General features: G+C 44.1%; 15 protein-coding genes across 17 annotated transcripts; 9 read left to right on the top strand and 6 right to left on the bottom strand.

The window, feature by feature from the left end:
- Positions 1-372: 372 nt before the first annotated feature.
- Positions 373-6,350, bottom strand: LOC307072575 (RIMS-binding protein 2). The gene is made up of 5 exons (XM_079731920.1): positions 2,325-6,350; positions 1,457-1,613; positions 804-928; positions 623-694; positions 373-535 (listed from the first exon to the last, which is right to left on the bottom strand). The coding sequence occupies exons 1-5, from the start codon at positions 2,544-2,546 to the stop codon at positions 470-472; spliced, it is 642 nt and encodes a 213-aa protein (XP_079588046.1). The 5' UTR covers positions 2,547-6,350; the 3' UTR covers positions 373-469.
- A 4,621-nt stretch (positions 6,351-10,971) lies between these two features.
- Positions 10,972-14,531, top strand: ywhag2 (3-monooxygenase/tryptophan 5-monooxygenase activation protein, gamma polypeptide 2; the record flags this gene model as incomplete). Its single annotated transcript, XM_079733130.1, has 2 exons — positions 10,972-11,058; positions 13,875-14,531. 2 exons carry the CDS (start codon positions 10,972-10,974, stop codon positions 14,529-14,531), a joined length of 744 nt encoding a protein of 247 aa, XP_079589256.1.
- A 10,498-nt stretch (positions 14,532-25,029) lies between these two features.
- On the bottom strand, positions 25,030-32,118 carry camkk1b (calcium/calmodulin-dependent protein kinase kinase 1, alpha b; the record flags this gene model as incomplete). Its single annotated transcript, XM_079731765.1, has 16 exons — positions 25,030-25,096; positions 25,782-25,832; positions 26,768-26,871; positions 27,387-27,515; positions 27,936-28,023; positions 28,764-28,837; positions 28,931-28,984; positions 29,726-29,931; positions 30,513-30,601; positions 30,712-30,733; positions 30,823-30,859; positions 31,140-31,255; positions 31,390-31,441; positions 31,529-31,582; positions 31,700-31,747; positions 31,861-32,118. The coding sequence occupies 16 exons, from the start codon at positions 32,116-32,118 to the stop codon at positions 25,030-25,032; spliced, it is 1,449 nt and encodes a 482-aa protein (XP_079587891.1).
- Positions 32,119-33,297: 1,179 nt separating this feature from the next.
- Positions 33,298-35,031, top strand: LOC307073224 (vacuolar protein sorting-associated protein 37D-like; the record flags this gene model as incomplete). Its single annotated transcript, XM_079732928.1, has 4 exons — positions 33,298-33,393; positions 33,607-33,778; positions 33,904-33,983; positions 34,513-35,031. 4 exons carry the CDS (start codon positions 33,298-33,300, stop codon positions 35,029-35,031), a joined length of 867 nt encoding a protein of 288 aa, XP_079589054.1.
- Positions 35,032-35,845: 814 nt separating this feature from the next.
- On the bottom strand, positions 35,846-44,209 carry LOC307072320 (dicarboxylate carrier UCP2-like). Of its 3 annotated transcripts, none has more exons than XM_079731575.1 (8): positions 44,108-44,209; positions 43,920-44,011; positions 43,568-43,735; positions 43,196-43,394; positions 41,191-41,394; positions 40,671-40,772; positions 40,083-40,263; positions 35,846-39,499 (listed from the first exon to the last, which is right to left on the bottom strand). In XM_079731575.1, the coding sequence occupies exons 3-8, from the start codon at positions 43,694-43,696 to the stop codon at positions 39,385-39,387; spliced, it is 930 nt and encodes a 309-aa protein (XP_079587701.1). In that variant the 5' UTR covers positions 43,697-43,735; positions 43,920-44,011; positions 44,108-44,209; the 3' UTR covers positions 35,846-39,384. The 3 variants fall into 3 exon arrangements, with proteins under 3 accessions (XP_079587701.1, XP_079587699.1, XP_079587700.1); XM_079731573.1 differs by having other exon boundaries at positions 43,568-43,812; XM_079731574.1 differs by having other exon boundaries at positions 43,568-43,812; positions 43,920-44,033; positions 44,108-44,189.
- Positions 44,210-44,783: 574 nt separating this feature from the next.
- c2cd3 (C2 domain containing 3 centriole elongation regulator) lies at positions 44,784-66,618 on the bottom strand. The gene is made up of 33 exons (XM_079733406.1): positions 66,467-66,618; positions 65,087-65,356; positions 64,768-64,925; positions 64,246-64,391; positions 63,999-64,132; positions 63,760-63,892; positions 62,960-63,103; positions 62,566-62,713; positions 62,373-62,464; positions 62,048-62,233; positions 61,843-61,958; positions 61,646-61,764; positions 61,390-61,521; positions 60,716-61,201; positions 60,238-60,389; positions 59,915-60,158; positions 59,256-59,427; positions 58,688-58,862; positions 58,217-58,389; positions 57,736-57,868; positions 57,127-57,395; positions 56,826-56,906; positions 56,105-56,731; positions 55,567-55,896; positions 55,043-55,181; positions 54,716-54,780; positions 51,498-51,703; positions 50,268-50,398; positions 49,221-49,343; positions 48,903-49,108; positions 47,689-48,478; positions 47,388-47,499; positions 44,784-45,220 (listed from the first exon to the last, which is right to left on the bottom strand). The coding sequence occupies exons 1-33, from the start codon at positions 66,519-66,521 to the stop codon at positions 45,077-45,079; spliced, it is 6,591 nt and encodes a 2,196-aa protein (XP_079589532.1). The 5' UTR covers positions 66,522-66,618; the 3' UTR covers positions 44,784-45,076.
- A 2,384-nt stretch (positions 66,619-69,002) lies between these two features.
- Positions 69,003-77,380, bottom strand: p4ha3 (prolyl 4-hydroxylase, alpha polypeptide III; the record flags this gene model as incomplete). The annotated part of the gene is made up of 13 exons (XM_079732362.1): positions 69,003-69,073; positions 69,377-69,473; positions 70,416-70,484; positions 70,757-70,819; positions 71,182-71,341; positions 71,677-71,741; positions 73,294-73,470; positions 74,155-74,321; positions 74,506-74,557; positions 74,705-74,854; positions 75,794-76,017; positions 76,293-76,447; positions 77,193-77,380. The coding sequence occupies 13 exons, from the start codon at positions 77,378-77,380 to the stop codon at positions 69,003-69,005; spliced, it is 1,638 nt and encodes a 545-aa protein (XP_079588488.1).
- Positions 77,381-78,309: 929 nt separating this feature from the next.
- LOC307072270 (odorant receptor 131-2-like) lies at positions 78,310-79,251 on the bottom strand (the record flags this gene model as incomplete). The annotated part of the gene is made up of 1 exon (XM_079731502.1): positions 78,310-79,251. The coding sequence occupies one exon, from the start codon at positions 79,249-79,251 to the stop codon at positions 78,310-78,312; it is 942 nt and encodes a 313-aa protein (XP_079587628.1).
- An 822-nt stretch (positions 79,252-80,073) lies between these two features.
- On the top strand, positions 80,074-85,511 carry LOC307073225 (odorant receptor 131-2-like; the record flags this gene model as incomplete). Its single annotated transcript, XM_079732929.1, has 3 exons — positions 80,074-80,091; positions 84,651-84,840; positions 85,201-85,511. The coding sequence occupies 3 exons, from the start codon at positions 80,074-80,076 to the stop codon at positions 85,509-85,511; spliced, it is 519 nt and encodes a 172-aa protein (XP_079589055.1).
- A 2,558-nt stretch (positions 85,512-88,069) lies between these two features.
- Positions 88,070-88,999, top strand: LOC307073226 (odorant receptor 131-2-like; the record flags this gene model as incomplete). The annotated part of the gene is made up of 1 exon (XM_079732930.1): positions 88,070-88,999. One exon carries the CDS (start codon positions 88,070-88,072, stop codon positions 88,997-88,999), a length of 930 nt encoding a protein of 309 aa, XP_079589056.1.
- Positions 89,000-94,041: 5,042 nt separating this feature from the next.
- Positions 94,042-94,983, top strand: LOC307073943 (odorant receptor 131-2-like; the record flags this gene model as incomplete). Its single annotated transcript, XM_079733904.1, has 1 exon — positions 94,042-94,983. One exon carries the CDS (start codon positions 94,042-94,044, stop codon positions 94,981-94,983), a length of 942 nt encoding a protein of 313 aa, XP_079590030.1.
- Positions 94,984-97,610: 2,627 nt separating this feature from the next.
- On the top strand, positions 97,611-98,321 carry LOC307073227 (odorant receptor 131-2-like; the record flags this gene model as incomplete). Its single annotated transcript, XM_079732931.1, has 1 exon — positions 97,611-98,321. One exon carries the CDS (start codon positions 97,611-97,613, stop codon positions 98,319-98,321), a length of 711 nt encoding a protein of 236 aa, XP_079589057.1.
- Positions 98,322-101,630: 3,309 nt separating this feature from the next.
- LOC307072268 (odorant receptor 131-2-like) lies at positions 101,631-102,584 on the top strand (the record flags this gene model as incomplete). Its single annotated transcript, XM_079731500.1, has 1 exon — positions 101,631-102,584. The coding sequence occupies one exon, from the start codon at positions 101,631-101,633 to the stop codon at positions 102,582-102,584; it is 954 nt and encodes a 317-aa protein (XP_079587626.1).
- Positions 102,585-106,301: 3,717 nt separating this feature from the next.
- Positions 106,302-107,255, top strand: LOC307073321 (odorant receptor 131-2-like; the record flags this gene model as incomplete). Its single annotated transcript, XM_079733064.1, has 1 exon — positions 106,302-107,255. One exon carries the CDS (start codon positions 106,302-106,304, stop codon positions 107,253-107,255), a length of 954 nt encoding a protein of 317 aa, XP_079589190.1.
- A 3,992-nt stretch (positions 107,256-111,247) lies between these two features.
- On the top strand, positions 111,248-112,159 carry LOC307072081 (odorant receptor 131-2-like; the record flags this gene model as incomplete). Its single annotated transcript, XM_079731253.1, has 1 exon — positions 111,248-112,159. The coding sequence occupies exon 1, from the start codon at positions 111,326-111,328 to the stop codon at positions 112,157-112,159; it is 834 nt and encodes a 277-aa protein (XP_079587379.1). The 5' UTR covers positions 111,248-111,325.
- Between the last annotated feature and the right edge of the window lie 3,672 nt (positions 112,160-115,831).

A 115,831-nucleotide genomic window follows, 5' to 3' on the forward strand; every position in this document is an offset into this window, starting at 1 on the left:
GTTATATATATGGAGCTCAGCATACATCTTACAAGTAATTATTTTAGATTAAAATAAAATATAACAACAGCCGTACATAGAACTAGCAACACTTCCTTAGAGATATTGAAAACATTGATATAGCAACATCATAATTATTCATCATTCGGGTAACCATCAATTGCTCAATAAATAGAAGAGATTTTCGGACTCTCATGGAAAATATACTGTTCTCATAAGCAGTTCAATAAAATCGATATACTGTATATATACAATTATTTTTGACACATTACAGATTGAATACCCCATTAGTTATACTAAACATATATATATATATATATATATATATATATATATATATATATATATACATCTCTCTCTCTCTCTCTCTCTCTCTATGTACATAAATATAAACATATACAAATATATATAATTTAAAGACTCGTCTTCTTCGTATGGCCTCAGCGTTCTCGTGTCACCCTGGTGAACTCTAGTTCCAGGGAAGGGGTTGCAGGAAGTTCGATGGAACTAGTCCCCGTTGTCCATGAAGGTCTCCCTAGCATGAAAGCACACACAAAGAACCTCAGCTCAACCCCCGTTCTACCAACACCTTCACCGTGTGTTTGTGATTCACGCCACTCACAAAGTAGAATCCATCTTGATCCATGTCCCCAAACACGTATATGATGTCTCCCGAACGGAAGCCAAGCTCGGCCTGCCAAAGCAAATTAAAGGAGTTGCGGTCATTAGCGGCCCTTTTGTCGCCGCTAGGGTGTGCTAAGGGGTTTGTGTGTGGAAGGATCGCTCTGCGACCAACCGCTTACCTCACTGTCCATGTTAGGGGAGCTTTCCCACGGGTTGTATTCGAAGATGGCGACCATGCGTTGGACAACCACGTCGTCAGGGACACTGGAGGTTTCACTCAGTTCCTCTGGGGTGAAGGACGCACCTGGGGGCGGCGACCACATGATCACTCCACTGGACGTGGGAGTCCCACCTTGTATGGCTTGTTATAAACGTTCTCATCGTACCACGGCCGGGAACGTGTGTGTGTGTGCACAGCATGCTTGTGTGTGTTTGTGTGTGTGTGTGTGTGTGTGTGTGTGTGTGTGTGTGTGTGTGTGTGTGTGATAAACTGGTGTGATATGTGTGTGGTGTACTTGTATGTGTGTCTGTGTGTGTGTCTTTTGTGGTGTACTGTTGTGTGTATTTGTATGTGTATGTGTGTGTGTGTGTGTGTGTGTGTGCGCAGTATACTGGTGTGTGTGTGTACTGGTTTGATGTGTGTGATAAACTGGTGTGATATGTGTGTGGTGTACTTGTATGTGTGTCTGTGTGTGTGTGTCTTTTGTGGTGTACTGTTGTGTGTATGTGTGTGTGTGTGTGTGTGTGTGTGTGTGTGTGTGTGTGTGTGTGTGTGTGTGTGCATGTGTTTGTGTAGAGTGAACTGTTAGCGTGTGTGTGGGCGCAGGCCTACCGGTGTGGTCCACCAGCAGGAAGCCTTGCTGCATCAGCACCGCCTTCATGTCCTCATCCTCCACGGGGACCTCAGCCACCATGTTGCTGGGGACGTCCCCCCGCAGCCCCCCCGACTCTCCGCGGTAGAAGCCGTCCGAGTCCTTATCACCAAACACCTAGCGTGTTCATCGCAGTGTCATCAATACCCTCAATTAATACTGTTAGTACAACATGTTATTTGTTATTTTATTTTCAAGATTTATTTTTTTGCATTTTTATGTTTTATGATAGAGTGAGATAGAGAGGAAGGTATACACACCCCATTAGTACAACATGTTTGCTTGACTTAATCATTCTTTTTTTCTAATTATTCTTTGACTGGTGTATCTATTCGACAGGCCCAGAAAGAGCTCTGTCTCTAAACATCAACCGACAACTGAGGACAGGAAACGAAAGCCGCCACAACGCCTTTACTCCTACTCGTGGCGCAAAATCATATCAAGAAAAAGAAGGCGTTTCTCTTTTTGTTCTTCTGTCTGCAAGGCCTTCACAGCCGACGCACGACCGAAAAAAAAAAACACTATATAAAAAATAGCATTTTTTATATAGTGCTTTTCAATATCGCCCATCATTCACCCATTCATGCACACTTTCACAGACGGCAGTGTCGACCACGCAAGGCGACAGCCAGCTTGTCAGGAGCAGTCAGGGTGAGGTGTCTTGTAATGGGACACCTCAACGCCCAGCTAGGAAGAGCCTGGGATCGAACTCGCAACCTTCAGGTTACCAGACAACCCGCTCTACCTCCTGAGCCACATGCCAGCCCACATGAGTTCAACAACCACGGCGACACCACGTCGAAAAACGTTAGGAACCGGCGGCCTCACCTTGATGATCTGACCCGGCACGAAGGGCAGTTCCTCCGCCGCCGTCTCGCGGTTCGGGGACATGGCGGCCGGGTTGTAGGGGTACAGCGCCACGAACAGCCGGGTGCTGGGCAGGGCCAGCTTGGTGGCCGTCTCCAGCTCCCATTCCCTGATGTCCTCCGGCCGGGCGAGCCGCACCTCGTCTGGGTAGATCAGGACGTCCACTTCCAGAAGGCCGTCCATTCACCTGCTTGTTGCATTCAGCTGTCCCCCGCCTCGGCTGGGTTGTACTGTCGGACTCTCCACACCCAAGCACACCCACACACACACACACAATAGGACTCACCGCACACACACGCACAAACACTAGGACTGCACACACACACACATGCACAGTAGGATTCACCGCGCACACACACAGTAGGGCTCTCCACGCAGGAACACAGTAGACCTCTCTACACACACACAAACACACACACAAGCAGAAGACCTCTCCACACACACAAACAGAAGACCTCTCCACACACAAACACAGTAGACCTCTCTACACACACACACATACACACTGAAGACCTCTCCACACACAAACACAGACCTCTCCACACGCACACACACAAGGACTCTCCACGCGGACCCAGTAGACCTCTCAAGACACACACACACAGTACACCTCTTCGTACACACACACACACACACCTTCTCCCTATTGGAGGGGAACTATAAGCCAGGGCCTGGCTACTTTGGCTAATCCTCTTTGAGGGAAGTGGATCTGTTTTAATTCGCTGCAAGTTTGTGTGCAGCCTGGGACACCAGTCTCAGTCACACAGTGTAATGTACGGGTGCATTAACACGCCGCATGCAGAGTGCAGAGGAAAGAGAGCGGGGGCCCTCTTAAAGCAGGACTGCTGGATCAAGCTCAATCCACACACTTGTGGTTTGTTCTAGAGGTGACTTCAGGAGGAGGGGCGGATCAATGACACTTTATGATACTCAGTCAACACCTTCTAGAGTCCGAAAGGGGTTAGAATCTAGACTAATGTCCTGTAGCTGATGTAGGCCTACTATTGACTAATGTAACCCAAAGCTTTACCTCTGTCCAGGTGAGCCGCACATAATCTCCTTCTAAAGAAGAGGAGATAATGAGTGTTTGTGTGTGTGTTTAGTCTTGTGTTTAGGGTGGTTCACTCAACCGCAACCCCAATGCTCTTGAGCAAGATGCTTAACCTACTCATTAATCACCTGTATCTCAAAGTAACCGTCTGCTAAATGATGAAGAAGCAGGCTATATACTAACTATACTAGTATAGCTTAGCACAGAGCAGTACAGTATAGTATACCGGTAGACGGTTCAGTTGTAGGCCAATTATAGTATCCCACAGTATAGGACCGTATAGGATTTGATTTCTCAGAAGACCATGTAGTGGATGTTGCACGCGACCGCTATGCAAGATAAATATTGGCCCAATCTCATCTGCATCTTGATGAAAGCACCTGCTTTGAGCTAGATGTAAATGTAAATCAAATCACATGTAACAATATTTTTTGCATATTTTTCTACGAGAGGACAACTGTTGTTACCTCGATGTTTCTAGAAACTTTTAACATGACACAATGTAACTGCACCGGTCCAATGGAATAATGGCCACGCTTCATACTGATGTCTTTGTCTTTATTGCTCTCCTCGTACACCGTTTGACAACGTGAAAACTACAAAAGGACGATAAACAATATTTCAATCCCACGATTAACTACACAGAAATTGACTTGATCGTACAACTGTAAATAAACCAATTACCGTGTGTGCCTCTTGGACCATGAACAGAATTGTTGTAGCCGTAACATACTTTTACAACGTTACGTCTGACCCGCGATCTACTTCCTGTGTTAACAGACAGGTCCCGTGACCTACTACGTCACATGCATAATATAACTTTTTTAAACATTTACCTTACAATAATTACATTAATTTCACTAGCATATATTGTATCTATTTACAATAATTGTAATAAGGAACTTAAAGTAGTTATGGATAACCAAACACATAAACACATACAAAATATATATTCCTCCACGAAAAGTCTCTGGGACCATTACACTCCCACCGAATTATTGATTCATGACAACCTTCATACAACATTTGAATAAATCAAGTAATTTCTCAAACCAAACATTTTACTTAACTCTTAGTCAGTGATATTTTTAAACTCTTCGCATAGGTATTTAGAGACTAGTTCTTCTGAACACATCTTCATTGAATTCTACTAGTAAACTAACTTATGAATAGGTCGTTCAAGAATGGATGGACTAGCATGTCGATGCCCTGCCTTCCCTAGCTTTCTATCACCTATTTGTACTGTTGCCTTTCACACCAAGCCATCTTCATCTTTACAAACATCAAGGACTCTTCCGAGTCTCCACTCATTGCGGGGAGTATTTTCCTCTTTGAGAATGACAATGTCTCCGATCTTCACATTTCGTCTTGAAGACCGCCAGCGTTGTCTGCTGGTGATGTTTGCTAGATATTCCTTCCTCCATCTACTCCAGAATTGCTCTGTCAGATATTGAACTCTGCGCCACCTCTTTCTGAGATAGAGATCTTCTGCCACAAATTTTCCTGGCGGAGGCAGTGGGACAGAGGTCTTCAGGGTAAGTAGATGGTTTGGTGTAAGGGGCTCTAGACCTCTGGGATCATTGATGTTGTCTGTGGTGAGTGGGCGGCTATTTACAACTGACATGGCTTCATACAAGAAGGTTCTTAAGGAAGCGTCATCCACTCTTCCAGCACTCTTTGAAAGGACCCAGTTTAGGACTCCTCTTACTGTCCTAATCTGCCGTTCCCAGACCCCTCCCATGTGACTGGCGTCAGGCACGTTCGTAGTGAAGTCACATTGTTTCTCAGCCAGGTAAGAGGCCATTCTGTCTTTGTCCATTTCCTTTAAAGCCTTTGTGAGCTCGTTATTCGCTCCAACAAAGTTTGTCCCTTGATCCGATCTGATTTGCCTAACAGCTCCACGGATCGCTATGAAACACCGCAAGCCATTTATGAAGGAATCAGTCGTTAGATCTTCCAAAAGCTCTAAGTGAACTGCTCTCGATGACAGACAGGTGAATATGAGACCGTATAGCTTATTCTCTTTTCAACCTTGCTTCGTCTAGAATGGTCCAAAACAATTCATCCCACAGTAGGAGAAAGGTGGCGAAGGATCAACCCGGATGGCTGGTAAATCTGCCATCTTTTGTGTCTCAGTTGGCCTGCGAGCTCTCCTGCATGTGACACATTGTTTAATGTGGTTTGCCACAGCTTTACTCCCACCAACAACCCAGTAAATTGAGGGTCTGTCCTCTGCCTTGGTGCTGAGTTTTTTCATGGCAGTAATCCAGGATCAGTCGTGTGATCACACCATCTCTCGGCAGGATTACTGGATGTTTCACGTCATGAGATAAGGAAGTTCTCTTTAAACCTCCTCCCACCCGGAGAACTCCATCTTGCAATACTGGGTCCAGCTGGAGCAATTGGAAGCGTGATCCGCTGGATTTTGATCAGTGTCAATATGGTACCAATTTGCTGTGTTTGTTCTCTTATTCGTCGTACCCTATTTGCCACAAAAACATTAAATCTTCAGGCTTCATTGTTAATGAAGCCCAGGACGACCTTTGAATCTGTCCAGAAGTACTCTTGGTCGAACTGGAGGTCCAACTCTTCCTTCAGCATACTGCTGACTGCTGAGGACACCACTGCGGCTGTCAATTCCCGCCTAGGTATGGTTACAACACTAGTGGGTGCGACTCTTGCTTTCCCTATGACCAAAGAGCAATACACTTTGCCTTCACTGACCACTCTGAGATAAAAGCACTGCCCGTATCCATAGCTGCTCGCATCTGAGAAGTGATGCAGCTCAATTCTCTGTACCTTCCCTAGGTTTTCAGGAACATGCATTGTGGGATTTGGACAGTGGTTTGTCCCATCCGATCCCTTTTTGGCACATTTCCTGTAGCACTTTCTTTCTCAGCAGGAGGAGAGGAGCCAGAAATCCTAGTGGGTCGAAAATAGAGGCTACAGTCGATAGGATGCCACGCCGTGTTGCTGGTTTCTCATCCAGGGTGACTTAAAATGAGAGGGTGTCACTGTTCACCCTCCACTTTACTCCCAATACGGCCTGGACTGGGAGTTCATCACATCTGAGATCCACATACTGAACTTCACTAGCTCGTTCACTGTCTGGAATTGACTCCAAAACACTTCTGGAGTTAGAAATGAATTTGTGGAATTTGTGGATGTAGTTTCTCCTTTGCACACACATCTTGTGCCTCTCTTCCTAATTGAATGGCTGTGTCCACAGATTCTACACTGATCAGACCATCATCCACGTAAAAGTTCCTTTTGATGAAGTTAGTTGCCATGGGGTACTCCAGATTGTTTTGGCTTGCAAGATACTTCATTCCATAGTTTGCACAGCCAGGAGAGGATGCTGCTCCGAACAAATGGACTTTCATCCGATACTCCTTTGATTCTGAATTTGTGTCACCCTCCTCCCACCACAGGAATCGTAAGTAATCTCTGTCTTGTTTTACATGGAACCTGTGGAAAATCTTTTCCACATCATAGCTGATTGCGATTGGGTGTTGACGGAATCTGCAGAGTACTCCTGTCAGCCCATTTGTGAGATCAGGTCCAGATAGTAGGTGATCATTCAGAGCTGTTACATCATACTTGGCAGAGCAGTCAAACACAACCCTGATTTTTTCTGGTTTTCTGGGGTGATAGACCCCTTGGTGAGGAATGAACCACACATTCCCGGCTTTAGATTGGTCCACCACTCTCTCTGCATCTCCATCCTTGAACACACCTTGCATAAACTTAACATAGTCTTCTTTAAACTTGGGATTTTTCTTAAGTTTCCTCTTTAGGTGCCTCATCCGCACCAGAGCCAGCTGCTTATTTTCGGGAAGTTGTGGGCGTGACTTAAATGGGAGGGGCATTTCCAGGTGTCCTTCTGCATTTTGACTTATTCTTTCATTTAGCAATTGCATGAACTGTATATCCTCTTGCGATATGCTCTTTTCCCCTGGCTTTGTATCCTTGAAATCTGATTCAAGGGCTCTGATGACTGCGGCTTCCAATACTGATAGAGCTTCACCACTGATGTACTTCTGCAGAAAGAATAATCTGTCAGATGGATTTGTGCATTGTTTTTCTATTAAGGACTTGAAGCTTGTACTCCACTCCAAGAACTTAAGTGAGTCTCCTGAGAAGACTGATGGCTCAGGTGCAGGGAGTCTGGCGAGAACCATTGTGTCATGTAAAGCCTTTGCTAATGATGCTTCATTGTAATTGTTGATGGCTTGTTCTCTGTTATTGTTCTTACATGTTTGTTGAGTTTTTATTTCTTTGCAGCGTACTGGAGGACAACAGGCCACTTCACTGCATGCTGCTTTGTCTTTGTCCCAGGCCTCACCTCAGTTGGCTTCAGAGTAGGCCTTAAGCTTAGCAGCCATTACTTGAAGATCTCTCTGATCTTCCAGTTTCTTAAGGTCTTGCTTTTGGGCAGCAATTGCCTCTTCCATCTGCATTTAAGCTTTCTTTGCGGCCAACTGTGCAGCACACTCTACTCTTTTGGTTGTAATGCTATGCTGTTGTGATGAACAGTTTGAGAGACGGCTTCTGACAGTAGATTTGGTGATTGTGGTCCCAAATATTGACTGTGCATATTCTTTGTTTAGTAGCGTATGGAGTCTTGCATTTTCTGCCTTAGCATCAAACTCGTCTAGTCCCACTTCACTCATGCACACTTTCAGTAGCCCCATCAAATTTGACGTTACTGCTGTGCAAGAGTCCATCCTTCTCTTAATCTCATTAGAGGGTGCTGACTGAGACCGTATTTCCTCATACACACCTCTCACTTTAGTCTCAAGCTCCTCAACATCATCCATCATGATACTAATAACTCGGTCAGAGCACTCTTCTTTAAGTGTAGTGTGTGCAGCTCTAACTTATTCTTTCCAGTTTTCATACAGTCTACTGAATACATTCTCCTTCTGAGCAGTCTCTTGTTGCTTTATCTCCTGCATCTTTGGGGTTAACTTTCTCTCCCGTGTAGATTTCCTAGGTTCTGCTGTAGCTGAAGTAGCGCCGGTATGCTTCATGTCTGTTATTTTGCATATCTCAATTTGGGCATGAATGTCACCTATGAGTAACTCTAATCTTTCTATTTCAATATTGTCAGTCTGTGACTGTAATCGTTCACGTAGTCTATACAATTCTTCACGAAGATACTGAGTTTTCTCTCTACCTTCATTGTCTAGTGATTCTTCTCCATGAACTGACACTGTACATGTTCTGAGAGAGTCTCTCCCTCTCGTCCAAAGACAACGCTGGAATGACGCAGAAACTAATATCAAGTCCGTATGGGGAATTATTTGCAAAGCTGTACCTTACGCTGTTACACGCTGCCCTCTGGTGGCGTAATCACGCAACTGTCCTCAATGACGCCAGAATCGACGCTGTCGTTTTCTCCGTGAATCGGCCAGCGAGTCTCTTTTCCTCCGTTGTCTCCGGTTACACGCTGGGCCGCGATCGTGCTTCCCTTCTCTCTTCTTTACCTTTACTTCGAACTGTCGGCCATGCTGGCGGTACGTTTTCACTGTAACTGCACCGATCCAATGGAATAATGGCCACGCTTCATACTGATGTCTTTGTCTTTATTGCTCTCTTCGTACACCGTTTGACACCGTGAAAACTACAAAAGGACGATACACAATATATAAATCCCACGATTACCTAAACAGAAATTGACTTGATGGTACAACTGTAAATAAACCAATTACTGTGTGCGCCTCTTGGACCATGAACAGAATTGTTGTAGCCGTAACATACTTATACAACGTTACGTCTGACCCGCGATCTACTTCCTGTGTTAACAGACAGGTCCCGTGACCTACTACGTCACATGCATAATATAACTTTTTTAAACATTTACCTTACAATAATTACATTAATTTCACTAGCATATTGTGGCGACCACGGGTGTGGGCGCCATGTTCCGGGGCCGCGGGGATTCTGGGAATTGGGGTTGTCAGTTGACAAAGGGGGTTTTGTTGATTTGTTCTGTTGTTGGGGCTAATTTCTCGGGATGATGTGTGTTAATTGTGTGTTGTTCCATTGTTGTATGATGTGTAGTGTGATCGGGACCATTAGTGAGAGTGTTGTGTGTGTTGGTCAGGTGTCCCGTGTTTCTGTTACGTTCGGTTGTTAATAAAGGCAGTCCGTAGTCGTGCGGTGTATGGGGCACGGAACTGCATAATTGTTCAACCTGGGCTCCCGTCTCGTCCTTCCCGTGCTGCTCGCCACAATATATTGTATCTATTTACAATAATTGTAATAAGGAACTTAAAGTAGTTATGAATAACCAAACACATAAACACGTGTAAAATATATATTCCTCCACGCAAGGGCGTAGGAACCGGGGGGGACGGAGGACGGAGGACGTGTCCCCTCCAATATTGGAGACAGGCGCATTTGTCCCACCTAAAAATTATACCAGGGGGAGAAAAATATTTTATTTTATTTTGAAAGCGCAACACAGCGTCTTGTCACCGCTTCTTATTCTAAAAAACTGGATGATTGAGCGTGCAATTAAAGAATTGATTTGATATTTATCAGTTCATTACTGCCATTCAAAATGTGTTTTCCTTTACATTTACAAATGTATCTTTTTAGTAGAATAAAATATATTTGTGAATTTTTTCAGCGTAGTTAATTAATGACATATTTCTGTATTTCAAACCATTAACGGATCTGTCAGGTTTCCGATATGTGTACCCCCCAATGTTAAACTCATTCCTACGCCCCTGCCTCCACGACAAGTCTCTGGGCCCGTTACAGACGTAAAACATGATGATTCATCCTCGACCTGTGAATCCTTCTTAATGCACATGCTGAGCCACCAGGGGGCGCCAAAGGGTTGACAAAAGTGTCAACTCATTACCCAGCGCAATTCCTCACTTAGCACTGGAGCAGCCTGAATGATGGACAGTTACTGCCCAACTCATAGAAAGCAATTGCCTCACTGGAGAATAAAGATATGATAATGATACACATGCTTCGGGTTGAGTTGGAGAAGGTCGTAAAGTCACAATGGCTGCACAATGTCGTGTTAATCGCCATCATTAAGTAATCTCCTCGATTACTATGTGCCCTTCTAATATGCCACCTTCAAATCTGCTTAACAGCAATGCTGTAATCAGACGGATGGCAAACAAAAAAAATGAACAAGATTAGACACTTATATCGCAATTGTAACAATGACACGTGCAGAGACGCGCCCAGTTCGTTAGACCTACCGGGGCACATGCCTATCGCGTAAAAGGGACTCCATTTCCCACAAAACCCCATAGTGGCACCGTTATCCCAATGAGCAAGGGGCCCATAGGAGCCCATAGCTTCCATGTATGGGATGTTACATCATTGCCAAGACACCCACCTTTTCTAAACGATGATGCAGCCGAGAGAAAGTGAGGAGGGGGAAAGAGCGCACAGACAGCAGGGAACAGCTGCAGCTCACGGTTCGCGGAGAAGAATCTCACTGCATTGCGATTAACAGAAAAAATAGCCATAGACTTACTTACACTCGATCTAGAATAACGTAAAAACCAATCCAACACATTAAACATGGTTGACCGTGAGCAGTTGGTGCAGAAAGCCAGGCTGGCTGAACAGGCTGAGAGATATGATGATATGGCCGCTGCAATGAAATCGGTGAGTCTATGGGAAACGATGGCAAGGAGAATATTTTTGATTCTGAATGTCACCATCTACTATAGATGGGCTATAGAGAGATGCATGTATAGATCTACGGCCCAGATGTGCAGGTGCATGATTCATTGAGATGTCTCTCGCCGTTAGATGCATGATGATGACAAGCAATGATGATGATCCAAGCAATGCACAAATATCCTACTTTACATATGATACATGTATTTAATGATCCAACGTTAGACAAAAGGCTGTTCGTTTTAAAGCATTTCCTAAAAGTGGTTGGGATGTCTCTTTGGGCGGTGCCTTCCTCTAAACCCCACCGTACAAGGAGAAGATACTAGAATCATATTCATTAGCCATGCATCTTCATTAGAGAAGCATCAGTCTCTCAGCTGTGATCTCAATGTCAGATGGTTGAGTTTATCTAGATTTTCTCCATTCTGTAATCTCCACTTGCCAAATATTAGTCTAATGTATGGGGGTCCCATATCGACAATGACCAATATACCTGCTTTATGAAACCAAATAAAAAAAACTCGAATTCTGGCTATAATGCTATAGTGACATACAATTAGAGATTGGTGCAAATATGTTGAATGAGGAAAAATACAATTTGGAAACTAAATTGATGGATCTTGGAGAGCATAGTAACAGCTCTGTACTCTTAACAAACGTAGGAGGCAGTAGAATCTCTCTAGAATATTCTTTGTCATATTGCAGTGAGTCAATGGGAGCACATTTGGTTGTGGGATTTGTATTTTTCTTCTGTTGTACAGGATCATTGTTTTGGGCTTTTCAAATGATTGTTCACATCACTTCACATTATTCTGTTGCTTCTGAGCAAACGGTAACCCCGTTCACATCCACTTCCTTGTTAATCTTTGGAGGATTTTATAAATAATTTTTGAGATATTTTTTAATATTTGCAACTGACACAACACAATATTTGAGATTGAATATCAGTCATACCGGATCACACAGGACCACTGCCTGACTGGTCTTGGATCAGGCGTTATATCCATTGGTGGCCCCTGTCGTTGACTTGGACACATTTCTTACGGTGGATGTCAGCTGGATTTATCAAATGCAATCGGTCACACTGCAGTTAAAACAGAAACACTTTTTTGTACAACTGCCAACCACAGGCCAACATAAACGACACTAGAGTCAAGAGCAGTTTTAAAAAGGCTGATATCCTTGCTGAATTCAGAATTTTGTGTGACCTACAAAAACCCGACCGCTTCTGATGTTGGAATAGTGTCGTCATGGTGACCTATAGCATGGAGGGCCCTCTCACAATCTGTCTTGTCAGTGCAGTCCAAAGTAGGCCTGTTAGAAATGGGTGCAGACTGTACACCAAGGGGAATCCCTTAGCTCGGCTACTCTGAGGATCACTTGATGACAGCGGAAAACGGGGGGTACGTCGTCCACAACTGTTCTCACTGCACAGAAGAACCCAGGAACGCGTGTCCATACCGAGTGTTAAGGAGACACAGAACAGAACAGTGATGGTTTAGTGATTCTAAAAAGTGTGTCCCATCACCTTTGTTACTTTAATGTGATTGTTATTAACCTACAGTATTTTAATCATAGGAAATAAAAGGCATTTGAGCGGTTACACAATATGGTATCTGCATTTCAGACCATATCTACTCTCATATCATGATATTTATCGGTTGCACCAGTGTTCAGTTAAATGATCTTGATATAGTTTCCAGGGCAACATTGTTGTATCATCCCCTTACCCCCATGTAGGGGGATATTCAGTGAGTTGAAACCATCCATCTTTTTTGGATTTGTATTTATCAAACAAAGCTCTATTCTAATACTACAACATCAGCTTCATTTGATAACGGATCGTGGTTTCCTCTTTGTTCCTTGAAGAGCATGAAAGTCAAACTCATGATAACGTATTGCCATTTTGGATTTGGCTGTACGTATATGTCCCATACCGGCCACAGAGCGTCTCCCTATAGGTCCCGCTCTCTGGTCCATCCACTCCCAGCCTGTGACGTCATGCTTCATGCGCTATTGTGCTATTGGCAAGAGAATGTCAGAGCCGCTTAAAAGGAAGGAGGGATCTGCTGCTAACTCATGGATGAGAGCCGCCTCGTACCAGGGCCAATTACAGTGTGTGTTCAGTGGAGTCTTTCCTCTAAACAGAGGAAGGATTACACAGATGGCCTGCAGAACCTACCCCACTTGTACCCTTACTTGTTCCCTTGCAGTACAAGTTATAATTCATGTTCCAGGGCAAAGAGTATTAAATTGCAATGGGATCATACCACTATTACATCTTTATGGGTTTTTTATTGGTATACAACCTAGTTACACAGGGTAGTCATGGCCTGGCATGATGGACAGGTGAACAGATCAGCTGTAGCTCTGGAGAAGGTTACTGGGACAATGCGATGCAGTGGTTGGTTTTCATTTACAGTGCAGCTGCCGTGGAAAGCTCCCGGGAACAGGCTTCTGTCTTCAGTACTCGTCTCTCCGTTGAATAAAGGCTTCTCGCTAGCTAGCTAGCTCGCGCTTGCTGTACTCATGGCAGCGGATGCTGCTGGTGCAATAAATTAATCTATCTCCATGGAAACTGTGGATTCCACCAATGAAGAGTGGAACCTTGCACATCCCTGATGCTGTGCCTGGTGATTACTAGCTTGGCATTTATTTATTTCATTCTGAAAAAAAAGGTCAATGCCATATTTGGGGCATGATGATCTGACAACGGCCGTCAACAAGGGTGTGTTTGAGCCGTCGCGCTGCAGGGTGATCGTGGAGCTAGTAGCCAATAAGCTCTCTTCTTCCTCCCGCAGGTAACAGAGCTGAACGAGGCCCTGTCCAACGAGGAGAGGAACCTCCTGTCCGTGGCCTACAAGAACGTGGTGGGGGCCCGGAGGTCCTCCTGGAGGGTGATCTCCAGCATCGAGCAGAAGACGTCGGCCGACGGCAACGAGAAGAAAATCGAGATGGTGCGCGCCTACCGGGAGAAGATCGAGAAGGAGCTGGAGGCCGTGTGCCAGGACGTGCTCAACCTCCTCGACAACTTCCTGATCAAGAACTGCAACGAGACGCAGCACGAGAGCAAGGTGTTCTACCTGAAGATGAAGGGCGACTACTACCGCTACCTGGCCGAGGTGGCCACGGGCGAGAAGAGGGCGGCGGTGGTGGAGTCGTCCGAGAAGTCGTACAGCGAGGCGCACGAGATCAGCAAGGAGCACATGCAGCCCACCCACCCCATCCGGCTGGGGCTGGCGCTCAACTACTCGGTGTTCTACTACGAGATCCAGAACGCGCCGGACCAGGCCTGCCACCTGGCCAAGACGGCCTTCGACGACGCCATCGCCGAGCTGGACACCCTGAACGAGGACTCGTACAAAGACTCTACGCTCATCATGCAGCTGCTCCGGGACAACCTGACTCTGTGGACCAGCGACCAGCAGGACGACGAGGCCGGCGAGGGCAACAACTAAAGAGGGAGGTTCGACAACTTTGAGAGAAAAAATTTAAAAACACACACCCAACACGAAGAGCCGGTGGACTGGGGGCAGAGCGCTTTTGCCGATGAAACTACCGCAGCAGTTGTTTATTTTTCCATGTGTTAAATAGAATGGAAAGAGAGAGAGGGGGGGGAGCAGAGGTTAAATCTTAGTTTTAGATATATATTTAAAGAGATATATATACACACGGTTTGAGAGGGGGTCTTGTTGATTTTCTCTTTGACATCTTTGCCAAAACCACTGACATGTCAGTCAATCAGCCTGGAGTGGTCGATGTTGGATTGAAATGGCAGCCTCACACTGGCAAATAGGAACTGGTTCTGGTCCTAAGGAGATAAGCTGCTTAGTTAGGATTTTGCGTGACAGAGATGCATATGAGACATTTGAGAGTTAAACATGAATATAAAAAAAATAGCTTGAATGAAAATGCCTCAAAAAAAATAAGTTTGCGTTGGTTCCAGTGCTGGACTGAAGGACAACAGGACGATGTGAGCCTTCGGTATTGAATTTGATCATCCGACCCAGAGTTTAGGATTTTAATCTGGTCCGAATTGACCCTGTTATTTCTAAATTGGATATAATTATATTGAATACATATTAATAAATATTCCCTCTTGCTATCTTTGGCAATGTTTGGCGTTTCACCTATTAAATGACATCCGTCCTATCTATGACAACTAGGTCACTGGAACCAGAGATTATTTTGGAGGTAAAGATTGCTCAAGGCAGAGACTTAACCATATAGGACAGAAAAAAATACTTAAAGCAGCTTCAGAGTTTGTGGTTTACTTCTGTGTTTGTTTTATTAAATGCACTTGCCTACTATACTGTTTATTCAGTGTAAGATGATAACGACAATAATATCGACTATTCAATATTGTGCATGCTGGTGATGTATTTATATCCAGTAGCTTGACTTTATTAAATTATACTGTGGGTGTTAAGTATTCCTATGATTGAGAAAACAGGCTTTGTCTGATGTTGATTTCTATTTATGTTGGATTCATTTTCTGTTATGGTTTTAATTTGCTATACCAAAATGGTGATCGTAAAAATTGACCTGTAATGGGAGTTGCTATAGTGACATGCAATATGTGTATTTAATTTATTAAAGATAAAAAAAATGAATAGAATAGAGAAAAACACCAGTGATCCCTTAATCGCATCTGCTGGTGTTTGTCAGATTTGAAGTATGGTCTTTTCGTCCATTAAAACCGTATTTAAGTACTTTATTTTATCATGCTTTTCAGTTTCACTAATCGTAACGTTTCCAAATCTATCTTCCACTGATGAATTCAAATCATGGACCATATTTTTGTTTGATTTTATTTAACATTTGTATTGTTTTTATACCTTTCAGCTGTTCTTGAGTGGCAAAATATCTTGAATGTGTCATTATGTAGCAGTTGCACAAGAACCTAAAGTACAGCTATGAAAATAAAAAACAATATGACAAAATTATTAATGCACCATGTTCTGGTGTCTAGTGAGTTGTTGTAATGTCACCCAATGGTAAACATGCTTTCAATGAAAACCTTTTGGGATAAAAAAAAATGCTTTAGCCTTCTGTTTGTTGTGCCTCAAGTACAGTTTGTGCTTTTAATGGTTTGTGCCCATATTATATATTTATATACAATACCCAAATGTGAAAACATATGTTTGAAACCAATCGTTTTACGTTAGGAAACTGCATACCATGGCCAAAAGAAGCTGCTGAAATGGTTTCTCTTGACAATGCTGCTAGTTCAATAGATTATTAGATTTACATGTTATGTGGATGTTGGTTAAAGGTACACTAAATAATTATACTTTGAAATGGCATAACTTAAAAGAGAGACAAAGAAATATTGAAGCGAAAGAAAACCAAGAGCCTTACAGGTTTTAAGTAACAATGTTAATTCACAATTCACTGTTTGCTTATATCGGTCACCATTACCTCACAGCGTAATGCATAGTTACTTTATGTTATATATTTAAAATATAGATGTGATGTTTAGGTGTTGAGGGAATGTAGATGTATAAGTTTAAGTCTTCGCAATAGCATTAGCTTCCATCGAAAGACACTAGTTTAAAATCTTGAATCGAATACTATTCTGGTTTGCTATACGTTCTAGCCAGAATTACTCACATTCTCAAATATATTTTTGAACACTTGGTCGGGAGTATTTCCTTCACTGATAAGAATATATCCTTGTGGAAAAATGTTTTGTTTTTATGTTTCCAGAACATATATTTTTGATTTTAGCTATGCATAGGCCAACCTTAGTAAAACATCAATATTATAGTGACAAATTCCCCCCAATATCATGTTTAAAAAGCGAATTTTAAAGTAACTTCAGTGTGCTCATAGATTGGACAAACTTGTAGCCTAAAAGTGTATGGAACAACAGAAAATGAAATGGATGCGTTCTGTGCACAAAGCAGATTTGGCTGTCTTCTGTTGCCCATTAAAGTTATTTGTTTAACAGTTTTATTCTTTTTTTGGGATTTCTCCTTGTATTAGCATTATCATAGAAAGAAGGATGCCAGAGCTTATTTATTCTCATTTGGCAAATGCAATGGGGAGCAAGTAATTAATTTGGAAGCAAAATTCAAGGAGCACACAACAATTTAATGATAGTAGCCTACTGGAGGCCAATATATCATGAGGGCGCATCTACTGAAATACTGAAGTATGTTTTACCAATTGTTCAAATAGTTCAGCATTAACAATGTCAACCACAGCTTAGGACCACAGCTAATCGCCCGTCTTATGTTAAACAATGGACAACCCAAATCCTTTAACCTCCTCGGGTGCCAGCCTGCCGTGTCTTCTGCCCGGCCTGCAGTCTCCTGCTGCAGCGCTCAACCGTTCATTAGATGAATTTCTCTACTTTGAACGCTGCCGCTTGCCAGCCAATAGCTGGCAGGCTCCCCCCTTCCGAAGCGACCAATCCGAGTGCTGTTGCTAGGGCTATAATAAGTCTCCTGCTATTTGCCAGGCTCCTTGCTGCACTGCTCAGCCTCAGACACCTATCGCATCCTGTAGGAAGACCGCACGTGCTGCACGGGAGCCGTCAGAATGTATAGCGATGATACCGCGACCCCCCCCCCCCCCCCCCCCCCCCATGTGCTGTAATGCACCACAAGGATTTCATTACATTTTTGACCTAATGTTATCAAATTCGTTTTTATCACTATTTTATTACTATAGCTACTAGATTATAGATGTGGACACATATTGGGGTTCTACGTTCATTATAATTTATAACATTTAATTATGAAGTAGTGCAAATTATATAAAATTTGATGATGAATTATGATACACATTACAACCAAAGGTTTTTGATCCTAATGAATAATGAAATAACGTATCCATTATTAGCATGGCCCGCTAGATTAGAGCAACAATCAACCGTTTTGTTGATCAGAACCAGAGGCAATGGGGTCTGAAGGTGACATCACCGTGGTGATGAGAGCATTTGTCTGAACTCTAACCATAGTCAAGAAGCTCCCTGGGGCTCTTTGCCCATGGAGATGCCGCTGCTGTTTTATCTGTGGACCATTGCCTATAGGAATATTCACATCACTGCTGCAACTACACAAATACAGCATCCGTCTAGCAATCATCCTGCAGTTAAGACTCTCCAACCATGAGGGAGTTTCTAAGTGAAGGTATTAACGCTCCAACAGCATACGAATGTAATAATACCGCCATAGTAATTGGCTCACAGCACTGCCACCATGATGATAAAACCCAGTGACAGAGACCGACAGAGAGAAAGAAACAGACAGAGACAGAGAGGAAGAAAGAAAGAATCAGACAGAGTGAGGAGAGAGAGACAGAGAACGGTATAAACAGACAGAGCTTAGGAGATTCAGAGACAGAAAGACAGAAAGATATTAACAGAACGATAAAGACAGAGAGAGGAGAGAGAGACAGAGAAAGTTATAATCTGACAGAGAGATAGAGACAGACAAAGAGAAGAGAGAGAGAGACACAGAAAGATACATAGAGAGATGATGGCGAGACAGAGATAGCAAGAGAGAGAAAGATAGAGACAGGGAGGAAGGAGAGAAACAGAGATAAAACCATTTCTGAATGCTCACCCTGGTTTATAACTGTATACATTACAGTATACATTATCCACTTGATTTACCACATCCAAACAGTGATCCCTGAACAACATGGGATTCCAACGCTTCATCAAAGCCATTCTAGCAAGACCAGAGCTTTGCATTAGTCGATCAATATAAGTTCTTTATTCTTGTTGACAGCAAACGTCTGGCCCACAAGTCCTTTAAACCTGGCAGGCTCCTGGGTTGTATGTGAGCCATGGACACACTGGGGGGGTCCAGGCTGGCCTTGGTGTAAGTGTGGGACATGTATGCAGTGTGTGACTGCACGCAGAATGACAGCAGTCAGCGAGAGATTTACGACTGTGAGAGAGACGCAAAGAGGGGAGACAGAGACAGAGAGAGGGAAAGATAGAGAAGAGAGAATGAGATGAATAAATGGGTGAAACGGAGCAAGACAGAGGCAGACACACAGAAAAAAGACAGGAGAGAGAGGGGGAGAGAGAGAGAGACAGAGAGAGTGCGCGCACAAGAAAGAGAGAGAGACAGAGAGAGAGCGAGAGAGAGAGAGGGAATGAGAAAGAGAGAGAACTGTGAAAGAGGACCCTTGTCACTAGTGAGAACAGAGCTGACTATCCAACAGAGCTATCCTATAAATAGGGCTTCTTGCAGCCTTTGAGTAGACAGTGAGTCAATGACAGACATCAATGTGACAGACGGGCCACTGAAGAGATACGGTTCTGCATAGAGAGCCATCCCCGGACCAGGGCAACTGGCCTGGGGGGTTAACAGTTTAACTCTGCAGGTCATGTGCAGAGGACACATTCAATTCCACAGATAAAAACCCAAGTTTTCTTAATGTTCGTAGGACATACATGATCTGTGAAACCACCAAAACACAGCAATGCAATGAGTTGCCTTCTCATTGTAAAGTATAAATGCTATGGAGGACTGCTGCACACTCAATTATTCATTTCTGCATTTAGACTTTGTATTATTTATCCAAAGCATCACCATGTTCAGCAGAAGGATCTTGAAGGAGCTATTTCAGGAGCAACTTGTCCCAAAGAATTGAGTAGGCATTGCATCTGACTATCAGTACAATTCATATTCTTTGAGCCTATTTAAGGATGAGTTTCGTCCATACATTCAGCCTGTAAACGTATATATATAAATAGAGTTCACATGTTTGTCAAGCCGAGTTTCCATTCCTTCCTGATAGCATCAGATGTGATTATGTGAAGTATCTAAAGAATGGGGATGACAGAAGTAATAATAGGGATTCTATAATTATAACCTCTCAAACACCTTCTTTTACACTAGTTACATCACTCTCAAATGTATTTTTAGCTATTCCAATGCAGAAGCTCCAAAATCATTGACTAACAATATCAGGCTCCATGTCATTTATGACAACTACATACAGCAAATAAAAAACACCACTAACTAAACTATGCATCAGGTTGGTCAATGGTAAATGAAAACCTCTTTAGTGGAATTTGTTTTCCCTTTCCTTTTTCTCTTTGACTCACAAGTAATAACAATAAATATTCATACCCTTCAGTACCCTACTTCCAATATTGTAAAAAATAATAAAACATTACAACCAAATTAAAAAAGCTGAAATTATTGGGAAGTAAAGGCAGGAGACACATACAAATCTTTAGCTCAAATTAGGAAAAGGAGGAGACCCCTGTTATAATGTACAAATGAGACCTGATGACCAGAGCAACGAATATCTGTGACTCAATCTGTGTTCTGCTCCATAATCGACTAGGGTACTAAAATCTGCATGAATGCAGATGAGGTATGAAGAGATGAAGAGTTGACTGCTACAGTCACTTTGACTGCTCAAATAATGCAATACGTTTTAATAATCAAAGCCTGCAGATATCACGATTATAAAGTAAACATTTGGAAGTAACCAGTTAGTAAACACAGAGATATATTACATTGCAAGAAAAACATGCTGACTCATTTGATTAATTTGATTAGAATAGCTTTATTAACATTATTCAGGGTAAGGGTATAGAGCTAATTAAATGCAGTTAGCATCTAACCAGAAGTACAAATGTAGTGTTATTTACATATATGCAGGAAATGTAAGTGCAATAGCGAAGTAATGCTATATTTTACAATATGAACAGTGGTGAACCGTGGAGAGCTCCAATGAACAAAATATAGTGCAAATGTAGGTTGTATTAAAGGCATCTGTACCTTTGGTGCTGCGTATAGCAAGCGCAGATAGTATAGTATATGTAGTATAATAAGTGCAGAGTATAGCAACATAGAGTTGGTTGAAAATTGAAAAAAGGTTATAGACAAATGTAGGGTGGCTCCCGGAGTGCTTCACGGACTGATGCAGAGCTGTTGCCACAAAGGGATGCGGTTCAGGAGTATGCTCTCAAAGTCCAGCGGTAGAAGTCTACCAGTATCCTGTGACGAAGGCAAGGTTTCATAAGTCTCCTTAGGAATTAAAGGCGCGGTTGCACCTTTTTTTTACCAGGATTGATGAGTTTAGGGACCAGGTTAGACCATCAGAGATGTGGACGCCAAGGAGCTTAAAGCTTGACTTAAAGCTTTTATCCAAAGCGACTCACAGCGGTTAATGCACACATTCACACTCCCACGGCGGTGTCAGCCATGCAAGGCTACAGCAAGCTCGTCGGGAGCAGTAAGGGCTGATTTTCTTGCTCATGGGACACCTCGACACTCAGCTAGGAGCCGGGGATCGAACTAGAAACCCTCCGGTTACCAGTCAACCCGCTCTACCTCCTGAGCTAAGCCGTGCCACGCCTGTTGTCCGTGATGATCTCCTGGTCTTCTGGGAGTTAAACACCAGGTTGTGGTCGGCACACCACGCAGCCAGGTGCGAACCCCATCCCGGTAGGCCGTCAGGATACCACCTCTGATAAGCCCTCCCACCGGGGTCTCATTCGGCTTACTTGATTAAGGTGTTGGAGTCATGAACAGGATCGCAGTCATCATGGGTGAACGGGGAGCCCAGAGGAGGGCTCAGCACGCTGCCTGGTGGCACGCCGGTGTTCAGGGTGATCGCGGAGGAGTGGAAGAGTGTCTGACTCAACAACGGGGGTCTGTTGAGTCCTGGGGCAGGGGGAGGTACTGGTACTGTGCTGGCTGAGCTTGGAGATCAGCCTGTAGCGGATCTCAGTGTCAAAAGCTGAACTGAAGACAATGAACAGCATTTTAACGCACAAGTTCTGCCCTGTTCAGGTATGTCCGGGCAGATTCAGGAGCCGGGACCGCTGGTAGGGAAACTGGTACGGGTCTAATGTGGCAGGCAGATCAGGTTTTAGGTGTGAACTGATTTCAGGAAGCCCTTGGCAATGATTGGGGGAGGATGCGACCGGATGGAAGTCGTTAAAGGGCCTAGCAGTGGAGTGGTTTGGCACTGGCGTCATGATGGCGGTTTTAAAACTAATGGGGACCACTGGCCGGGCCAGGGACAGATTGAAAGTGTCCGTAAAGACCCAGGCCAGCTGCTCCGGGCAGGCACTCAACACAAGGCCGTTATTTTGATTGTGTGGACAAGCTCACAATAAGAACAATGCCTTATTTTGTTTCAGAGATAGACTGATTCATCTGTTCATTAAAAGGTCCATGAAAAATGCAAGTCATGCAATAGCGAGAGTGCGAACATTTAATCAATAATTGACACAAATCCCAAACATATTCACAACAGCCTGAATCCAAATCTCTCTATTCCCCGACTAATCAAACTGTCAACCCACATTCACACATTTTCAAAACCCTTATGCTCCATCTCAAATTGACACGCATCAGTCACGCCAAGTGGCCGGCGGCCATATTACACCTCCTAGCGTCGGCGAGTGCAGCTGATTACACACACACCGCTGCTGGGAAAACCCCCGCATCGGCAGTGCGCCTCACCCAGGGGAGAGGGCAGGGAGAGGGCAGGGAGAAGGAAGGGTAGGCGGGCTACCATGGAGGTATCCACCGTGTTACCAGGGGAGGGGGGACTTGTTCATGTGGTTATATTTTTATTAATGGTATTATATTCTGTTGTATATAATAATCCTTGGCACATAAGGGCTACTTGATAAGGATTTTTCATTTTTTTTAATAAGATAATCCTTATAATAAGTGTATAGTTAAACATAGTTAAATATATAAATATACATTTATTACATTCGTTTCCTGTGAATTGCAATATTCGTGAAAAATGGGGTTCGGGAATACACATTTGTTTAATATATATATAAAAGTATTATAAAATATGTGATATTGCAAGAGGTAATATAAGCTCCTATAATTCGTTGTGAATCAGGTTAGAGGGTGGTCATCAACAGTGGTGGGCTCCTATCCTCTATCAGAGCTCAGTTGCCCTGTTGCATGGCAACTGTTTCCACAGAAATCCATACACTATAGCGATAGAAGAATGTGAACAAACACACTTGTAGCTTCGTTTCATGTCATTTCCATGTCTATACAAACAGATTTAAGGTGTCCTTTTTGCATGTTTGTGTTACTAATTAAGTGCAGAATATGTCGCCTGTACAGGATTAAAACAAGTCACAAGACAGTTTCGTATTGCAAGCGTGTATTGACATTTATTGACGTGTGTCGTTTATTAATGGCATCACAACGTAAAAAACGCACACAGTATCAACAAGGTCTAATTCACAGAAACGATATTTTAAGCTGCCAATATCCATTCAAACACGAAATCAACCCTTGTTTCCCTCTGGATATCCCCGGTTCATGTTAGGTATACTTTGCTTCAGTGCTGTACATAACGAATGGTCTTGTCTGATAACACCACCTACTCTGAGAGCAGCCCGACATCACATGGTATCATGACTGTAAGTCATTTTATTAATGCATGGCGATGTCAGCTCACTCCCAAGCTTATAGCTCAACAAGCATGTAGGTTACTATCTGCTGCCTCCAAAAGGCAAGTCTGACGGACCGATAGGTTTGATCAGCTTCAGACTCAAAGACTGTTGCTGCCGTTTCTCCTCCTCCTTACTGTACTCCAGCTTTCTTTTTGCTGCATCATGCCCCCCCCCTTCCCTTCCTCCCTCCCTCCCCTCCCCTCATCCCAATACAATACATCTATGTACGTCTCTACTTATCACCAATATGGAGCCAGAAATATATCAAGTGCATTGAGAGAAAGGTAAGAAATAAAGGGGGCAATTTATTAAGGGATATGGAAATATTCACACAACTGACTTTTTTTTGTTTCATGAAAAGCCTTCCCCTGAAGATCGGAGAGTCAGCATTGAACACTAGTTTGGTTGACGTTATGTATTTATCTCTGACCAAGATCGTTTATGTGGGGGCGGATACGGGCTTTTCAGGAATCAAGTCACTGGATATGGAGAGAGGTATTTGCTGGCTTTGGCTCGGGCTCCCTTCCGCCATCTAGTGGCCACACAAATAACACGCAGTTGCAAAAATGCCAACTTATAGGACTACAGTGGTATGGTATATTCCTAACAGGGCAAATCTTAGGTAGAGTTGAATTGTCTGCGTTTACGATCATTTTTGTGTACTACACATAATACTGGATGGTTAACTTTGAGATTGAATTTCTTCCTCATCATATAATAAATTTGGGCGAATCAGTGACGACAACGAAGACAGCACGAAGATAGAATAATGAATCAGCCTTCTGTGCTGCCCCCTATTGGTACACGCACCTTGCACGTTGACTTCAGTCTAGAAATAAGTAAAGCTTAGTAAACCATCCTCAACTGAGTGAAACATGAAAAATAAAAAATAAAACAGTAATATTTACATTTGACTATTCAGCTATTCAGTATCAATGACTACACATAAAAAAAGGAACAATTCACCAATCATTGTGTATGCAACCAATGATACCAACTGCCACCTCTTAATCCATCCAGAACAATAACTTAAGTACTTAGAATCTCGATGATTGTTTTAAATCGTCCTTCATTTTGTATCGTAATCATATTTTGGTGGTGCATTATGAAAACCAAACAATCAAATCAAGGGCCCAACCGAATGTGGATCTTAGGAAGGGAGAGAGAGGGAGGAAGAGAGAGAGAGGGAGGAGGAAGGGAGAGAGGTGTACTCAGAGGGAAGAGAGAGAGGGAGGTGGAGGAAGGGAGAGAGAGGTGCACTCAGAGGAAAGAGAGAGGGAGGAAGGGAGAGAGAGGGGGAGGAAGGGAGAGAGAGGGAGGAGAAGGGAGAGAGAGAGAGAGAGAGAGAGAGAGAGAGAGAGAGAGAGAGAGAGAGAGAGAGAGAGAGAGAGAGAGAGAGAGAGAGGTGTACTCAGAGGAAAGAGAGGGGGAGAAAGGGAGAGAGAGGGAGGAGGAAGGGAGAGAGAGGTGTGCTCAGAGGGAAGAGAGAGGTAGGGGGAAGGGAGAGAGAGGTGTACTCAGGGAGAAGACGTGGAGGTCTAGCTGGACTCGGGGACGGCGTCGTCCTCATAGAGATCCTCCAGCTCCCCGTCGATGTTGCCCATCCTGTGGACCACACAGCTCTCATTACATCATGTGTGAAGGCCCTTAACCCTACGTCTCAATGAGGCTGTGTTCACCCTCATTGGCTCAGCTACGTCTTAACGAGGCTGTGTTCACCCTCGTTGGTTCAGCTACGTCTCAACGAGGCTGTGCTCACCCTCATTGGTTCATCTACGTCTCAACGAGGCTGTGCTCACCCTCATTGGTTCAGCTACGTCTTAACGAGGCTGTGCTCACCCTCATTGGTTCAGCTACGTCTTAACGAGGCTGTGCTCACCCTCATTGGTTCAGCTACGTCTTAACGAGGCTGTGCTCACCCTCATTGGCTCAGCTACGTCTTAACGAGGCTGTGTTCGCCCTCGTTGGTTCAGCTACGTCTCAACGATGCTATGCACCTCTTTGTTTGAAGTAGTGGGGCCATTAAAAGAGGTTTGGATTTGAACACGGGTTGTGCAACTAGAATCACATTTCAGATTTTCCCTTTCCCACAATGCACTGCTTCAACTGTAAAATAAAAAAAAGAATAAAAAACAACCAAATAATAAGCGTCTTTGGCGTTTGCGCGTGTGCCGCGTTACGATACACAACCTGCGACGACACACAGACACGCACACAGCTCCTCAGACGGGGTGGCCACGTCGGCGCAGAGCTGTGGGATACTGTGGGTGACTCCTACACGTGTACTCACATCAGCGACGGGTGGACGTGCGTCGAGGAGCCCAGCAGACCCCAGGTTCCCCTGCAGTGGAGACACAACCAGGAGGACAAGAGAGGTCGGCCCAGAGTCCACTCCGGTCACTACCCATCGGGGAGCTCAGCGACACGTATCAATCACACATCACACACCAGGGGAGGAGGAAAAGGTGGTCTCCCTCTTAGTTTTATCCATCCGTTATGCGGGGAGTTAATCACTGTACTGGTGTCTCTGTGTGTGCGTGTGTGTGTGTGTGTGTGTGTGTGTGTGTGTGTGTGTGTGTGTGTGTGTGTGTGTGTGTGTGTGTGTGTGTGTGTGGAGGAGGATCAGCACAGCTCTGCAGGGTTTTACGTGGAGGTGTAATTACTTGTGCCAGAGGCCCCACCCCCGCCTCTATGCAGAACTCTCTAATGGATAAGACAGCAGTAGCAGTGCGCGGCGCCGCGGCACAGAGCATTGGCACAGCCTGGGGGGCTAAGTTAACATTTAGCTCGTCGCTAGAGGACGGAGCTAAACGCTCTTATCTGTCGGAGCGCCATGCTCCCTCGTGGACTCATGGTGATCAGGCAGTAAAATAACAGAAGCTATTAGTTAGTTAATGCTAATGTTAACAGATCTACGGCGACAATGATCGGTAAACATAGACAGAAAGAGGCCGAAAGAGATAGACAGAAACAGATGACATATGCTAGTCCGAACAGTAGCCTAAATATGTAAACGGCCTGGATTAATGCAACACACACACTTAATGTGTGTGGGTTACTACGTATACAAAGTGTGGTCGATTGATAATTATTTGTTTTTTTTAATTTATTTAACATTAGACCCTTTTGACGCTGTGGGATATTGTATGCATATTGCAAGTGTGTTCACACTGGTGGTAACTGGTTCCAGTGTCTGAACTGGCAGTGTGCGTTTAAGGTGGTCTTCTACTTTAATTATGTTCCGGTGCAGGGGGGGGGGGTCAGAGGTGCACTTACGTGAGCAGGCCACCAGGGGCCGACATTGAGCGCTCGGCCCGGATTCTGGGGCTGTCGAAGGGGTTCCCGAAGGAGCGCTTCCTCAACATGGACTTCACCAAGATCTGCAGAGGAACCGAGCGGGACAGAGGCCATGAAGCCCCCAGTACCACCACAGGAACCACAGGGGAACCATCTCTACAGACAGTAAGAACTACACTAGGTCCTATTTAAAAGCTGACGCTATACCACCAGGTGTGAGTGTGATTGGCCGTTACAAGACGTTTTGAAAATCGGCCTCTTCTGACACTGCAAGTGGGCGTGTCCACCTAGATGTACCAAGTGGACACGCCCACTTGTGATGTCAGAAGAGGCAGACTATCCTTCATACATCTAGGTGGACACGCCCACTCGTGATGTCAGAAGCGGCAGACTATCCTTCATACATCTAGGTGGACACGCCCACTCGTGATGTCAGAAGCGGCAGACTATCCTGCATACATCTAGGTGGACACGCCCACTCGTGATGTCAGAAGAGGCAGACTTTCAGAACGGCTTGTATCGGCTAACCCCACTCCCACCCGGTGGTGTAACATGGGACCTATGATATTGAGCTAGTGTCGGGGCGCTCGCTGCTCACCACAGCGGAGAGGCTGGGGACGAGGCGGATGCTGTTCTGGACCTCCTCCTCCGTCACCTCCACCGCCGTGCAGTGCTCCTCCTCCAGGGGCAGGGGGTTGGCGCCGTGCTGGGTCATCCACGGGTGGAGCTGCGGACACGCACACACACACACACACACACACGCAGTTATACACACACACAGTTATACACACACACGCAGTTATAAATACACACACACACACACGCACACAAACACAGTTATAAACACACACAAGATTATACACACACACACACAGTTATACACACACACACGCAGTAACACCAACACACACGCAGTTACACACACACACACACACATACACACGTGTCTAGTTAGGGCATTTGACCCAGATTCTGGGTTCAAACCCCATAGTGCTCAATCTACGCATCTTTAAATATGATGCCTAAACCAAACCTCCAATAGTATCTGAAGGTATTAATTATAATAACTCACGGAGGCTGCTGTTGAGAGAAGCATCTGTGGAATATTAAAATTAAATATTAACTCAGGTGTCTCTTTTCCTCTCACCTTGATTTGAGGAATCGTGATTCTGGTTTCAGGGTTTTTGTCCAGCATCAATAGGATGAGCTCCTTTAGGTCCTCACTTATGGTTGGTCTGCAGTAAAAAGCATCAGGTTCAGGTGTCGAAGCTCATTCTCTAATGATAATGTTGATGAGGATAGTGTTCCATCTCTAAAGGCTTCTAATACCATTTTGGTGAACTCTAATCCAAAGTCTTACAAAACCACTAGTGCATACACCTTTCAGTGGGAACCAGACCTTATTCCAGCCATGCCATCCTGCTTCACCAGTGGAGCTTCTGGCTTTAATCCCATGTGCCCTCAGGCCATCTGTAGCCATCACTGAGCGAGAAGCCTAAGCTGACCCCTGCCGGCTCAATCAAGACTTTTATCCGTATTCACCATCGGTTGCTCTGGAGAGAAGTGTCTGCTTACTGACCATAGAGTCACTGAACGTAAAGACTTTGACAGGTTTCTACATGACCTCGCCATTCCAATCACACACACACACACACTGAATGGTGGATCTTCCCATGTTTAGTGGATGGAGGGAGTCTTCGTTGAATTGCGGAGAATCAACCCAGACTTTGGTCAAAATGATGGTCTTAAATGAGCAAGAGGGTTTCAGAACGTCTTTCATCTATGCTTCTTGTTTTGGTCAAATAATATGCATTATTTGGTAGTATTGATGCTATAATGAACTCTCTTTCAATTGGTTTCATAGCAGGGTAGACACAGCCTTAGCTTCCCTCATTGCTACGAGCCTCAGCTGTGCCAAGCCGAACGACACACAAATGCAAAAGACCCCACGATTGGTCAATACAGGTGTACTTACTCTTGTGGAAAACACACAGGTTCATTCTTGATTTTGATGTGCAGCTCAACAATGAATTCATGGTAAAAAGGGCACTGCAACGAGACATCCGAGAGTCAACACATATCTTTGAGCTGTCGTTGTTTGTCAGGTATTGTGTCATTGTGTGTTTTTTATGGCTGCCTTACCTTCCCGTACACAAAACAATATAACGTCACGCCCATCGCCCACACATCTAAGGCCTGTTGAAAACATGCAGAGAACAACATTCACCATTCTGTCAATATTCACTCACTCCCCATACACAGAAACATAGAAGCAGCACTTACTTATGTTGAGCCTCCAGCTGTCTAGAAGATGAATGCGCAACCTTTAAATTACCATTTCTATTTATTTACATTGTACACACTAAAATACTGTACAATGTACTTTTAATGTGTGCTCCGGTTATCTACTGAGCTAAGCTGGACATTTAGCCTTGGTAAGATCTGGCAGGGTGTTCATGACCATTAAGCATTATCAAGAGTATTTACTGCTCGACCCCGGCATGTGGAACAGCTGCACGACCTCACAAAGAAGAGATGGTGGTCCACCATCAGCACCACCACCACCACCTTCTAAATCACCTCCATCACAACCAACCCCTCCACCTCAACCAACAGGCCCTTCTACATCACCACCACATCCAATTCGTCCCGCTCCGCCGCCACCACCTCAGAATCTTCTCCACAACCTCCAACTCCCCCCTCCATCACCTCTACCTTCCTCATCACCTCCATCAGAACCAAGCCCTCCACCTTCACCTTCTACATCACCTCCATCACAGCCTTCTCCACACCCACCCCCTACTCCCCCACCAACCCGTCCAACACCACCCTCTCCCCATCATACCCTCAACCCCCTCCTCCATCAGCGCCACCTCATCGCAAACTTCTCCACCGCCAACCCCACATCCACCCCCGTGGTCATGGGTCAGCCCTGACCTTGCCACTGAAGCCAGCCCCCTGCTCCAGCTCGGCCATCATCTCTGGGGCCATGAAGGCCGGGGTTCCCGCCATGCTGGAGAGGCGCGCGTCGCTGCCCTCAAACACTTTGCTGACGCCGAAGTCCGCTATCTTGACGTGGCCGTCCTCCCCCAGCAACAGGTTGGTCGGCTTGATGTCTCGGTGGATGATCTTCTGGTAGTGCACTTGAGGAGGAAACGTACGCACATGGACTGTTATCCGACTCGATCCCTGAACGTCTCCCTCATGTGGGCAGTCTACCTGCGGCCATCCTAGAGGTGTTCCTGTCATGTGTCTAAACACAGACAAGTCACTGATGATAAAAACCTCTGCTAAATAACCTTATTATAAAATATGATCATTTCAATTTAGGGCATTTAGCAGATGCTTTTATCCAACGCGACTTACAGTAAGTACATTTGTCAGAAAACAATCTATCACTGTCGGTACGGTTGGGATGCTCATAGAACCAAGTGCCAAGCACTTGCAATTGTTAGGTTAACCCATTCCCTGTATACAACAAAGCTAGCTAGGATAAGATGCTACACGATGCTAAGTACTATTTTTAAGTGCCAGGATGTACAACATACAATGAGTGCATAAGAGGGCTGGGAGGGGGTGGGGGGGGGGGGGGGGGTAAGGAAGGAGGCTATGCAGAGTCCAGGTGAACTCTGAACAAGTGAGCCTGATCATGTTTGATTCAAATAATCTTGCCGTCATCAAAACATGAAAAGTACAGACGATTTATTCCAGGGGGAACACTCACAGTACTCAATGCCGAGGAGAACGTCTCTGAAGTAGAAGCGAGCCTGCTCTTCTGTGAAGGGGGATTTAGTGGGAACATCCATCACCGCCCTGCCGGATTAGACAACAACAACCAGAAATTAACACTCCAACGTTCATATCATAGCTCCCAGCTTACATCACAGCCCGTGAACACACGGGACAAACGCAGGAACACGTACCCCTTTGTCATCAATTCGAAAGCTTGAAAAGTAAAACAAGAATTGAATCAAGTTGTTTTGGTTTGAGGACATTTGGAGACGTGTGTGATGAGGGAGTGAGTGGCTTCCTACCCATGTGGAGGTTGTCTTCACTGGGATCATCAAGCACCTGCAACATATGGCATTTAGACTTTTATATAGCGGTTAGACTTATCTATATACTTTTTTATAGCAGTAACACTTATCTAAATAATTTTCTATAGCGGGTGGAATGAAGAACGCATGGTTTAGAACATAGAATGCAGGGTGTAAAGACAAGAATAAGATAAGCCCTTAGGAAGACATTTCTTGTATTTTCTCAATCGAACCGTAACATCATAACCAAGACATTATGTCAACTCTAGTCAAAAGGAGATGCTATCCTGATGATATTGTAAGACGACTTTAACCTCCACTAGCTTCACGATGTTGTGGTGGTCCAGCTTCTTCAGGATAGCGATCTCCTGGTACACCCTCTGCAAAGGCTCCTGGGGTTTGGAGCAAGACCCCTGGGGAGGGGGGCGGCCTGGACACACACACACACAGACACACACACACACACACACACACACACACACGAGGATATGCAACAGAACCAAGGCATGCAGAAATGGGAAAGCAAGAACTTTTTCCGAAGCACAAGAATGTCGAACCACTCACGTAGAAAGCCACACTGCTTCAGCATCTTCTTTTTGGAGACCACCTTCATGGCCTGAAGGAGGAAGATTCACAATCAACGGCCAATCAATACACACCGTCAGCTACTTCTGCGATCACCCATCTGGGAACTGTGACTTACATAGAACTTTTCCGCATCCTCATTGTAGGCTAATTTCACCACCCCGTAGGAACCCTAAAGTTGGGACAAAGCGTATGGTTAGACCGCAACAGACTAGTTTTGGATTAGGTGTTTCAAAACACGTGGTTCAGATTGAGCGCATAACAACACGGATGTAGACTAGAGGTTCACCTTTCCAATCTCCGACTGCAGCTTATACTGGTTGAGATGAACACAATCCTACAAAGAAAAAAAAAAAGGTTAATAATAAACCCAATCAATATTCTGTAATAAGGATTCCAGCACGCACCACAGCAACAAAAAAAACCCTGCGCTCTGATTGGGCGGTTCACCTCGCCGTCGGTGATGGACACGCGCTTGGTCTCGATGGTGGGCTGCCTGGCGCCGCGAGACCCCCGCTCCTGCAGGGACAGCTTCCTGTCGGACATGGTGAGCCGGTGGGGCGTGGTGCGATGGGGTCCGCTCCGGTAGCCGTTGGGCAGGGTCATGTGGCTGGAGGTGGTGCTCATGGCCGCCACCATGTCGGCCAGCTCGCTGTTTTCCGAGTCAGGCTCGGCGCGGCCCGCACTGGGATGATCCGCAGCGCTCATGGTTACCCCGGGGGTCGACGTTCACAGCGGGGGTTCAACTGTGCCCGGTGGCGTCGCAGGAGACAGCTTCCTTGTGGACAGAAAGCGTGTGTTTGGGCTCAGTTGTTTATTTTGTTTTTAGTTTTCTTCTGTTAGGCTCAAAATATAAATGATTGAAATTATAGAAACGGAGATGGTGGTTTTAAAATAGGCATGGAAAACTCTTGATTCTAATGTGTAAAACGAGGAATTAGAGCCTACTCCAGATATCCATGCGTGCCACTTATCGAAAGCTTACACCTGGATGCAATGGGAATAACACATTGCTGACAATTCCTTGAATTGAAGAATAAAAAAACGTCGCTTTAGCTAGTTTCACCATGATGGTCGTTCTGTCGGTCGCCATGAGCTTCGCTCTCGCCCCACTCAGAGCGATCAAAAAAAGGATCAACACAAACACCAAACTAAGGTAGCCTACCTCTTCCTAACTACAACCAAACACATTTTACTCTGCACACATTCTATTTAATATACTCACAACAAGCTGCTGGCTATGACATCGACGGCTGGCACGGTTGACTTGCAGCATGCTGTCCCGGCGGTATTTAGGAGGAAATCTCCTCTTGTGGTGCAGGACTTTCACTGATGAAGTTAGAGGAACCGGATGGTCAGCGCAGAGGATTAGCCGGGGTCGGCCGCATATAGCCGCTGCAGGTTTATTCTCAGTATGTTTACCGCCTCCAGGGCCGCGCTGAGCTCCACCCGAGTCGGGGAAAGTTTATAACAATTACGCCTAATAGGATGTACGGAGTCATGGCCAACAACCATGATCACAGTGTGGCGGGGTGTCGCCGAGGGGATTACAGACTGGTGCATGGAGGGCCAAAGGATGTGCTGCCAAATGCAATTCAAATGTTTTTATTAAATTAAATGAAATCGATTGTGTGGATTTTTCTTTGCACTCACTAAATTATTAATATTAATAACTATCAAATCTTTCTTTGAATTCATTTTCAGATATACATTTGTTGTAGTGCTTTAATATAGAATAATATATATATATATCTTTAAAAAAAAAATAGAAAAAATATATATATAAAACCAACATGTCCGACGCCCCATCCACCAGCAGGGGGCCCCACAGCACGGATCGGGACGGGCTCCGAGGCTGGGCTGCAGCAGAGCCACTCCGCTTTAGTCATGTCAGCACAATTCGGCTTCTTGAGGATCGCTGAACTGCGGCGTCTTCTGCAGGATGAAGAGAAATGCAACGCAATAATTCGATATAGCGAAAAGGTAAAACGGCTTGCCAAGCATTACTTTTCATGTTTATAGTCTAGTCGGACCATTTGTTAATTATAGCTTTCACCGTTACTTTTGAAGAGACCCTGTAAATTTTATATGAAGAAAACGGTACTGAATTTATCTTTTGATTTTATTTTAACGTCAAATCTTCAGGAATATTGTATGCACAACACAGCATCTAATCCTGCATTCAATGATTTAAAGTTTCAGAGTCTGAAGAGCGCCATTGAGAACATTTTGGTTTCCAATCATAGATTGGCAAAAGCCAGTCTTTTTCATAAACCAGCCTTTAGAGATACAAAGATGCTGCTTGCGATGAAATACAAGGAGTTAGATGAGCTAATGGGGAACATCAGAGCAAAACTAAGTTTTCTGGGTATGTTAAAGTCGATTTTTACCATTTCTAATATATTTTCTAATTATGTATTGGCTACATTATTCACCTATATATTCTTCTCAATACCGTTAAAATCTTTTTTTTTTATGTTTTTCATTTCACAGATGAAAAGTACACCGGCCTGCTTCATATGGTTCAACTGCCCCTCGTGAAAAATATATTGAGTGTAGAGCAGGAAAGTGAGGTAAGAATACCTTTACTCTACTACTACTACTACTACTACTACTATAGTAGTATAGTAGTAGTCTCCACTACTTTAAAACAATCTGATGTTAAACATCTGAATCATTATAAATCATCATCCTGGTTTACGTTGTTTAATGGTAACGTTAAATGGTTAATCGTGGTGTTGATGATTCGTCATCTTCTACTTAAATGGTGAACCACTTGATTCAAGATTGACTCACCGCATGCGTTAACCAATCAAAGAGGGCATCACGCCCAAAAATGAATGCCTCACTGTTCCTAGACAGCCATAATGGATGGCCTGTGACTGGCTGAAACCCAGTATCGGACCATGAGAGAATCCTAAAGATATGAGTCGATAGGCTTAGATAAGCAAAACACACCCTGATGGACCAAACATAGGCAGAGGTAAAACAAACAGCGTCACAATGTGTGCCATGTGCGGTTATGTCCCAGTAATAAACCTGTCTTTCGGACTCTGACCCCAACAAGTGATGCTGTTCCTGCGAGTGCTGCTCTCCCAACAGGCTCTCCTCCAGAGGTTTGTGGCCGGGGGAACACCCGTGGGCGACTTCCTGGAAGGGTTCCTACACCTGCGGAAACTCTACCACGTCCGTCTGGCCCTGAGGAACGCAACCCGAGACATGGTCATCGCCCGACGCACCCCTGGGAACCCAGCGGGCGTCGGTACCACCGGAGACCCCCGGCGGTTCGTCCCCTTGCCCGCCGGGCCCCGCTCGCACCCCCGCTGCAATCGCTTCCGCGGCCTGGCGCCGGTCCTGGTCTTACCCGCCATCGGCCGGTCCCTCGCTCCACTTCCCCTCGTCCATCCGCCGTCGGGGGCCCTCGGACGCCGGGAGGCCCCGCCCCGGGGGCAGGGCGGGGCCTACTGGGTCCACCACCACCACCATCACCTCCACCACCACCAGCACCACCTCCTCCACCAGCACCAGCCGCGGCCGCGGTGTTCCAGGAGGGGGAGGAAACCCGCTCGCCTTCAGAAACCCCAGACCCCCCCTGGGAGGCGGGGCCCGGGGCCCAACTGAGGCCAGGGGCCTCGGACCCACCTGGTCTTGGTCTGTGTTGATTCATCCTAATGTATTGAGTGTTTTATTATGTCGCTTGCGGTGTCCTGTTTGTGTACTGTGGAGTTGATATGGTATAGATAGTTTAGTTAACTGCGAGAGGCCTCTTCCTCCTATCGGATGTTGTGATGGTTTTATGGCCCTTCTTACTGTACTTGTTGACAGGGTTAGAAACTCTTTAAACGGGTTGGCTTGTTTTATGCTTTGTGTTTACTGGTGCAAACCTGTACTGTGCCCCGTGAACCTGATATCTGGGCTCATCTGTCTCCAGGGCGTCCTGCCAAGTCTGCTTAATAGCCTAGTGCCACACTTAAACTTAGACCGTACCCAACACCGCCCTAAAACGTAAACATATTGACACACATTGTATCCCTAAAGGCCCGACTCTTTTGAGTGCGGTGAATCATGTCGACGACACGTGAGCAGACATCCGCATATCCTCCTGTAGATGTCGATGTAGATCGTTGTTAGATGAACACATTCATTCATCCATCCGACAAGCAGCGTGGGGGTACAGGAGGTCATTCGGGTTTGTGGGGGTTACCCCGAGTGCATCTGGCCCAGACAGGACCCCCATTCTAATTTACCCCCCGAAGAAAACCAACTACAGTTTCACGTGTGATCATTAGCATGGCGAATGGAGAGAGCTTTGGGTTACCCACCTGACTTCTGTTACATCGATGTCAGCGGCACCTATTATTCTGCAGGGTTTAAATTGACCAATTTTCTCGTCTGTCAGCCAATGAATGAATTCCCCTTCTGCTCAATGGCTCGGCCGTCTAAGATGGGCTAATGTGCTTATTTGTTTTGTTCTGTAAATGCTGGGATTAAATTCTCGCTTCCAAACTGCGAAACACGTTAACTATTTACATGAATTGGTAAGGAAAAAAAATATGCAAACATACACACAGAACGCGGCAACTGAGAAATATATTATAAGTGTTAGTACAAAATGATGACACTATGACAAGCGGTAACACCTATGGAATAAGTATGGTCCCTTTCTAGAAGAAATATCAGTTGTTCTATCATTGATTCTGTGCTTTCAACAGACAGCCCTGGAAATAAATAAAAAGGCCCTGTTGGAATATTTCAGTGTTTAGTTCCCCCCAGTGAGAGTGGGGGGGGTGGATATGATTCAGGATGCTCTGATGTGTCAGGTAACGACTGATATAGGAGATATATGGAGGACTGTGGGACAAAGAGAAGCATGCGAGTGCCCCCTAGAGCTAAACGTCTAACTGTGACCAGGGGGGTATTCCATCAACCAAGCTAAAGGCAAAGCCGGGCTTATTTCGCTTAGCCTCGCTACTTTAAGATAGAGTTGCGTTCCATCAACGTGACTTAAGGGAATCTCCGCAAAGTAACCATGGCAATTTATCCGACCAAATGAACCTGGTCGGTACCAGGCTAACTGTCAGGCTTACTTGAGCGGTGTTTCAGAGAAGTCCCATCTGTCGGAAACAAGTGTACCATCAGAAGATTCCGCCAAGCATAGTCCTCACGATCTTGTCATAAATGTACATATATGAAGTAAAAACAGCCTATATTTTCACTAAGGGTCTAAGATTAAATGATCCACATGATGTATGTGTTCTTACAATATTATGAATCAGCAGTTGGGTGAGTGGTCCAGCATCTACCCTAAAGTGTGGGCGACCCAAGTTCGCGTCCTGGGCGTGCCGTTCGCTTACTTTTGTAATTTCCTTTATATCAGAGAAATTAGGCCTAACAATTGACTTTTTATATAATAAATATGTCTTACAATATCCCTAGAACCCAAATATAACTTGCAAAAACCCATGGTAAAGTTAATGTTAATATTAATGTTACTGATAAGCCTTTGTCACAGTAGCTGCGTTTACATCCCCCTGCTTTTATGCAAATTTTGAAGTACCGAATCAGTAAACGGTGATGGAAACACCAAAATTCGCATAAAGATCCTCTAATTTGCCAAAAGGTTTTCCGCTCGCTTGAGGTGCTTTTTGACTCATGCGAAAGACAGTAAATGCACAAAATGGGAGATGGAAACACACTTTTCGAAACAGCTGTGACGTAGCGGCCGACATCAACTTGTAGTGCAATATAATATTTTTAAGCTTTTGCATACATAGACAACCTATATCATATATATATAAATATATATGATATAGAATGTCTATGTTTGTATGTCCTTTAATTATACCCTGTCCATTAATCCCTGATATATGGACACCAAGTAATTGCAGAGTAACCAATTTGTAATTCCAGTCAAATTGCCTGTTCAGCCTTCAAAACGAGAGCTGGTCAATTGTGGAAAATGCATTAAACTGTAATCAGAAAACACGGTTATATGCTATACACCCTATAGTATCTGGTATAAAGGCTGGGGCGAATTTCAACTTATACATATGTAGCCTACACTTTATGTTGAAAGTATAGGAATGGCGCGGTGAATAGTCTTCAAAACGAGAGCTGGTAAATTGTGAAAAATGAATAAAACTAATCAGACAACGTGGTTATATGCAATAGCCCATTGAGTATCTGTGGTATAAAGGCTGCGAAGAATTTCAAATTATAAATATGTACAATGTATCCTTTAAATACGTCCATGGAACAATGGCCAATGTGAATAATAGGGCTACCGCTGAAGAGGTAAAACTTCCTTGCTCTCAGCGAAGAAAAAGACATTACAGCTATTTTAGATGGAAAACAACAACGCAATTCCACTATATATCAGGATCTAAGAGAGAGCATGTTATCAAAAGGATACGATAGATGGAAACGCACCTATTTCGAATTTCTTTTTTGCGAAATTTCTAAAGATTCGCTTCACCTTTTAGATGGAAATGTGACTAGACAATGCTGCATGGGAAATTGCAGCCACATAAATTCCATTCAGGTGAGTATCACGGCAGGCAGCCAAGACGACTTCTGTTGAGAAAAATACTATGGTCAGTCAATTTAGAATAGGCCTATTCAAAGAAGGAAAATAAATGGCATGAAAAGTTTTTTTATTTCTCCAGTAATCCTTCCTAAATGACTAATTATGTGGGGATTGAACCCAGGACGACCGGGTGCAAGTCTGACACGTTACCTCAAGACTATCTACCTGATTACTAATCTACAGTCAATAATACATTAAAATATGTTACGCTTAATACTACTTAATCATTCAAAAGATCGGTGATTTAATTGCCTGGCGGCCTCCCTGTTTTTATTAATGGTTACGGTGTTCCCTTTTTGAGTTATTATATGCTTGTACTCCTCATAAACAAGCAGCTTCTGTTCGCTGCTGGAAAAGATCCTGCTCGGTCCTTCTCGGACATTTGATCCATGATTCGACATTCACGGTTCTGGGCTGGTTACATCTCGTGAGCGCGCGTGATCCACGATAACGTAAGCCTGGCTTGAACTAACCTAAGCAAGGCGTGGCTGAACTGGGTTGATGGAACGGCTTTAGCCTCAAGTGGAAGTTGGCGTTAGTTCTAACTGGGCTTAATCAACGAAGCGCCGCTTTCGTTAGCGACTTTGATGGAATACCCCCCTGCTAACTACAAACTAAAGATGTGATTCTGGCGTGAGTATTGATCTATTCCTTGATTGACTTTGTATTGTCTAATGACGTAGGTTGATCCCTGATGGTATGAGAGCATCCCTAGTACTGGCACATCGTTTCTACATTCATAAAATCGGTTATTTAAGTTATTGTATAAATATTCATATTCTAATATACATAAAGTAATCTTATTGGCAGATAAAAACATGAGCCTAACAAAATGGCACGAGTCATTCTCAAATCTAAATGTTATTGCGAGAGAGTTGCAATAAGAAGTTTGTCCTGATCTAATAAATGCATTGTATGTGCAATCACAGGGCGGAACTGTATGACACCAATCCGCACACCAAACTGTAACGTACCGGATATGTCCACAAGAACGGTTTACCTACGTTTCTCACTTCGAGTGGTTTCATTCAGTTGTAAACATGGCACTTATTATTGCGATATAAATCAGATAAACACACAAAAAACAAGTCTTTCCTCACCTGCACCCCACACAATCATCTACTTTCCAATTCAAACTGTGTCACATACTGTCACCAAAATCCTTTGTTATCCTGCACTTCGACGTCTCCGTCCGTCCGTCTTTCTGTCTCTCGGAGGAGGAGCAAGGCATCGGAGACCCAGAAACAGCTTTGCAGTCGCACCAGTCTGTACCTGAGGTACGCTTCCTGAAGTGTGCGCTCCTCTTGGGGGGAGTGAGTCGTGTGTTGCAGAGGGTGGGCGGTGGATGCTTCTCACAGTGCGTCAGTAAGGCAGACGGGAGACAGGGACTAGACAGGCGACTGCCATGACTGGTGGACCCTCATCATGCCTCTCTTGATCTGCTCGTAGCTCACAAACATCACGATGTTCCAGGAGCCAAGACGCAGGAAGGAGGGAACAAACCTGCAGAAGGAGGAGCAGTGATACGCAGGTTGAGTTCCTCGTCGTGAGGTGGTCTCCTGACACTCAAAGGTTCTCCGTGCCTACGTTGGGTTTGGTGGTTTTCTCCTCAAACACCAATCGTTTGGATTTTGAAATGTCAGCAAGCACCATGGCAACCGGTGCTAAACATATTGATCCTCATTGATGTGTTGTCAAGGCCGGCAGCTTTATCCAAGAAGCTTGGCCTCATCCCCTGGTTTTGAGCGGTACGTACCCCTTATATAAGGCATGGGGGCCCTCAACAGTGTAGCCTCATCCCCTGGTTGTGAGCGGTACGTACCCCTTATATAAGGCCTGGGGGCCCTCAACAGTGTAGCCTCATCCCCTGGTGGTTATCGGTATGTACCCCTTATAGAAGGCCTGGGGGCCCTCAACAGTGTAGCCTCATCCCCTGGTTGTTATCGGTATGTACCCCTTATAGGAGGCCTGGGGGCCCTCAACAGTGTAGCCTCATCCCCTGGTTCTGAGCGGTACGTACCCCTTATATAAGGTCTGGGGGCCCTCAACAGTGTAGCCTCATCCCCTGGTTGTGAGCGGTACGTACCCCTTATAGAAGGCCAGGGGCCCCTCCTTCATGAGCATGGTGATGGCGCAGTTGGTGGCCCCGCTGTACCGGCCCGGGGCGGAGTTCATGTAGCGCGTCTTGACCACGTCCACGGGGGACGCCACGATGGTGGTGCAGAAACCGGCGGCGAAGGCGGCCGTGAAGTGACAGGGCATGTTGTCTGTTCCACACACACACACGACGAGAGCATCGCCGTTATTTACGTTACCTCAAGGTCGGTTGGTTTTTAAAGGTGACGTACTGTACCACCAGGTGTGAGTCTGATCGCTCACACCGTCACAAGCTGTTTTTGAAAAATCGGCCACGTCCAGGGGGACACGCCCACTTGTGATGTCAGAAGAGGCTGATTTTCAAAAAGTGCTTGTAACGGCTAATCACACTCACACCTGGTGGTGTGATAGGTCACCTTTAAGAGCCAAGCGTGAGAAACAAACATTACAAAATACAACCCATTTTGGACCTGGGAGGAGAGAGACCACACACACACACACACACACACACACAGACACACAGACACACACACACACACACACACACACACACACACACACACACACACACACTCGCCTGTCATGAGTTTGCGCTTGAGGATGAGCTCTTTGATGAGGTCGTAGGTCACTAGCTCCGAGCAGTTCACGATGGCGTTACGGGTGATGTTGGGCAGACACCCTGCAGAGAGGGGGGGGGACGGTTAGTACAGGTCCAGCCTGGTTCACACTACCCTGTTGTTCACTAATGCTTCACTATTATGTGTCTCTACAAAAGGTTAAGATTTAGTCATGGACCAGCATTTGGCACGAAGCACCTTACCAATATAAAAAATGTAAGCTTGTATGATAAACAAAAAGTTAAGTATCGTTTAAGCTCATATAATAATACAAATAAAGTATTTTTTCAGCTTATATGATGATACAAATGATAAAGTATTTATTTAAGCTCATCTTATATAAGTAGAGTACTTTTTAAGCTCATAATAATACAAACAAAGTACTTTTTAAGCTCACAGTAATACAAACAAAGTACTTTCTAAACTCATGATAACACAAACAGTAAAACAGACCCAGCGTCTCAAACAGTGACCACGGACCTTTCCAGAGACCCCTCACCCCTTCCTCCCTTGCGATGGTGCGGTACGCGTCGAAGGTGCCGTTGTAGCGCTGGGCGCCGCCGGCCCCCGGGAGCCGGACCTGGGCCTGGAAGCGGACCTTGACCACGTCGGTGGGCTGGGCCACGGCCACCGCTAGGCCCCCCGTGGTGCAGCCGGCCAGCAGCCGCGCGCCGATGCCCGCATCTGTGGCAGCAGAGGCACAGGGAGGAGACGCACTGTTAACGCCCGACTGGAACGTAGGTAGAGGGTCAGCTTACACACACAGGGCAGGACACACACACACACACACACACACAGATGTACACACACACACACACACATACATACAGATGTAGACGAACACACACACACACACACACACACACACAGATGTACACACACACATACACACACACATACATACAGATGTAGACACACACATACAGATGTAGACGAACACACACACACACACATACATACAGATGTAGACACACACACACACACACACAGATGTAGACGAACACACACACACATATACATACATACAGATGTAGACACACACACACACATACAGATGTAGACGAACACACACACACACACACAGATGTACACACACATACAGATGTAGACGAACACACACACACATAAACATACAGATGTAGACACACACATACACACACACAAACACACAGATATAGACACATACTAACACAAACACACAGATAGACACACACACACAAGCAGATGGACACATACTCACACACGCAGATGTAGACACATACTCACACAAACACACACACACACACACACAAACCTACAAAGATGAAGACATATACACACAGAGATAGACAAACACCACAAAGATATAGCCACACACACACGCAAAGTTATAGACACACACGCACACACACACACACAGAACAAGAAGGGCCGTTGACTCTAGTCCTGCGGGGGAACTCAGAAGGTCAATGTAAACGGATACCCCATAATGTGTTTCTGAAGAACATTGTTTGACAAGGTTTTGCTTGTATTGTGTAGAGGCGTCTTCTGAGACAACAGCACAGTGCACTACAGTGCTAGTGCTGTTTAACCCGAGAACACTAGGCCAACCAATGTGGGTGAAATCCAAGCTTAATAGCAGACAGCCATGCCTCAATAAACACCAGACTTAAAGGCCACTGCCACAGAATATTATGCCCTAGTCCAAAATAACAAGCTGTGATTGGACGGCCAGGATACCAGTCGTAACTGGACACACATATTAACACCCATGAGCTAAAAACTTTTTTTAGTTTTTAGGGCCCCAAGTTGTTTCACTGGTTCAAAGAGGTGAATATATGAACCCATGTATACACACAGTACATCCTAACTCTATATTTTCCTAAGGCTTAAGCCGATAGCAGAGTTCCACTGGGTGGGTCTGCCTAACAGGTCAATATGGAGAGAGGGGTGGTTCGCTTCAGTGCAGACAGATGTCTCCCCTCTGCCCTACATACTGGAGACGGCTCAAACCTGCCTGCCTCGCCTGCTCCTTCCAGGCAGCTATAGACATTTACATTTTAACTGCTGTCTATATGCAACATACCGACATACGATCCCAGAAACACAGGGATCAACAACATACTGCTGCTCTTGCATAACATGTTACAGTCATACACCTGTGATTGACAGGCGAGACCGCCCCCGACCGAACCCTCAGGGTAGAGATGCCCTGATTGGTCGGAACTACACTGGGACGTTCTAAAATCAGAACAACATGTCAGCGTTCCATCCCCCAATTGATGGATCACTATGGTATTTCCGACTACTTACACTCAAATGATAGCGCTTACTTCTACCTACTGAACCTTTAACTGCCACCAATTAAACTTGGGTCAGGTTAACATACTGTGGCTTTAACTTGGCATACTCTTGGAGGCGTAATTTACCACAGACACAAACCCAACAAAAAAAAACCCAGATATGATGTCTCCATGAAGGGCTAGCTTGTGTTTCCTGTGCGTACTCTCTGATCCCCGGGTGTAGACTTGCTTCATGGAGTCGTAGAGTCCGATACGGACGGAGGCGAAGCTCATCTGTCTCTGGAGCCCCGCAACCAGGCCGCTGTACAGGCTGCGGGGCCCCTCCGTCTTCACCATGGTGCTGATGGTCCCAAACACGCCCTTGTAGCGCAGGCTCCCGGAGGACTTCGATTCCCCCTGGATCTAAAGCAAACATAGGCGTGTGTCGTTGTGTGTTATATGCATACAGTACCGCATGTATAGGCAAGGCGTTAGTGAATGATTCACTTCACACTGATTAGGCTACGACATCTTGAGTAAAGAGGAAATTGGTGGGAAAATAAATTGAAAAGAAGTGTGATGTCTTTCTTTCATACCTGGAGCCGGACTTTTGCCGTGTCCAGGGGGAAGGTGACCAAGTCTGCGACACAAGCAGCTGTCCCTGCTCCCAAGACCTTCACAGCGGTGGTAGGGGCCATGCGGTCAGCGCTTCGGACAGCCACCATGATCGCCGTTACCGCTTACGAATTGTTATCAGGAGAGCTCTGTGTGGGAATGCAGACGACGGTGGACTCTCTCAGGATACTCGGAGCATCAGGAGATCGCTTATAGAGCAACCGACCTGTTGTCCAGAATGAGTGAATTACATTAACGCGTTATTGCTTTATGCTAATGAACCACACATGCAGGTTGATCAACACTTACGTATCATGAATGATAAATAGTCACCTTCAGGTTTCAGGTAAAGAATAGTCTCTCCTTTGCACGAAAAATACTTTGGCTTTTCTGCGGTCCATATAGGGCGACGACCCAGCATTCCACTGTGGAGCGCACGTGGAAAAGCTGAAAAAACACATTTGCATGGGGCGAAAAAAAAAGTTCCAAGCATTATAAGGAATAAAACCCAACGAACCTACCTTATTAAAATGTCTTCGAAAAATCAGATTGCAACCTTCAAAAATAAACTCCCAATATGCGAATTCAGTGTGAAGTAGCTCCGTGTGAAGCGCGGACTCGTGGAAGCGGAGTCCCGTCAAAGGTATTTATACCGGGAGGCGGAAGCCGCGTGTCAGAGAGGAGAGGCGATCAGAGGGCGGCTCGAGCCGCACGCTGCGTGTCATCAATTCGACGCGCTGGTCATAACAAGGTTCACTTCAACCACTGCGCTATTAATAGCAGAACCTTCCCAACGAATTACCATAGTTTGTTATTAAGGACGAAAGACACCACAACACCTCCATTTTGCAGTACCTGAAGCCACACCTAGGCCCAAAACAATCAACATGGATGTGTGATATAGGACATTTTTACCCAGTTCCATAGAAGCAGGACCTTACACATCCATGCACAAGAAAGACCTTGTATGTTCTGTTTTGCCCGTTACACACAACAAAATGCACAAAAAGTAGATAACAATGCACTTGAAAACATGACGTTTCACGCGTGGTCTGCTCATTAAGTTAAAGTTTAATCCAAATTCATTATCAACAAATCGAAATCAAGTGCCAAGCAGGAGACAGCCTCCTTTCATCATTGTTTGCTTTGTTATGACTTATTGTGTTGGTCTCTTGCGATGGGTATGGCCTGACTGAAGTTACCACACTTGGTTTGTTCCTGGCCCAAGGGTGTACACTTGATATTGAAAAACTGACGCAAGACCAGTTCATCCAACATTCCCCAAGGTAGTGTAATGTATAGCTTAGACAGAAAACCGTCTGTGAATCCAGGTTAAAGGCACTAAAAAAAAGCTTTCCATTGTTCACATTAACAACCACAGATTTATTTATAAAAATTTCAAATATTACATACAATGTACATGATTTCATATATATATAAATGTATATATATAGATATATCTGTAAACTTCGCCCGAAAGAGCAAACAGGCTACTGGTCTTCACCGAAATGAGCAGCGAATATGCGGGCTATCCTTGCGGTCTCTGGTGCCTTCATGGATCCGGCTGGGAGGGTTGGCCTGGGTCGAGGGGCTCGTCTGGGGGGCCTCAGACCTCGGGCTGCGGAGCCGGGACCCTAGGAACCAAGGGGTTCAATCAAAACAATTAAAGCATTAAATCTCTGGCCATTGACACTTTAAAAAATATACAGTTTAAGCATGTTAAGACTATTTTACTTCTAAAGCCTGCTTGAGAAGCATACTTCTAAGAACCCTGGGGGACCTGCTTAGGAACTTGCTTGATGTTGTGTGGTTTTTTGCTGTGCAAACAAGTGAGATAAGCACCCGTGTCCCCCGGAGGCACTGCAGCACACAGAGTGCAGCCCCACAACAACAAGGGTCCGGCTGAAACCGGCTCAGTCAGCTCTCACCCAGGCCCCGCCCACTCCTTACCAGCCCGCGGCTATATCTTCACACGCCACCTTCTGATATTGGAGCCTTTTGTGGCAGGGTGACGCAAGCGGTGCATTCCCTTAGTTGTCTGCAGCGGGGTTGCCCCGACAACGGGCAGCAGCGGGGCCGCTGCGAAACCAGGACACACGTGTTGGTCGCTCCCACGGCGGGGCCCTTCCTGTTCTGGAGGGCCCTGCTGGCAGGGCTGCCCTTGTGTCACCGTCTCTTTAAACAGAGATCTGCATATGAATGAGGCCTCTGTAGGCGAGGGGACAAGACACTCCGTGGTCCCTGCTGAATCACGTTTGAGAGGGCTTGGGTTGAACCCGGGAAGACAGACCGTGGTGCATTCAGACAATGTCAGCAATGACTGGTGCAAGGGAGCGGAAGTCTTCAGGGGAAGCCCCGGAACATCGGCCCTCAGGCCCCAAAACGTGGGCCCTCCTAACCAAAACATGGGCGCCCCCCCCAGTCAGACAGACGGCTCGGGCCCACATCTCTGTTGGGCCTCCCTTACCCATGGACCCTTCAGCAGGGAGAAGGCCTGAGCTGAAAGGTCTGGTCTGATGATTAGTCACTGCACCACAATAAGACATCTTTCTCCATGCTAGGATGGGCCATCTCAACTGTTCACCAGACTAATCCCAGCTTCCTCTTGTTATGATATCCTGTCCGTTACTCAGCTAACATTACAACACAAACCTTAAGTAAAACACACTGGGCTCAGACATGCAGTGCAAATATCAAACAATGATTGATTTTAAGATAAACCAACTGTTAGTCTGTGTGATTAACTAATCAACACAAACACACAATGTTTATCAAAAGCTTGTTAAAAAAAGAAGCCACAGAAAAACTGCTGAATGTTCAGTTTTCTGTGTTTGACATTCTAATGAGCTTTGTGTTACAACATGACTGATTAAGGAAGAACAAATAACTCATACAATCAGCCGGGGACAGGACCTTCCCTTCTGCTAAAAAACACAATATTCCACAAAGCAATCATCAACTGCTCCACTGAGGATCAGACAATGCTGACAGCTTGTTAAACAGAAAATGACCTGTGATGCTGACCGATGTAAAACATAATGGGACCATAGGTTAGGATACAACGCCACACACTCCCTTTCCTCATTAGTATTCCAGTGTAACAGCATGTCAGAGTGATAGACGGATGAGTGAGTAAAGCATCAGTGAACCTTAACCAAACCCGGAAGCCACGGCGGTTGCGTAATGGCCGTGTAGAATGTTACCACTGCTCAGAATGCGGCTTGAGTTACACTGAGGGGATGAGGCGTCACCATTCCTACGAGGGCACAGACCCACCAGGAAGCCAGGGGGACCAGTAGGTTCAGAGGGCCTCGTGTTGAGCTGACCTCGCTCAGTGGGTTGAGCGTCTGGGTTTCATCATCCCGGAACTCAATTTAGAATCTAACGGTGACCTCCAATAACTGAAACCGATTGACGATTAAAAATCCATTCCTGATTAAGAACATAAGGGTTGCTAGTTTCGGGATCTACTCCAGTGTGCGCCAAGAAAGATGCCGTGGACATTTATACCATGAAAGCAGAGTAAAGTAAGTATTAAAAAAAAAAAGAAGTTTATACCAACTGACTGAAAAAATGTTAACACACAAAGGCAGTGTATTTACACAGAAGATAGGGATCAGGATTCTTAAGTGAACCAGTTCTTCCCCCACCCATAACGCCAACAAACCGACCAACTGCCCTGGTCTGAGACCTCCCCACGTGTTTCTGAAGCCGTTACAGATCCAATAAGATGGGCAATAGTCGCCTGAATGGCGGTCGGCGCTCAGGTAGCGAGCCGGTGAGGTGTGGACGGGTACTCACCGGGTTAGACGGGGGCCTTGAGAAGGCCGGGGCCAGCCGGAGGGCCCTCATGGAGGCCTCCAGGTGATTGGACGAGAGGAAGAAGTTCGGGATCTCACCAAGACCAGCAGAGCTTAAACCGGAGCATTAAGGAAAACATGGAGTTTCAACCTCCCCCCCCCCCCCCCCCCCCCCCCCCGGATCAATCACGAAAACTGAAATCCGAGTTTAGGCCGTCCATATAGACGCTGTTTTCAATGAAAGACAGATAAACACGGCATTGTTAAAACCACACACCTAAGAAAAGACTAAGAAAGGATACGCCGGTGGTGGCTGCTCTTCCGTGTGTGGAGGGGTCAAAGGTTCACCGTCAGGCTCGTCCACCGACCCCTGACCTCCCTGGTTCATCACCGCCGGCTTTACTTCCTCTTCCTCGCCTGACGCCTGCAGCGTCTGCTCCACCTCCTCCCTCTCAGAGTTCGAGGCGTCACTCTGCGGTCCAGTGGAGTGGTCACACTCACAGTGTTCCCCTTCCTCCAGTACGGCCCCACTAGTGTCCTCACAGGTTCCCTGGAGGTCCGGCCCTTCCGCCCCGGGGCCCCACAGTCTCCTGACCACCTCAGCGTGGGCCGGGTCCGGGAAGGCGCGGTCACCGCCCTCCTCTGGATCCCCCAGGCTCTCCGCTGAACTGAGGTCACAGCCGGAGAAGACGCTGGTCCAAGGGCTGGTTCTGTCCGTCAAAGAGGACACCTCGTTCAGAGGTCTGGGCTCCACCACCATCTCGTCGTAGTCCACCTCGCTACCATCCTCATCGTCATTCTCCTCTTCTTCCCCGCCGCCACCTGCTTCTTCCTCCTCTCGGCCCCCTGCTCCATAGTCCTCGCCGTCTTCCCCCTCAGACAGGACTGTGCCGTGCCCGTGAAGCCCCTCCTCCGGGGGAGAGCCATCGTGGTGCCGGGGTGGTTCTGGAGCTCTCTGGAGGGGTGCATGGGAGTCTCTCTCTGGGGAGGTTCCCGAGGGGCCCACCAGGGGGCGGTCCCCTGGGGCCGGAGGTGACGAGGCACGGCCCTGGGGCTCAGAGGTCAACGTTTCCGGCCGCGGCCCCTGCAAACCTGGATAGGACGGAAGCGGTGTGACGTTGAGATACGTTTCTGTTCGTCTAGCGCTTCCTTAACATCAGGTAGTGTAGTGGCTGCCCTCTCCTCTATGGTTCTGATAGTGAAACAACAGGTTTAATACCAAACACCCACAGCCTACCTGTGGATAACTTGAAACAAGACTCAACCCCTGACTTAATGTATTCACTACATGTTACCTGCAAACGAAACTACTCTTCTGTACACTCCATCAACAGAGAGCATGCCATACCTGTCAAGCACTTGCATAACCTCTTGATTTTAAGTACAGACTTCCTTGTCATTATACATCAGAAGCACACACGCACACGCGCACACACACACACACACACACACACACACACACACACACACACACACCACACAACAACATAAACAGACTTCGAAACTCAGAACTCACCAGAGAGGATGTGGTTGACTTCTCCCACTAGCTGGCTGGACTTGAGAAGCAGCTGATGGGTGCTGGTCTCTGGGTGCCCCTCCTCTTGAGGCCGGGAGGGGGGCCGGGAGGGGGGCCGGGCCGGCTCGCAGGCGGGTGGGAAGCCGGGGGTGGACAGCTTGTGGCTGAAGTACTTCTGCATGTCGTCCAGCTCGCTCAGGTTCTTCCTGAAAACAATGACACAACGAGACGGGAACAGGTTCATCATGCCCTCTGGCGTCACAAAGCGCCTCGGACCGCACTGCCTTTCTACCAGGTGACATTCAGGAGGACGTTTACCGCAGGGCTGAGAAGAGGATGGAGCTGGAGGGATGGCCGTCGCCCGCCACCTGCTCCTGCAGGCTCTGGTGGAAGAGCCGGATGTTGTCCATGTGCTCCCCGTGGCGGTCCGACTCCCCGGGCCTGCGGACGATCATCAGGAGCGGGTCCATTAGTAACACAAAGCTCAATTCATAGTGCCTTTTAGAGGGTGAGGCTCAATCAAAACAGATCTGGAATGCGCCCGGTAATCCTTTCCTTATTTGAGGATAGGTGTTGGGAAACCAGTTTTGTATGTTCTGGTACAGAACTAAACGTTCTGATCATTTCCTCAAAGGAAAACAATATTGTTGAGGTGAGGTTTCAGATTAGAATCACTGTGGAACTATGGAAAATAGTTTATGAATAGACAGGTAAAACATGTAGATGCCATATTAATGTTGTTGGCCTAAGAGAAATGTATAAATAGTTGAACCGGTTAACTAACTTTATTTAGTTCTAGAAAATAAATGATTTGTGGTTTTAATCGCTGTTTGATTTCTTTGCTCACATGGAAGGTTCAGAAGATGAGTTACAAACGTATTTCTACAGTAGTCTATTACACAGGTTGGATGTTCAACCTTTAAAGACACTTTGTCCGAGGACGACGGTGTCCAGACAGGATGTTATTGCTCGACCTCCCACCTGCTATGGGAGGAGTTTATCTGACCATTGCTGGCTGACTTTTTGTTTGCTTTCGGCCAAGGAGTGATGCAACAATGGGAAGAAGATGCTATCGTTTTAGTTGTCAGACCTCTCCTTGATCTGAGTATAAGGGTCAGCCATATCACATCATCAGTTTGTTGCGGTTCTGCAGGTCAGGATATTTCCAGTAAAGAGACATTTTATGTAACGTGCAGCTTCAGAACCTTGCCCTAAGCGACATGATTGGTCGACATAATTAAGTCCGATTTGTGACTACTTTGCCCCAGATCCTTAAACCAACTCCACAAATCAACTTTAGTTCAAAGTGTCACCAGAAGATGAGTGTTTGTTTATGTGGTTTAGTCTGGTCTTGGTGTGGTCTACCTCTGGGAGAAGAACTGGTCTGTCCGCTCCGGGGAGGAGATTTTCTGCTCCGGGAAGCGGCTGAGGTGAGCAGGGAAGCTGCTGTATGTGGCAGAGGTCTGGTAGCCCAGAGGAAGGCCCTGGAACAAGGCCTGAGGGAACAACACAGTCAGCGTCAGACCACCGACACTGACTTCCGGCCATTCGTAAAACACAGCATTCCTATCAATTACCACATGTCCAAACAGATGCCCAATGAGAGCTGTAGAGTGGGCTGAAGCCTTTGACCAAATACACACATGCAAGTTAGCTCAGGGTTATATCAGGTCTCAGGCCTATAATATACCTTTTATACAATGTTTAATGACTACTACTATATTTTGTATTACCATCATCGATTCCAACGTCAACTACGTGGTAGAGAGAAGAGCATTTTCATTTGACTAGGCTTTCACCGTAGGCAAAAAGGTGGTCTCATGTGTATTGTTTTATTTTTTCTCGGAGCTGGATTATTTTGATGTCTCAATGGCATTCGGCCCCTACCAGTCTTTAGCTGCTGTCTCCTGCCTGCTGTCAGATATTCTAGAGTCCATGCCTATCAATGGACTAAAGGAAACTTGGTTGGCCTTCTCTTCCCATCAGATGTGCTCCACATTTGTGTATATTTCCATACAAAGTGCTTCTAAGCAAACTACTGCCTTGCGTTGCGTCACAATCAAACCCGAGCGTCCGTAGACCAGACCTGCTCCTGGCTGGTTTGCACTGCATGTTCCTCAAGTCAGCAGAGCTTATAAAGACCCTGTTGAGCTTTTGAGCAATTCACTCAGCTTTTGTGCACCTCATCTCATACAATTGTATGTTTTATGTCTATACATATTTAATTATTTTTGTAATCTCGGCACATTTGAAAAGGAAGCTCTCGCTCAATCTGTCTGAGACTGAAATTAAGAATAGATAAATATATACAAAATAAATAATTATAATACAGTAGAGAATTACTAGGCACCTGGCAGTGCATTATGGGTAACGTTGACCAAACGTTACCCATAATGCACTGCCAGGTGCCTACTAATTCTCGACCATTAGTGTGGCTACAGCATTGCATTAGTCCGTTTACCCAGACCGAATGACAAGGCCCCTTTAGGGTCCACTAGTCAGAGAGGCTTTGCTCTGTTCCCCTGTACTACAATATAAGACATATGAGCACCCCCCAGCCTCCAGACAGGCTGGACGACCCTGCTCTGCCCTCACCGAGGAGTGGTTGGAGCCCTGGTCCACCAGCGGCTGGCGCTGGCCCCGGAGCCCCTGGACGCCCTTCAGCGGCGAGACGGACACCTTGAGCTGACCCTGGCACTGGCCGCTGAAGTCGGTGATGTTGTACCAGCCGCACACCGCCTGGAAGCCCGACAGCAGGGGGGACAAGTCGACCGAGGCGAACCCCAGCACCCTCTCCATGTCTGAGGACCACAGAAGGCACCGTCATCAGCAGCGTCATCGCCACCATCATCCCAATCATCATCATCATCATTGTTACGGCAGAGAAGGAGGTGAAGCTACGGAGGTTGGAATTGGAGGCTGCAAGTGCGGCGCGTTCACCCCAAACCACCCTCTCTTCTCCACTAGCTAGCTCATTTGGCACATTGGATGTGACTAAACAAATGGCTTTGGTTCCGCAGTTCCGGGAATCGGAAGTCGATTCTTATTTTGGTGTGTTTGAACGCATCGCAGTTTCTATGCAGTGGCCTAAAGAGGTGTGGCCCCTCTTGCTTCAGTGTAAACTATCCGGTAAAGCTCAAGAGGTGTTGGCGTCCATTTCGTTGGAGGACAGTCTAGATTACGAAATTGTTAAAACCACTGTTCTTCGTGCGTATGAGTTAGTGCCTGAGGCATATAGACAAAAGTTTAGGAGTTGCAAAAAGTCTCCTGATCGTACTTTCATGGAGTTTGCTCGAGAGAGGGCCACCTTGTTTGATCGGTGGTGCATCGCCACTAAAACTACAGATTTTTCCTCTCTTCAAGAATTAGTCCTGCTGGAGGAATTTAAGAATAGTACATCCGAACGAATAGTAACATACTTGAATGAGCAAAAAGTGATGTCACTGTCCCAGGCAGCTGTGTTAGTGGACGAGTTTGTACTGACCCACAAGCCCGCTCATGTGTTCTCTACCTCTCCCACCACTCAGTTTCGCAAGTCAGTTTCGCTTCCTTTACGCTCTAGGGAGGAACGGGAGTGTTTTTCTTGTCATGAACTTGGACATTTAATTGCTGACTGTCAGCTTCGTATGAGAAATCATCCACCGCCCGTTCAACAACCAAAGGGGGTTGGATTGATAAGTACAGTTTCTCGATCCGTGGCAGTTATGCCGAATGTGTGCGTTTCTGACCTTCCTGACCCCAGCTACAAACCATTCATCTTGAGTGGTCTCGTGTCACTGACCGGTGATCTAAAGGACCAGCAAAAAGTTCAGATTCTCCGAGACACTGAGGCGGCCCAGTCGTTTATTCTCTCTGATGTAGTGCCATTGTCAGGTGATTCATTCTGTGGTTCCCACACTGTGCTGCATACCTCAATGATGTGGTTGTGTATTCGTCTGATTGGGCCGCTCATGTAAATACCTTGACAACAGTGTTCCAGCGTTTGGCGGGGGCTTCCTTGACGCTGAATTTGGCAAAATGTGAGTTCGGTAGGGCTACCGTTACTTACCTTGGTAAACAGGTTGGGGGTGGTGAAGTGCGCCCCTTGGAGGCTTAGGTGACTGCTATCACTGCCTTCCCAGTGCCCACCACCCGGCGTGAGCTGCGCCGCTTCTTGGGTATGGCTGGGTACTATCGTGGTTTCTGTAGGAATTTTTCCTCTGTTGTCGCCCCGCTGACTAGTCTATTGAGCCCCTTGGTCCTGTTTGCGTGGTCTCCAGATTGCCAACACGCTTTGGTTTCCGTTAAGGCTCTGCTATGTAGTACCCCTGTTCTGGTGGCTCCTGACTTTGAGAAGCCATTCAAGATGGAGGTAGACGCATGTAATGTAGGCGCCAGTGCCGTTCTTATCCAGGAGGAATCCAACGGTCTGGACCATCCGGTCTGCTACTTCTCGCGGAAGTTCAATGAGTGCCAGAGACGGTATTCTACTATCGAACAGGAAGCTCTGGCTTTGCTGTTTGCGCTCCATTTTTTTGAAGTTTATTTGGGATCGAGTTCTAGGCCTATTGTGGTCTACACTGATCACAGTCCCCTGGTATTTCTCCACCGGATGTATAATCAGAACCAGCGCCTCATGCGGTGGGCGCTGATTGTGCAGGGGTACAACCTGGTGATTCGTCACAAGAAGGGCTCCGAAAATGTGTGCGCGGATGCCCTTTCTCGGGTGTGATGTTTGCTCTTATGGGTGGGGGTGTTACGTGTGTGGGTTGTTTTCCTGTGTCTTCCTGTGTTCTCTGTAGGTCTCACGCCATTAGCTGTTCCTCCACCATCGTCCAACTCCCTGTCTAATCTGGGAGCTGTCTAATGGCCAATCAGTGTCATCAGGCCTTGATAACCTGCACCTGCCTGTCTCCATTGTAACACGCCATTGTCTGCCTGTTTGTTGGCTGTGTCATGCTGTTGCCTTTGTTTTTGAGATGCCATAGGGGTTTAGGTGAATAGGTAAAATACCCTTGGGTGTAGACTACCATCACGTAGTTTTCCTCTGTTATCACATCAGGTTAGAAGCGGGGCCACCCTCTGTATGTATTAGCTAGGTTGTATGTGTGCACTAGTTAGTTGTCACTTTATCTTGTTTTCTTTGATTTGGCTCCGCTTATAGTTCCCTATTCCCCTTGGCGGAATGCTCGCCAAATAAATATACCTATGTAACTAGTTTGCTGTTGTGCCATCCGTTATTGTTCTCCCAGTCAGTCCAGTTACATGTGCTATGGTTCCCCTACTTCCCCCCCTAGACGTAGCAAGCGAACATCCTGGAGCCGTAACAATCCTCATCACAACCATCCCCACCACCACCACCACCTCCACCACCATCATCATCATCAGCCATCATCATCCTCAACATCACCACCACCATCATCATCACCACCATCAGCATCACCACCATCATCTTCATCATCCTAACCATCATCATCATCACCACCATCAGCATCAACACCACCACCATCATCACCACCACCACCACCATCATCACCACATCCACCACCACCACCACATCCACCACCACCACCACCACCACCACCATCATCACCACCACCACCATCAGCATCACCACCATCATCCTAACATCATCATCATCCCCACCATCAGCATCACCATCATCACCACCACCACCGCCATCATCATCATCATCACCACCATCATCACCACCACCACCACCACCACCGCCATCATCATCATCACCACCACCACCACCACCACCATCAACAGCTGAGCTGTGTACCACAGAGACCCAGAGTGAAGGTTGTCCAGTCAAAGCCCCCGTAGCCTACCTCCTTTGTGCCAGACTTTGAAGACCAGGGACTGCAGTGGGTCCACCAGGAGCTGCTTCGACAGCCTGTCAGACAATGCACAACACGTTCACGAGGTTGTCTTTCATAGTGCTAATTAGTTATTTAGCAGAGCCTGTTATCCAAAGCGACTTAATGTACATAAAAGGAGGTTGTAGGGGTTCAGCACGTTGCTCAAGGACACCTACATCCAGGCTGCAGACATTGGGGATCAAACCCAGAAACGTTCGGCTGGGAGTTGAACACCCACCCTCCGGCCCCGCTACTCAAACCCCCCCCTACCCCACCCCCGGCGTGCACCAACCCCACCTGCACTCGTGGTGGTGCTCCCACACAGGGCAGCTGCTGTCGGCGACGAGGGGCGTGGAGACGGGCAGGGGGCCGTCGGCGGTGAGGTAGGACACACTGCAGGAGGGCAGGGACCCCCGGTGCTCTGCCTTGGGACAGCCTGGGAGGGGGGGGGGGCGGACGGACGGACGGACGGGGACAACCGGTCAGCCCGGTTCAGTGAGACGCTGATCCACCCGGATGCTATACATACTTACATACCACGTCGACAGCAGGGATAAAGTAACATACTAGCTGTGCTGGTCCATACAGAGCTTATAATTTGCAGGCTATTAAATTGGCGGCTGGCAATAGGGAATCTTTAGCTAAAATGTAAGTTAAGACCAAAAGTAAGATATGTTTAAATATAGCACCACCAGGCTTAAGGTTGTTTTTAATCCACTGTTCCTTCACAAACATCTATGAGAGCCTGGTTCAAACGAGGTGACAGGAGGAGGCCTAGTTAACGAGACGCCCCCAGCAACCCAAAGGGGCCCGAGGTTCACCTTTCAGACTGAGGTGCATGGCGCGGTCCACGGTGATGGTGACGGGGAACGAGTCCTCTGCGGCGTCCACCCCCGTCTGCTGCGGGGCCGCCGGGTCATCGTGATTGGTCCCCTCGCTGGACGGACCGTGTGATTGGCTGGTGGAGGAGGGCCCTGGGTCCGGCTCCACTTCCTCTTCTTCCACTTCCTGAAGGAGCTCCTCCTGGCTGTCGGCTTCGGCGATGAGGGCGGGGGCCTCCCCGGGGAGAGAGCCTGTCGTCATGGCGATGTGCACCCTGAGCGCGGCCCCACTCAGATCGGAGGCGGAGTGCCTGAACAGCGGGTAGACCCCTGTGGGAACCAACCATTTGATATTTCATCCTCATGAGCACTACAACTAAACTCCTTTAACCCTTTGATCAAGATATCATGGCATGGCAATAGGCCTCGGTACAAGCCTACATAGGCTTCGCTCCCGCCTTGCACAGACGTTGTCCTTTGTGCTAAACAAATAAACTCTAAACTCTCTAAGAGCATCGTCTGCAAAACGGATCCCCACCACTGAGGTTCTGGTTGTGTTCCGCGGCGAGAGGGGACAGATCCACGAAGGCGGACCCCACCAGCCGGTCCGTGTCGTGGGGCCTCCGGGCCTTGTGCTTCCCGAAGGCCACCCACAGCTGGAGCTCCAGCCTCTCCTCGCGGAGGTACCAGAGCAGGGGCCGGCAGCGCACGAGCTTCACCGCCCCGCAGCCCTGAAAGCTCAGGGTGGCCAGGCCTCGCCGCTGCCCCCCCTCCTCCAGGGCGGGGTGTCTCAGCGGGGAGCAGAAGGCCTCCCGGTCGTACAGCTGGTACCGCAGGTAGCAGTAGGTGGAGCGCTGCAGAGCCTCCTCTCCCGCCAGGAGCAGGCAGTGGACGGGGAGCCACGCTCTGGGCGTGGAGACGCTCAGAGAGAGGCTTCCCGTGCTCACGTCCTCGTCGTCCTCGTCGCCTTGGTCGTCGTCGTCGTCGTCGTCGCCCCCCCGCGGCCCGAGGCACCAGCCCAGAGCCCGGGCGGCGGCCAGGACCCGGGCCCGGTCTGAGTGATGGGCGAAGCCGAGGGAGACCTCCAGCCCGCCCACCGGCCCCTGGGGGCCAATGGTGGAGGAGGAGGGGCGAGGAGGCTGAACGCCAAACCAACCGGATATACCTGGAGAGGAGAGGGAAAGAAGAGAGCGGTTCACAGCAGGCAGGGCAGAGTACATGCCTGGCAGTAGTTATTACAACAATCAGGAAAGACATACCTGTTCTCTTGAGGAGGAGATGATTCAGAGGAATTTTCACCGTTCCCAGAAGCCTGTCTTCAGATTTAGGTGTGGTCGGCCCTAAAAAAAATCAAAACAACAGATAAATACACTTTTATTTTCAAATGTAAAAACACCACGAAGTATAAATCATTTGAGATCGGAGAAATCTTCCTCAGTTAACTCATCCATTTGAATAATCTGGGGCCATGATTCCTAACGTCAGCCTACGGGTACGCCACGCCAACAGGAAGCGCCGAGCTAGGCCCACAGCTAGCCACGACCGGGCGGTGCCGCTCACCTTTGGGGCTGTCCCTGTGCCAGAGGGTGAACCGGGCCGAGCCCTGCTCCAGCACCTCGGCCAGGCTGCGGGTCTCTCCGGTGCTCCTCTGGAGGTCCAGGTCGCAGGGCACCTCAGCGTGGTGCTCGAACTCTGGGCAGAAGGACCGGGCCACCACGCGCGTGCTGCGGCCCTCCCCGTCGGGCAGGAAGGAGAGCTGGGCCGTCACGTAGGAGTTGGGCCCCACGTCGGCAAAGTACCGGAACCTCTCGTCCTGCTCCGCCAGTGCCCTGTGTCGGTAGGGGGCGGGAGTGGGGAGAGCGGGCGTGGATGTAGGGGGGGGATGGTTACACAACGCCGAGACTTGGTTTACTTTGTTATGATATACGATGGAGTTATGATAGGGGGAAATAAACAACACGTTTGCTATCAGTACCGTCTCCCTTTGCAATTAGGTCTAAAAATTATAGATTTTAATTTCTTTTTTTTTTACGGACCCATAAGCGAGGATTTCTCAAGCCTCTCAACAGAGCAGAGACATTACCAACAACACAAAAACAAAACAAAAAAAAACGGTGGAATCCGAATAATGATTGGGATGCAGTACCACATGTGTACAGGTACGGGTACCTTGCAGCAGCCTTGAGGCCGGATGCTCTGTGCACCTGAAGGTTCAGGGTGACCACGCGGGCCATCCCTGCTCCTACGTGGCCTGCAGCCCTCACAGGCCTCTGTCTGTACTGGATGTACACATCCAGCACACCTGCACCACCGCACACATGGAGAATCGGGTTAACATCATCACCCCTTTGACATGCATAATGTTGCCCTTTGCGCAGGTGTTTTTGATATTGTTGACGAGCTGTGTGTGTGTGTCTGTGTGTCTGTCTGTGTCTGTAATAAATGCCTATATTTATAACCAAAAGGTGTGTTTGTAAAGTTGTTGCATAAAGAAAGCCATTTCTGTTATTTCACCTTGTTGATGTGCCACACCTGTGTGTACTAGTTTCCGTCAAGAATAAAGAAATAAAAAAAAACACAAAGCCCCCACGTGGCGCCCTCTAGTGCGTAAGCGTGTGTACGGCAGCGTGAGCGGTGAGCGCCTGGGGACCTGAGGGCTGGGGCAGGGGGTCTTCCGGGCCGTGGCCCCTCCGGGCCAGGGGCAGGGAGAAGAGCTGGGCCTCGGCCGGCCGCTGGCCCTGCAGGGTCACCATGGCACACAGCTTGGACAGCGGCAGCAGGCCCCGGGCCACCCTCTGCTCCCGCACGTTGGGGTAGTAGTACCTGAAGGGAACGGGGCAGTCGTCAGCAGGCCGGCAGAATCAGAGAAAAGGTCCACTTAAAAAGGATTTTTAAGTTTGATTTAATTCTCAGTGTAAAACACAACTGTTACACAAAAATCGTTATTTTTATGATGCATATATTTTTTTTCTTAGATATATATTTGTACACATACTCATATTGTGTATAAAGTAATACAAAAAAAACGCTGATTATTGCATGCGTTATTACTGATTTCCCTCTATCTTTAACTGCGCGTCCTGTGAGTGCATATGAATGATGAGCAGCGCCGAGCACTGACCGGCACCACACTTCAAACTGGACGCCCCCCCCCGCCTGGCCGGACAGCGCGCTGAGCAGCAGCCTCTGGACCGGCGTCCCGGCGGGGGCCAGCAGCACGTGGGTCTCACTGTGGCCGAACAGGGGGTCCGGCACGCACAGCGAGGTGGGGGTCCGGAACTGCTTCAGGTCCACACCTGGAGGGGGTGGGGGGGGGGGAGAGCGGGACAGATATACAACTATTCAGACAGTTATAGAAAGAGCATAACATTAACAAATTAATTTTAATTATTATATTTTACAAATCGTTTTTTTTTAATGTTAAATGTTTCTATTTTATATTTTTGTTTCATAACTTCCAGTACGTGCGGTTTACTTTCTTTCTTTCTATTTTATACTTATGTTTCTTTGCTGTGTATATTACTATTGCGACGCACCAAACCTCAAGACAAATCTATTGTTCGTGTTAAACCTGCCTGGAAACAAAATGAACTCTGACCCTGACCCTAGTGTAAAGGGCAGAGCCCTTTACAGGGGGTCCCTATAAAGACACACACTCAGCATTAGAGTCCCATTGGACGGGGCCTTACTGCTCTCGATGAGCTGGGGGTCCAGAGGGGAGGCCGGCTCTCCCTCCTGGGAGGGGAAGCTGTACTGGACGTAGCAGTCGGCTTCCCCCCAGACGGTGGACTCCAGCGGGCTGAGACCCTGGACCTTCTCCACCCGCACGGCAAACAGATGCTCTATCATGGCCTCCCGCTCCTGCGACAGTAGGGCACGCTCGGATGAAACACACTGGAGGCAAGGGCCAGAAGGTGTGTTCACATCAAATATATAGGCTGTTGGGGGCTTTTAAATGGCCCCTACGTCATCCCCAGGTGTGAGTGGGATTAGCCATAAAACACCACTTTAGATCGTACCCTCTAGTGACTTCACAACGTGGGAGAGTCCACCAGGATGTACGATGACTAGATTGACGATGATCGGTTGATGGCTAATCACACACACACACACACATCTGCTGGTAACATAAGGGCCATTCAAATGTTGTTGGGAACGTACTGAACCAGTTGTCGAGCCTAAGGCCAAAAATCGCTTGAAGATAGAATGGTAAGAGCAAACAAAAGAAAATACACAGAGAAAGTAAGAAAAGGAAAAGAGGGAGAAGATTCAACAAAATAAACAGAATCCGAGCAAAAAGGAAGAGCAATCAGAAGGTCAGGCTGTAGGTTGCGTCCGGCCCACTGACCCTGGCTCGGGAGCGGGGCTGTTGGTCCGGCAGGTGAACGGGGCGGGGGACACGAGAGGCAGGGCTGGCCTCCTCATCCCTCATGCGCTGGAGAGCCAGGATCTGCTCCGAGCCGCCCATGGCCAGCATCACTCTCAGGCTCCCCTTGGTACCCCCGGAAAACACGTCGATGACGGGCATGGAGCCGTCCGCCCCCAACACAGGGTACTGCGCCCGGAGAAGCAGCTGGCATACCTTCGGGTCTCTGGAAACAGAATACTAATCAAGACCGACAATCCTGCTGGGCCCACCGTATGCCTGGACGCAGTCTTCCCAGCAGTCACCTGAAGGACATGTAGAACTGGTGCAGGGGGAGCTTGACCAAGCCCAGGACCCGGTCTTGCCCCGTGGAGCCGGTCCTCTGCCACACCTCCACCACCATCACGTTGTTCTTCATCCTCTCCAGCAGCCTGGGGGTCAGGGCCACCGGTGTCACCTGGGGAACGGGCCGGGGAAGCAAGACCGCTTGATTTTGACAACCCTGGCTCATCAGCAAAACCTTCAACTCTTAACCAACTATTAACTCTGCCGGCTAACAATAGATACAGATATTTTTCATCATTTTACCCGCAGTGTCTTCCCATGCCCTTGCTTGAAGAGGTATTTGATCCAAACGATCACTATTTTAATTCTTATTAATTTTTTCCCATTGTAACAGCGTACTATTTCAGACCATGAAGAGGTCGTTTTATTTGTAGGTGGTTTCGAGGTTCTGAGAGTGGTGTAATCCGACAAGAAGCCGGTCCGAACCATCGGGCTAACCTGAACAAAGTTGAACTCAGGACTCCGCTGTCCCCAGGTGAGCGTAGAGCGGGCGGTCTGGTCCGACCCAAACAGCCGACAGTTCAGGTAGAAGTTTGGAGCCTCCAGGGGCCCACAGACAAACTCCTTCCCATCGGGGACCATGAGCAGGGCGTGCAGCAGGATCTCCCCGTCGTCCTCCCCGTGGTACTGCTCTCTTCCACGGGGGGGTTCCTGCGGACCTGGATGGTGATAGGGTCCCTGCGAGGCCCAATGGACCGCCCTAACTGAGGTCTCTGCGGCGTGGTCGGCCGGCGACGGACCCCGGTCTAGGGGGGCTCGGGATGGGGGTCTGGGGCTGGGGTATCGTCGGGGACTGGGGTCTGGTCGTGGACTGGGGTCTCGTCGGGGACTGGCCTGAGTATGTGACGGAGACCTGGGCGTCGTAGCGGGTCCTCTTTTGGCGAAGATGAAACCTTTGTTGTCTGCAGCGAGGTCCAGGGACACCTGTGAATAAGAGAACGATCTGTGACTTTTAGACTATCAATTTCATCACATCACATCAGCATTCCACTCCAGAGGGTTAAGTAGTTGAAAGGTAACTAGTAGATGCCGATGATTCAGGGTAGCGCAGTTCAGTAAATACTGGGGACAGATATCTAAAATAAATATGCTACTTCCACCCTGAACGTCACCTTGAGTGGGCCGATCTCCTGGGACTCTCCAGCCCCGTCTGCTCTCTGTACGGGCAACACAACGGACTGGCTGAGCCACTCGCGCTCCAACAGGCAGCGCAGTGGATAAACAGCCTTACCCACCGGCACAGGCTGCAACAACAGACCACACATTCAGCGTCAGCAGTTCTCCATCGCGTTCTGCGATGGGTTTGAGGGTGGACAACGTTAACATCCTCCGTTGTTGTGGAGACATCCAGCTTCGCAGTGATCGTACCTTTTGCTGGCTTTTGTTCCGGGAGTACAGGTTGAAAACTACTTCCGTTTCCCGGTACCGCTGGAGGTCGTCCCCGACGAGGGAGACGGGAAACACAGTTCGCTGCTCGAACGTCACCTCTGAGGAACAGAACGAGTTAGCCCACCAAAACCTGTCGCTCATCGGGACTTGGAAACTCTGGATGTTCTGCGACCCACCTCCACCGGAGACCTTAGCAGAGACCGCTCGGGTCACCTCCTCCACCAGAGCGCTACCGCGGGTATGGCGACTGGAGACGGGGGCCACAGGGAAGGTGTACTCCACACAGTACGAGCTGGAGAGAACCAACAGGTTGTTGATGCTCCACAATAAACCGTCGTGGTATCAGTGGAAATTCAAGAACGCAAAACATGCTCTGGCTACCATCGCTTTGTCACTAGAGGCCTAGGGTGTCTCCCCTTTCCGGTGGTCCTCCTGGGGGAGGGAGGAGGAAGGCCGAGGGAGTGGAGAGTGACTCTGGCCAGACGGATCCGACTCAGTGCCTTCAGCTGGTCTGCTGCCACCCCAGCCAGGGTGTCCCCTTCTCCTGGGTCTGGAGGGCGGTGAGACCTGGAGGGGGGGGGGAGCTATGAATGTGGGGCATTCTGCTGTGAGAAAATACTTATCATTTACTATGGATAGCCGTCGCAGGAATGTTCAATGACTCGACAGTATTAGAAATGATCTTATTCTGAACACAAAAGCATACCTGAGTTGATTCTCTCTATGTCCTGTGGAGGACGTTTCCTGACTTTGGCTTTGGGACATCGTCTCCTTCACTTCGGGGTGGCTGTCCGACGTCTGTGGGTTACCAAGCGAAAGACCTATTTTATCCATTCTGATACATATCGATGTGACAGAAATATGTCATGGTCCGGATGCTCTTCAACGTGGTTACTTACAGGGGTCTTGTAGAAAAGATTCTCCAGTAAGCTCTGGTCATACTGGGGGTCATTGAGCTCGCTGTCCAGACACACACTGCTGTGGCCGGACAGCGGAGACTCAGGGGGAGACACCATGCCATCCCAGACAGGTAGAGATGTGTTTAATCTTTAAAAAAAAAGGAATTGGAATATCTATATAACATTTAAAAAATGGTATTCTGTTTATGAGTCTGTGGGCACACATGGGACAACACTGCCTCTGGTGGGAAGTTGTTGGTGTTGCAACTGTTTCTGATTGGCAACTTCTTTTTTATTGGCTGAAATCTGTGCCAGGTGAGGTCACATGCCAAGCACATACTGCACCGATATACACCAATCATGAGCAGCGATTTGCCCTGAGATGTGTGTTTACCGGCCAAGTAGCAGATCCACAGCCCGGTTCTCGATGTCAGCCGGACAGCTGGGACTGATCTGGTCTGGGCCAGCCCGCCGCTGGAGGCTGGCCTCATCCTGGAGGAGGTTCTGGAGGAACCCGCCATAGGACGGGGACAGCAACCTTCACAAGCAAAGGGGGCGTTAGTCTTTAGACCTCTGAGCAAAGCTTTATTCCTGAACGACTTGCATTGCATTCAGATCGAGTTTCCTGCGGGGCAAGGTACGGGTTAGGGCTGCTCGATTACGGAAAAGATTATTTTGGTCAATATTAAAATCACGATTATTCAGACGATTATTTTTGAGTATGGAAACATGCTGTATTTATTCAGCACGTCTCTCCAAAATACACTTTGTAAACTGAGAATTCTGAAATTTCGCCTTAAAAAAATACACAAAATGGTCAAATAGAAAATGTTCAAATCTAAAATAATGTACAGATGTGTAACCAGCTGTTGTAACCAGCTGTTGCACTTGCAATGTTTCATAGAAAGTGCACTTGTACTTTCTATAAAACATTTAATGAAAAAAAAAAAAATAGAATAATAACCCTCTAACCCTCGATTATATTAGTTTTGTGATCGTTTGGCGCTAAAATCGAAATCGCGATCAACATTCGGTTAATCGCCCAGCCCTAGTGTGGGTAGCAAACAGGGATGGAACCCAGGACCGTTGGGCAGAGAGTCACACCACCTGATACTGTCCTGCCCCCTATTAAACTGTACATCTGAATCACTTTATGGATGTTAAAGCTGCGGATCACGTGTTTCTTCAGCTTACTTGGAGGCCGGCAGGACGTTGTCCCTGGGGAGAGGCAGCGGTGTGTCCTTCAGAGCCGTGTCCACATCCAGGTCACACTGGAGGGCGGACCTCACCATGGCGTTCCTGAGCTTGCTCCCACGCTCCAAGATAACTTAAAAAAAAAATAAAAGGCACAAAAAATCAACAACCATAATCTTAATGTTTGATCGTTTCTTTTGATAGGGGTTGTGAATCTGCTGTGACTCGGCAGCACCCACCTGAGAGGAGGTCAGTAGAGGGCTGTTCGCTGTGGGCTCGCGGCCCTCCAGCCAACGTTGGCCCCTGGCTCTCAAACGACTCCCCCTTCCCTTTGTCTAGCTGGGCACTTGGGAAATACAGATGGTCTTTCCCTCTAAAAACACAAGACAACACGTAGCACGCATTTAGCTGGGATCAATAGCTACCGCCGTCACCAATAAAATCTGTCAAGAAACACATTTTTATTTTAAAAACTACAAAAATGACCTTGGTGTGTCTGCGGCCCCGAGGGAGGAGGCAGAGCGCTGAGGGGGTTGGGCTGGGGGCAGCGGTGCTCCGGTGCTGGTGTCCATGGTGGGGAGGGAGCTGCTGCTGTCACAGGCCTCTGCCAGGGGCTCCAGGGAGAGGGCCACCTGAGGTGGAAACATTGGAATGGACCCGACGATGTGGGCTGAGGCTTCTCTCCCAATACGAACCACAACTGTCCTCCGCACTGTTTCAATAGTGGGCGTCTTGTGTCACGGCACCTCGCGAAAAAGTAGACAACGGAAACTGATGTTCGGATCCAAAATTATTCCGATTTGATCGGATTTCTGCGCTTGAACAAAGCATTCGAATCGCCATGCACACACATACAACATAAATCATATCAAACATCTAAGGGAATCCCCTACTAAGACATTAAGGCTGTAGTAGTAGAATAAGGGATTCCTTGGCTGATATGCCTTCAGTGGTATCTATGTTTTATCTTTATATTCGATAACTAGGCCTGAGGCCTTGAAAACCCACCTGTATTTCCCCCAGTTTTTCAGATGTTGGGGAGACCAGGGTATAAAAGCCGCTGATGGAATGTGACAGCGAGAGACGGGAGATACCGGCCACCTGAGCACGGGCTATGGGCAGATGGTCCAGCTTCGTCAGAACCTCCAGCACCAAGGAGCCCATATCTGTGGATAAATGACAAAGTCAGTACGTCCATATTCTGGCAATATTTTAAATATAGTGCAGAATTGCCAATGGCTATTTACAGCATGATATATGACGATATCGGATTAGAAGTATATTCAGTCCAATAATTCCTCTTCATATTGCATTTCGGGAGACATACCACTGAGGTACGAGATGAACTGCTTGGGACCACAGCGGACGGGGAACCGGGTGGTGGTCTTGACGGTCTTCTGGGTAACCTGCGATCCATCCCGGGGCCAGAACTGGGTGCCATTGGAGGACTCCCCCCACCAGCGCAGCCGGACGAAGGTGGCCTGCGGAGGCTTGTGTATGGTCCATACGAGCCTGGATACGGTCACCCGTAAGAAGCACCTGAGATGGCCCTCCACCAGGGGGGGGAGGCTGGTCGCGGGGGACACATCACTGGGGACTGAATGATGGTACAGGCTTACTACTATTGAATAGCTAGTGTGTGTGTGTGTATGTGTGTGTGTGTGTGTGTGTGTGTGTGTGTGTGTGTGTGTGTGTGTGTGTGTGTGTGTGTGTGTGTGTGTGTGTGTGTGAGTGAGTGAGTGAGTGAGTGAGTGAGTGAGTGAGTGAGTGACTGTAGTAGAATAGCGATCACAACATGATAATATTCAAAATAAGTAATTATTCAAGAATACGACAAGGAAGACAGATATATTGCATTAAAACGTTTGTATTATTAGCCTACTATGACTTAACGATCAGTCTTAAGTAAAAAAGTAGCTAAAAAACTTTTATTTAGGCCTCAACGAAACAGTTAGGGGGGGCTGATAGTTTGCATTAAAACAGTGTCTTCAAAGAGTCAAATAATCATACAACAAATGATCCTATAACTTAAACAACACATTCAACATATATACTATAACCCATGGTTGTATAAGATATAACCCTGTCAATTGTCTTATAACATATACAACTTAGAGAACATGTATATACTATAACCAATGATTGTATTAGATATAAATCAATCGAATTATCTTATAACATATATAACCCATGGATGTAAAAGACGTCACCCTATCAAAATATCCTTTAGCATATAAAACAGTTAACCGACTGATGAACAAGATCAAAATCAACAACTCACACCATCAACGTCCTGGATGTCCCCCTATCCCAAGCGACTACTCAACAGAGTTAACTATTGCAGGTGTAACGAAACGTTAATCGAGTATATCCAATATATATGTAAACATAAAACCCAGTTACGTTAAGTTAGTCTGTGCCCCTAGTCTCTCCTACTGAGACCAATGAGTAGCACGCAGTCAGAAAAGTTAAACAGAGACAAAAGGCTCACTCAAAGTGATCAACTGGAGTTATATCTGCATGATAAAGGGGTTATGTCTGCAGGATGAAGGGGTTATATCTGCGGGATGAAGGGGTTATGTCTGCGGGATGATGCCTGTCAGTGACAGCAGGATCAGGAGTGATCTCCACCTGTTAGCTTGTTAGCAACAACGGAAGCATCACACACACACACACACACACACATCATGACAGCGTCTTGCATTACCTTTCTTTTTGCTGCTCCCCGATTTGGCAGACCTCGGTTTTATGGTCTTCTTCATTGCCTAGCTTGAAGAAGACCACGACCACCAAAGCATTGTTTAAACATGTTATATTAGGCAAGGTTTGCAGCATCCCCACTTCACTAATCCGTTTAGAGGCGCAGAGTTTCACACAAAAGTCCTGCGCGCTCCTCCGAGCAACGTCTGTTTCGGTCCCGCCTCCGCTGCCGCGCGTATCGCGCACAGACTTCTGGGAAATGTAGTTCCTCTAAAGCAGAACCTCTGCTGATAATAAATATTAAGGCGCTTTAAATAAATGTCAATAAAATGTCAATGTTTATTGTGGATGTGGATATATTAAGGTAGTATTAGTCTTTTTATTATAAGAAAAGTAGTAATGGCATAACATTCTTATTTTATATCTTGGTTTATCAATTAATATAGGCATGGGCTGTTGTGTAACAATGTTGGCCTACATAGGAACTGAAAGTTATATTCACGCAATGATTCAAACTTTTGTATAATATATATTTTTTCATACACGATGTTTTATGTTCAGATATGCTGTAGTGTTTTGAACTTCCAGCAGAGAGCAGCACTGGTTTCAACATATTTATTTCCACCCACCGGTAACCCAAACAATTTTTTAATTAAAAATGTGCTCTTTTCTAATACCATGCGAGCCACTGTTAAGCATTACGTAATATAAAGATGTTGCTTTCCTACGTATATTATCTAACAAGGATCAATCTTAACTTTAACTTTTTCCACAAATTCTTCAAAAATGTTCCCTGAATATCGATCTGCTTGATTAAAATCACTATAAACACTATCCATTTTTGAAGTGTAGGATTATATATTTGTAAGTTAACATTGACATAGGCTGTGTGTCACCATGGATGCGTCAAATTCCTTCAATGAAAAGCAACAGGCAGATGCCAAATATGCTGTGCTGATCATAGGCTACACAGATGCTAGCGCAGTGCTTCTGGTGGTGCAAATAACACTGAAAATTCCTTGGGCAAACTCAAGCTTTAACATGGTTTGGAGCAGTAGGGAAGGTGTGTGTGTGTGTGGGGGGGGGGGGGGGGGGGGATTGCCTTGGAAACTGGCAGTTTTGGGATTTAGTGTTACAATAAAATGAATCACTTGAAGACATTGACCGTAAAAGGTAACGACGCACTACAAATCTAGAAACCTTTCATAATAGGATATTAATGGATATGAAAGGATGATTGATTCACGAAAAGGCCACTTTATTAACCTTAAAACACAGTCCAGAAAACAGTTCATCCACACAAAAATGAAACACCCAATATAGAATAGTGTAGCGATTGAGTTCCTGAACAACCCGATGGAAGACTTGGCCCTGAAGTTCCCACAAAAGGTACACCACACACGCCCATGCACACCTCACACAACTTTGGAACAAACAATTGTACACAAATATGACCCTATCAGTATTTGTGTTTGTTAGTGCGCGAGGTTCTCTTTGCGTTTATCTCATACTGTATACGTTGTGGACGGTACAGCTGGGAACCTCATCCATCGCTCAGACTATAGTACATAGTACCCCCCCCCCCCCCCGACCCTCTCTGAGCTTTCAACACCCTGTCACTGGAGGAGCTGACCACCACAGAAAGATAGGGGCCCTTGGAGAACCCAGCTCCTTCAGGGCTCTATCAATAGACTCTTCCTCTGCCTACGTAATGACAAAACGAGTCCTCCCCGCTGAGCAGGGTCCTGACCTACCTCAGACTCGGGTGTCTGAGCGTTATGCAGGCAGACACTCAGCAGTGAGACACGAGCACTGCAGCCGGTGGGGCTAGGCAGTCCCGATGTTTCCCCAGAGAGTGATTAACGATGGTGACTGCGTCGGGCCAAAGTTCTGCTCAACTATTCCAGCAGGAACCAGACGGTGAGTAAACGTCAGTTCATCATAAGAGCGGTCTCGTTGGCAACAGGGAATGACACATGGCTTTCTTAGTCGCCCGTGGAAAACAAAGCCCGGCCACACTCGACTGGGAATGCTTTCGTTGGTTTACAGCGCTGGCTACCGCGCTGTGAGGTGACATCTTGAACGTGAAGTTCCTCCACGACAGCAGATGTGTGCTCACAAAATGAAGACGTACGCAAAGACAACTCTTTTGTATAAACACATGAAAAAAATAAAAAAAAGTTGAAAAGCGTAAACTGAGACGGAGAGGCAAACAGCCTGGTAGTAATCCAGCCCTGCGAGTGGCCCAGCCCAGTGACAGCAAAGGAAGTGCACAGCCTCGGGGGCCTGCTGCCAACTACCCCCATCCCCGGCCCGGTTCCTCTTCAGGGCCCCCCCCCCCCCCCCCCCGCTCCGTCCAGGAGGGCCATCTCCAGGCTCCCAGAGGCCTCTTTCGTGGCTGCAGCAGCAGCAGATGCAGAATGCCAGTTTAACCCTCTACTGCCCCTTCCTTCCTTCGCTGCTTGGGCCTCTCTGTCCCAGGATGAGGGGGGGCTCTAGTGCCCCGAGTGGGCCCGTCGCTCTCGCTCTCCTCCCCCTCTCGCTCACTCTTCTGGGTCGAGAGCACAGCGGCGCCGGAACTCCTGGCCGTGCTCGTGGATCCACTTGTTGGCGACTGAATTGTTATGAGGAACAAGACGGAAGGGCTGACGGTCAGCGTCGCGTAACTTTAGAGTTGGTTGTTGAAATGAAGTAGGATATTAAAATGACAGTCGTAAGATGTTTGGATAAGAAACAATGCCTAAGCTCACTGTAATATGTGCAAATAATTATGAGAAGCTTATAATGAAACACAATAAAATCTACAAAATGACTCTCAACTTCCACTGAATGGTACATTCGCAGATGCGTGAGATTGAATTTATTGGCATCCCAGTGGGAGTAGATAACAAGTACCTTAAATGAGTACAAATCTTACCCCATTTGTCCCCAACCAGCACAGGGCAGCCAGCATGCAGTGTGTCCTCGTCCCCTCGACCGTTCCTGTGGAGGTTCCACCAGAAGAGGGCAGCGTTCTGGGAGACGTAAAGCATGGGGGAATCAATCATGAAGCAATACAAAGGATTTTATATATAGATGGCATGACTGGTGTGCCTGGACCAAAGAACACACTCAGCTATGATTGCTGTTCTGCTCGAGGCGCATGTGTTCTGGTGAGACCAGTGATGCAATCAGTAAAACTGGATCCTAAAAGAATGTAATCTAGCTATACTTCAAATCATTATTCCTATTTCTCGCTGTGAAACACCTATTTACATTCAGGAGCAATGTAGGGAACCTAAAGTGCAGTACCACACCCTGCCACAAGCATTCAAACGCAAGTGTTTAACAGCGGATCATGGTCGACAATTACGTCATCTTCAAAACTCTCATAAAGTTATTTATGAGATGCACAAAATGGTGAGGCAACATCCCAATGAAGTGAGGGGTGAAAAGTTAAACCCCAGAGGGTCCAGCAAATCGTTCATACGGCTCATATGTCAATCAAAACCAACATCAGCCTTGGCTTCACAAAAAGTGCTGTTGTCATGTGAAGCCCCCTGGCCGACGAAGACGCCTTTAAGGCCTTTTGACAGCTGCAGTGACCCTGTGAGCAGTATTGGAACATGTTGGAGCTTGAGTAATAATGCAAGTGGAAGCGGACGATTTGTCAATGTGAAAGGATGTTCCAAACAGTTCCAAATGTCTATTCCTCGACATAGCCGATTGGACATTTACCCCACTTATTCACTCACTTACAACATCTTAGGCTACACAGAGTGGGAGAGAGAATATACAATACAATACAATAACCTTTATTTTCACTCAAGAGACACTGAGGTTTCCCTCATTTACAGTGGCGACGAGCATACAGAATAAACACAATTACAAGGACAAAGGTAGAGATACAGGGAGAGAGATGGGCAGAAATAGAAACTGGCATGAAGAGGGAGAGAGAAAGAGTGAGGTCAGAATACCTTCACCACCGGAACACTGAAGTTGGCGTAGATGAAGGCCGTGGAGCCACCGGCCTCAACTGAACTGAGCTGTGGGATAATTACATTCCTTCAAAGCCGTGTCTAGCGGGGATGGGCTAATATTATTTAAAGCCACTTAATCTGCTGCAGTGCTTGAAATGGCTCAGACCCACACATTCCTGGCCTTAATACCAGCACACACATTGTAACACAGACACACACACACACACTTTTGGGTGATAACCATTCAAGGCATGCCAACCTGGGAAAAAGTAGTCCAAATACATCACCACCCTCATCATCATCATCATCTTTATCATCGATGTAGTGGGGTAACTCACATAAATCATAAATGTTGCCACTCGATTTCCAGTTTTGAGTTTGAACACCGGGCTTGAAGCAGACTAAACAGGGATTGAGAAGACAGTAACACACAGATGATCAGTAACTAAAGCGGCCACGTGAAGACCGTGATGATGTCATCCTACTTATACATGTGTCAATCAATTTACTCTATTAACTATTACTGTTTGCTAATTAGTTAGTTAATTGGCCAGTACACAGATATCTCTGCATATCCCTTTAATCCAAAGCAATTGACAGTGTATTCCTATACATGCAATTAAGGAGCCGTTTGGGGTTAGGCATCTTGCTCAAGGGTGGCTTCCAGGTGCGCTGCGTACAATGGGGATCCCACCCAGACAGAACCGTTCTGTTTGCGGGTCAAACCCCCTAGCCTCCTCCCTAACCTGCCCCAGTCACTCACCGTTGCGTGGTCGAAATGCGGTTCATAGTGGCCACCGATCCCATAGTTGACCACCTGGAGGTACTCTCCGTAAGGGGTGTGCACGTTCAGGCCGGTGAGCCGCGCGATGCGTCCGTCCATCTGACCCATGAGGAGACTGGCAGAGTCTTTCAGCCAAGCGCTGAAAACAAGGAGGCACCGGTGTTGATATGAAACCCTGTTCTAGGCTGTGGCCACATCTTTTTTTCCTCCGTGTTCGCTTCCAGTGAGGACCGACTCAGTAAACACGCATGAAATGTTTGGCGAATGAAGTCACTCGCCAAGTACACAAGTTTAGGAAGCTCAGATGCAATCGACCAACTTTGAGGAAACCTTGACTCACTTCTACATATATTTAATCTGAGAATAACGTGGAGACATTATTCGTTATAACACTGGTATACGCGATCAACAAGATGCCCTGGGGTTTCTGCAAAAGCAGTATTAAGCATACAAATAGGATGTTTACGTTGTTACCTCTTGCTGATGCGATAGTCGGCTGTTTCTTGTTTCTCCCCAGATGCCACAACCGATCTTCTCAGCTGGTCAAAGGAAGATGGGACATCGTTTTTACCACTGTATAGATGGGACCACTGTTTTTACAAAGAGTCAAACTTTCCTATCCAGCTGTGAGCATTGAAATATGTGTGCAATGAGTTCAAACTTGGATTCCAAAAACAAAAAGGATCTATTCTAAAGATACTGCCAAGAAAGTCTAGGTTCCTAATGCTGTTCAAATGGAAATAAACTAAACGCTGGTGGACGGCTCCAGCTAATATTTCATTGCTAGAATGGCCAGAAATGACCCTGGAAGAGGGGTGGGCCAAGGCCTTTGAAGTAATTCTTAAGACATCACTAGATGATCTTATAAGCTCAAAGAACTGAATAATGTAGGGAATTTATTATTTATTTTCACCAATCACAGCAATGTAATATACAAAAACACACACACAAGCATGCAGCTAAGGACGCATGCAAACACACACAAACACACACCCACACACACACACACACACACACACACGCACACACACACACACACACACACACAAAGACACAATTATTTTTTCATACTCTCATTTCCAGTTGTCTCACTCCTACAAAAGAGTGAGACAACTGTAAAGCTGCAGCTACACCAACAGTTGACCATCTCATGGAGCTGTTAAAGTAACTTTGAAACCCTGCAATTAACCCAGACCAGCATGAGCAACACTAATGGAAACCCGTGCTCGTCTGAAGGGCTTATACTCCTGGGCTCTGTTTCAATGAATCCACAACATGACGTAATAATGAAATAAGTACAGGGGGGAGGGTTTCATCACAGCCGGGGATGGAAAACCTCATTGGATGGCGCCAAAACCATCCTAGTCACTACTCTGCCCGCTTCACTAGAACGCCTGCTCTAGAGCTACTGTACACGTTCCAAAAAGACTGAATCAGCATGTATCGATAAGAGCACAACCGCATGCGATGTAGTCGCTTAAAAAAATAAGTGGATACCGCACAACGGCGGCTAATGTCTGGAGCTGTCTGATACGTGAGCTTTCACCACTGGAGCCGAGTGCAACGCTGACAGGCGAAGGCTCTCTGCCAAGACCCGTGGCCCTGCGTCGTGTATCCCTGGGAGCCCCTCTAAACGTCTGGAGCACAGGCAACTCTCCCTACAAACGGGCCTTTCAAGAGATCTCGCTGAGCTCAACTTCTCTTTTTTCTCTCTTTACGTTCCTTTGATTGGCATCACAAAGCACTGGCATTCCAGACATTGTGGCGAGCGATGTGGAAGAGTAATGATCTGTATGTTGCTGCCTTGCTCATGGAGAAATGTTGTTCAGGACAGCCAGGCTTTGGAATAGACCTATTGGAGCTTCAGCACACATGGTCCTAGTATGCTGGAATGGGTGGACCTCTTTTATAATCTGCTCTCACACTCAAATAATGTCATAGCAGGGAGTGTTGAAGAACCTGTACCAGAGCAGGACTCGTCATTGCTCAGCCATTCCCCTGGCAGTGGTGTTTCTGGCAGCCAATTTGGATACTTGAGGGCGATTTTAGCAGGGGTTGGAGTCATTATGGGTCATGGGTCTTGTTACTAACCCCTTGTTGGGACAGAGTCTTGATGTCCTCTGCCTCCTTGTCTGTGATGAAGTTGTGATAAAGAATCACATAGGGCTGCAAGCTTTGAACCTCACGTCTTATTGGCTGCAGCAGTAGTACAGGATCCCCATTGGTAAAATAGTCACAGAACAGTCTTTGGTTTTCATAATGCTTGGGCTGTTGGAAGAGACATGGAAGAGAGGTGTGGTATAAATGAAAAGTCCTGTGGGATTAGAGGAATTGATGAGTCTTTCTATTTTTGAATGCTTTAATACAAGCACATCAATGAGATTTGGTTTGTAAGTATAGAACGAGCTGACAATATGTACAAATAAAAGCGCAATCATTGGGTAAACTGTGTAATTTCCGTTTATTCAAACTAATCGATTCAATTTTGAAACCTCATTGAGGTTTAGAATCATTCAACCACTGGATTTAATTGTTGCTATTTCATAAGGCTACATTACACTGATATGATATGCTACTCAGAGCTGCATTAAACACTCAAAAGTAATTCTCATGCACCTTGATCAAAGGACCTTGGGTTGATCCCTGTGTTTGGCCCACATTACGGCGAGGCACTGATTCCCTCTCATGTCTGACCAATGGATTGAAAGGTTTAGACAAAGAACCTCAGGGAGTCAAAGGTAAATGAATAACGCATGAAGAATGGGATTCAGCGGTAATCCCCTTCAAGGCTTCAGCCAAGGCACTGTAGTCTAGCTGAAGAATAAAAATGGCTTTGTCCACCATTTGTTTGACATTACACAGGCCATTATTATATTCTAGTTCTCCTGAACTATCCCTGTTTCCTGCGGGGTGTCATCGCTCCACTGAGTCATTGGGTGATGAACGCCGTACCTGCGAGCCTTGCGTCTGGCAGAGCCGTTCGTACGTGTTCCTGGTTCTCAGGGCGGTGGAGTTGGGCCTCCTCATTCCAACACCCTGGCTGACGGGCAGGGATGTGCTCTGGAGAAGCAGCGTCTCATATTTCTCCACATTCTGCAGAACGCGTCCATTCATTGGATCTAGCGGGGAAAGCAAATAGATAAAATCTGCTTGACAGCACGCGGCACGCTTATTTTTCTCCTCCATTGCAGGCAGTTAAGATGAAGAGTGTAGTTAAAAACTGCTTGACTCAATTGAGGGTTAATGTTGTTATGGATGTTAATAGTTGGGAGCATTTTGAATAAACATTGAAAAGGAGATTACCACGGTGGAGCAACTCCTGAGACAGACTCAGTGCGTAGGACACATTTCCCTCCTGAAAGGAAGCCAACAAACATACACACCAAAAGAAAAATCACAATGAGACGGTCGGTGTGTTTTCCAGCCTCCCCCAGACTCTACCAAAGTGGGTGTTTGTGTTTTGCAAACGACGCTGCGAGGGACTCGGTTTTTACGAGCTGACTTTAAAGTGTGAGAAGGCCAGATGGTCCAAGGCGTCCTCCAGTGTGCCTTGGTTCTCCGGCCTCCACGCCCCTCCGGACCCCCTGAAGAGACGCACCGACTCCTCCAGCCAGGGCACCGAGTGGTAGAAGTCCCCCGATTCGTAGGCCACCTGCACAGAGGTAAACACTGAAACATCCCTCTGGTGCCGCGCTGCAAGATGAAGGAACCCACTGTGTGGTTCGAGGGCGTTACATGACCCGTACCGATGCTCGGATTCGAGAGACTACAATCCAATTGCGGTAAGGAGAGTCTCCCAGCCCCATGTGGTTCAATTCAGTTTTCACTTGGAGGTGAAATAGAACAGGACACCAGGGGAGGTCACAAGGACAGGTCACAACAGTATTTCAAACAACCTGTAACTTTGACCCTTGCTCCAATAGCAAACACTTTTATTTAAAGTGCCTAACAACACTTTGATTTCCCATGACTGCTTCGCTGTGTACAATGCTTATTTCCCTCCCCAGAAGAAAGACGAGAATGAAGAGGAAAGCCTTGTCGGGTATAATTATCCCTAAAAAAAACAGTACTCCTTTTAAAGAGTAGTCTAACGACTATATAAATGCAGTTTCTTTAAACCATGCAGAGAACAACCTTAAATTGAACACCCGTTTACAGACATTGGGAGCTAAAATCTGCCCTGACAAAGTAAGGAAAAACGCAACTGTTCTGACTTTATTCTCTTCGACTTGTTCCTAGTGATGTCTTTTCCATACCGTCTGGAGGCCTCACCCACGCAGTGCCCTACCCTCGCACATCACCCCTTCCCATAAACAATGGTATTCCCAGTGGGAATACTCAAAGCTAGGCAAAAACGTTTCAGCAGTGCCTTCCTCACTGAGCAAGTTTAGGCTATTATTACAGGAACACAGCCAGAGGGAACTCTCTCTGAGATACAACTCCACTGAAAGATCAAAGGGGAAAGTATTAGATTGTATTCCTGTATGGGACATATACGGCCATAAAAATTGAGGTGAACCTCAACATCTGAAATCACTCACAACGATAATGCAGCTCAGAGAGAAACAGCACTGCTGAATACTTTTAATACCTTTCCAACCAGGAAGCAGTCGTCGCCAGAGAGAGGGACGGAGACCGCGGGCCGATAGATGTCCACGGGGTCGCCCCGTGCAGCTCTCTGGAAGCGACCCAGGGTCAGGCTCCCCACCTGGAGAGCGTAAACATCCTGGAGCCGCATCAGGGCCTTAGCAGCACCCTGCAGGTCCTCCATCTTGGGCAGGCTGGCCTCCAGCGCCTTGAAACCGGACCTCAGGGCTGGGGAAAAGGAGAGGCAGAAGGGGTTATTAGGGGGGTGTTGAGAGGAGAGGAGAGGAGGGGCGGGGGCTATTGGAGCTGATCATATAGCAGCACCAGATGTCTTCTGGTGCTGGAGTTCTAAGGCCATTGTGAAATGTGACACCACAAAAGAATGAATGGCAGATTGGCCTTCTAGGAGGATGGCAAATGAAACATTATGTCAGTGATGGGTGCTATTGCTATTGCTGCCTGGTCTGAGCTTAACTCCGAGTCTGTGTGCTGATTGAACCGACCTTGTGTGTTCTCGGAGGCTTCGTTGCTGTAGACCAGGTTGGCCCACTCAGACTGTAAGCGCTTGATCAGAGTGAACGCGATCAGGGGGTTAGCCATGGCCGTGGTGGATCCGTTGTAAACGACGTTGTGCAGGTCAGACACCCTAGAGTGGAATCTTTTAACAGAGGACGTAGCTGTTTGAGAAACAACGGTGGTGAATGTAGGAACTACATACATGTGATACAAATGGCATTGAAAGCTTGTGTAAACACCATAGAGGTGTGCATGGAGGTGAAGCCACATTTATGCTGTTTTTTTACCCACTTATCATGTGGAGCCGGTGTCTGTACCAGTTGTCGACGAGGAAGTAAGAACCACAGGGCACCATACCATTGCAGGATCAAATACAAGCACACATCTCACACTGTCTCTCTGAGGGGAATGTGGGCTCTTCCATTGGCCTCATAATGGGCAGGAAACCAGGGAAGCGGCGGAAACTGACAACATCGGACATAATACCTGGGATGTGAACCAGAACCTAAGAATCGTATTGTTTGTAATTAGTCTTTATTACTTCATATCTAGTCAATAGAGATTTACAAAATAAACACATGAAGTCGATATTATATGATGCATAATATTTTCTGATACATGTTTCAAAAAAATATTGAGGGAAAGAAATCTAAATGAAAAGCACGATTGTCCATGCCAATAAAGTCATTGGAGAGAAGGATGCGAGAGAGGAAGTGAGTGAGAGTGAGAGAGAGAGAGAGTGAGAGAGAGAGATAGAGAGAGAGAGAGAGAGAGAGAGAGAGAGAGAGAGAGAGAGAGAGAGAGAGAGAGATTTATCCGACTAATAAGTCTACCTGGAAATTAAACCTGCCTTATCCGTTGATATACCTAATGTCAGTCAGACTCACCGTTTAAGGTCTTCAAGTCTTTCCAGTTCGTGGTCAATGTACGTTCCCAGAGTATCTATCAGTGTCCGTTCAATAGCGATCGACTCTTTAACGTTCAGTAGCGAAGTGTATATTTCACCAGCAGACATACAAACATGAGACGAAGTGATGAGGCCAAAACCTAAGTAAATCCATTTAAGAAAAAGCATCTTGCAACAGTTCTTTCCAATGCCGAGTCCCCTCCAGTCATTCGCTCACGTGGATCAGCGCCCTCGGTGTCCAGCAGTAGAGGAGTGGTTCTGCGGCCCCTGCCCCGCACGCTCTACTGAGAGCCAGGTCCCCCACTGTACTGCCATAGGCCAGGGTCAGCTTTCAGTGGCAGAATCGGTCGAAATTAAGGGTTTAGTGAGGCTGATACCTTGTCCAATTTGTTATTGTTGTACATAGTTAAACATCTACGCGACCGTAACCCAATTCGTTAGATATTTGCATTAGATACTATATTAACTTAAAACCTATTTGTAAATACGCCTAGAGTGACATATTTCTTAATAAAAGGTTATAATGATCAATGGTTATTTTAATATTTGCATTTTGTTTTGCTGGAATACATTCTGAGGGAAACTGTGTGACAGTGACACCAAGCGGTAGTTTTCCGGTACCACACGTTTCTGTGTGGGAGATGAGAAACTAAAGAGAGAGCAAATAAAAGTACAAAGATACATTTACTTATTGAATTTTAATGTATGATTCATTTTGTACAAATGTACAAAGATTGCGAAAGAAAGTCATCAGAAAGTCATATAAACATTGCATCATGTTGACATACATTCAGAATTATTATGGTTATCTTCAAATTAGCCCTTAAAAAAAACAACATTATCGATTATGGCATCAATGCTACCTCGCAATTTTTCATTTCACTTTCAAATTATCCCATTTTATTGTCCTTAGTCCCAAGGCACACTGAATTTCCTTTCTTTTTGAAGGGTGCTATATAAATAGACTTGCCTTGTTTGGCATACAATTTATACAGAATATCTAAGCTTGTTATACAGTTGTCACCTCATATAGATCCCTGAATCTGGCCCCACTATAAAAGTCCATCTTGAAACTGTAAATATGCTAGAATTATGAATTATGACAATGGCTTCTCTGTGTCACGCGTCCTGAAGCCACAGCCGCAGCACAGAGCTGCTCTTCTCATGTGGTCTCTCAGGCTCTTGTCCCGCCAGCCGTAGATGAGTGGGCTGAGGAAACGCGGTATGAGGATAAAACAGAAGTAGTTGAAGAAGTAGATGTCGTCAGGTAACCAGTTGGCGTGGAGCACGAGGAGCTGTTCGGAGATGGGATTGGTGAAGGCCAAGAGGCAGAGCAGCAGCTGAAAGCCGTGGAGCAGCACGGTGTGCATGGCTTTGTTCACAGAGGCCCTGTCCTGCCTCATCTTCTTGGTCTCCAGGAGGATCCTGATGTAGGTGTAGAGGATCAGGAGTGCCACCGCCCCGAAGAAAAACCCATTCAGCGAGACCTTGAACAGAGTCTGCACGGTAGAAGAGTTGAGCACCACGGTGCTGCAATAGACGGGTGTGGAGAGGACGTCCACGCCGGGACGAGCCCCCGCTATGGAGAAGTCCACCGTTGGGAGGACACAGCTGATGAGCCACAGGCATAGCAAGATGATCCAGACGCGGTCGGACCGCCACGCAGGTGGGCACTGCAGTGGGTACATGATGGCCACGTAGCGCTCCAGTGACATGGTAGCTAGGATGAGAGGGGTGTTGAGGAAGGAAGCAGTGGAGAAGAACAGCAGGGGGGCACAGAAGACAATGGGGAACCTCGCCTGGGCGACAGCCAGGAAGAAGAGCAGCACAGAGGACAGCAGTTGTAGGGCGTCGTTGACCAGCATGAAGGCAAACAAGATGTAGCGAGTGCTGTCTATGAAGTGCCGGTTAGACGCGAAGATGTAGAGCATGAGCACGATGCAGAAGAGGAAGATGGAGAAGAAGGGAACCACCACACACACCTTGATGATAGGAAAAGGGGGGGAAGATGTTGAATTGCCTGAGAGTCCAGTCTGCATGTTGAAATGTGAACGGGAAAAACCTAAAAATTACAAAGAAATGTTATAATATTCACACCGTCTAGTTTCAGTAATATATCTAAAAATCCTTTATTTAACTATACTTAACTTTCATTTCAATGCATGACAAATGGAAATAGGTGAAGGGATGCAAAATGTTAAATAAAAATAGAAATTTAGAATCTTCCTCATTGTACAGCTACAAACTGCCTCCATATCTTAATAAATGCAGAGCTCTTACTTGAGTTGGTGCTCCTCATTTCACAGAGAAATTACCAAACGATCGTGTTTTATTCATCTTGGCCATGAATAAATTACGTGGTCTTACTTCGATGGGATCTTTGTTTTTTGACGGCTGGGATTGGTAGTTCTTCACTACCATGTGTAGTGAAGGGAAGTTTGGAAAGAGCTCACACTCCCCCAGGAGAAGCCGTGTTGATTTTGAATAATCTGTTTTCCTCAGTTTCCTCACACAAACAGACCCTGCGGTGCGAAAGCACTGATGGTAGTATAGAGGGGGTTTGAAGTCCTGAAGGCCTGGTAGCAGTTTCAGGGACAGTGGACAGTGAAGGCTGGTGCCTCATAGCACAGGCAAAGGATTCACGAGGATCAATCTAACTTTTACTGAAAATGTGTAGGGTCTCCCGGAACATTCTGGGAGCTACCCCAAACGGTCAACAGAGGCAGAAACAGCCGGAGAAGACGAGCCGCCCAGAAGTGGTGGCTCCTCATCACAGGAATTTCAGGACCTATGAGAATAATTAAGAGGCTAATTTTCCATGTCTTTTGTCTTTAACTGGCCATAGGGCAGAAAGCAAAAAGATGGACGAAATCCCGAAGGTAGATCCATCAACGCTGAACTGAAGGTTTGTTCTCGCGTTCATTTGGAGCCCTTGTCTATGGTGGATCCTCTAAGATGGGGTTCAGCACAAAGGCCCCCAAGCATCCCTGGAAAGGTGTGCATCAAACATCCTTCCACACTGCATAGGATAAGGATGTAGGCCCAGCATTCTGCACCTCATCAAAGCAGCAGAACTGATGGACAAACCTGAGGTCCACTAGCTAACTGTAAACTTTAAGATGAACTATATGACTGATAACAGAATAACTTGAGAGATTAGCTATTGGGATTGTGATACAGAAAAAACATGATTGATAGAATGTAATATTCACTAATATAAATGAACTGAGTGCTTACTCTCTGGTTGAGCAGGCCAAGTAAAGGAGCATTGACCTTTGTGACTGTTAAGTTGTAGAGTTTTAAAATAGAATAACATAGGATGCATATTAAATGTAGATAACATTGTTTTAATCTACACAATTTGAACATTATGTATTTGTTATGCAAAGGTTATATTTGTTTGGTTATATAACTTTAGACAAACAACATATTAGTCCTTGCTAGCAGACTGCGGTGACGCAAGTAATAATTATTTGCGCACTGAGTTCGCACTAATTGATCCTGATTGAGTTCTCAATATGGGAACAATGTTTTGTACAGCTTTATCCCACATTGGGCAATTAGTTGTTTGGCCCAAATGAACACAAGGCATCATTAAGTGCTTCAACTGGGACTCATTATAACCTTAATGCTCATGCTACACGGTTAGCCTCATTAGGTAATATAAATTAGCTAGGGTTATTAGGGTTCATAACGTCAGATTCCCATTTAAAGTTAAAAACAAATAGAAAATATTTTCCTAAATCTTTTAATTAATTTTGTTTGTGAGGATTCAACAATGAAAATACAAGAAACATTCATCAAAATATTAACAAACTTAAAATTCATCAAATTCATTGGCTCAAAACATTTTAGAGCTGATGTGAGCTTGTCTGTTTGTGAGCGCATGTGTTTGTGTGTGTGTGTGTGTGTGTGTGTGTGTGTGTGTGTGTGTGTGTGTGTGTGTGAATGTGCGTGTGCTTTTGCTCCTGATTGGTGGGCCTGTAGAAATGTCTCATGTACCATCAAAAAAATACAAAATATAAATAAATTAATCTGCACCGTATAATGTTTCATTATTATATGATGATTTAATATTACTGACATATAATAATATACTAATATATAGACAAAATAAACGATGATTCTATCCTGCCACACACAGTGTTGTTTAAATTAAAAAGCAGCGCAAAAGTGTTGAAATATGAATGGCATAATGTACATTACAATAACAATACAGAATAGTCCAAAACACAGCCGCGTATGAACAACGTCAATAGACGCTACAACTGTCAGCGTTGTTGAACTGAACAGCAACAACAATAGGGGATTTGTTTGATTCAAAACCTAAATAGGGAATACACTATCCGACTCAGTGATTAAACTAATAATAATTATCTATATTTCAGACGTTTAGCAATCATGTAAAATGAAAAATAGGATTCAGAATTAACAAATAGGAAAATATAGAAAGTTCAAAAAAAGTGTTTGAACACTTCAGAGCAACAACATATTAGTGCTTGCTAATAGACTGATGTAACGATGTCTCAGTATTAATAATGATTTGCACATTTGGGTCCCACTAATAGTTCCTCTGAGTGCGTTCTCAATATGGGAACAATGTTTTGCAGAGCTTTAACCCACATTGGGCTATTTGTTTTATTGTTAACGTTATGGAAAAACATTGGCAACACACAAGGCAGAATGTCATCATAAAGTGATCATCTGGGACTCATTATAGCCTCAGTGATCATGCTAAACTCTTAGCATCATTAAATTATTTGAATAAGGTTAATAACCTCTCATTCCAACCCAACAAAATAAAAAATACAAATGCGTATGTTTGTGTGCAAATGTATGTTTACATACAATGGGGCAAAAAAAGTATTTAGTCAGCCACCAATTGTGCAAGTTCTCCCACTTAAAAAGATGAGAGAGGCCTGTAATTTTCATCATAGGTATACCTCAGCTATGAGAGACAAAATGAAAAAAAAAAATCTAGAAAATCACATTGTCTGATTTTTAAAGAATTTATTTGCAAATTATGGTGGAAAATAAGTATTTGGTCAATAACAAAAGGTCATCTCAATACTTTGTTACATGCCCTTTGTTGGCAATGACAGAGGTCAAACGTTTTCTGTAAGTCTTTACAAGGTTTTCACACACTGCTGCTGGTATTTTGGCCCATTCCTCCATGCAGATCTCCTCTAGAGCAGTGATGTTTTTGGGCCTTCGCTGGGCAACACGGACTTTCAACTCCCTAAGATTTTTTATGGGGTTGAGATCTGGAGACTGGCTAGGCCACTCCAGGACCTTGAAATGCTTCTTACGAAGTCACTCCTTCGTTGCCCGGGCGGTGTGTTTGAGGTTATTGTCATGCTGAAAGACCCAGCCACGTTTCATCTTCAGTGCCCTTGCTGATGGAAGGAGGTTTTCACTCAAAATCTCACGATACATGGCCCCATTCATTCTTTCTGTCACACGGATCAGACGTCCTGGTCCCTTGGCAGAAAAACAGCCCCAAAGCATGATGTTTCCACCCCCATGCTTCACTGTAGGTATGGTGTTCTTTGGATGCAACTCAGCATTCTTTCTCCTCCAAACACGACGAGTTGAGTTTTTACCAAAAAGTTCTATTTTGGTTTCATCTGACCATATGACATTCTCCCAATCCTGTTCTGGATCATCCAAATGCTCTCTAGCAAACTTCAAACGGGCCCGGACATGCACTGGCTTTAGCAGGGGGACACGTCTGGCACTGCAGGATTTGAGTCCCTGGCGGCGTAGTGTGTTAGTGATGGTAGCCTTTGTTACTTTGGTCCCAGCTCTCTGGAGGTCATTCACTAGGTCCCCCCGTGTGGTTCTGGGATTTTTGTTCACCGTTCTTGTGATCATTTTGACCCAACAGGGTGAGATCTAGCGTGGAGCCCCAGATCGAGGGAGATTATCAGTGGTCTTGTATGTATTCCATTTCCTAATAATTGCTCCCACAGTTGATTTCTTCACACCAAGCTGCTTACCTATTGCAGATTCAGACTTCCCAGCCTGGTGCAGGTCTACAATTGTGTTTCTGGTGTCCTTTGACAGCTCTTTGGTCTTGGCCATAGTGGAGTTTGGAGTGTGACTGTTTGAGGTTGTGGGCAGGTGTCTTTTATACTGATAAGGAGTTCAAATAGGTGCCATTAATACAGGTAACGAGTGGAGGACAGAGGAGCCTCTTAAAGAAGAAGTTACAGGTCTGTGACAGCCAGAAATCTTGCTGGTTTGTAGGTTACCAAATACTTATTTTCCACCATAATTTGCAAATAAATTCTTAAAAAATCAGACGATGTGATTTTCTGGATTTTTTTTTTTCATTTTGTCTCTCATAGCTGAGGTTTACCTATGATGAAAATTACAGGCCTCTCTCGTCTTTTTAAGTGGGAGAACTTGCACAATTGGTGGCTGACTAAATACTTTTTTGCCCCACTGTATGTGAATAAAAAATTATATATTTATATACATTTTAATTTTTTATGCAGCAAACAAAATAAAGCACTGTGTAGTTTGCTTGTCTGAATTTCTTTTTTTACAATTAAGTAATCATTAATCTTATCATATTCAAAGAAGTTAATCATTTGTATGGTAAACGTTGATTGACAGCAGAAAGGTATGAAAAACAACATGAAACATCAATAAATTACATAACTTCTATTTAGCTTATATTTTCTCCAAAGAGAATTAAAATAAGTGCATTCAACAATGAAGATGCAACCCAAAAGTTCAAGAGCCATTCGAGTCGAAATATATATTATGTCCATCCAATGTATTAAATAAGAAAACAGCTTGAAGCACACTTCTTTAAGAGCTACAATATAGAAAGAAAAGAAAGAGAAATGTGGACATTTAATAATTAAATTCTTTATTTTTCATCCATCCAAACTCATACACTGTTTGCATCTGTCTGTAAGTGAACAGTTTAGACATACATACTACTACATGCAAATGGAATAATTTAACGACACTGGTAAACAATACGAATAACGACTCTAATTGTCAAAAGCGAAAAAAAGCAAAATAATCTAAATTTAGATAGCAATGAGATGGATGGGGAGAGGCTTGGAGGACCACACCGGATGGATGGTTGTCATGGTTTCATTGGGTAACGTTGTACTTAAATATCGCCATGCATGGTGTCCTCTCAGGACAGTAGGTGTTCATGAGAAAGGGCAAGTCTTCGGTTACATTCTTGGTGGAATGTCTCGCAAACATCTTGATTTTTGTTGAATTGAATATTTGAGTCCATGTACAAAAAGGAAGTTTAGATAATGGTGCATGAATGTATTTTTGGATACAAAACCTACATATATAAATATACATTATAGACATATATGTTTTCATGGCTTATAACAACTCAACACAATCTAATGGTGCTCCTTCTTCAATTCGAAAGATAAACAATAAGGTAATTCTGGTTCAGGTTCTGACTGCATTGTTTCTGTACCTCAACTGTCTGCTCCTGACGAGCTTTTTCAAGAAGGAGGTCTTTCGCAGAAGCATGCGCTACATCTTCTTCGCCTACACCCTGATGTCAGACTGCCTGTACCTGTCTATGACCAATGTTCTGCTAATCCTGTCCTTCTTTAGAATTGTTATTGAAATACAGATCTGTATTCTCATCATCACGGTGGTGTCTGTGTACACGTTTGCCTTCCCTTTAACCCTGACATTGATGACTCTGGAGCGGTATGTGGCTATCTGCATGCCTATGCAGCACGGGGCCTTATGCAACACACGCAACGCTCGGCACTGCATTCTGATAATCACCACTATCAGCTCCATACCCATCAGCATCTCTCTCTCCATCTACTGGGCTACCCTGCCCGCCATCAACACGGGGTATACGGTGTGCACGTTTGAAATGCTCATGATTCACAGATGGCACGGACATGTCGTATCAGCTATTAATCAGATATACTTTGTAATCATGCTTGTCATCATTGTGTTGTGTTATGTTCAAATCACAAAAGCAGCCAGGAAAGCATCAGGAGGGAGAAAGAAATCATCAGGGAAGGGACTCAGAACGGTACTTCTTCATAGTTTACAGCTCATTCTCTGCCTTACTCGCTTTTGGTGTCCTTTTGTTGAAGCTGCTGTCATGCAGATTGATCTCCGTCTATTCATTAATGTAAGATACATCAATTACATAATGTTTACTCTTTCCCCGAGATGTCTAAGCTCCCTTGTTTATGGCCTGAGGGATAGAAAGTTATTTCTAATGTTGAAATACTATGCTGTCTTTGGCTTGTGCAGCAAATCACCTCCTGCATTGGCTGATTGAAAAAATTAAGAAGAAAAAAGGAATGCAGCAAAAACAGCATTTCTGGGGGTACACATATCCATGGAGGGCACTTTCAATGATTGCACGGGGTACGAGGTAAATGCACATTTGAATATGTGTTACGAACATTTTTAATCTGAACACCACCTTAATAGAATCATGTTAATCTCAATATTTCCATGCAGATTCGATTGATTTTACTAATGAATGACAGCAATCATAAGTGAACGATATTTCCACTTGTACTCTAACTGCAAGTATTCACAATAAAAGTTTTATGTTCATGTTTATAAATAACATGCACATACAATTCCCTACTCTTAATGTTTTTATGCTGGTCGAGGGGCTGAAATAAATATATTAGAGAGGGTACATTAGGGTTTTATGGTACAGTATAAATACACCTCTCTGACAGTGAAGCTGCTGACCAACCAAAAGGTGAAGTTAGGTTGTACAATAAAGGGCCAGGTTGGGAGCCTGATTTTGAAAATCTGCCAGCCCGTGTGTTGGCAAGCAGGGGAACCTCTTCACAACAATACATGGGGATCGCCCAAAGTATATCCCTTTGAGTCTAACACATTACAACCAAGTCATTCACAAGATATATACACAACAGGACTAGGGAGAGAGGGGACTGTGTGTGCATATTTGAGCCATTGTGAGCATGTCTGTGTGTGTGTGTGCGTGTGTGTGTGTGTGTGTGTGTGTGTGTGTGTGTGTGTGTGTGTGTGTGTGTGTGCTTCATTGGTGTGCCTGTGAACTGTGTACACATCTCATGTACCAACAAAGCAATGCAAAATAAATATAAAATAATCTGAACCATACAATGTGTCAGTATTATATGATGATTAAAATATTACTCATATCTAACTATATTCCCTGGTCATGCAATACATCAATAGTACAATATCACTGAAGAAAATGTATTAGTTGTTTCATTTGAAAGTATATATTGGTATAAATAATATATTATAAAAGATTGAATGTACTGATTTTGCTAACCTATAGTTATATTATAGAATCTTAAACATACTTGCAATATTTGGGGTATACAAATGATACCTATGCTTTTGAATCACTTATTGGAAATGAATATGGAAGACAAAGGAACTGACATAAACAAGGAAGAGGATACACTATACGACTAAGTGATAAAACAAATAATTATTATCTATATTTTAGATGTTTAGCAATTATGTAAAATATAAAATAGGATATAGAATAATTATTAGTTATATAATATATATATATATAATATATATATATATATAATGATAGTAGTAACATTCATTTCAGAAGATAACAAGGAAGAGGTCTGCGAAATAAAGATCAGCTTCTGCACTAATATTCACCACATAACTTTACATTTTACTTATTACTTATCTATCACAATATGTAGGGAAAGGCACTTTGTCAGCCATGCAGAAGGACAAATGTTCTGAGGGTATTCCCGGAAGTCTATTACATGAAACAAAACAGATTTTTTTCTTTTTGAACAGACTTCACTATTATTTGTGTTGCATTTAGAATTATTTTAGAATCACATTCTTTGTCAAAATGAAGTTTGTGCAAAGGTAATCTTTTTCTTATAGGGACAGTATAGATGATTAATGTTAAGTGTTTGAAAACTTCAGAGCAACAACATATTAGTACTTGCTAATAGACACAGGTAACTGATGTCTCAGTAGCAATAAGCAAAATAAAATAAATATATGCTTGTGTAAGTATGTGTGCAAATGTATGTTTATATTTTTGTATGTATTTATGTATGTACGCATGCATGTGTGCATATATATGTATGCCTAAGAGAAGATAGATACTTGTGTTTACAATGTGAACGTTTCCTCCAAGAACCCTGAACACCCATTGTCGCATTGAATATGCTTGGTTAATAACTGCCTGTGTCTTCCAATGATCAAGCACTATTGAATCAGAACTTTACTGTCAAGAAGTGTACTGTAAGTCTACTGGCTCTGCTGAAGAGAAAGGCTACCAGGAAACAGCGGTCACTGTTGAACCCGATGGAGAAGTTCTGGGACTATCAATAAAACATAAGTGAAGGAGGGGGCCCATCTGATTAGCCCAAAGAAGAGAATACCCTCGGCACCCAAACTCAAGACAAGAAAAAACTCTTCCTTCGTTTTTACTGGACTACCTAATCATTAGAAAGCACCGTCAGGTCCTGGGAGCTGAACTGACACACCCATAACAACATCTAAATTTAAATAGCCAGTGAAAAGCAACTTAGAAGGTATGACAACATTGGACGGTTTCCCTCTATTCATTGGGTTGTATTTATATATCGCCATGCGTGGTGTGACCTTAGAACACTAGGCTTTCATGAAAAAAGGCAAATCAAGCGTCACTTTGTTTTTTTGGAACTGTGTGGCTTTCCTGGAACCATCTAGGGGACTCGCAAACGTCTTGTTTTTTGCACGATTGACAATTTCAGTCCATGGAAATTATCAAATGGGAAATGTAGGTAGTGGTGCATGAATTGGTAATTAAATACAAAATATACATATATATGTGTATACACTAGCCACCAATGTATTAACATGGCTTCTAACAGCACAACAAGATCTGGATGGGTAGGGTCTATCCATTACCGGGCTCTCATTGTACAGATTCTGATTATAATTTTTCTGTACCTCAATGGTCTGCTCCTCACAACCTTTTTCAAGAAGGAAGTTTTCCGCACTAGCATGCGCTACATCTTCTTCGCCTATACCCTGATGTCGGACTGCTTGTACCTATTGGTGACTGACGTTCTGCTACTCTTGTCGTATAATCGAATAGTCATGCAAATTTGGCTTTGCCTTCTCTTCCTTATAATCGGGACTGCTTACAATTTTGTATTCCCTTTAACCCTGACATTGATGACTCTGGAGCGTTATGTGGCCATATGCATGCCTATGCAGCATGGAGCCTTATGCACCCAGCGCAACGCTTTGCACTGTATTCTGATAGTCAACGCTATCAGCCTCCTACCCATCAGCATCTCTCTCTCCATCTACTGGGCCTCAGTGCCTGTCAGCAGGTACACAGAGGACTTGGTGTGCGGGGTTGAAATGCTCATCATTCACAGATGGCAGAGTCATTACTGGTCGGCCATAACTCAGTTATACTTTGTCATCATGCTTGTCATCGTTATGTTCTGTTATGTTCAAATCTTAAAAGCTGCCAGGAAAGCATCAGGAGAGACTAAGAAATCCTCAGGGAAGGGACTCAGAACGGTTCTTCTTCATGGTTTTCAGCTCATTCTCTGCCTTACTCGGCTGTGGTGCCCTTTGGTTGAAGCTGCTGTCATGCAGATTGATCTTCGTCTATTTGTTGATTTAAGATACGCCAATTACGTAGTGTTTACTCTTGCCCCGAGATGTCTAAGTTCCCTTGTTTATGGCCTCAGGGACCACAAGTTATTTGTAAATCTGAAATATTATGCTGTCTTTGGCTTGGCTTGTCAGCCTCCTGGATTGACTGATTGAAAGAACAAAGAAGAAAACATTTATAAAAAAAAAAAGGTGCCTGAATGTTTAAATTTCAAACAGCATTTCTTAAGAAAAGAGGAATATGTTCCTGAAGTGTTAGTGGTGTACGAACTTGGAATCAGAAACAACCGTTGGATTTCAGATTGGTATCATTTAAGGCTGGGTTTCTCAAAAGGGGTGAACGCATCCCCAGTGTAACTTAGAAGAACTGCATGGGGTGCTAGGACAATGAAAAAAAAAAAAAAATCTCAATTTGAATAACATTTGAATACTATCATGTTAACATGCATGCTTACAAATCATTGGGTTAATCAACTAATGAATGCCAGCAATCATAAAAGAAGCAAAATTCAACTTGCACTACAACTGTTAGTACGCACACTCAGTTTTATGTTCATGTTTATAAATAACATGCAGATACATTCCCCTCACCTAAATGTTTACCTTAAGCTTCTGCTAAATTCCCTGAATGTAAATGAATTTTTTTTTCGATGGCAAGGGTTACTTTGCTGAAATAAATATCTTAGGAGGGTTTTTTTTATTAAGGTTTAATAATACGGTATGAATATATGGCAACATTTTCATACCAATACATTACAGCTTGATATGTTATTTTTGTATATTTTCTTCTGACTGTCCATTTAATGTTTGGTAATGGCATCTTCAGTACTTGGCTGCAGGTACACTAATCATTGCTGAGATGGACAGTGTTTGTTTTGAAGTGTTTGGCCCCAGGAATGTAGCACAAAACTCTGGGCACTATACAAAATAAGTCTCTGTGGGCCCCCTTCCTCTCTTGATCCATGTATCATACCCATCTTTAAAAATAAAATATATACAAATAATTTGACAAATTCATGGTTCTACAGTTGTTATCCGAGAAGTCACTAATAAACTGTTCATACCACATTTGAACAAGTAATAACAATCTGATTTGTATGTATGTATGTGTGTGTGTGTGTGTGTGTGTGTGTGTGTGTGTGCACAGTTTGAAATCTCCCCACATTTCAACCCACCTTTCTCAACCTACAATTAGTTTACCGTGGACAATGAAGTTCGCTTGGAGTACCATGCTTAAGAGAACAATATTATTTCCCTGCTTATTTAAGCCCCTTTCAGTTAAAAGTGCTATAAATTATTGCTTGGATTAACTTTAAGTTGCTAGCAGGAGCTCACCTTGTCTCACATCTTCAGTTAAATTAAGGAAATTTTGAAATATGTCAGTCTGTTAGTCACTAAGCAGAGGACCCTCTGCACAATGATACATGGGGATAACCCAAAATATATCCCTGTAGAACAACAAGTCATTCACAAGATTCCATACAAAACACAACAGGACGAGGGCAAGAGGTGAATTGGTGTGTATTTTTTAAGCCATTGTGCGCATGTCTGTTTGTGTGCGTGTGTGTTTGTGTGTGTGTGTGTGCTCTTGATTGGTGTTGTTGTTAACATGCCTCATGTTCCAACAAAGAAATGCCAGAACAACATAAATCAATCTAAACCTTACAATTGTAATTTGATGAAAATTTAGCACAATAATACATAATAAAACACAAATATATAGAGAAAAGAACCGGTATTCATTTTTTGGCAGAGATGTGGACTCGAGTCACATGACTTGGACTCGAGTCATGATTTTGATGACTTCAGACTCGACTTGACAAAATTACGCATGACTTGCGACTCGATTTAGACTTGACTGCTATTGACTTGAGACTTGACTCGGACTTTGCCTCTTTGACTTGTAATGACTCGACATGTCTTGAGTCAAAAACATTTATTGTTTTAGATATCTAACCTATTTCCCGCCTAGAGGGCTAGACACCAAAGACGCATTCACTTTCGTGAAGATGGGAAAAAGCGAAGACAAATCTACACTTCAATAATATCAAAACGAAATTTCGATATCGTTTATACTTTATTCAGAATAACAGTTTTAGTTACATATCAGCAGCGTTTTGACTTCTGGCCAGCCTCTGACACTTAAGAGATCGTAACTAAATCATTGTTCAACCATTTACCTTCGTTCGAAAAATATAACAAATCTACACACTCGTATCTTCAATAATATCTAAACTGAATTTTGATATCATTTATGCTTTCTTCAGAATCACAGTTAAAGTTTCATATTGGCTTCGTTTCAGTTGGTCTCATTGATTTACGTTGACGCTGGAGGTGAGGACGTTCAGCAGTGTTGCCGGATTGGGCTTTTTTTTACCGATCTATTGGCCTACGTTTTGAGGACGTTCAGGCAGTGTTGCCAGATTGGACGGTTTTCCCACCCTATTGGGCTACTTTTAAAAACATACGATTTCGGCGCATGCGCATATCATAACACATTTGAAGACAGAAACAATGAACATATTATAACTGTGTTGATAAGAAATGACTGTACATTAGAGTGATATGTTGAAATTATGATCAATAGCCTAATAATGACATTATTAAGTAAAAATACATGATGACTTGTTCAAGACTTGAAAAAGTTTGGGACTTGGACTTGGACTCGACTTGGCTTTGGTGTCACTTTGACTCGACTTGGACTCGACTCGGACTTGACTACTAAGACTTGGGACTTGCTTGGGATTTACCCAACAGTGAATTTTTCCCATCTCTGTTTTTTGGCACTCAGTTGTGTTTGTTAAGTTAAAGAGCAGTTTGACAGTGATGCAATATGTATGGCATTATGCACAGGCCGATAATAATAATACATGTCCAGAACACAGCCACATATGAACAAAGGCAATAGGGGCTTCTAGTGTTGTTTAACTTAAGCCCAATAGTCTTACCCCATGGGGAACAATTGGGAGGAATCAGCCAGAGTAGGCTCGATTTTGAAACTATCTAAACGAAAAAATCGTAACCCTCCCATCAGGCCTCTGTCCAAAGCCACTCGCCCAAAACACATGACAGCAAAAGGTCTGCCTAGCCTTGTGGAAGACTCAAGCCAGAGTGTGCACAGGTAGCTGGGTAGTAAGGTAGACATACAGGTAGGCATGGTTTATTACAGGCCTGCAACAACCACAGATACAAGATAATTATGGCGCCAGATTTATTTCATACGTCGTGAGCGTAATGTAACATAACATATTATTCACACAAGCATATATTAACTGTGTGGTGTCTCTGCCATTTTTCCTTCCACTGTGTCTTCAATTCTGACCTTGTTGTCAGGACTCAGTAGTTTGAATCTAAACAAGAAAACTTTTTTAAAAAAGAAGCCTCTCTCATTCTCTTCTTGGTAGTATTGTTGGAAAAAGTCATCACACATTATTTAGGAATCCAATTGTTTGTGGAAATAATGTTTATCAAAGGTCAGGTCTTTTCTTATTTGAAAAGTAAAGATGGTTAAAGTTAAGTAAAAACTTCAGAGCAACAACATATTAGTGATTGCTAATAGACTGATGTAACTGATGTCTCAGTAGTAATAATTATTTGCACACTTGGGTCCCACTAATAGATCCTGTGAGTGAGTTCTCAATATGGGAACAATGTTTTGTACAGCTTTATCCCACATTGGGCAATATTTTTTAATTGTTGGCATAGTTATGGAAAAACATTGGAAACACACAAGGCAGAATGTCATCATTAAGTGATCATCTGGGACTCATTATAGCCTCAGTGATCATGAGAGATTATTAACCTCTTATTACAACACAACCAAACAAAAAGTTAAACATGCTTGTCTATGTGTGCAAATGTACCTATGTATGTATGTATGTATGTATGTATGTATGTATGTATGTATGTATGTATGTATGTATGTATGTATGTATGTATGTATGTATGTATGTATGTATGTACCTATGTATGTATGTACCTATGTATGTATGTATGTATGTATGTATGTATGTATGTATGTATGTATGTATGTATGTATGCATGCATACATATATATATATGTATGTATATATAAATGTAGAAGACAGATAAGTCTGAAAACCTTTAAGAATATAATTAACTACTGTAGGTTAAGTTAGTTAACCCCTTGGTGGGTTCTTTCCTCAGTCATTCGCTGAGCTGAACAAAGAACCTGAAGAGAAAGGCTTCCGGGTAACACCTGTCACTGTTGAACCCGATGGAGAAGTTCTGGGCCTATCAATGAAACATAAAGGCGCAATCACGTCCTTGCGGACCCTCTTTGCATCCACTGCAAGAGCCTGACACAAAAATGTTAACCTTGCTTCGAGGCGACGCAGCAGCAAGGGCTGTGATTGGCTTGCTCACTAAAACCCGACAGAACCAAAACAGGTTCAAGACTGCGTCGAAGCGTCTGCGTGATCATTGGGTCGCATCGAATTGGAACAATAACTAGAGATGTGCCAGCATTTTTGGTCCCGATTACCAAATTAAATTGCAAGTACCGCTTTGATCTGCGCATGCAGGGGGGAGGGGGATGTTGCACGAGTAATTTACTTCACTTTTTTGATCGGCTCTCTGGGTGTTCTCCAATCATGCTAATTTTAGCCAATATCCGCCGATCACGATCGGTGTCGGATCAATCGGAGCATCTCTAGCAGTTACTGAGCCTTAAGTCTGGAGGGGGCCCACCTGATAACCTTAAAGAAGAGAATACCCCCACTCAAGTGAAGAAAAAAGGAAGTAGTGATTATTAGTACATGGATAAGAATGTCCAGTGAAGTTCTATGTGCTCAACTGAACCACCCATAACAACATCTAAATTTAAATGGCCAATGAAAAGCAACTTAGAAGCTATGACGGCATTGGACTGTTTCTCTTTATTCATTGGGTTGTATTTATATATCGCATTGCGTTGTGTAATCTCAGAACACTAGGTGTTCATGAAAAAAGGCAAATCCTGTGTCACTTTGGTTTTCTGCAACTGTTCAACCTTTCTGGAACCACCTGGGCCACAACTTCCTCCAGTAATTTTAAGTAGACTCGTAAATATCTTGTTTTTAACATAATTTACAATTTCAGTCCATGATCAAAAAGGATGCTAAGGTAATGGTGCAGGAATTGGTAATTAGATACAAAAGATATATAAATGTGTATAAACTAGCCACTTACACGTTAACATGGCTTATAACAACTCAACACAATCTGGAGGGTTAGGTTCATTGAAACAGATCACTCACCAGGTCATAATTGTACAGGTTCTGATTGCAATTTGTCTGTACCTCAACTGTCTGCTCCTCACAACCTTTTTCAAGAAGGAAGTTTTCCGCTCTAGCATGCGCTACATCTTCTTCGCCTATACCCTGATGTCGGACTGCCTATACCTAATGGTGACCGACGTTCTGCTACTCTTGTCGTTTTATCGAATTGTCATGCAAATTTGGCTCTGTATTCTCTTCCTAATAGTGGGGACTGCATACAATTTAATATTCCCTTTAACACTGACATTGATGACTCTTGAGCGTTATGTGGCCATATGCATGCCTATGCAGCACGGGGCCTTATGTACCCCGCGCAACGCTCTGCACTTTATTCTGATAGTCAACGCTATCAGCCTCCTACCCATCAGCATCTCTCTCTCCATCTACTGGGCCTCAGTGCCTGTAAGCATGTTATCAGAGGATTTGGTGTGCACGGTTGAAATGCTCATCATTCACAGATGGCAGATTCATTACTGGTCGGCCATAACTCAGTTATACTTTGTCATCATGCTTGTCATCGTTATGTTCTGTTATATTCAAATCTTAAAAGCAGCCAGGAAAGCATCAGGAGAGAGAAAGAAATCATCAGGGAAGGGACTCAGAACGGTATTTCTTCATGGTTTTCAGCTCATTCTCTGCCTTACTCGGCTGTGGTGCCCTTTGGTCGAAGCTGCCGTCATGCAGATTGATCTTATTCTATTTATTAATGTAAGATACATCAATTACGTAGTGTTTACTCTTGCCCCGAGATGTCTAAGTTCCCTTGTTTATGGCCTCAGGGACCGAAGGCTATTTGTAATTTTCAAATATTATGCTGTGTTTGGTTTGTGTAACAAAGCATCTCCTGATTTGCCAGATTGAATTCAATAGGTTTTAAGGTCCTGAAGAAATCATCGCTGCCTGAATGGATTATTGAATGTTAGGGTGGGGTGAATTTCTTTTGTGGCCTCCTTTTTTCTACGTCACAGTGTAAATAGAAAAATTTAAAACATTGGTAAAAAGTCTGGAAGCAGTTTCCAAATGGATAAGGTATAACTACATTAAATAGCTGTTCCACAAATTACATTAATGATAAATGTTCACTAAACAGTGGAAAAACTGATATATTATGTCAAAATACATTAAAACACCTACCTTTCAGGTAAATCTCTGTAGATGTATGCATTTATTTGTTACTTTATGAAACTGCCCAGTCTACATACAGTAAGGTCCTATTAAATATTATTATTCATGTACAATAACTAATAAATAATGTGTACAAACTAATAGGTACATAAAAATAAGACAAATGTTTGCACATTTTCAGTATTGATCAGTAATGCTTGAGGATTACTAGATAAAATATGTTCATTGGACAGGGGAAAACCAAGATTAGTACATCAAAAATAGCTAGGTAATATATAGGTATAGTATAAATTTATATGTAATGCATCTACTATCGTAGATATCAGTACTTGGCTGCAGCTTAACGAATCACTGCTGCGATGGGCAGTGTTTGTTATGCAGTGTTTGGCCCTACGCAGTCCTGATAACTGACAGAGGACTTGGGCAAAGACCAGAGGCCCTGTGAGCCTCTCTGACAGTGAAGCTGCTGACCAACCAAAAGGTGAAGTTAGGTTGCAATTAATGGCCAAGTTGGGAGCCTGATTTAAAAAATCTGCCAGCCTGTGTGTTGGTAAGCAGGGGAACCTCTTCACAACAATACATGGGGATCGCCCAAAGTATATCCCTTTGAGTCTAACACATTACAACCAAGTCATTCACAAGTTATATACACAACAGGACTACGGAGAGAGGGGACTGTGTGTGCATAATATTTTAGCCAATGTGAGTAAGTCTGTTTGTGTGCGTGTGTGTGTGTGTGTGTGTGTGTGTCCTTCATTGGTGTGCCTGTCTCATGTACTAACATAGCAATACAAAATAAACATAAATTAATCTGAACCATACAATGTGTCAGTATTATATGACGATTCAAATATTACTCATACATAATAATATACAAATACATATAGAAAATAACTGATCATCTTTTCCTGGCACTCGGTGTGTTTGTAAGTAAACAGCAGCGCAAAAGTGTTGCAATATGATTGGCATAATGCACAGTATAATAATAATAATAATAATAATAATAATAATAATAATACATGTCCAGAACACAGCCACATATGAACAATGTCAATAGACGCTACGTCTGTTAAATTGTGAAATTTCGGCCACAAAAACATTTTTGGTCGAAAATGGCCAAAAACATATTTTCCGGTTTCGGCCAAAATACTGAAACTGCCCAAAAAAACAATCATCATTATGCTTCCTCTGGGACTCAGTATTACCTCAGCGTGCTAAACTGTTAGCATCATTAACTTATATGAAAAAGGTTAATAAACTGTGATTGGTTCGCTCACTTTGCTCACTCAATAAACTAAATAAATAATACATATGCTTGTGTATGTTTGTGTGCAAATATATGTTCAATATTTGTATGTATTCATGTATGTACGTATGTATGTGTATATATATGTATGATGATAGAGAAGAGAAGATAGATACTTGTGTTAACAATGGGAACGTTTCCTCATAAGAATCATGAACACCCATTGTCGCATTGAAGATGCAATTGCTGCCTGTGTCTTCCAATGATCATGAACTATTAAATCAAAACTTTACTGACAGCGGTCAGTGTTGAACCCGATGGAGAAGTTCTGGTCCTTTCAATGAAACCTAAGTGAGAAGGGGCCCACCTGATTACCCCAAAGAAGAGAATACCCCACCCCACTCAAGACAAGAAATAAAAGGAAGGATCCCTCTTCTAATAATCACTACTCCTTCCTTTTTACTGGACTTCCTATTCATTAGAAAGTACAGTCAAGTCCTGAGGACTCAACTGGCACACCCATAACAACATCGAAATATGAATAGCGAATGAAAAGCAACTTAGAAGGTATGACGACATTGGACTGTCAGTTCTCTGTTTCTCTCTCCTCATTGGGTTACATTTATATTTCGCCACTCGTGGTGTGATCTCAGAACACTCGGTGTTCATGAAAAGGACAAATCGTGTGTCAATTTCTTTTTCTGGAACTGTGTAGCTTCAGGCATTTTAAGTGGACTATCTCACATCTTGTTTTTCACACAATTAAAAATTTCAGTCCATGGACATGATCAAGAAGGAAGTTGAAGTTATCGTGTACAAATCTGTATTTGCATACACAAGATAAATGTATACATAAACATACACTATATACATAAATGTTAATATGGCTTCTAACAATTCAACGCAGTCTAATGATGCTCCTTTTTCATTGCGAAAGATAAATTACATTTTCATAGTGGTACAGATTCTGATAGCATTTTTTCTGTACCTCAACTGTCTGCTCATCACAACCTTTTTCAAGAAGGAGGCATTTCGCAGAAGCATGCGCTACATCTTATTCGCCTATACCCTGACTTCAGACTGCTTGTACCTATTGGTGACCAACATTCTGCTAATCATGTCGCTCTTTGATATTTTCATGCAAATTTGGATCTGTATTCTCCTCCTCATAGTAGTGTCGGTGTATACTTTTGTCTTTCTTTTAACACTGACCGTGATGACTCTGGAGCGTTACGTGGCTATCTGCATGCCAATGCAGCACGGGGCCTTATGCAACACACGCAACGCTCGGCACTGCATTCTGATAATCACCACTATCAGCTCCATACCCATCAGCATCTCTCTCTCCATCTACTGGGCCTCAGTGCCGCTCAGTGTCTACATGGAGGATAGGATCTGCTCAATAGAAATGCTCATCATTCACAGATGGCAGAGTCATTACTGGTCGGCCATAACTCAGTTATACTTTGTCATCATGTTTGTCATTGTTGTGTTCTGTTATGTTCAAATCACAAAAGCAGCCAGGAAAGCATCAGGAGAGACTAAGAAATCCTCAGGGAAGGGTCTCAGAACGGTTCTTCTTCATGGTTTTCAGCTCATTCTCTGCCTTACTCGGCTGTGGTGCCCTGTTGTTGAAGCTGCCATTATGCGATATGATATTATTTTATACAGCAATGTGAGATACGCCAATTACATATTATTTACTCTTGCCCCGAGATGTCTAAGTTCCCTTGTTTATGGCCTCAGGGACCAAAGTTTTTTTCTAATGTTGAAATACTATGCTGTCTTCGGCTTGTGTTACAAATCACGTCCTTTATTGGCTGATTGAAAGAATGAGGAAGAAAACATTTATAAAACAAAACGCATCTTTAAAATATAAAATATCTAAAAATAATTGGGCAAACATGGATCTACAGTGGTTATTAGAGTAGTCACTAATAAACTGCTCCTACCACATTTGAACAAGTAATAATAATCGGAGTCTGATGTGCCTGTGAACATGTCTCATATACCAACAAAGCAATGCAAAATTAACATAAATGAAACCGAACCGAACAATTTGTCAGTATTATATTATGATTAAAATATTACTCATATATACTAATATACAAAAACCTAGAGAAAATAATATATGAACTTTTCCTAGCAGTCTTTGTGTTTGAAAATTAAACAAATATATCTTTCAGGTAAATCTCTGTAAATGTATGCATTCATTTGTTACTTTATGAAACAACCCAGTCTACCTACAGTAATGTTTTTCATGTACAATAACTAAGCAATAATGTATACAAACTCATAAGACCAAAGATAAATGTTTGCACATTTCCATTATGAATCAGTCATTTTTGAGGATTATTAGATTAAAAAGAATTCATTGACAGTGGAAAACAAAACTAGTACATCATAAATAGATACATTTAAGGCCAATCTCTGTCTACTTAGGCTATTTAGTAGTAACTTTATGAAACTGCCCCATCTACCTACAGTCATTTCCTTTGAGATTGTGGCTTCTCCAAGTAAAAGAAATACAACACGAAGTATAAACACAGAATGAATTTTTGCATAGTTACAGTAATAGTCACTTTAGAGAATTGTAATGTTAAAAAAATGTCATTGGACAATACGAAACAATGCATTGTATGTGTCAAAATACATGAACAATAGCTATATATAACCTTTGTAAATGTGGGGTTTCATTCAGTTCAGAACAAGGAAACAATGTAAAAACATGTAATAAATATCTTTCCTGAAAAAGAAAAGTCTGTATAAATTTATGACGTTGCGAACTGTGAATATTTATTTTTAGGGCATTGAGCAGATGCTTTTTTCCAGTCCCTTACATTTGTCAGTAGAAAGTGAAGCAACAATATATCACTGTCGGTGTAGTAAGGTTGTCAATAGAACAAGTTTCCTAAGATGTCAATAGAACCAGTTTCATGCACTCTGAACTCTGAACAAATGTGCCTTGGGTCTCTTGCGGTCAGCGACTCTGCTGACAGCAGCAGTGAGCTCATTCCAACACTGCGGCGCCGAAACAGAGGAGAGATGTGACTTAGCTGAGCGACCTTTGCGGCCTCTTGGCGGAACCATTTTTCTTTTTTTCAATATAACAATGACACCAGTATGATTACACTGTAAGCGTTGTGTCTAGCAAAAAGATTGATCAAAGACTGTTGTGTAGGCCCATGCATTAGAGAAGGAGGGGGCTTCCCAGAGTTACCAGACAGGCTGAGCAAGGAGATAGTTAAGTTCTGGTTTCTGCTAATAGCGATCATCACCAAAAACATGTCCTTTGGGGCCAGAATTCAACATACCAAACTATTCCCTGTACTATTCCTAGCAGTTGAGTACTTAGACAAATCATTTTTTGTTAAATTGTAGTACATGCTTAACCACACATGACATAAGTCAGAGGTTTTAAAGTCAGAAGAAGACAGATGAAGACAATTTTTTGATTTATGGCAGTCCTCTCAACTCTACAGCCCAAACTTCAACAAAGTTCAATATCACTTCAAGGAAAGTTGCCCGACTATGATGTTCATAAAGCAAAGGTATGAGGCTTTGCCCAGCAAGGAGTGCAGGTCGCAGATAAAAAGACAAGGGAATGAGGATGGGATCAGACAATTTCAGCAATCTTTGCATTCAGTCACAATAAAGAATTGTACTATCAGGAACAAATCTGGGAGTTGGACAAAACAAAAGGCCTTTAGAACAAACAAAGTGACAACGGCTATGACTGTGATTAAAGGAATAACACCCAACAATATCTGCCTGGGGAGCTTTCTCCCAAACAATTGCAGTAAATAGAGAGAAGCTTTTCGGCTTCAAAAAAGGACAACCAATGTCCATAAAATGACATTTGTTGCGGATGCAATTGCTCTGTGAGTAGAAAAAAAAACTAAATTGCATTCACTCATTTATGAAAAATTGAGTCGATTTGCTTTCTATGGATTGTATAAAAAGAAAAGGGCCCAAGTAGGCACTTTTGGGTCCTAAATGAGTCAAGCCGGAGAAATCAACGATTGGAGTTTTAAACCGATAAAAACTACGGTCACAAACAAACAACAACGATACGAAAATATAATCAACTTCGATATTAAAATGTAGGCTAATATCATTTAGTTGTTCTGTAGTTCAGGCAAATTGTTTTCTTTCGCAGCCCTGCATATTATTATAGAAAATCAAAAATGTGACCCAGAGCATTTTATAAGATCAAAGGACATGGGAAGAGGATTAGTCCAGTGAAGTCTAATTTACTTGTATAGCCCTTAATCACAGTAAGTCTGAAAGGGCTTTTCAGGCCACATATTCATGACATAAGCATATAAGAAATGTATGTAGGCCTAAACAACTGACATCTGATCAATCAATTAACTCTTTTTGTCAACATATTATTTTAAAGAATTTGATCCTTTTTAACTTTTTTCCTTCCTTCATTTTATCATATTAGTGTTATAACAGTTTTATTCATTAGAATTTATTTTATCTTAATCAAATCATCAATTTCATCTCACATTACTTATCACTATACTGTATACCTGATGCATGTTTTTGTCAGATTCACGTGATAACATTTGAAACAGATTCTGTAGTGTACAGGATCTACACTCAACAGAGCATCTCTGTCTGTATAATTGTATAAAGGTTGGTGGTGCAGACGATACAAGAAAGCCTCTTATTTAACAAAAATGACAGAAGACAGTGAGGCGACAAACCCATATTCATTGACCCAAGTAAAAACATAAGGGTAATAACAATAGCATCATCCAAGTCACCTCTGGAGAAATAACGCCTATGAATGCAACATGGGAATAAAGTAAGACGTCACATATCCCATACTAAAATAAAATACGCTATTTGGACATTCATCTGTAGGCTGAGGACCAGCATCTCAGGTAAGGGCGCTGAATAAGCGTGTGTACTGGTAGTTTGAATATTTGTGAAACTAACAGTGAACTAAAGTTCACTGGATTTGGTATTTCTCTTATTTTGTTATTTCATCATTGACAGCTGGAATATAAAGACATCCATCTTCCAATTTAAATTGGATGCGTGCTGATGCAATTGTTTGATCCTTGATTGTGTGAATGTTAACAAATTTCCTTCTTTACGTTTTCTTCCCAGTTAACATTTGAACATGCAGAATGTGACTGGGTTGTTGGGCAATTCAACATCTCCAACCAATTTACATGTTATCATCAAGGTGTGTGTGGTGGTTCCCTTTTTCTCCATCTTCCTCATCTGCATCGTGCTGATGCTCTACATCTTCGCATCTAACCGGCACTTCATGGACAGCACTCGCTACATCTTGTTTGCCTTCATGCTTCTCAACGACACCCTACTAATATTGTCCTCTATGCTGCTCTTTCTGCTGGCCATTGCCCAATCAAGGTTCCCCATTGTCTTCTGTGCCCCCCTGCTGTTCTTCTCCACTGCTTCCTTCCTCAACACTCCTCTCATCCTAGCTACCATGTCACTGGAGCGCTACGTGGCCATCATGTACCCACTGCAGTGCCCACCTGCGTGGCGGTCCGACCGCGTCTGGATCATCTTGCTATGCCTGTGGCTCATCAGCTGTGTCCTCCCCACGGTGGACTTCTCCATAGCGGGAGCTCGTCCCGGCGTGGACGTCCTCTCCACCCCTGTCTATTGCAACCTAGGGGTGCTGAACTCGTCTTCCAGCCAGAATTTGTTCAAGGTCTCCCTGAATGGACTTTTTTTTGGGGCTGTGGCAGTCATTATCGTCTACACCTACATCAGGATCCTCCTGGAGACCAAGAAGATGAGGCGGGACAGGGCCTCTGTGAACAAAGCCATGCACACCGTGCTGCTCCACGGCTTTCAGCTGCTGCTCTGCCTCATGTCCTTCACCAATCCCATTACAGAAAGGCTACTCATTCTCAATACCTATTGGCCACCCAGTGACATCTACTTCTTCACCTTTTTCTGTTTTGCCCTCGTACCGCGTTTCCTCAGCCCACTCATCTATGGCTGGCGGGACAAGAGCCTGAGAGACCACATGAGAAAAGCAACTTTTTGCTGCTCTCATCTTCTCAGGACCCGTGGCCTGCTGAAGCCAGCTGCATTTTGAAATGATTGATTGATTGACCAGAAGTAAAATCACTGTGATATGTTATGGCTTTTATTTGGTGTGTATACTTTTTTTGAAGACAATGCTTTAAAGATGATGTTAAGGATACATTAAAATGCATATTTTAGTAGATTATGGACCAATGTGATATGGTCAGCTACTGATGTTATGACTAACACAACACCTTAAATCGTAAGTTGTACATTTGATCTAATTTATGATTGAAACCCAGTGAGTGGCATAGATGCCCACTTTGGACTCAATCTTCTTTGGCCATGACTAAAGTGAAGACATTTTCAGTTACAATCTCGTCACACTGAAATAACTATACAGCAATAAGAAATATGCACTAAAGTAACACATCTGTCAGAAATGATATTCCCTCTGACAACCTAGTTTTATTCAAACAGATAGAATAATTGTTTCTTCATATTATGTATTTTATACTGCTGTTTTTAAAGTTACTATTATTTTCTGAATTATTGTATTTCGTAAAATTACAAATTGTATTTAAATGTTTATTGGCCTATTCTTTCTGTAATCATTATTGATAATATATGTAACAGGGCCCCTTTTTTCAGTTCCACTGAAATAAATAGAGATAGATACAACTTTATTAATCCCCGTAGGAGAAATTTGTTATTATATATAATAAATAAAAATGTGCTTCAGCAGGTATTTATACACATACGGATTATTGAAACATAAAAACTGAGTCATTCCCTTAATGAACATTCACAACTATCAGAAATCTACACAAAGGGTAATGGCGTAGGCATGTATCTGATGCAAAAATGTATTGAAACGCCAGCAGTAGCTTCACATTTATAGGCTAAATCTCTCCTTATACGATGGCCTTTTTTCCATTGTATATCAGTGCCAGCCCATCATATAGAGCAGTAGGGATGGTGCCTATTAGGTTCTATTGTACTTGAGATATTAGTTACTCACACACACTCACAAACAGTACAAACATTTACTTTCTGCTTGGGTTAAAAGCTTGGTGGCTTCCTGCGAACTAAATACTGAAAGTCAAACAGACATCATGAGGCCTTGGAATCATAAAATATTATAAAGTTTCTACAACTTATGTTGGCATTAAATAAGAGCATCTTGAGGATATCAACATTGAACAGCAATACACAATAAGCAAAAATGATAAGGTTCCAACCTACTAGTCTTCAACCTTTCCTCGGACCAATGATTATCAATCTATAGTCTCTAGTGCCCTCTGTTGTTGGAAGTTTATAGTTCACCATCAATTTTATTGAAAACATTAAATGTATCATACAGTTAATATATATGATATGATATTGATGATATATCACTGATTCTTGAGTCGGGACAAAACATGTCCTACATAGAAAAGTCTAATTTATATCAAAAATGAAGAAATTCATCATGATTGACATACTTACAAAGTTAAATCTAAAGGAATTGTATATACCTATGTGATTTTTAGAATATACTTTTTTTATCTTTTTGGGGAAAATCTGTTTAAATGTATGGTCTGTCGTTAGAAGGTCAATGTTATTGCACTTGTCCTCAGCAAGAGGTCACAATATTGACCATCCCAAAAAACTTTTAAAAAGCTCTACAATTGTGAAAACATACATATATAATAAAAAAGAAGGGGTATAAATATAATAAACAATGCATGAAGTGAACGTCAATCAATATTTTTCATAAAAATCAAAGTTGTGTCCGCAGTTTCTGGCTGTCAGTTTTTTCATAAGCCTCAATAAATCAGGAAATTGCATGGTCAGCTATATCCCTGAGGACCCCTTTTAATTTCCCTGCCTGTGGTAAATGCAACACTACCACACATGCTCTGGTACGTTTTACATTTTTTGATATTTTAGACAATCAATGTCTATATTTCTATGGTCACAGCTGGACAATGTCAATACTTACACTGGCGGGAAGGCCTGGGGGGAGAACTGTAAAAAGGTTAGCGAAATAGTACTACGTGAGGCAGGCCGGAGAAATCAACTATGGGAGTTTTAAACCAATAATAGCCACGGGGTCAAACGATGCGAAAATATAATCCATCGTGGTAAAAAAAAAATAGGCTATAATCATTAAGTAGTCCTGTGGTTCATGTGATAAGCCAACGATTTTATTTGGCTAGCTTGAATTTAGTTTGCCTAAGATTAAATAATGAATAAACACGAAACCAAAAGTCACGGTCGTCGAAGTTATACTATAATACACAAGGTATCTGAAACGACTAGGGATATAAACTATGTCTATAACATCAATTCAGCTCTGCCGTAGGCCTACCTCAAGGGAACTTTCATCAAAATACGCCACATTCGCCGAATTCCACTCTCATGCGCACCACACTTCTGTTGGCTGTGTCCTCGCGCCTATACTCTAAATACCTACACGAGCACACACACACACACACACGTTATGTTATTATTTATCAAAATTTGTTCTTAAGATTGATATATGACTCTTAAAATATAGGCCAAGACTAAACTATAATTCCAATTATTAATCCCATAAATGTTTTAGAATCAGGCACACAGGTCATTTTCACTTTGTCCTGCATATTCTTGTAGAAAATCAACACTGTGGACCCAGAGCATATTATAGGATCAAAGGAAATAGCAAGGAGGATTTGTCAAGTCAATTATTTAATATGTATAGCCCTTAATCACAGTTACCGTCTCAAAGGCCTTTACAGGCCACATATGAATGAAACCCACTTTAGCCTAAGAAATGGATGTAGGCCTATTTTTACAGTACAGCAACCCACATTTAATTACAAGGTTTAGAAATGTTATTTTTAACTGATCAATCAATTTACTCTACACAGTTTTTGTCTACCCTTTATTTTTCAGAATTTGATCCTTTTCAACCTTTTTCTTTCCTTCATTTTTCTTTCCTTTATTTTATTCATTTGAATTTATTTAATCATCAATATCATCTCGCATTACTTATCACTATATACCTGACTATATACCTGTTTGTTTCATATTAGCTTAAGTGATAACATTTGAAAAGGATGTACAGGATCTACACTTAACAGAGCATCTCTGTCTAAATAACGGTTGGTGGTGATGACGATACAAGAAAGCCTCTTATTTAACACACTGACACAAGACAGTGACACCACTTTTAGTGTATGCACCAGATAAATAAACATAATTATATGTGCCATAATAATCTTCAGAATATTTCCTCCCAAATCTTAAATAAAAATACAGAAGAATGCCCAACTTCTATTCATTGACCCAAGCATAAACAAAAGGTTAATAGCCATAGCATGACCTGAGGTACCTCTGGAGTAATAACTCCTATGAGAACTACATTCGAGTAAAGGATGACAAATCACAACCATGTAAAATGAGGGTACAACTGCCTCATACGTAAGACGTCACAGATCCATAATAATAAAATAAAATATGGCTATTTAGTCATTTATCTGTGGGCTGTGGAGCAGCAACTCAGGTAAGTACGCTGAATAAGAGTGTACTGGTAGTTAGAATATTTGTGAAACTAATAAGTTCACTGGATTTGACGTTTCACTTATTTAGTTATTTTATCATTGACAGCTGGAATACAAACATCCGTCTTCCTATTTAAATTGGATGCATTTTGATGCAATTGTTAGGGCAATGCACAATGTTTAACAGATATTTGATTCTTGATTGTGTGAATGTTAACAAATTTCATTCTTTAGGTTTCCTTCCCAGCTCACATATCAACATGCAGAATGTGACTGGGTTGTCGGGCAATCCAACATCTCCAACCAATTTACACATTATCATCAAGGTGTGTGTGGTGGTTCCCTTCTTCACCATCTTCCTCTTCTGCATCGTGCTCATGCTCTACATCTTCGCATCTAACCGGCACTTCATGGACAGCACTCGCTACATCTTGTTTGCCTTCATGCTGGTCAACGACGCCCTAGTAATGTTGTCCTCTGTGCTGCTCTTTCTGCTGGCAATAGGCCAATCGAGGTTCCCCATTGTATTCTGTGCCCCCCTGCTGTTCTTCTCCACTGCTTCCTTCCTCAACACCCCTCTCATCCTAGCTACCATGTCGCTGGAGCGCTACGTGGCCATCATGTACCCACTGCAGTGCCCACCTGCATGGCGGTCCGACCGCGTCTGGATCATCTTGCTGTGCCTGTGGCTCATCAGCTGTGTCCTCCCCACGGTGGACTTCTCCATAGCGGAGGCTCGTCCCGGCGTGGACGTCCTCTCCACACCCGTTTATTGCAACCCTGTGGTGCTCAACTCTTCTCCCGTCCAGATTTCATTCAAGGTCTACCTGAATGGGCTTTTCTTCGGGGCGGTGGCAGTCATCATCCTCTCCACCTACATAAAGATCCTCCTGGAGACCAAGAAGATGAGGCAGGACAGGGCCTCTGTGAACAAAGCCATGCACACCGTGCTGCTCCACGGCTTTCAGCTGCTGCTCTGCCTCATGGCCTTCACCAATCCCATTACAGAAAGGCTTCTCCTGCTAAACGCCTACTTGCTGCCCGGTGACATCTACTTCTTCACCTTTTTCTGTTTTTGCCTCATTCCGCGTTTCCTCAGCCCACTAATCTATGGATGGCGGGACAAGAGCCTGAGAGACCACATGAGAAAAGTCACTTTCTGCTGCTCTTATAGTCTCAGGACCCGTTGCATGCTGAAGCCATCTAGATTTTGAGATGATTGATTTATTTTTTACCAAAAGAGAAGTCAGTGTGATAATAATATCCATAAGATACAGTTTTTCCTTATCTTATTTGTGTATACGTGTTTTGAAGATCAAAGATGATGTTAGGACCTTATTACCACACCGTGAAAAGTTGTAAATTGTATTTAATAGATGATTGACAAGTGGGTGGCATAGAAGCCAACTTTGTAGGGGATTTTTTGGGCCAAGGCTAAAGTGCTCTTTAAAAACCAAATGCATTTTCAGTTACAATTTTGTCGCAATAAGGTAAATGCATTTGTGTAATATGTAACAAATTATATTTGTTCTAACAACCTAGTTATATCACAACGTAAAGCATAATGATTGTTCATTCTTCATATGATGTTTTCTATACTGCTGTTAATAAAGTCACAATTGTTTTCTGATTTATTGTACTGCGTAAAATTACAAATTTGTTTTTTAATGTTTATTGGGCTATTCTTTCATTATTTGTAACATGAAATAGGTGGGCCCTTATTTTTAGTTCCACTGAAATAAATAAAGGTGTGCTGAGACAGGTTTTACACACATACAGATTATTTAAACTCATAAATCTACCAAAGGGTTATAAGTATACATGCCAAAATGTATGGAAATGTCAGCAGTAGCAAATCTTGCATTCATAAACTGATGTTAATAAAATGATAGGCTTAATGTTTCCCCATATGCAGTGGCCTCTTATGCTTATCATAAAGAGCAGTAGGGAAAGTGCCATTTAAGTCTTGGACTTGAGATATTGTTCACTCAGAGTACAAAGATTTACTTGAACTGAGAAACTACTCAGATATTACTTTCTGCTTGTGTTAAAAAGTTTGCTTACTAATAATTAAATTCTTAACAGACATTTTTAGGCAGCTGAATCATACAATATTACGGAAGTGTCAACGACTTATGTTGGCAATTAATAATAGCATCTTTAGGATATCAACATTGAACAGCGATACACAATAAGCAAAAATGATAAGGTTCCAACCTTCAAGTCTAGAACCTTTCCTCTGCCCAATGATTATCAATCTATAGTCTCTAGCGCCCTCTTCTGTTGGAAGGGGGAGCTGTGCTCCTTTTATAGTTCACCATTTGTTGTATTGAAAACATTAAATGTTTCATATACAGTAAATATATAGGATAGGATTTTCAACCTTTTCTGGGCATCTCATATACAGTTTATGCGATGCTAAAAAAAAGTCAGAGTCACCGAGGTACTAAAAAACTAACTTTTCAAAAAGAATCCAAAAGGGAAAGTTATGTAAGCACAGTGGAGGGCCGACATAACGACGGTAGACCTTTTGGAGTTTTATTACAAACCTCTCAAAATCAAGAGAGGTTAAGCAAGGTTAATCAAACATACAATTATAATGCTCGATCAATGTTAACCTTGGCCTGTAGCTCTATATTCCATAATATTGTTCAGGTATTTGGTTTCTTAACTTTCCATATGCTGGCTTCATTAATAAAAAATATTCCAATACCTTGTTTAGCATTATGATGTTAGTCGACCTATCAGAAGGCCTATAGCTTGGGATCGCGTCCTAGCCTGGGGTCATTTTACTTTTTGGGCTTTAAGAATTTTATATCTCTTATTTTGAAATCCAACACAGTAGACGCTAATGACAATTAGAATGCATTTTTCATAGCCTATAGGCCTACTTTGGTATGGTTGTAATTGTATGTGAAAAAGGGAAACATTCAGACTGTAACTAATGCAGTTTTAAGCCTACAGGCTCTGGGGAGTATGTAGCCTATATAGGCTACTCCAGTTTAGAGATAATAAATAGTCATCAAAACACTTATATAAAGTATGCACAGATTTATTATCTGTCAACAAGCGACAACAACACTTTAACCCTGGGTTCAATGCCCGGGTCAGGTAAGTCTGTTTGAGGGTCTCTTATTGTTCGGCTTTTTTTCAGTTGTGGCATCCGATTCCGACCATACCGGCTGTCGGTATAGGTATATTAAGGTCACTTTCTTCAACAGATTTAAACAGGAAATAAAATGATTGGATTGAGCCACTGCCATTACACAAACGGGTTATGAAACAAACAACAGGGACATGTATTGAAGTCGGGACATTACACAGCAAATAGCACACAGACGTCTGTCCGCGAGTCGTCCCCCCCCCCCCCCCCCCCCCCCCCCCCCCCCCCCACATACACACAAAGAAATGTTGTATTACATGGAGACTTAATTAATGTCTTTCTAACCGAGATTTGAGGTCACCCCTAATTTATAATGTGTAAAGAAAGAACAATTTACTGTCCGGATCATGCCCCAGTAGGTGGAGACCAGCGAACAACACATCCATCAGACGAGGCCGGGATGTTGGGGCGGTAAACAGCGCTGTCTCCCATGGCAACCCCGTGGAAGTGGTTGCGAGGGGATCCACAGTGGCGGGAAAGTCTGGGAGGAGAACTGTTAAAAGGTTAGCAAAATAGTCCTACACAAGACTCAAGTCAAGCCGGAGAAATCAACTATGGGAGTTTTAAACCGATAATAGACAACGAGTCAAACATTACGAAAATATAGCCAACCGTGATAATAAAATGTAGGCTATAATTATTAAGTAGTCCGGTAGTTCAGGTGATAAGCCAACGATTTTCTTTGGCTAGCTTGAACATAGTTCGCCAATGAATGAAGAATAGATAAACACGAATCCTATCCTAACTCAAAAGTCACGGTTGTCGAAGTTCTACTGTAATACACAAGGCATCTGAAACGACTATAAAGGGATATAAGCTATGCCTAGCCTACAAAATGAATTTAACTGAACCTCAACTGAACTTTCATCAAAATCACTCTCACGCGCGGCGCACCAAACTTCTGTTGGCAATGTGTTCTCGCGACACACACACACACACACACACACACACACACACACACACACAACACACACACACACACACACACACACACACACACACATGTTATGTTATGTTATTATTTATCACGATTTGTTCTTAAGATTATGAGATATATGATTCTTAATATATAGGCCTACACTCAACTATAATTCCCACTAATAATCCCATAAATGTGTTATAATCAGGCAGGCACACAGGTCATTTTCACTTTCTCCTTCATATGCTTGTAAAAAATCAAAAGTGTGGACCCAGAGCATATGATAGGATCAAAGGAAATACCAAGGAGGATTTGTCTAGTGGATTATTTCATTTGTATAGCCCTTAATCACAGTTACAGTCTCAAAGGCCTTTACAGGCCACATATTGATGACACCCACATTAGCCTAGAAGAAATGGATGTAGGTCTATTTTTACAGTACAACAGCCTACATTTTATTACAAGGTTTTGAAATGTTATTTTTAGCTGATCAATCAATTAACTCTACACAGTTTTTGTCTACCCTTTATTTCAGAGAATTCGATCCTTTTCAACCTTTTTCTTTCCTTAATTTTTCTTTCCTTTATTTTATTCATTTGATTTTTTTATCATCAATATCATCTCACATTACCTATCACTATATACCTGATGCATGCTTGTCTCACATTAGCTTAAGTGATAACATTTGAAAAGGATGCTGTACAGGATCTACACTCAACAGCGCGCCTCTATCTAAGTAACGGTTGGTGGTGATGACGATACAATAAAGCCTCTTATTCAACACATTGACTCAAGACAGTGAGGCCACCATTAGTGTATGGACCAGATAAGTAAAAATAATTACATATGCCATCATAATCTTCAGAATGTTTCCTTCCAAATCTTTAATAAAAATACAGAAGAATGCCCAACTTCTATTCATTGACCCAAGCATAAACATAAGGTTAATAGCCATAGCATGACCTGAGTTACCTCTGGAGTAATAACTCCTATGAGAACTACATTAGAGTAAAGGATGACAAATCACAACCATGGAAAATGAGGGTACAACTGCCTCATACGTAAGACGTCACAGATCCATAATAATAAAATAAAATATGGCTATTTGGTCATTTACAACATCTCCAACCAATTTACACGTTATCATCAAGGTGTGTGTGGTGGTTCCCTTCTTCTCCATCTTCCTCTTCTGCATCGTGCTCATGCTCTACATCTTCGCATCTAACCGGCACTTCATGGACAGCACTCGCTACATCTTGTTTGCCTTCATGCTGGTCAACGACACCCTAATAATGTTGTCCTCTGTGCTGCTCTTTCTGCTGGCAATGGGCCAGGCGAGGTTCCCCATTGTCTTCTGTGCCCCCCTGGTGTCCTTCTCCACTGCTTCCTTCCTCAACACCCCTCTCATCCTAGCTACCATGTCACTGGAGCGCTACGTGGCCATCATGTACCCACTGCAGTGCCCACCTGCATGGCGGTCCGACCGCGTCTGGATCATCTTGCTGTGCCTGTGGCTCATCAGCTGTGTCCTCCCCACGGTGGACTTCTCCATAGCGGAGGCTCGTCCCGGCGTGGACGTCCTCTTCACACCCATCTATTGCAACCCTGAGGTGCTCAACTCTCCCATCCAGATTTTATTCAAGGTCTCCCTGAATGGGCTTTTCTTCGGGACGATGGCAGTCATCATCCTCTACACCTACATAAAGATCCTCCTGGAGACCAAGAAGATGAGGCAGGACAGGGCCTCTGTGAACAAAGCCATGCACACCGTGCTGCTCCACGGCTTTCAGCTGCTGCTCTGCCTCATGGCCTTAAACAATCCCATTACAGAAATGCAACTCCTGCTCAATGACTATTGGCTCCCCAGTGACATCTACTTCCTCACTTTTTTCTGTTTTTGCCTCATTCCGCGTTTCCTCAGCCCACTAATCTACGGCTGGCGAGACAAGAGCCTGAGAGGCCACATGAGAAAAGTCACTTTTTGCTGCTCTTATAGTCTCAGGACCCGTGGCATGCTGAAGCCGTCTAGATTTTGAAAAAATTCATTTATTTTTTACCAAAAGAGAAATCAGTATTATAATAATATCCATAAGATAGTTTTTTCGTTTCTTATTTTGTGTATACGTGTTTTGAAGATCAAAGATGATGTTAGGACCTTATTACCGCACCATGAAAAGTTGTAAATTGTATTTAATAGATGATTGACACGTTGGTGGCATAGATTTAAATTTTTTAGGCCAAGGCTAAAGTGCGTTTTAAAAACCAAATACATTTTCAGTTACAATCTTGTCACAATAAGGTAAATGCGTTTGTGTAATATGTAACAAATTATATTTGTTCTAACAATCTAGTTATACCACAACGCAAAGCTTAATGATTGCTCATTCTTCATATGATGTTTTCTACACTGCTGTTAATAAAGTCACAATTGTTTTTTGAATTATTATACTGAGTAAAATTACAAATAGTTTTTTAATGTTTATTGGCGTATTCTTTCATTATTTATAACATGAAAAAGGTGGGCCCTTATTTTTAGTTCCACTGAAATAAATAAAGGTGTGCTGAGACAGGTTTTACACACATACAGATTATTGAAACTCATATATCTACCAAAGGATTATGAGCATACATGTATCCGATGCCAAAATGTATTGAAGTGTCAGCAGTAGCTTAGCTTGTATTCATAATAAAATTATAGGCTTAATGTTTCCCCATACACAGTGGCCTTTTTTGCTCATCATATAGAGCAGTAGGGAAAGTGCAATTTAGGTCCTGCCATTTAGGTATTAGACTTGAGATATTGTTCACTCAGAGTACAAAGATTTACTTGAACTGAGAAACAGATATTACTTTCTGCTTGTGTTAAAACGTTTGCTTTCTAATACTTAAATTCTGAACAGACATTTTTAGGCCGCTAAATCATACAATATTATGGAAGTGTCAAAGACTTATGTTAGCAATAAATAATAGCATCTTGAGGATATCAATAGTGTACAGCAATACACAATAAGCAAAAATGATAAGGTTCCAACCTACAAGTCTAGAACCTTTCCTCTGCCCAATGATTATCAATCTATAGTCTCTAGCGCCCTCTTCTGTTGGAAGGTGGAGCTGTGCTCCATTTATTGTATTGAAAGCATTAAATGTTTCATATACAATTAATATATATGATATGATATTCAACCTTTTTCTGAGCATCCCATATACAGTTTATGCAATGCTCAAAAAAAGTCTGAGTCACCGAGGTACTAAAAAACTAACTTTTCAAAAACAATCCCAAAGAGAAAGTTATGTAAGCACAGTGGAGGGCCGATATAACAATTGTTATGTCGACATAACAATTGTTATGTCGGCAATATAGACATATATATATATACATATATTATATCTCCAATAGGCCTACCCTTAAGGGTAGTTTTACTACAAACCTCTCAAAATCAAGAGAGGCTAAGTACGGTTAATCAAACATACAATTAAAATGCTTCATCAATGTTAACCCTGGCCTGTAGCTATATTGTCCATAATATTGTTCAGGTACTTGGTTTCTTAACTTTCCATATGCTGGCTTCATTAATAAAAATAGTCCATTAAAATCGTTTAGTATTATGATGTTAGTTGACCTACTGTCGGTAGGCCTATAGCTTGGCCTCACGTCCTAGCCCGTGGTCACTTTACATTTGGGCTTTGCGAATTTTATATCTCTTATTTTGAAATCCAACACAGTAGACGCTAAAAACAATTAGAATGCATTTTGCATAGCCTATAAGCCTACCATGGTATGGTTGTAAATGTATGTGAGAAAGGGGAACATTTAGACTGTATCTACTGCAGTTTTAAGCTTACAGGCTACGGAGGTCGATGTAGCCAGTTCAGAGATAATCAATTGTAATCTAAACATTTGGAAAGTATGCCTGGATTTATTATCTTTCTACATGCGACCAAGCAAGGATGGAATCTTTCAAAAACAATACAACTTAAACCTGGCTGTGTTTAATGCCCAGGTCAGGTAAGGCTGTTTGAGGGTCCCTTATGGTTTGGCTTCTTTCAGTTGTGACAGCTGACCATAACGGCTGGCTGGGATAGGTATATTATGGTTACGTTTTGATCTGCCAGAACAGATTTCCTGTTCAGATGTCTGACCTGCACTTGAGCAATGGCTTATCTCCTAATCTAATTCGTCCTGACGATCTGATGTGGTCTAGACTAACAGCCTCGGAGAGCACATTTGGTTACATCCTCTAGAGAGTGACCACACACAAAAAAGTCAATCTACATAGGATAGAATCAAACACAGGAATGGTTCTTTCTGACTGGGTGAAGTTAGTGGTGGACATCAGTGCCTCTACTAATGAGTTTATATTTTGATTGACTTCGCCAAAGCAAAGGGATACTGCCGCTACAGTTAGAATGCATGCTGTTCAACGACACACAGACCAACAGACAGATAAAGGGATAAAGAAACATTTGGAATATTTTCTGTTTAGTTTAAATCACTTGTATTATTTGTTAAGTACAACATGGAGCTCTTATGGCCTAACTCTGAAGTGCGGTTAGAGTCTGCTTTTTCCTTCCCTGCTTTGTAGGTAAAAGGCTGGCTGATTATTAACACTGTGCACCCTCTGAACAGTGCACAGTCTTTTGGATAACATGTTCACTCTCAAAAGTAGATCACTAGAAGTCCGATTTTTGCGCAAGTCCTACGTACCTAGCAATCAAGATTGCTGCAGGCAAACACTGGTCCAAAAACAAACATAGCACATCTAGTCAACAAGGGGTGCCTTTTGCAGCAAAGTTTAGTCTACCTGCAGCACTGAAAGTGGGGTGGATGCTATCGCTAGAACTTCAACGTACAAAGTTTTTAATAATCCTTCTTAAATATTTCTTCGGGCTATTTGTACTTTTATGTCCAGTACAGTAAAGTGATACAGGAAAACCGGTTGAGAAGCGAGGGCATGACATTGAACCTGGGTAGCTACATGGCACACTTGCAGTTTTAGCCACCAAGCATATATTTTTTGTATTTCTTTGTTAAATGTTAAACATTAGGTTTGGTAGAGAGCATGTTCTAAAGTGAAACATGAAAAATAGAGTACAACCCTGAGGCCATTATCATTTTTGCATAGAAATGATGATCGAGAATGGACCACAGTGTGTCAACCATTTACAGTCTGTAAAATAGAGCTGAGAATTAAGAACAATTATATATTAAGAATTTTGTTGTTTAGACGAAATGAATCAAAAGTTACTTTAAAATTAATGTTTTTATACATTGATATGATATTTTTCTGTTGTTGTTATGGAATGTAGCTGATAACATTAAGAAAAAAGTGGCCATTAACCTTCATTAATTAGCTTATGAGGCTTGCATGATCACTGAGATTATAATGAGTCCCAGATGTAGCACTTAATGATGGCAGTTTGCCTTTTGTTTATCCAAATCCATAACATGTTTTTCCATAACTATGTCAGCAATATAACTAATTAACCAATGTGGGATAAAGCTGTACAAAACATTGTTCCCATATTGAGAACTCACTCATGAGATCTATTAGTGGGACCTAAGTGTGAAAATAATTATTACTAGGGAGACCTCAGTCGCCTCAGTCTGTAATCATATTTTGTTTGTCTAAAGTTTTCAGAAGAAACTGAAGCAAAGTTATGACAACCACAAAAATATACTACTAACTTCAAATGATGATCATGTAAAA

This window comes from Pollachius pollachius (genome assembly GCF_949987615.1).
Source record: "Pollachius pollachius genome assembly, chromosome: 3".
NCBI lineage: Eukaryota > Metazoa > Chordata > Actinopteri > Gadiformes > Gadidae > Pollachius > Pollachius pollachius.

Bases quoted from the DNA above. Each gene is read 5' to 3' on its own strand.
- LOC307072575 (XM_079731920.1), bottom strand. From the start codon at position 2,546: ATGGACGGCCTTCTGGAAGTGGACGTCCTGATCTACCCAGACGAGGTG. The intron at 1,614-2,324 runs GTGAGGCCGCCG...TGAACACGCTAG, and splicing joins TGCCGGGTCAGATCATCAAG to GTGTTTGGTGATAAGGACTC. The intron at 536-622 runs GTGAGTGGCGTG...CTTTCATGCTAG, and splicing joins ATCAAGATGGATTCTACTTT to GGAGACCTTCATGGACAACG.
- LOC307072320 (XM_079731575.1), bottom strand. From the start codon at position 43,696: ATGGTGGCTGTCCGAAGCGCTGACCGCATGGCCCCTACCACCGCTGTG. The intron at 41,395-43,195 runs GTACGCACAGGA...CTGCTGCCACAG, and splicing joins CTACACCCGGGGATCAGAGA to ATGCGGGCATCGGCGCGCGG. The intron at 40,264-40,670 runs GCGAGTGTGTGT...TGTGTGGAACAG, and splicing joins CAAGCGCAAACTCATGACAG to ACAACATGCCCTGTCACTTC.
- c2cd3 (XM_079733406.1), bottom strand. From the start codon at position 66,521: ATGAAGAAGACCATAAAACCGAGGTCTGCCAAATCGGGGAGCAGCAAA. The intron at 61,959-62,047 runs GTAGCCAGAGCA...GGTTCTCTCCAG, and splicing joins CCTCTAGTGACAAAGCGATG to CTCGTACTGTGTGGAGTACA. The intron at 61,202-61,389 runs GTGACGTTCAGG...TCTTATTCACAG, and splicing joins AGGAGATCGGCCCACTCAAG to GTGTCCCTGGACCTCGCTGC.